The sequence below is a fragment of the Scatophagus argus genome, chromosome 21, assembly GCF_020382885.2.
Source record: "Scatophagus argus isolate fScaArg1 chromosome 21, fScaArg1.pri, whole genome shotgun sequence".
Lineage (NCBI taxonomy): Eukaryota > Metazoa > Chordata > Actinopteri > Scatophagidae > Scatophagus > Scatophagus argus.
This window is the reverse complement of record NC_058513.1, coordinates 2570985-2707181: the sequence shown is the minus strand read 5'-3', so window position 1 is coordinate 2707181 and position 136197 is coordinate 2570985. Positions and strand designations below refer to the sequence as shown.

Here is a 136197-nt window from a genome sequence, read left to right as displayed (position 1 = left end):
CTGTTCAGTTTATGGTCCTATCAGTATTGTTTATGTTTGTGTCTTCATTGTTAACAGAGATATTTCGATACCGGTGCTGGGCTGTAAGTGGAAGATAGACCATTTTTAAAACCAATGCATCCAGCTGGCATAATCAGAAGTGAAAATAAGAAGACCTGTTTACTAATGCACTGTATCAGTTCAAATACAGTATTAAGCAGGCCTATTGAGTTAGACAAGGACACAAAGAGACCAAAGGACCACTAGATGGAGCTCGGGAGCTACCCTTTGGCAGACCACATTCTGTCCACATTTTCCACAACAGTTTTCAGATGCACTGCATGTGCTAAAGAGCTCAATGCTCTTCAAAAAGTATCTCCAGAATTCCTTTATTTATTCATCAGATGTAAAGAATCCAAATGTGAAAACGGGATGATTTAATCAAATTGAAAGACATACTGTAGTCAGAGATATGTTTTAAATGTGTAGTATGGGCTGATTAACTCTGAGGAAACTGCTGCTGAAGTGATGAATCAGTGTGTCCAAACCACAAAGCCCAGACAGCATCAGTTATCTGGAGAACAGCGCCAGTTAGTGGCCTCTTTGTGTTACTGTAACGCCAAGCAACAAGCCATATTCATTTAAATCAAATAGACAAATAGTCAAATAGTATAGAATAATAGAAATAATAATAGGAAGTATTTCCATTTTCTGCTGCGCTATACTTCTGCTTCACAAGCTTTCAGAGGCCAAACCTTTTACTGCATGACATTTATGTGATAACTTTAGTTCATAGCTAATTTGCATGTTCAGTTAAATAACACAAACTCTAGTCAACAAATGAATTATGATGTATTATGGATTAAGATAAAACTTTACTGTCCCCAGAGGGAAACTGTTTTCTGTGGTTCGCCAGTTAAATAGTACGATCACAGCCATTCACTCTCAGGAACAGCTTTTCCAACACCACAGGGTGCACCTTTACGCTGCCTCCATAGGGGCGAATGCACTTACCGAGCGCCACGAGAGCTTCCACTTGTCCATTAGGGAACAGTTCCAACTCCTTCATTTCTTAATCAAATTTGAGTTATTCATCAATTGCATTTTACTCGTTTTTGTTTGAATAATATCAGCGGAAACTCACTGAGTATAACTCAATTATATTTTGTCAGTAAAATTAACAACGTCAACAAATTATTAAATTCTACTTACTGAGGGCTCTTTAGTTTTACTGGCTGTACACTTCCGCCCATTTGCGCCACACGGACGTTGATGTCTGCCACAACCGTCGTCGGACTGCCGTTTTCTCAAGGTAAGATGCTTCAGTAACCAACACTTTTTTTTTAGTAACGTTGCCCCAGTGGCTGAACATTGTTTTACGTTACCACGAGATACCTAACAAGTTTACCAGCTGTAGGCTACGTTAAATTCAATCTATAATATCGTAATTCAAAGTCAGCCGCAGCTAGCAAGCTAGCTAACGGCGGAGCAAGACGGCAAACAAGTGTTCTGAGAAGTGAGTAAATACTAGTTTCATTTACCGCACTACGTGTTATAGAGTATACTGCACTCAAGTAACACTCTATACTCGAGTAACATACCGTCAAAAGTAGCAAATTTACCGGCTTTATTACTTCTGAGTGGTGGTGTGGGGTCCCCCGCACCCCCTTTTATTGTACTAACCCTGGCTTCGTCACTGTTACTGTCTGTTTGCTCCTATAGATTCATAACACTGTATACATTATGCCACATGTTATGCGCAAAATAGTAAGAGAGAACGTATGTGTCTTCCCACAGCATAGCCTTGTCAAATATATGTAGGTCACATTGCAAATAACCTGTTTTCATCACTCCAGATCAGTCAGTTTTGGCAATGTGCATGGATGTTGAATGACAAGAGAAAAATAAATGACACAATGAGAGCGCCTATTCACATACAACAAAAATATTTTTTCCTTTATTTTATTATTCTGGTATATGTGTAACAAAACATCATTCTGTGTTAATGAATAGGTGATGACTGCATGACAGTCTGTCACAGGGAGACATGAATACACGTGTGTTTGTTTGTATATCCCTTTGTAGAGACTGATAAACAAAAATGTTTTGATTACCATCCAAATACAAAAGCAAGAGTAATCCTGTATTGTTTGCTTAGTTGACTTTAATGTAGGCCCCTTCTGAGTTTGTGCTTAAAATATTAATTATCCAAATTACTTAAAGCTATGCATTTCATTCTAGATGCATGAAGTTTTCTGTCAACAATTCAACAACAGGTATGTATTTCACTTACAATATACAGTACACTGTGCTGCCTTCGGTACACTTTCATACACTAACAGCCAGATAAACTCTTCTTAACATCACGACTCTGAAGACTAGATTTGCCGTCCACAGGTTTAATGACGTATAAGAAATTTGTGAAACAACAATGCTATCTTTGGGCTCAAAAGAATGCAAAATACAGCTGGAAAGAATGCAAACTGTGAGACGTTCATACAACGTGGGAAACTCTTCGAGTGTAAACCTTACCTAGCCTACGGAGGCTGTCATTAGACAAATAGCGCATGAGAAAATAGGTTCTCACAGGAGAGAAACGAGAATTCCAATACATATTCATGGAACTTCAAATCAAATGCAGTGAAGTTGTAAATATACTGTAAATAATAATAGTATTTTAAGCTTGACCTTAATTATCTTTTTAACCTTTTTTAAACTCATAACAACACACTCCCCGCCTGACGTGAATACGTCACACAACAAACAGTCCATCATTACTATTGACTTTTATCTGGAGGCAAGAGGAGCACTAGTTCATTCACTGGCCTAAGGAAAAGAGAAGTCCCTTCTGGTCTGATGATCTTCACTTCAACCTGGCGCACTTTCTCATCACTGTAGGTATCCTGCTGAACTGCGTGGATGATCACAGCCGAAGCTTTGCTGCATTCTTCAACAGTGAATTCGGCTTTGCAGTAATGCCATCCCTGACATGAGCTCTTTCCTTCTGGAGCTTTCTTGAAATGGCGGGCTATGTGAATGATCCGAGTGACTGCTCGTGTGAGCGACTTCCAAGAGGAAAATTTAGCGAAGCGCTGGGAATCAAGCTGTTTGGGCGAAGCTGCAGTGCTTAAGGCAGACACTAGAGGCCGGATGTCAGGGTCCGTGCCGGGGTCAACAAGGTCATACGCGCTCCCAGTGGTGCTGGGCTCTGCTCTGGACAGGAATTCCGGACCTCTCAGCCAGTTGGTGTCTTTCAGGTGGCCAGCGTGTACAGACCGTGTTGCGTGATCTGCAGGGTTCTGGTGCGTTGATACATAGCGCCACTGATCTGGATGGGAAGATCTTCGGATGCGTAACACTCTATTGCTGACATAGACATAGAAGCGTCTGGTCTCGTTGTAAATGTAGCCTAAGACCACTTTGCTGTCTGAGAAGTAGGTTACAGCATCGACATGAAGATCTAGTTCCGCTGAGATCAGGTCTGCTAACTCAACGGCAAGCACTGCTGCACAGAGTTCAAGTCTCGGCACCGTATGCTCAGGGCGAGGAGCGAGCTTGGCTTTTCCCATTGCAAATCCAATCTGCTTGTTCCCATCTGTGTCTGTGACTTTTAAGTAGGCCACTGCGGCGATGGCTTTAACAGACGCATCACAGAAAATGCACAATTCTCTTCTTGCAGCTGTCGATGGTGACATTTCTGTGTAGCGTCTGGGAATGGAGAGCTCAGACAGTTCGGCTAGGGAAGATTTCCAAGATGTCCAGGCATCCTCCATGGCTGGAGGTAGTGGCGCGTCCCAGTCACCGTTCTCCATAGTGAGTTCTCGCAGAATAGCCTTGCCTTGGATCGTGACAGGCGCAACAAACCCCAGCGGGTCATAGAGGCTATTAATGGTGGACAAAACGCCCCGGCGGGTGTATGGCTTCATCTCGTCCGAGACGCTGAACAGAAAGCAGTCTGTCTGGAGATTCCAAATGAGTCCGAGGCTACGCTGCAGCGGCACCGTGTCAGCTTCAAGGTCGAGGTCTTTGAGGTCGCTTGCGTGATCACTGGCTGGAAACGCCTCCCTCACCTCTTTGCTGTTGGCTGCGATCTTATGTAGTCTCAGATTCGATTTGGAGAGAACATCCTGTGTGTTTTTTAGCAGGCTGATGGCGGCTTCGACAGTAGGCAGGGACTTTAGCCCATCGTCAACATAAAAGTCACGCATCACAAAGTATTTCACATCTGGGTCGACGTGCAGCTCACTGGCTTGGACAGACTTGTGAAGGCCATGAATGGCCACCGCTGGTGAGGGGCTATTGCCAAAAACATGGACCCTCATACGATAGTCCACTATGGCCTTGGAGGGATCATTGTCTTGAAACCAAAGGAAACGTAAGAAGTTGCGGTCTTCTTCGCTCACCAGGAAACAATAGAACATCTGTTCTATGTCGGCTGTGAAGGCGATGGCCTCTCTTCTGAAGCGAATTAAAACACCGAGCAGTGTGTTGTTTAAATCAGGCCCAGTTAACAGCACATCGTTGAGTGACACACCGTTGTATTGTGCGCTGGAATCGAACACCACGCGTATTTTCTTAGGTTTCTTTGGATGATACACTCCAAATGTTGGCAAGTACCATCGTTCTTCATTATCGCTGAGAGGTAGGGCTAACTCAGCATGGCCGTTCTTTAACATCTTGTCCATGAAGCTGAGAAAGTGATCTCTCATTTCAGGCTTCTTCTCAAGGTTGCGCTTAAGAGACATGAAGCGCTTCGTCGCTTGTGGCCTGTTGTCTGGAAGCCGCGGGCGTGGACTCTTAAAGGGCAATGGCGCCACCCAGCTGCCGTTGGAGTCTTTCCGTAGCCCTTCATCCATTATCTTCATGAATGTGGCATCTTGAATGGAAGGAGCCACCTGGTTGTCGTCCTTGGTCCGTCCGAACACATTACACCCCAGGTGGTCGGCTTCACAGGGAGACTGGTCTTCGCAACATGCCGAGGGAGAATTGGTTACTTGAATGTCACTGAATTTCTCTTTAACATGAAACACATTGGGGCATGGAGCAAAGAGAGTAGGACGTGTCAATTCTGTAATGTTCGTGTGGAACGTGCGGATTGTCAGTGGTTTGTGGACATTACCTAAGCACACGTTTCCAACAATGACCCAGCCCAGGTCCAATTTCTGTGCATAGGGCTGGTTGTGAGAGCCATTCACCTGTTTGCGGACTTTGTGCACTCTGATAATGTCCCGCCCCAGGAGAAGCATAATGGGGGCATGCGGGTCAATGTCTGGGATGAGGTGTGCTACTGACCTCAGATGGGCATGGTGGAGCGCCACTTCAGGAGTCGGAATCTCCTCTCTGTTATTCGGAATGTCGTTGCACTCTATGAGGCTTGGCAACGAGGCACAGAAAGTTCTGTCCAGAGATTCCACTTCATAGCCACTGGCCCTCCTGCCTGTGGATTCCTTCACTCCAGCACATGTCCTCAGTGTATATGGAGCGCTCGGGCTTTCGTCACTGAACACTTTGAAGAACTGTGAGTGAACCAGTGACCTATTACTCTGCTCGTCCAATATTGCATACAGTTTCACCGCCTTCTCTCTGTGGCCAGCTGGAAACACTCTGACAAGGCATATTTTGGAGCAGGAGCGGTCTGCCAACTCACCGCCGCAGACCTCTGTGCATTTAGTGGTGACCTGAGACGGTGGTGAATTTTCTCCATCCTCCCCGCCGTGCTCAGGAGCGGGGTCCGCCTCTTGGGTCCACGGTGCGGGTCTAGGGTGAAGCGCTGTGTTGTGTTTTTCGCTCCGACACTCAGCACACTGGACGTTGACCGTGCAGTTCCTTGCAATGTGAGACGAAGAAGAACAACATTTGAAGCACACATTGTTTTCTTTAAGCAGTGTTTTGCGCTCTTCGATGGGCTTTTGTCTGAATGCCCGACACTTGCGCAGGGGATGAGGCTTTTTGTGTAACAAACATATCTTATCAAAGTCAACTGGTTTAGTTGGGGGCTCACCAGTGTCAGACGTAGTTACAGGAGACACCTCTGTCTTGTGGACGGCGACAGAGACCTCTTGCTGTCTGGATGGCTTCCAAGGGGCTTTCTCAGTCTTGGCACCCAGGTCTGAGTGAGTGATGAAGTTGAAGCTGGGATCACTCATCATGCGAGCCTGCTGGGTGACAAAATCAACAAAAAAGGCAAATGGGGGGTAAGGTACCTGGTTCTGCCGCTTGTAGGATGCACCAGCTGATATCCACTTCTCCTGAAGACGAGGCGGGAGTTTTTGAACTATAGGATTGACGCCTCTTGACGTATCCAGGAAGGAGAGACCAGGCAGGTCACCCTCCACTTTAGCAGAGTGAAGCTCCATTATTAAATCGCTCAGTTTCATTAGCTTGGATCCGTCTCGACCGGTTATCTTGGGAAAGCTGTCGATGCGTTTGAACAGAGCGTTTTCTATAGCTTCAGCAGAGCCGTATGTGTGATTGAGCCTGTCCCATGCCATGGCCAGTCCTGCTTCTGGTCGATGGATGTGTATTGCTCTTATCTGTTCAACTTGCTCCGCTGACTCTTTCCCAAGCCATTTAAGCAGGAGATCCAGCTCCTCACTAGGTGTGAGGTTTAAGCCACTGGTTGCGGTTTGGAAGGAACGCCTCCATGCTCTGTAGGTTTGCGGTTTGTCATTAAACTGAAGTAATCCTGTAGCCACTAGCTCACGACGGGCAAGATATTTTACAAAGTCACTCATGTGTGAGCTATCATTGTTACAGTTCGGTGGCATAGGATAGTGTGACAGATGCCCATCATAAAGTCCAGGTGTAAACTGGTGCACCGGAACGGCATGCTCATTCTTGATCCTGACGTGTGGAGCACAAGCCTCTCGACAATACCTGGTAGCTGGATCATGGCCGCCTCCGTCAACGTCCTTGCAAGGCTGCTGGGGGGAGAGGTTAGGCGGAGCAGGGTTGTTTTGTCGTGGCACAAAAGGTTTGGTATCAGCTTGGAGATGTGGGGGTGACGGCGGCGGTGCTGACCTTGTTGGCGTGTCACCATTACCACCTAACTGCAGTTCTGGTCCTCTTTCTCTCAGTTGATCAATCACGTATTGCTCTGTGCGCTGTGAGGCCACCAACGGATCAGGGTCTGTGTTCAGCTCACAACTGTGTGACTCATTACCGTGAGACTCACCAGCATCTGCAGCAGCCTCCAGTACTACTGCCTCCGCGATGGCTGCAGCAGCTTCCTTTTTGTGCTTAAGTACTTCCATAGATGCTTCCAACCTAGCCTTTTCTAACTTCAAATTCATTTCTTCTTCAGCATATGCCAGACGTGTTTTAGCTGCTTCGGCTCTTGCTCTTGCTCTAGCTGCTGCAGACCCCGTCGATGACGCACTGGACCGTATAGAGCACCAAGCGTGGGAGCGTGTCCTCAGCGATAGCCGTTCGTCTGAATTTGCTGGCTTAGCAGCGCCCTGTGCTGGCCTGTCTGTCTGCCGACATTGCTCAGTCGCCTTTGTCTCCACAGCGCGCGCTGATCCTTCCCCACTCATCGTCTACTGGCTGGCTGTGGCTAGTTAACGGTTAGCTGCCTGCACTGCGATTTCTTTCTTGTTTGCTTGATAGCTGTTGTTTCACTGTGCTGCCTTCGGTACACTTTCATACACTAACAGCCAGATAAACTCTTCTTAACATCACGACTCTGAAGACTAGATTTGCCGTCCACAGGTTTAATGACGTATAAGAAATTTGTGAAACAACAATGCTATCTTTGGGCTCAAAAGAATGCAAAATACAGCTGGAAAGAATGCAAACTGTGAGACGTTCATACAACGTGGGAAACTCTTCGAGTGTAAACCTTACCTAGCCTACGGAGGCTGTCATTAGACAAATAGCGCATGAGAAAATAGGTTCTCACAGGAGAGAAACGAGAATTCCAATACATATTCATGGAACTTCAAATCAAATGCAGTGAAGTTGTAAATATACTGTAAATAATAATAGTATTTTAAGCTTGACCTTAATTATCTTTTTAACCTTTTTTAAACTCATAACAACACAACACAGTATAATATTATGTTACATTTCACATACAGTATATTGTGCAAAGGTTTGTTCACTGTTTTGCAATACCATGTTGATAACTTCATAACTTATAACTTATAAAAAACAACTTTTGCTGATTATTTTAGGATGCAGATGACGACAGTGTTGCACAGGACCTTGCTGTACAAGGGATGAAAATCTACAGCATCCAGACTAATCCGTCAGAGGGTAGAGAGGACATCGGAATTGTGATAGAAGGAACAAAGGTCCTGACTGGTCTGGGTAACTTTCCAAGGGCTTGTGCCATGCTCATGGGATTGACGTATGCAGTGAATCTTGCCTATCCCAAGGAACTCAGGTACACTTCTGAAGCTTTTCAGAAACTTTTCCTCGAGCTGGATTGTTCAAAGCTTTCCCCAAAAGTGAACAGCCTCAAGAACAAGCTGCTGGCTTAAAAAGGGACCCCTAAATACGTTGGAGTGCTCCATAATTCTGTACTGCAGTTAAGTATTCAAGTCTTATTCAGAAAAAACACCTTATCCATACTCACTTGAAGCGTGTGATGTTATACTTTGGACTTATAATCGACACGACTCGAAGAAACTGTTTTTGTAGCTTGGTATGGACAGTGAGAGTTGCACTATGAAAACACAGAGCTTCTTGATGGACTATGAACACTCAGCCACCAGCTTATGGATGCCAGTGACACAGTCCACTTTCATAGAGGCAAAACCGGACTCTTTTGTTTTTCATGATTCTTCTGGTTGTTCTTGTAACGCCACCTCACAGCTTCATTATGAAGGCGGAAAATATTCTGCTGAGTCTTTACCTGTGTTTTGTACCACTGCTAGTTGTGAGCATAAGCTGTATATGTTGATCTGACGCAGAGGAGGCTACCTGTGTGAGTGGTCAACCTCAAATAGCAAGTGCCTTTGTTTTTTTTTTCCAGAATATTTGATCACTTTGCTTGCAGGCCCCAAACCTCCCTGCCTTTCTGGGAAAAATGGTTTTGAAATATGCACACACAGTTTTAACTGATGTAGTTGTTGATGTTTCACTGATTGTGCGTTTTCTGTATGAATTGTTAAGTCACTGCCACATGGTTTACTTCGAAGCTTGAAGTTGCAGTACTGTAGTTAATTGCTGTTCAGGTGTTTGTTCAGAAAAATCCAATTAGTCATTTGAGGAGAGGGGCACCCCTTTTAGGACTTAATATTGGCACAGGGTTAGCTGCTTCTGTGATTCTGTTGTGTACATCAGGGATACATATGTATACATATGTTTCATAGAGAAACTGGAATTTGCACAAATAAATGATTTGAGTTCCACTGTAGTAGTGAAGAACTAAACCAAATGAAGGACCTGACCTTTATCCTAGACTTGAGTCAGTGAGCATGGGATGTTTTTCTTTTAATTGTTTAGAAACATATTGACCTTAACGATTTCAGTTTATACAGGAAAAAAAATTGTATTTATTTTTGTTTATGTCTGTTTTCTTACAGCCTCACTCTCTATTTGTATTTTGTATTTTGAAACTTAAGAAAAAAAATGCTTTTTGAAAAATGTTGGAAATGTATGTGTAAACAAAGCAAAACACAAATAAATGTTTACTTACCTGCTGTTTTCCTGCCCTGCAGTAAATTCTTGTAACAGGAAAGCATGATATTAAGTAGATTTGACATAGAAAAGTTAGAAAGTGACAATTAATAGGATTAATTGGATTTTAAGTCATTTGGTACCAATTCTAGGTTGACTTGAACAATTAATTTATGTGAAGATACATAAGAATTGCAGTTTTAATGTGTTCAATTAAGTAGCATTGTTCCAAGATATGAGTGGATATAACTTATTTTATTTATTTAATCCAAATCATTGTTATCCAGATATTTAGAAAGAAAGCATCAGTTTCACCCATAAAATTAGTTAATATAAATCAATATCATCCAGATAATTGGCAAATTAAAATACGTTTCGTCCAGGTAATTAGCAAATATAAATTAATTCCACCTAAATAGTTAGTAAATGTAGTAAATCACCTTTTTGCAGATATTTGTTAAATCTAACTTACTTTTGTTCGGATACCTAGTAAATAAAAAAAAATTGCCATAATATTAGTAAATCCAAAATATTTCAGTTGATAATTTCATTATTTTGTACTTAATTGTTTTGTTTAAATGAACTTAAATCAATAGATTTGTAGTACATAAAATCTCTTCAATTTTATTAAGGATCACTTTCTTACCATAATTTTTTTTAAGCAGCCAATGGTCAAACTTTTTTGAGTGTGTGGAAGGTGGGACAGGGTGAAGAAGATGAGACCAGAACAGAAGGAACCCAGACGTGATGAACAGCTCCAGGATCAGAGAAGACATGAGTGAAGCGACATGGACATGGGTGACATGGAAGAACATGGTGCACTGATAATCTAAATGCTACAGTGGCTTCAATATGTTGTTAGTGATGTGAACAGTAACAAAGTTAACCAAAAGGAATAAAAATGGCTTTAAGGATACTGTGCTTTTTCCATTCAGTATCTAGTTTATAGCCGTGTAAAGAAATGTGCTTATTTATCACAGAATTAATGGTAAGGGTATATCTGTGTGTATAACTAATGAAAGTTAGCTTCATGGAGTAAAATGACTTTTAAAGATATTATAATATATACAGTAATATTGTTGCCATGATTTTTGTCAGATTGAATGCAAGTTTGATTTGCTTTTGTTCTTCGGGGCTTTCAGGGAGACTCTACGATCTCAAGTGATAAGAAGGACCCCAGAGGAGCCACAGAATGAGAAACAAGATGAGGAAAAGCCCCAGGACACAACAAAGAAGAGGAAACAGGCCGGGGAAGAGCAACAAGATGAAGGAAGATGAATGGAAGAGCACAGTGAGACATAAAAGTAGTGTAAGTGTATTGTGTTGTTTTTATTTGTGGACAGTGTGACAAAGGAGAACACAAGTGTTAAAATGTCTCTGTAGATGCAACATGTTTTGATTTGTGACAGTCAACAAATAGGAAGTGAGCATGAGTTTTTCCTTGTTTGAGGTGGCTATAAAGAAGGTTAAGTAAGGTAAGCATAGCATCTTACGCCACCCTCATGCTCCTGTAGGCAAACACCAGGGGTCCTATTGGGCTTTCATTTTATTAATGAGAATAGACTTAATAATTATCTCAAAACATTTCATCAGCTGGCATGTGAAAGCAACCGGTCCAAAGTCGTTTAGCTCTTTGCAACGATAAGGACCGCAGTGTTGTTTTCCCTAAGGCATTAGGTACCCTCTGTAAATTCAGAGGGCTCTGAAATATGTGGTGTGTGATGTTACAAAGTTGGCTGTCACGTGACCTTAGAATGCTCCCACTAACACAACAGTCTGATGAGAGGTTTCTTGTGACAGTCATCTATTGAAAACCACGTAACTCCATGTTTCAGTTGGGAAGTCTAAAACCAGAATTTATTTCTTATTATTCATTTTTAATCACATAAAGGTGATGTGGTGGACATTGGTGACCAATCAGTTTGTACTTCATTTCATTGTACAGTGTAACTGTAATTTCACGTCATGCACACTCATGACTGACTCTCAGCCTGAGTCTGACACACACATATACACGCACCTTTTTACATTATGGTGTCATGAAGATACATGACTTTTCGTCAGCTTTCAAGGAGCACTGTGGAGAGACTCATTATGTCCTACACTGAAGTAAAGCAGTGTAAGACACTCTCACCTGTCTCTTCTTAATGGAAAGCCCTCTGCTCTAAAAACATGAAATCTGTGAGTAAAAACACTTAAGACTTACTCAATATGAACTGCCAACTTACTTAACCATTTAATGTAGCACTGATGGAAGAATCTATGCTTCATTAGTAAATAAATGTTTATCTCTGACGAGGTTTGACAGTGTTTATTGAAACTCTGCTTCATACAATTTTACACATTCACAACCATGTGAGTGGTCGGCTAATGTGTAGCTCATCTGGAACATTTTTGAAGTTCTCTGCTTTGTTCAAGGACATCACAAGCTTAGTATCTTAAAACATTTGTGCTTCTAGTCCTGCTCTCTGATTTTGTATTAATGATTATTGTCAGTGCTTCAGAATAATAGTCACTTCTCTTAGGGCTTAAAAGAGCTGCATGATTCCCTTACAGTTTCGTAACAAGGAAATAAAATTCAACATTGGAAAACATTTCAGTAAAATTAAAATCAGAAACACACTGAATTAAAAATTTCACAGTATTTATTATTTATCTTTTTTTTCCTAGAATGAACTGACTCAATTTCTTAACTGACTTGACTTCTGAGTCGAGATGCAGTGAGTTGGTGGCAACTTCCGATGTGCAGATCTGTGAGGAGCATCCCAAACCCACCAGCACAGAAGAAGTGAATGGAAACAACAGCATCCCCTGTGCTGGTCGGGCCCGGGCGGCCCTCGTCGTCTGGACAGGTGTAGAGGGTGGGGTCAGGGGTTGCTGTATATAACAGAAATAGGACAGAATGTGAGAATTTTCTAACTACTCAACTACTTATTTTTACAATCACAGTTCCAAAATGATTGGGACACTGTGCAAAACAAAACAGAATGTGATCATTTGTTAATCCTTTTTGACATATATTCAGTTGAAAACAGCACAAAGGCAATACAACCGCACCACCCTCCAGATGGTCCTGCAGTAATCCCTGTCATCTGGTCCATATCTTTGTGCTTGTGGAAATCCAAGGCTTGCACTTCTCAGGTCAGCATCTGTGGAAACAAAAAAAAAAAGAAAAAACGGAAACTACAAAAACAAAACAACAAAAAAAACAACAAAAATTATTAAATTAATTGGAAAAATTGCAGGAGAATTTCACTGACATTTTTCTGCATTTTTTACTTACCTCTAAGCGTAACCATCAATACCTCAGGAATACAAAAAATCAAAACAGTGATTAAAATAAATAATCAATTTTCTAAGATTCACTGGAGACTTCCACTTAAGTTCAATGTAATTCAATTCAATTTTATTTAAAGTGCCAATTCATAACAGAGTTATCTCAAGGCATTTTACAGGTGTGTATACAACACATTCAAAAATAAAAGAAAAAAGAAGAGAAACAGAGAAAAACATGTCCCAGGGCAAAACCCCACACTGAGTAAGCATTTGGCGACAGTGGCGAGGAAAAACTTCCTTTTAACAGGCAGAAACCTCGAGCAGAACCAGACTCAGTGTGGACGGCCTTCTGCTGCGACCGCCTGGGACTGAGAGAGGAGAGACAGGGAGGACAGAGAGAACAGTGCAGAGCAGGAGCAGCAGGATCCAGGCAGGGCCATGCAGAGGGTTCTGGATCCAGCAGCACTGTCAGTGCAGTAGGCAGGGTCGTATAGGGCTCAGGATCCAGCAGCAGTACCAGGACTCAGTTGGGCAGGGTAGAAGATTGTGGATCCAGCAAATGGTAAGTGAAATTCAGACTTGCAGGAGACATTTCATTGATGTTTAACTTACCTGTGTCTCCTATGACCATCTACATCTTACCTCTAGTGGAAACACCTGCAAGCTGAGTTGAAAATGAAATAAACGATCCTTATATATTATATATCAAAGCTTTGATGTAAATCATTGCCATTCCTGCCAGACACATTCAATTCAATTCAGTTCAGTTCAATTTTATTTAAAGAGGCAATTCATAACAGAGTTATCGCAAGGCATTTTACAGGTGTGTATACAACACATTCAAAAATAAAAGAAAAAAAAAGAGAAACAGAGAAAAACATGTCCCAGGGCAAAACCCCACACTGAGTAAGCATTTGGCGACAGTGGCGAGGAAAAACTTCCTTTTAACAGGCAGAAACCTCGAGCAGAACCAGACTCAGTGCGGACGGCCTTCTGCTGCGACCGCCTGGGAGGGAGAGAGGAGAGACATGGAGGACAGAGAGAACCGTGCAGAGCAGGAGCAGCAGGATCCAGGCAGGGCCATGGAGAGGGTTCTGGATCCAGCAGCAGAGAAACAGGTCCCAGGGCAAAACTCCACACTGAGTAAGCATTTGGCGCCGAAGCAGAAGAGGAGCAAACAGGGCAGCCTGTTAGCTAAGCTAAAGGCTAACACCGGGAGACCACCGATCCCGTCCCTGTTCCTGTCCAGTGTTCGTTCTTTGGACAACAAGATGTACTTCGACTGAGGCTGGGGTTTTCACGTGAGATGAGGAACTGTGCGTTGCTTTGTCTGACAGAAACATGGCTGAACGAGAACATGCCAGACCCAGCCTTCCAGATCAACGGCCGGCTTTTCTTCCGAGCGGACCATAACAAGCTGGCGGGGAAAGCCCGTCTATGTTAATAAAGGTTGGTGTACAAACTGCATTAAAGTCAACAGCCACTGCTCCGAGGCGATAGTGCATATGTTTGTGAAATGCCGGCCACACTATCTGCCTTGGGGGTTTACGGCGGTGTTTGTTATGGTCGTTTACATCGCGCCAGGTGCTAATGCAAGTGAAGCGCTACGGGAGCTACACAACAACATCAGCTCGCTCCAGAACAAGCCCCTCAGCGTGGCCCCAACAGAAGTGAGGAGGATCCTCCAGAGGATAAACTCACAAAGCTGCAGGTCCCAATAACATCCCTGGGCGGGTGCCGAGGGCTGTGCACATCAGCTCACAGAGGTGCTGACGGACATCTTCAACACCTCTCTCCAACAGGCGGCGGTCCCCAAATGCCTGAAGGCCGCCACGATCATCCCCATTCCCAAGACCTCCACAGTGATGAGCCTGAATGGCTATCGGCCAGTAGCACTCACTCCGATAGTCATGAAGTGCTTTGAGAGACTGGTCATGGCCCGCATTAAAGACTGCATTGATGTCACTGTGGACCCACACCAGTACGCATACAGGAAGAACCAATCCACAGAGGATGCCGTATCTTCTGGGGTTCACACAGCTCTCATCCACCTAGAGAATAAGGACTTTTATATCCCTCTGCTCTTCGTGGACTTTACATCAGCTGTCCACACAATCATTCCACAGACACTGATCCACAAACTCAGTACTCTCGGACTGAGCTCCACCCTCTGCAATTGGGTCCTGGACTTCCTGACGGACAGGCCGCAGTCCGTAAAGATCCACGACATCTCCTCCCCCCATCACCCTCAGCACTGGCTCTCCTCAGGGCTGTGTGCTGAGCCACCTCCCGTTCACCCTGCTCACACACGACTGCTCAGTGCAACATCCGAGCTGCCTCATCGTGAAATTTGTGGATGACACAGTTGTGGTTGGACGAGTCCAACTGTCCGACGAGTCCAACTACAGGCATGAGGTGGGACACCTGGAGGGTTGGTGCAGAGAAAACAACCTCTGCATCAATGTGAAGAAGACCAAGGAGATAATCGTGGACTTCAGAAGGGGCAGACATCCCCCCCTTCCTCCCCTGTACATCAGAGGGACAGCGGTGCAAGATTGTGGATCCAGCAAATGGTAAGTGAAATTCAGACTTGCAGGAGACATTTCATTGATGTTTCACTGTGTCTCCTATGACCATCTACATCTTACCTCTAGTGGAAACACCTGCAAGCTGAGTTGAAAATGAAAAAAACAATCCTTATATATTATATATCAAAGCTTTGATGTAAATCGTTGCCATTCCTGCCAGACACATTCAATTCAATTCAGTTCAGTTGAATTCAATTCAATTTTATTTAAAGTGGCAATTCATAACAGAGTTATCTCAAGGCATTTTACAGGTGTGTATACAACACATTCAAAAATAAAAGAAAAAAGAAGAGAAACAGAGAAAAACATGTCCCAGGGCAAAACCCCACACTGAGTAAGCATTTGGCGACAGTGGCGAGGAAAAACTTCCTTTTAACAGGCAGAAACCTCGAGCAGAACCAGACTCAGTGTGGACGGCCTTCTGCTGTGACCGCCTGGGACTGAGAGAGGAGAGACATGGAGGACAGAGAGAACCGTGCAGAGCAGGATCCAGGCAGCGCAACATCCGAGCTTCCACAGCGGTGGAAGTGATCTCCAGCTTCAGGTACCTGGGCGTCCACATAACAGACGACCTCACTTGGAACAACAACACTTCCTGGACAGAGTGAACAGTGCAGAGCAGGAGCAGCAGGATCCAGGCAGGGCCATGCAGAGGGTTCTGGATCCAGCAGCACTGTCAGTGCAGTAGGCAGGGTCGTATAGGGCTCAGGATCCAGCAGCAGTACCAGGCCTCAGTTGGGCAGGGTAGAAAATTGTGGATCCAGCAACACATACGGAAGTAACTCGGGTGTTAGAGTGTGTTAGTCTTCTCCCATGTTTTCCTTGTGTTCTCCTTTGTTCCTTCTTTCTTTCAACGAGAAGTTGAAACCAGCTGACCGTCATCGTTTTCCAAGCCCAGAGTATAATGAATGAGAAAGTGTTCTCCTCACTTTCTAGGCCATGTCCTCATTGTAAAGATCATTAATCACTCAACTTGCCTGTTACCATAAGAATTCATTCCACCTTCCATGTCAAGGTCTTTCAGTCTTCTCCCATTATTTCCTCGTCTTCTTCGCTGTTTCCTCTTTCCTAGTGATTTGGTTCTTTCCTGTCTGTCTGTCTTGTCTATTCAATTTTTGCCTTGAGTTACTTTCCAGCATTATAATTTTGTCTGCTCCTTCTCTCTTGTTTCCTTGGCCATCAGACTGGATAACCATCTCAGGATATGAAGAGGTGAGAAGGGATATCGGCTTCTGTGTCATTTTCCCAAGACACCGTGCAATCTCCCCAGCTGTCAGGTGTTAGGGCTGTTTGTAAACTCCATCCTCCACGTAAGAAATTGAGTTTGTTGTTCACACCATCCACTGGACTAACCAGGATTTGGAATCTTATCCTGGACTATAATGACCAACTTGAGAAAACTGTCTCCTCACTTTCTTGGCCAACTTAACTGTTATCATTAGTCTGTTAGTCTTCTCCCATTATTTCCTTGTGTTCTCCTCTGTTTCCTCATTGTTAGTGTTTTGTTTTTTCCTGTTTGTCTTGTCTTGTCTGTTCAATGTTTGTCTAGCACTCCACATGGTGACCTACTTCTCCTTCCAGCCTTTCCACCTGCACACCTGTTACTTACCTGCACCAATGATGCTGCTAGTCAGAATCAGTGTCGTCAGACCATCTTTGGTGGTCAAAAGGGCCACGGCAGTATGTCCATTTTGTGGAAGACCTGGAGCCTGAAGTCCAAGGAGCTGAATTCCAGTAGCTCTCTTCCCTGCTCCTTTTGGTTGTGAAGCTGAGGCCAGAAGTTGAGGGAGCTAAATCTTCATAGCTGACTTTGTGATCCCACCGCTGCCTCTTCACATTTAGCTGCTCTTCATTGCTCTCATCTCTGGTCCTCTTTGTTGTGGAGGTGAGGCCTGAGGTTGAGTGAGAAGCATCTCACTGCCTTTGGGAAGCCAAGGGGAGACCTTCTGGAAGTGGTTCTGCTCGCTGCTGAGGAAGCTCCTGATCCTGGACATTGAGTTGCTGAAGAGCACCAACCGGAGAAGGAGGAAAATCTCGTCACCATCGCTCACAAAAATCTTCCCCTGGCCACAGCTGGTTCAAATGGGAGCGACGTCTGATCTCATCTTCACTATCCTCAAGCAGGTACTCAGAGCCAGAATCGTCGCTGGGCCGGTCAGGCAAGTCCATTTGTGCATATCACGATGCGTGACTGAGACGGCTGCATCCCGGACGCGTGGAGCGCACTGATCAAATTACCACAAGTTGTGTGTTGACAGTACTCAGCAGCTTAGATTGGTGCACAAACAGTCACACATCGTTCATTTATCAACGCCAATAAAACTCTGAACAACACTGAGCTCGTTGTGAATTTTGAGGAATCGCTGAAAATAAGTTTGTAAACTTTCAAACGGCTAAATGTTTCGGTATCAGCTCCGGATACAAGTCAAGCCAGGGCTCAATAATCAGAACAAACAACTACACAGAAAGTGATTATGTTATGATATGACTGAAAACATAATACAAGTCTGTTTTACTGATGTATTTACACTCATACAAAATGACGAAATCTTCTTACAGCATTGAGAAGCTTTATAACCCCTGTCTGTATCAGCTCAATGCTGTTATAATGCTGAGAGCATATTCAAAGCAGTTGGTTTGTGGACAAGATTTCTCAAATGTTCTTAACACACAAAACCTGATGATAGCAACAATTATAATAATAATACCAACAATAACAACAATAATAATAAAATTATAGAAGGAGATTTGTCCTTATGCGCTGCGCGCTTTTACGCACGGCTCTTTCCACGTCTCGCATGCGCAACAGAAATGTGACATAACAGGAAAATATGGAATGGAGAAGCACTAGCAAACATGAATCTCATGACACATGACAGGCCCTTTTAACAGTAATATCAATGACTATACAGTTCTTCATTACTATGAACAGGATGAGAATAATTTGATGCTGTATTTATGTCCCACTTAATAGTTACCATTATTTACTGTACTTAATCACCTGGGAAAAAATCCTAACTGTTCATGAACTTGGAAGAAACTTATTCACAAGAATGACATTTTTTACAACATTAAGTACAGTTATATGATTATGATAATGATATGATTGAAAACATAAAGCAAGCCTGCTTACTGATGTATTTACACACATACAAAATGACGAAAACTTCTTACAGATTTTGAAAAGCTTTATTACCCCTGCAGTCGTGGATCAGCAGTTAGGGTATCGGACCCGTAACCGGTGGGTCGCCGGTTCGATTCCCTGTACCGGTGTCCATGACTGAGGTACCCTTGAGCAAGGTACCTAACCCCCACTGCCCCGGGTTTGTTGTGTGTGTGCACGTCGCGTGGGTGGGTTAAATGCAGAGCGCGAATTTCGTTGGAGTGGAGTATAGAAGGAGATTCGTCCTTACGTGCTGCGCGCTTTTACGCAAGGCTCTTTCCACGTCTCGCATGCGCAACAGAAATGTTAAACAACAGGGAAAATATGGAATGGAGAAGCACTAGCAGACATGAATCTCAGGGAAAATGTGATCGATCTGTCACTGGTTGAAACAATCGACTGGCAAAGGCATGTATTATTTTGCATCCACTAAGTGAATCATGGCTACACTGGCTAATAAATGAAGCGCAACCAACAACGGAGCTTCTGTAAAATAAGAACAATGAGCTCTGCACAGACCATACTAGCACTTCACAACTCTTTATAGTCACATTTCATCAGCTGCATATCACGATGCGTGACTGAGACGGCTGCATCCCGAACGCATGGCGCGCACATGCAGACCCATACAGCTGACAAATAGCTCTGTCGCGCCTCCAAAATAAAACACCAAACTAACGACACAAGAGGTTTTCAGTGTTATTATGCAAACACCAATATGCCCTGTACAAGTTGTGTGTTGACAGTACTCAGCAGCTTAGATTGGTGCACAAACAGTCACACATCGTTCATTTATCAACGCCAATAAAACTCTGAACAACACTGAGCTCGTTGTGAATTTTGAGGAATCGCTGAAAATAAGTTTGTAAACTTTCAAACGGCTAAATGTTTCGGTATCAGCTCCGGATACAAGTCAAGCCAGGGCTCAATAATCAGAACAAACAACTACGCAGAAAGTGATTATGTTATGATATGACTGAAAACATAATACAAGCCTGTTTTACTGATGTATTTACACTCATACAAAATGACGAAATCTTCTTACAGCATTGAGAAGCTTTATAACCCCTGTCTGTATCAGCTCAATGCTGTTATAATGCTGAGAGCATATTCAAAGCAGTTGGTTTGTGGACAAGGTTTCTCAAATGTTCTTAACACACAAAACCTGATGATAGCAACAATTATAATAATAATACCAACAATAACAACAATAATAATAAAATTATAGAAGGAGATTTGTCCTTATGCGCTGGCTGCGCGCTTTTACGCACGGCTCTTTCCACGTCTCGCATGCGCAACAGAAATGTGACATAAGGAATGGAATGGAGAAGCACTAGCAAACATGAATCTCATGACACATGACAGGCCCTTTTAACAGTAATATCAATGACTATACAGTTCTTCATTACTATGAACAGGATGAGAATAATTTGATGCTGTATTTATGTCCCACTTAATAGTTACCATTATTTACTGTACTTAATCACCTGGGAAAAAATCCTAACTGTTCATGAACTTGGAAGAAACTTATTCACAAGAATGACATTTTTTACAACATTAAGTACAGTTATATGATTATGATAATGATATGATTGAAAACATAGTACAAGCCTGCTTACTGATGTATTTACACACATACAAAATGACGAAAACTTCTTACAGATTTTGAAAAGCTTTATTACCCCTGCAGTCGTGGATCAGCAGTTAGGGTATCGGACCCGTAACCGGTGGGTCGCCGGTTCGATTCCCTGTACCGGTGTCCATGACTGAGGTACCCTTGAGCAAGGTACCTAACCCCCACTGCCCCGGGTTTGTTGTGTGTGTGCACGTCGCGTGGGTGGGTTAAATGCAGAGCGCGAATTTCGTTGGAGTGGAGTATAGAAGGAGATTCGTCCTTACGTGCTGCGCGCTTTTACGCAAGGCTCTTTCCACGTCTCGCATGCGCAACAGAAATGTTAAACAACAGGGAAAATATGGAATGGAGAAGCACTAGCAGACATGAATCTCAGGGAAAATGTGATCGATCTGTCACTGCTTCAAACAATCGACTGGCAAAGGCATGTATTATTTTGCATCCACTAAGTGAATCATGGCTACACTGGCTAATAAATGAAGCGCAACCAACAACGGAGCTTCTGTAAAATAAGAACAATGAGCTCTGCACAGACCATACTAGCACTTCACAACTCTTTATAGTCACATTTCATCAGCTGCATATCACGATGCGTGACTGAGACGGCTGCATCCCGAACGCATGGCGCGCACATGCTGACCCATACAGCTGACAAATAGCTCTGTCGCGCCTCCAAAATAAAACACCAAACTAACGACACAAGAGGTTTTCAGTGTTATTATGCAAACACCAATATGCCCTGTACAAGTTGTGTGTTGACAGTACTCAGCAGCTTAGATTGGTGCACAAACAGTCACACATCGTTCATTTATCAACGCCAATAAAACTCTGAACAACACTGAGCTCGTTGTGAATTTTGAGGAATCGCTGAAAATAAGTTTGTAAACTTTCAAACGGCTAAATGTTTCGGTATCAGCTCCGGATACAAGTCAAGCCAGGGCTCAATAATCAGAACAAACAACTACACAGAAAGTGATTATGTTATGATATGACTGAAAACATAATACAAGTCTGTTTTACTGATGTATTTACACTCATACAAAATGACGAAATCTTCTTACAGCATTGAGAAGCTTTATAACCCCTGTCTGTATCAGCTCAATGCTGTTATAATGCTGAGAGAATATTCAAAGCAGTTGGTTTGTGGACAAGATTTCTCAAATGTTCTTAACACACAAAACCTGATGATAGCAACAATTATAATAATAATACCAACAATAACAACAATAATAATAAAAGTATAGAAGGAGATTTGTCCTTATGCGCTGGCTGCGCGCTTTTACGCACGGCTCTTTCCACGTCTCGCATGCGCAACAGAAATGTGACATAACAGGAAAATATGGAATGGAGAAGCACTAGCAAACATGAATCTCATGACACATGACAGGCCCTTTTAACAGTAATATCAATGACTATACAGTTCTTCATTACTATGAACAGGATGAGAATAATTTGATGCTGTATTTATGTCCCACTTAATAGTTACCATTATTTACTGTACTTAATCACCTGGGAAAAAATCCTAACTGTTCATGAACTTGGAAGAAACTTATTCACAAGAATGACATTTTTTACAACATTAAGTACAGTTATATGATTATGATAATGATATGATTGAAAACATAGTACAAGCCTGCTTACTGATGTATTTACACACATACAAAATGACGAAAACTTCTTACAGATTTTGAAAAGCTTTATTACCCCTGCAGTCGTGGATCAGCAGTTAGGGTATCGGACCCGTAACCGGTGGGTCGCTGGTTCGATTCCCTGTACCGGTGTCCATGACTGAGGTACCCTTGAGCAAGGTACCTAACCCCCACTGCCCCGGGTTTGTTGTGTGTGTGCACGTCGCTTGGGTGGGTTAAATGCAGAGCGCGAATTTCGTTGGAGTGGAGTATAGAAGGAGATTCGTCCTTACGTGCTGCGCGCTTTTACGCAAGGCTCTTTCCACGTCTCGCATGCGCAACCGAAATGTTAAACAACAGGGAAAATATGGAATGGAGAAGCACTAGCAGACATGAATCTCAGGGAAAATGTGATCGATCTGTCACTGGTTGAAACAATCGACTGGCAAAGGCATGTATTATTTTGCATCCACTAAGTGAATCATGGCTACACTGGCTAATAAATGAAGCGCAACCAACAACGGAGCTTCTGTAAAATAAGAACAATGAGCTCTGCACAGACCATACTAGCACTTCACAACTCTTTATAGTCACATTTCATCAGCTGCATATCACGATGCGTGACTGAGACGGCTGCATCCCGAACGCATGGCGCGCACATGCTGACCCATACAGCTGACAAATAGCTCTGTCGCGCCTCCAAAATAAAACACCAAACTAACGACACAAGAGGTTTTCAGTGTTATTATGCAAACACCAATATGCCCTGTACAAGTTGTGTGTTGACAGTACTCAGCAGCTTAGATTGGGGCACAAACAGTCACACATCGTTCATTTATCAACGCCAATAAAACTCTGAACAACACTGAGCTCCTTGTGAATTTTGAGGAATCGCTGAAAATAAGTTTGTAAACTTTCAAACGGCTAAATGTTTCGGTATCAGCTCCGGATACAAGTCAAGCCAGGGCTCAATAATCAGAACAAACAACTACACAGAAAGTGATTATGTTATGATATGACTGAAAACATAATACAAGCCTGTTTTACTGATGTATTTACACTCATACAAAATGACGAAATCTTCTTACAGCATTGAGAAGCTTTATAACCCCTGTCTGTATCAGCTCAATGCTGTTATAATGCTGAGAGCATATTCAAAGCAGTTGGTTTGTGGACAAGATTTCTCAAATGTTCTTAACACACAAAACCTGATGATAGCAACAATTATAATAATAATACCAACAATAACAACAATAATAATAAAATTATAGAAGGAGATTTGTCCTTATGCGCTGCGCGCTTTTACGCACGGCTCTTTCCACGTCTCGCATGCGCCACAGAAATGTGACATAACAGGAAAATATGGAATGGAGAAGCACTAGCAAACATGAATCTCATGACACATGACAGGCCCTTTTAACAGTAATATCAATGACTACACAGTTCTTCATTACTATGAACAGGATGAGAATAATTTGATGCTGTATTTATGTCCCACTTAATAGTTACCATTATTTACTGTACTTAATCACCTGGGAAAAAATCCTAACTGTTCATGAACTTGGAAGAAACTTATTCACAAGAATGACATTTTTTACAACATTAAGTACAGTTATATGATTATGATAATGATATGATTGAAAACATAAAGCAAGCCTGCTTACTGATGTATTTACACACATACAAAATGACGAAAACTTCTTACAGATTTTGAAAAGCTTTATTACCCCTGCAGTCGTGGATCAGCAGTTAGGGTATCGGACCCGTAACCGGTGGGTCGCTGGTTCGATTCCCTGTACCGGTGTCCATGACTGAGGTACCCTTGAGCAAGGTACCTAACCCCCACTGCCCCGGGTTTGTTGTGTGTGTGCACGTCGCTTGGGCGGGTTAAATGCAGAGCGCGAATTTCGTTGGAGTGGAGTATAGAAGGAGATTCGTCCTTACGTGCTGCGCGCTTTTACGCAAGGCTCTTTCCACGTGCGCAACAGAAATGTGAAACAGCAGGTAAAATATGGAATGGAGAAGCACTAGCAGACATGAATCTCAGGGAAAATGTGATCGATCTGTCACTGGTTGAAACAATCGACTGGCAAAGGCATGTATTATTTTGCATCCACTAAGTGAATCATGGCTACACTGGCTAATAAATGAAGCGCAACCAACAACGGAGCTTCTGTAAAATAAGAACAATGAGCTCTGCACAGACCATACTAGCACTTCACAACTCTTTATAGTCAGACGCTGAGCTCTTTGTGAACTTTGAGGAATCGCTGAAAATAAGTTTGCAAACTTTAAAAGTACAAAATGTTTCGGTATGAGCTCCTCAAGTCAAGTCAAGGCTCAATAATCAGACCAAACAAGTACACAGAAAGAAGGTGCAGTGGTTTGATAACACCCGCAGATGATGGTTCCATCGTCTCCATGGAGACCAAGCATAACACATTTTCTATTTAGCATTTTATGAATTTCAGCCCAGTCGCCATCTTTTTTCAATACTTTTCATGCAAAACTTTGAACAAATTGCTGACATCAAAGCAAAATCAGTGTTTTCAGTTCACCGCACTACTTATTAACACATTCCACACATTTCCCGCGGGATTTCAGCGATTCTGTCTATTAAATTAACATTTTACACCAAGAAATCACCGAGTCACCAAATGTATGCCTTTCCAACAGCCCTGTGATATGACGTCATTCAGCTACCTCCACACTCAAAACCTTTCACTGATGTCTCGTACTGCTAAAGCTTTAAAGGGCTTCAAGATTTCACAGCGAATCTGTCACAAATAAAACGCTCAAATAAATTTTTCTTATCTGCAGTGTCGTCGTCCATCTCAAGGGCGACTTCCATCCGAAAAGGTCCCTCGTTGAGTGGTTTGCTGAAGGCCATTTCAAGCTCCTCAATTTCCCTCAGTGATTCAGTAATCCGATAGTTTTGTTTTCCAGCAAGTTTCCCAAAAGATATTTCCCAGGGCTTTAATTCTCCAAAAGAGATCACTTCCACAGCTCAGGTTTGCCAGAGATGAGCTCCTGCCACAGTCCAAGTGAAAATGACGACAATCAGAATCTTCTGCGGCCTTTTATATGAGCTGGTTCGTCGTTCTGTTTGGAATTTTCTGACAGACGTGGTCGCGAATTGTATTTACATCTTTTCTTATATTTGTGAAATATATTTTTGTTTCCTTTATGCTTGCATTTTCCCCCCACTAATTTATTTTCAACCATTTGGCTTTCTTTCTTTCTTGCAGAGCTGCAAGGTAGCAACATGGAGACCATTAGTTATGTTCTTGTTGTAATTACATTGTAAATCTCATACAAGCAGTTAAGTTGTGCAACTACCACAAATCTGAATTGTTACTGAAAACACAGTTTAGGGAGAAACTGCTCAAGGGTTAGGGTTAGCTATCATATAATAAGTGTGAGGTTCTCAGTCACAAACTTATTACTTTTTGATTGAAGTGCCTCTACATCATCAACACTTCTGTTGTGCCTCCAAGCGGCAGCTCACGGTTGTGAATGTGACCCAGCCAGCCACTGCTTCCTTTGTGGAGTTCTGATTTCTTGATTTATCAAACCAAGACAGACACAGCATTGAGAAGCTTTATAACCCCTGTCTGTATCAGCTCAATGCTGTGATAATGCTGAGAGCATATTCAAGGCAGTTGGTTTGTGGCTAAGAGTTTCTCAAATGTTCCTAACACAGGAAACATTACAAAACATGATGATGATAATAACAATAATAATAATAACATTATAGAAGGAGATTCGTCCTTACGCGCTGCGCGCTTTTACGCAAGGCTCTTTCCACGTCTCGCGTGCGCAACAGAATTGTTAAACAACAGGGAAAATATGGAATGGAGAAGCACTAGCAGACATGAATCTCAGGGAAAATGTGATCGATCTGTCACTGGTTGAAACAATCGACTGGCAAAGGCATGTATTATTTTGCATCCACTAAGTGAATCATGGCTACACTGGCTAATAAATGAAGCGCAACCAACAACGAAGCTTCTCTAAAATAAGAACAATGAGCTCTGCACAGACCATACTAGCACTTCACAACTCTTTATAGTCACATTTCATCAGCTGCATATCACGATGCGTGACTGAGACGGCTGCATCCCGGACGCATGGCGCGCACATGCAGACCCATACAGCTGACAAATAGCTCTGTCGCGCCTCCAAAATAAAACACCAAACTAACGACACAAGAGGTTTTCAGTGTTATTATGCAAACACCAATATGCCCTGTACAAGTTGTGTGTTGACAGTACTCAGCAGCTTAGATTGGTGCACAAACAGTCACACATCGTTCATTTATCAACGCCAATAAAACTCTGAACAACACTGAGCTCGTTGTGAATTTTGAGGAATCGCTGAAAATAAGTTTGTAAACTTTCAAACGGCTAAATGTTTCGGTATCAGCTCCGGATACAAGTCAAGCCAGGGCTCAATAATCAGAACAAACAACTACACAGAAAGTGATTATGTTATGATATGACTGAAAACATAATACAAGCCTGTTTTACTGATGTATTTACACTCATACAAAATGACGAAATCTTCTTACAGCATTGAGAAGCTTTATAACCCCTGTCTGTATCAGCTCAATGCTGTTATAATGCTGAGAGCATATTCAAAGCAGTTGGTTTGTGGCTAAGATTTCTCAAATGTTCTTAACACACAAAACATGATGATAATAATAATAATACCAACAATAACAATAACAATAATAACATTATAGAAAGAGATTAGGAGATCTGTCCTTATGCGCTGCGCGCTTTAACGCAAGGCTCTTTCCACGTCTCGCGTGCGCAACAGAAATGTGACATAACAGGAAAATATGGAATGGAGAAGCACTAGCAGACATGAATCTCATGACACATGACAGGCCCTTTTAACAGTAATATCAAAGACTATGCAGTTCTTCATTACTATGAACAGGATGAGAATAATTTGATGCTGTATTTATGTCCCACTTAATAGTTACCATTATTTACTGTACTTAATCACCTGGGAAAAAATCCTAACTGTTCATGAACTTGGAAGAAACTTATTCACAAGAATGACATTTTTTACAACATTAAGTACAGTTATATGATTATGATAATGATATGATTGAAAACATAAAACAAGCCTGCTTACTGATGTATTTACACACATACAAAATGACGAAATCTTCTTACAGCATTGAGAAGCTTTATAACCCCTGTCTGTATCAGCTCAATGCTGTTATAATGCTGAGAGCATATTCAAGGCAGTTGGTTTGTGGCTAAGAGTTTCTCAAATGTTCCCAACACAGGAAACATTACAAAACATGATGATGATAATAACAATAATAATAATAACATTATAGAAGGAGATTTGTCCTTATGCGCTGCGCGCTTTTACGCAAGGCTCTTTCCACGTGCGCAACAGAAATGTGAAACAGCAGGTAAAATATGGAATGGAGAAGCACTAGCAGACATGAATCTCAGGGAAAATGTGATCGATCTGTCACTGGTTGAAACAATCGACTGGCAAAGGCATGTATTATTTTGCATCCACTAAGTGAATCATGGCTACACTGGCTAATAAATGAACCGCAACCAACAACGGAGCTTCTGTAAAATAAGAACAATGAGCTCTGCACAGACCATACTAGTACTTCACAACTCTTTATAGTCACATTTCATCAGCTGCATATCACGATGCGTGACTGAGACGGCTGCATCCCGGACGCATGGCGCGCGCTGATCAAATTACCACAAGTTGTGTGTTGACAGTACTCAGCAGCTTAGATTGGTCCACAAACAGTCACACATCGTTCATTTGTCAGCTCCAATAAAACTCTGAACAACACTGAGCTCTTTGTGAATTTTGAGGAATCGCTGAAAATAAGTTTGCAAACTTTTAAAGGACAAAATGTTTCGGTATCAGCTCCTCAAGTCAAGTCAGGGCTCAATAATCAGAACAAACAAGAACACTGAAAGAAGGTGCAGTGGTTTGATAACACCCGCAGATGATGGTTCCATCGTCTCCATGGAGACCAAGCATAACACATTTTCTATTTAGCATTTTATGAATTTCAGCCCAGTCGCCATCTTTTTTCAATACTTTTCATGCAAAACTTTGAACAAATTGCTGACATCAAAGCAAAATCATTGTTTTCAGTTCACCACACTACTTATTAACACATTCCACACATTTCCCGCGGGATTTCAGCGATTCTGTCTATTAAATTAACATTTTACACCAAGAAATCACCGAGTCACCAAATGTATGCCTTTCCAACAGCCCTGTGATATGACGTCATTCAGCTACCTCCACACTCAAAACCTTTCACTGATGTCTCGTACTGCTAAAGCTTTAAAGGGCTTCAAGATTTCACAGCGAATCTGTCACAAATAAAACGCTCAAATAATTTTTTCTTATCTGCAGTGTCGTCGTCCATCTCAAGGGCGACTTCCATCCGAAAAGGTCCCTCGTTGAGTGGTTTGCTGAAGGCCATTTCAAGCTCCTCAATTTCCCTCAGTGATTCAGTAATCCGATAGTTTTGTTTTCCAGCAAGTTTCCCAAAAGATATTTCCCAGGGCTTTAATTCTCCAAAAGAGATCACTTCCACAGCTCAGGTTTGCCAGAGATGAGCTCCTGCCACAGTCCAAGTGAAAATGACGACAATCAGAATCTTCTGCGGCCTTTAATATGAGCTGGTTCGTCGTTCTGTTTGGAATTTTCTGACAGACGTGGTCGCGAATTGTATTTACATCTTTTCTTATATTTGTGAAATATATTTTTGTTTCATTTATGCTTGCATTTTTCCCCCCACTAATTTATTTTCAACCATTTGGCTTTCTTTCTTTCTTGCAGAGCTGCAAGGTAGCAACATGAAGACCATTAGTTATGTTCTTGTTGTAATTACATTGTAAATCTCATAAAACCAGTTAAGTTGTGCAACTACCACAAATCTGAATTGTTACTGAAAACACAGTTTAGGGAGAAACTGCTCAAAGAGATTAAATAGACCAGCAGATGATATGAATTGTCCAACTTTTATGTCTACATTATTAGTTCTCTCTCTCTCTCTCTCTTTCTGGCTTTCTCTCCTTCAGAAGATGAAAAATGTTCACAACCACAATTTTTATCAACTATGAAAAGTGACAGCTGAAGCAACTCATACAAAAGGAATCATTTGAGAAAGAGAGTTTGGCATGATAGCATCACCCATCCTGTGACAGTGAACGGCGCTTCTGCCATATAAATGTAGCAGTGTATCGTGGTAGCTGGCGTGACTCCTGGGCTTTTAAACACACAGATGTGGCATATGGCCCCTGGTCCCGAGGTGGAGCTGCACATCAGCTTACCTTCTGTCTCAACAACTAATGAAACCCTACAGGGATGATGATTTGTGCCATTATCTAAGGACTGGATCCATCTTCATGCTCTTTTTCATTTCATTTTCTTTTGTGAGAGTGTGTGCAGGATGCTACAGGTTGATGTAAGGCACCTCATGTCAAATGCCTCTTTTTTTTCCCCCTGGAAATCAAAATGCTACCATATAATAAGTGTGAGGTTCTCAGTCACTAACTTATTACTTTTTGATTGAAGTGCCTCTACATCATCAACACTTCTGTTGTGCCTCCAAGCGGCAGCTCACGGTTGTGAATGTGACCCAGCCAGCCACTGCTTCCTTTGTGGAGTTCTGATTTCTTGATTTATCAAAACAAGACAGACGTAAGAATATAATTCAAATGTTATTTGTCTTGCTTTTTCTTATTAACTTAATGTGTTGTTGCTGCTGCTTCCCCAGCTCTTGTATTTGGGACCAAATTTGACCCGTGCATGTGATCTTTTTTTTGTTTTTTTCTCAAATCTCTTCTTAATTTTTCCTTCAGCCTCCTCCACCTTGCCAATCCTGACCAGTGCTTCCAGAGCTCCTGTCCTTCACTCAGCATGAACCGGTACGCATCATGGAATAATGGTCTTGTGTCCATGTGCATTTATTTATGTTAATAATAAAACATAATAAATTTATGTCAATAGTAAGAGTTTACCTTCACTATGTCCTGCAGCTTTTACTTGCTCCATTATGTTAATAACATAATTGTCATCTGGGAAAACGGATATAATTTTACAATTGCCATCCACATTTATAATGACATGAAAGTATCTTGCTTTTTTAACTCACCTGTTGTCAGTCTTGGGCAGCACAGCGGTGCTCACGGTGGTAGCACTGGCACCTCAAAGGGTTCCAGGTTCGAATCCCGGTCTGGGCCCTTCTGTGTGGAGTTTGCATGTTCTCCCTGTGCCTGCGTGGGTTTTCTCCGGGTACTCCGGCTTCCTCCCCCAATACCAAAAACATGCACATTAGGTTAAGTGGCTACTCTGCGTTGCCCCCAGGTGTGAGTGTGTGTGTGGTTGTCTGTCTTTGTGTGTCAGCCCTGCGATTGACTGGACTCTGTGCTCACTCTTAATTTTTATGACATCTTTGTCATCTTTCAAGATAACTACAACTTGATCCATTTTTTGATTCTATAAACCAGGTTCTACTTAGGCCTTATATACACACATGTACTGCAAAAAATATCACACCTGCTTGAAATTGAGCAGGGAGTGTGGTCACTCATTAGAACTGACAACAGATTGTGCTCATCACAGATTGCTTTTCTGTATGTATATGCTTTTCTTCAATTGTCCAAAAATAACAGATGCATTTGTCAGAACTGAACTTTGACTGAGGGTGAATCATTTTTCTTGAGCCAAAAAATAATCAGTACTTTGCACAGATATTCTACTGCACTGATCATTTTGATGGGAATGTGAGATGTGGTATATTGGGGTTTTATTATTTAATGTATCAACTAGAAAACAAACCTTGCACCAATGAATTAATAACACTTTTTAAGAGAAGATAAGATTTCTTTTATTGTCCCACAATGGGGAAATTCACAAAAATTAAAATAATTAACATAAAAATAATCTCTAAATGTAAGAAAGTGAACAACTGAATCAGCAGTGCAGATGTTCTTGCAGCTGCCTACATAGTCTACATTCAGGAAGGACAAGCAACAATCAGAACTGCAAGACAGTTTCCTTCAGCGTGAGACATAATCTAATTGATTCCCAAACAGGAATAGGTTTAGATCACATCAGAGAGTAAGACTTTTTATTGCTCTTACCTGATTTGTCTCTTTAAGTTGCATCGGGATGGGAGATGTTTATACACAGTGTGTGATTTTTACATTGATTATCTGCTTGAGAATTTCAGTAGCGTTTTACTCTGAGCATACTGATTTGTGAAGGCTGTTTCACATTTGACTGCACGTACCGGAACTCTTCAAAGTCGACCTTGTGAGTGAAATGTTTCTTGCTCATATTTTGCTGTTTCAGGGGGTTTCAGGTGGGAATACTCAGTGGCAGATTCTCCTCATAAACAAGGACACAATAGAGAGAGTGGTTCAAAAACAAATGTTTCTCTAAGAAACCAAATGATAACGTTTTTATTCTAGAAGATTTGCATTATAAAGTTAAATTCTGGCCTTTAGAATGGTAAGCTCATACTGGGCCTTTGTTGAGCTTTTCTGTCTCAAAAACTTTTTTTTCTTCAAATTTGTCCTTCAAAATTGTCCCCTCCGAAGGTTCATCGAAGGTTTAGGTGTATCTCTTGAGGTAAAATGGCTGAAAATTAAATTCTACAGCCTGATTTGTGACTATTTTCTAATATTTTGGAGATTAATTTACTTTAGTTTCTCGATCCTGTCAAGTTAAAAGAAGAGCCGGAATTCGAAAAGGTCCCTGAGGCTGTAAAAAAACGTGGATGGTACTGGTATTAACCAGCAGATGTCGCCACCACACAACTATACTGTGTTGGGAGTCTTATTCAGTCAGAGTCCCTGATGAGGCTCTTGGGAGTCACGTGCGGGGGAAACAAGCATTTTCCTTAGGTTTATAATATCCAGAAGTGTCAACATCAAAAACAGTTAGATCTAAATATCAGGAAAAGTAAACTAAACAGGGGTCTCTTTATGTGATTATTGGAGAGTCTAACAATGAAAACTCTCCCTAATTTAAATTATTTATCAAAGGATTTATCTCTATTTATTAAATTTGTATTACTGGATCCTAGTTATGTAGCAATAGATTAAACAGCCACATCACTCTGTAAAGTTGGTAGGAGTAAAGAAAGATAATAAATTCTATGATAGGAGAAGTTATGTAATTGTGCTTCCAAATTAAAAACATAAACAGGGGATAGAGTTACAAAAAGACTGCAGCTCAATACATAATCTAACGGTAAATTCCCCTTTATATGCAACAAATACAAACAATCGTTGGCAAATGACACTGCAAACATGTAAAAAAAAAAATAAATACAAAATTTAACAAGCAAAATGTAAATTATTGTGATACCGCGTTCAACGAGAGCTTTACTTTGAAAGTTTTTATCGGAAGGTGCATTGGTGCGACTGGCTTGACGATGGCTCCTCTGTCTCGTGCTGTCCAGCGCTCTTCCCAGCAGTAACTCAACTGTGAATTTCTCTGTCACCACCTGCAGCTCGCCGCCTACAACAGGTGAGGACGCTCCTTTCCATGTAAACTTATTTATCCAGGAAAAGCTAACTGAAATGACCTCAGCGTGTACGCGTAACGCTTTGTATAAATGGAAAGACTCGTGTTCTTGGACTTTTGAGTGTCTGGGAGTTAAACATCTTGACAGTTGAGAACATTGTATCAATGATTGAGACTGACAGGTTAGCTAGCTACCGAGGAGAGGCTGCGAGTATGGAGGATTTACACGGCGAGTAGCAGCGGACATGCCTTAATAAACGTATCCAAATATACAGCCTAGCTGCCCGAATTTCAAACGGCTCTTTCCTCAGCTGCCGGCTGAGTTTCGCTGGTAATCCCATGGTTGTTGCCAGTACTTCACGGTAAGGTATCCCGGCGCTGTCATTTTATCCGCAAGCAAACGGTAGAACATATATAATAACTTTAAACGAACCTTCAGTGCTTTCTTGAAAATTCGGGATATATGTAAACCACCGCAGTAAACCTTATTTAAGTAATATGTCAACTTTTAGCAACTGTTTCATCCCTCGCGTTATCACCCCTCAGTGCGTTTTGGTGGATAAGTATCATATGAACAACAGGCGAATCAGTTGAGGTGTTACTTTTACGATGTTCCTACATATTTATTTATATGATGTCTGCCGAATGTACAAGCAACAGTTGTGATTTATGAAAGGTCTTTAAACTTCGCATAATAAATGCTCAAGTTTGCCGACAAACCAGGTGGGATTAAATTGCCTTAGTTGAAAAAGGGAGTTTGGTTTTAAATTATCTGCATATAATTGAGCAGCGTGTTACAACTAAACTTGTGCTCCAAAGCATACTGTTGAACTTTTTAAACAAATGCTTAACATCTTAATTCTAAGAAGTCAAAACAGTGACAATAAATTGAAATGCTTTCATTCTGCTTGTAAATAAAATCGGTTTCACTTGATTAGAGTGAATAGTCAGAACATAAAACTGAAGAATTACACATTCATGGCCTTTCTTACACATATGACACTTGTCACTTAGGATCTCATGAGAAGGTCACCCGTAGCTACAGAACTCCTTTTCACTACTGTTCTGCACTGACATTTAGACTAACAAGGCCATTTTGGACTCCTTGTTTACATCCTGGCTCATGTTAGTGAGGGGGCTATGCAGTTGTTTACAGCCTGGCAAGGTGCCTGGCTAGTTTTAGATCATGTGTCAGTGCAAAGACATGCATTGGCATCTGCTGCTGGGCTACACTGCTGCATGATCACACCTAGTAATGTTGAGTAATATCTGAGCTATGTGTCCAAAGAGCCCTGCTGGGAGACCAGATAGCCTACTCCTGTATTTGACTTGCAAATACAGGTTATGAATGCAGACTCACCTAAAGACTAAAGCTTGCTGCTGAAATAAATTATTATTATGGAGGATGTTTGTCATGTGTATTGAGATGTCAAGGAGAATAAAAGTGTTTCTGAGGTCTACTAAAAATACAAAATTCAGCTGACATTCTTTTAAATCCCAAAACGTCTGGTTGCTGCTTAATTTCCCCATTAGTAGTAACCACTCCCTGGGAAAGGCAGATGCAAACACCATCTCCTCCAAGATTTTTAGCTTAAATAGCTTATAAATAGCTATAGCTTATTGGGAGTCCTAATTGTGGTTTTGTTTTGCACACAGAATGGGCTCCTGTTGTAATTGGAGGCTGTGTGGCTCACTGAAACAGCCTGTTTGATGTTGCCTCAGTAGTAAAAACAGAAGGACTGTTTTTACACTTGTGTCTCAGTTATTTCCTCTCCCTGTAGCATTGCTTCTTCACTTGCTGTCCCGTGTGATTGAGATCTCAGGCAAATTGGTTTTGAATCAGCTCTTCCTCACTTTCATTCTCGGAGAAGAAAATACAAAACTTTTTCCAAAGATGTAATTTGGCAGATGGCCAGACACAACTTTGACTGAAATGATGCTTCCTTAAAGTCAGGGGAATGTTATCAATGGATGGAGACATTATTCCTGCACGGAAAGAGTAACAGATTAGCTGCACGTTCCGGTAGCACAGGGCTTCCTGGTTCTGAGAGAGGAAACAAATGTTGGGTCAAGTTTATACCACATGCCTAATTCTGACAGCATTCCTCTTTTAAAAAGTGTTTTTGTTTTGATTACTACTAAAGTGGAACGCTTTAATGTGACGCTCATGCTTTGAGAAGGCACAAGAAGTTCCATTTCCTCAAATGTAAGGATTTGCTAGTTTAAATGAAGCCAGACATTTAAATGCATCATCACAGTCAACTGGAAACTGTAACGGTCATTTGCAGAAACTGTTTTTTATCAGCTGAAGTACAGTGGCTTGCGAAACTATTTGGCCCCCTTGAACCTTGTGACCTTTTTCCACATTTCAGGCTTCAAACATAAAGATATAAAACTGTAATTTCTTGTGAAGAATCAACAACAAGTGGGACACAATCATGAAGTGGAACACACTTTATTGGATATTTTAAACTTTTTTAACAAATAAAAAAACGAAAAATTGGGCGTGCAAAATTATTCAGCCCCTTTACTTTCAGTGCAGCAAACTCTGTCCAGAAGTTCAGTGAGGATCTCTGAATGATTCAATGTTGACCTAAATGACTAACGATGATAAATGGAATCCACCTGTGTGTAATCAAGTCTCTGTATAAATGCACCTGCACTGTGATAGTCTCAGACGTCTGTTTAAAGCGCAGAGAGCATCATGAAGAACAAGGAACACACCAGGCAGGTCCGGGATACTGTTGTGGAGAAGTTTAAAGCTGGATTTGGATACAAAAAGATTTCCCAAGCTTTAAACATCCCAAGGAGCACTGTGCAAGCAATAATATTGAAATGGAAGGAGTATCAGACCACTGCAAATCTACCAAGATCTGGCCGTCCCCCTAAACTTTCAGCTCATACAAGGAGAAGACTGATCAGAGATGCAGCCAAGAGGCCCATGATCACTCTGGATGAACTGCAGAGGTCTACAGCTGAGGTGGGAGAATCTGTCCATAGGACAACAATCAGTCGTATACTGCACAAATCTGGCCTTTATGGAAGAGTGGCAAGAAGGAAGCCATTTCTTAAAGATATCCATAAAAAGTGTCATTTAAAGTTTGCCACAAGCCACCTGGGAGACACACCAAACATGTGGAAGAAGGTGCTCTGGTCAGATGAGACCAAAATCGAACTTTTTGGCAACAATGCAAGACGTTATGTTTGGCGTAAAAGCAGCACAGCTCATCACCCTCAACACACCATCCCCACTGTCAAACATGGTGGTGGCAGCATCATGGTTTGGGCCTGCTTTTCTTCAGCAGGGACAGGGAAGATGGTTAAAATTGATGGGAAGATGGATGGAGCCAAATACAGGACCATTCTGGAAGAAAACCTGATGGAGTCCGCAAAAGACCTGAGACTGGGACGGAGATTTGTCTTCCAACAAGACAATGATCCAAAACATAAAGCAAAAGCTACAATGGAATGGTTCACCAAAAAACATATCAAGGTGTTAGAATGGCCAAGTCAAAGTCCAGACCTCAATCCAATTGAGAATCTGTGGAAAGAACTGAAAACTGCTGTTCACAAACGCTCTCCATCCAACCTCACTGAGCTCGAGCTGTTTTGCAAGGAGGAATGGGCAAAAATATCAGTTTCTCGATGTGCAAAACTGATAGAGACATACCCCAAGCAACTTGCAGCTGTAATCGCAGCAAAAGGTGGCGCTACAAAGTATTAACTCAATGGGGCTGAATGATTTTGCACACCCAATTTTTCATTTTTTATTTGTTAAAAAAGTTAAAAATATCCAATAAATTTTGTTCCACTTCATGATTGTGTCCCACTTGTTGTTGTTTCTTCACAAAAAATTACAGTTTTATATCTTTATGTTTGAAGCCTGAAATGTGTCAAAAGGTCACAAAGTTCAAGGGGGGCAAATAGTTTCGCAAGCCACTGTATATGTGATCAAATACATCTGCATTAAGATAATATCCGCTGATATATTGTGTAATTTATTGGCCAGGCTCTATAGGATTGTTTTCACTGAGGTAATTTTATCATGCCACAGTAGGCAAAGCAGAAGTGTAAATAACAAAATGATTTCTGAATCTAAAATCTAACATTATTTACACCACTACTATGTGATCAAAGAATAGATAAGGGAAAGTACCAATCTGAGCAAGCCTTCTATGCCAGCTTTAGGTTCTTGGCTGTTTTCTGCAGTCTGTGCTACAGACACATTTCTGTCAGTAACAAAGTGGTACAGAGGTGTGACACTCTTCGCTGTCATATGGTGGTGAGTCATAGTTATGGTAATGCGACAGAGAAGCTGGTGTTTTTTTGAATGTATGTTTTGTTTTTTGTTTTTTAAAAGGATTGTGGACTTAAAGTAATTTCTTTCTGTCTCTTTCTTTTCAGCATTCACTTTGCAGTGTAATGGCAGATTGGACTGCTGCTGCCTCTAGTTTGACAGAATCCTGCTGCGAGCCACTACACCCCTGCTAGTCCTACTGTAACTCCACTCTAACTCCCATCAGAGACAATGGACCCAAACAAGACTATAAAGACCTCCTGGACCAGTTTATCTGAGGCTCCTTCATGCTGCTAAGACCTGTATTCACAACATCATCTCATGGCTCAGATTCAGCAGCTTCACCTGTGAAGTTGCTGAAACAGTTTGCCTGAAAAAGCACTGAAGAGACAAAACAAAAACCAAAAAAGAACAGCGGCCCTTGGTTGTTGACTGTGAGCAGGTTGTGTCTCTGTGGTTAGGTCTGTAATCATGGGGAAAGAACAGGATTTGCTGGTGGCAGTGAAGAGTGGAGATCTTCTGCTGGCACACAAGCTCCTCTCCAAAGTCAAGTGCAACAAAACCAGTGAGTATGGCGCAAACAGAGGCAGAGGGATATATGGTTTGAGTTGTTTTATCAGGAGATTTTTGTTTGTTCTGTTCTTTGCTCTGTTCTTTCGTAATTGTTTCCACTAGGAAACAGAACTTAGATAGCAGAGCCGGGGCTGTTATTGTTTGAGATGTAGTCGTTTCTTCTGACCCAAGTGCAGTTTCCTGGCGATAACCACAGGATCGGGTTCAGCTGTGGACACAATCGCAGACCCCTCCAGCAGTCAGGTCGGGGACAATTTGAAACTAAGTGGATTCAAACTGCAGCACAACCCTAGTTAATCTCCTAAATGCAGACCCCTGTAGCTCGTGCATCTTGCTGTGTGGGTTGTTCGGGGCTTTCTTCTCTCAGAGTTTCTTATCTGTGTAGATTTCAAGTCAGGCGACAAGCGAGCTCGCTTTACAGTTGCATTGTTGTAAATGACAGGGTTCTCTCTTATCCAAGCCTGGGGAAAGTTGAGGCCAAGCAGGCTGTGAAGTTGAAGCCTCTCTTTGTGGCGTTATCTGTTCTGGGCTTTCATCAGTACGGCTGGCTGCTTTGTGACAAGCAATGGGAACAAAGCTGTGGCTGTCAGGAAAAAGCCTGTTACACACTTTACACAGTACAGAGAGAACGAGGACTGCTTGGCAGAAAATATTAAAAGTGATATTGTCTGTTTTTGTACTGCTGTGTTCTTCTGTATTTGAACATCCAATGATTGCCAAACTGGCTGGGGAAAATGCAGCTGAGGAATATGAATGAGTAATGTTCTGTTGTTTTAGAAACTACCATCAAAGTGCCCTTGAGCAAGGCATTTGTATTTGTTTTGGAGGAGCAGCTCAGCAGCCAAATACACATCACCATCTGTGTTATGCAGCTCCCCAGGTGAGAATTATGGAAGATAAGAAAAAATGACGTGAAATCCTTAAATACGTCCAAAATTAATACAGATGCTTGAATCAATAAATGAAAGAATAAACAATATAGAAGTGAAACAAATAAATACAAGCAAACAACCAATACAGAAAAAAGTGAATTTTTAAACACTTAACAGAAAAGGCTTCTGTGCCTGCTGCTAAAATGTTGGAGTTGATATGAAATAGCTGAAATGGTGAAACAGCTGTAGGTTTAGTTGAAGTGACAGTCAAAATAGAAATACTGAAAGAAGCTGATGTAACAGTTAAGAAAGAAGAGCTGAGAGGGGCATTGCAAATTAGCCTGGGCAATAAATGCTGTGGTATGTGGCATCGGATCTTGTCCTCCATAGTAATATGGAGGGCATTGCAGAGTGTAACTGGGTTGTGTGTTCCAACTCGTTGGAATTGGACCTCCGCCAAGCAAACACAGCAGCAGACCGCATATATAATGAAAAATAAGATTGTATACTTTGTCTTTTTGGCTCATCTTTTCGGCATCTGCGAACACAGATTATGGACAAAGATGCATGTGTGTGGGGGGAAATAAGTGTTGAATTGTTGCACACATGGATGGAAAATGCCATTTGTTGTGTATCTCTGTAAATCCTAGTCGCTCCCACATAGTGCTGATCCTCGAGGACCCTCGCAGGATGTTGTCAGTGGTGAAGTCGTTTGTCACTCCAGTCAGAGCAGCGACGTCTGACAGCAGCACAGCAGATGCTGCGGCTGACTGCGAGGGCTCTGCAGATGGACTCCACTGTCTCCATTTACAGAGCTGCCCTGTCAATAATGGCTGATTGATTGGTTAGGAGTGACCTGCTTCGAGTTTTTAAAAGCAGTTACCCCCAAAGGGTTATGTCACGTACTAGTACTAGGCAGATCATTTATTTTAATTACTTTTTTTATATAAACTCTGACTATTGAATTGTATCATTAAGTTGAAATTACAGTTAAGAATGTTTTTATATCGTGATGCAAAATCAATTTTTGCATGTTTGTGATCGTAAGGTTTGTGTCATCACAGCAGTAACAAATGAATACAATTCCACAGCACTGAGAGTTGGGATGAATATGGGAATAATCTTGATAACAGTCACCATTGGACTACATGGTAACATCAAGACTATGAGTCCACTGCTGCAGTGTCAGCTCTGTGAGGCACAGTGGTGCTTTGAGACAAATGTTAATGTAATCACAAGCTCAAGGAAAACATGTGCACATTGCTCATATTTATCTGATAATGTTTATCACGTTCCCCATCTTTTTCTAGAGTGTAAGCATGCAATCATTGCATGCTATGTGCCACTGAAAGCAATGCTCAGTTGGAATTGTTGATGTCATTATTTTTACAGGTGTATGGCCATAAGTCAAACTATTTCGTAAAGTGAAAGTTAAAGTTCTTAAAGTGGCAACAAGGTATCTGGGCCAAGAATCCTGTGTAGTCATATTTTGATACCGTGGTTGTATCAAGTGGGATGGAATCAAGTAGTTTTTGTCCTCCTGTGGTTGGGCCAAGACGGGCAGTTGGTCAGGTTTGTCAGTTCATCTGTCCATTATACATTTTTACATTTTGGTCCTGGGCAAGATATCTGACAAAGCTACTGTCGAGATAATAAAACAGTTACTGCTTGCAGTTGTTTGGGGAGACGCTCTTGTAGCCAGCCTGCAGCTGGTGCTTGTGTGCGTTGTTCATTTTTAATAACATTACCAGAGTTTGAATCAGGTGTTTTCTCTCTTTTCAACAGTTCAAAATTTCCCTTGACCAAAATTTTAGTTCAGAATGCTGTCATGAAAATTGATGACTGGATGTTCAGTAAATATACTGTGGACTATCTTGGTCCCCAGGTGATGAATTATGATACTTTTGGTGACCACATGAAATGTGGTCCTCCTTGAAATGATGTTTATACACAACAAATTAACAACAGCAAATAAATTTGCAGTGGGAACATAATGCCAACCAATTAGATTTTCCAGTAGCATAATGAGAAACAGGAATTAATTGATGTATGTAACGAGTCGCAAAAATGTTGATACAGAACTTATCAGTAAAATATTCACTAACAACTCAAAATTAATTTGCTTTCTGGAACATTTAATTTAATAAAAAAAAAACCTTTTTGGCCTGAACCACAAACACAGTCTGGACTTGAGCTGTGGCTTCTGCTGTGACAGTCCTGCAGCAGTGACCGCCAAATGGGATTTATATGAACACAAAATGTCATCTCACTTCTCATGATTACATTCAAAGCATTTTGTGACGCTCTTCTGAGCTCAAGAGACATTATGATAACAAACACAACTTATGCATAAGTGCTTCTGGAGAGTTCAGGTGCTTTCTAAGCTCTTCTGATGGTGTTAGGCTGACATGCTGGACATTCCCAAGCCTCCAGGCTTGGCCTTGGGCCGAGGCTGAGCGCACATGGAGGTGGGAGGCACCTGCGCATGGACTGAACTCTGCAACTGCAGGGAGTGGCGGGTGGGGGGTTTGGGGAGGGTGGGGGGCACTTGGAGGTCAGGGAGTGACCACACATGTGGTGGACAGACAAAAACACAATGTAAAACAGGGGGTGTGTCTCGTCAGCTGATCTAGCAGCAGAACGTGTGAGACTTAGCAGAAGAGGGCTCACTCTGTGTGTGCGCTCAATTTTTTTGGTTGTTTGGGTATGTGACAGCGAGTACAAAACTGACACACCAGGTGCAGGATAAGTATTGAGTATTACTGTTCAAAAGTTAATTAATCAGCAGTTATTTTTGATTGATTGATTTCAGGTTCTGTTCTGTGCTATGGTAAATTAAATGTCTTTGGCTTTTGGACAGTTGAACAAAAAAAAAAATAATTAAAAGATGCCTTTAGCCATTGCTTTTTAATCCATTATCGGTGCTTTACCTAATCTTTGCAGTTCTACAAATGAGGTGGTTATGGTAAATGGGCCAAAACAATAGCTGAAGTTGCAACTAACCTCCAGTGGTTTACACCTATCTCTGTGTACGCTCACAGTTATTAGGGTTTGATAAAGAAAAATCTCATAAGTCCAGCACCGGTCTTAAAACAGAGTTGCTTGTGTTGTCACAGCAGTAGCTCGGGTGATGCTTGCTGAAAGGACCTGATGGTAAAGCTGGCACGGGACTCGTGCAGTGTCCTCAGGGGATTATCTGTGGCACTGACGCTGGCTGATGGACAGGGAGCTGAGATGGGAGGTTTCTTCTCTGATCAGCCATCTGCTGACATCAGGTTGGGTGCTCAGTCAATTTAAGTGGACTTACCACAGCCTCCCTCTTTCTGCTTAGCTGTTGCAAGCTGACAAATCAGGTGGGTTCACTGGAGATAGACACAGTATGGTGGTTACACAGAAGGCTGCAGCCTCTGTCCAGCCATTCACTTTGGGTTGCATACAGAGTAACAGCTTGACTCGTAAAGTCATCTTGCCCTACGTGTACCCCTCTCATGTACTCTTGACTAGTAGAGGACCCAAGTGGGTGTTGTTTGCCCCTCCCTAAATGGGGACCATTAGAGACTAGAGGTTCTTCAAAGGCCTTCATGATTACAATGTCTTTTGTTGTAACACATGCCTGCTTTCATCTTGACCCACAGCCCATCCCTCTCTTCTGTCACGGTAAATACAAGGCCTTTAGGTAATTCTCAACGGACAGATGGACAAACAGCCGAGACACAAAGGCAAAAGATCATATTTGAACACCTATTGAGTCAGCCATTTGATCCACACATAACGTAGCAATGACTCAGACCCTCACAAGTCTTGCACATTTTTTCACCAAACACGCAGGTTAACACTAGTAAGCCATGCCTAAGTCTGCAAACTGACTCATAAAGCAGCTGTGATTAGCACATCATAATCAGATCACTGCCATGATATTAGCAGCTGAGTCCTAGCTGAATGCAAGTGAATAATCTGTCATAATGATGTGTTGTGATGATACTGAACACCCACCATGATTAACCATGACAGGTACAGTGAATTGCAAACTCTCAGATCAACTCACTGAAATGCAGGCCAACAAATATTATTCAAAAAATCCTGTATGTAGCTTATTAATATATTATTTCTACACATTGAAATGTCTATAAATGGCTAGACCTTTGTTACATATTTTGTTGATCTGTGTACTTAACAGTATCACATATTTCCAACAAATATTAATTTTATTCAAGGTAACTGAGCTTTCCATTTGGTTGTCTGTCAATGGCATCATTTTTACCCCTTCTAGTTGCTGTAACATCTGGGTAAACATTGGAAAAAACAGATGAGTGAAGGTGGAAGTTGGTGATTCACCAGCTAACTCTGTTATTTATTTTTTTAAGATAGATTTTCAGATAGATTTTCATTGGCAGTGGTGGTTGTAAAGGCAGGAGCTAACTTGATCCCAGCTTCATGACATCATCATCAAACCTGGTCTTTTGTTATTGTTTTGATTGAAAGACTTCTAATGGAAGAAATGATTTAGTGTGCGTTTAAGTATGTAAGGTATAGCACTAGTAAAATATAGTAAAGAAATTTTAAGCATAGCCATTCTTTAGTTTGATTTTTGGTTGATAGTTTTAAAGCACAAGTGAAATTTTGATCTGTTGATGGCACCAGTAGAAAAGTCAGGGGATCACCAAATAGCCAACCAATGATCCAAAGATATTCAAATGACGATGATTTAAAATGGAAGAGTAGGAATTTCTTAAATCTGATAAGATGGAAGCACAGAATGTTTGAAATTAATGCTTAAAAAACTAAGGTTTGTCAGTTTTTCCTGTCAATCAGCTAATGGGTTACTCTAGTATTAGTTTGGTTAGTTTGAAGTATTACTGCCATGTGCATAGAAAGCTGTTGAGATTTATGATCCTTTTTTTGTTTAGATATTGGTCTCCTGCTAAAGAAAAGCACTCTGAAACCCTCACATAAGCCTCAATACCAGTGAAACTCATTGCTTTTAATTGGAGGGTGCCCTCTGGGAACTTGCTGAAGAATTCTGTTCACACTTCAAAAACAGAAATTCACAATGGTTGTGTGTTGGGTTTTTATTTTGATTAATCTTTAATGGCCTTTCTACACCAAGTTATACTTTCTAAGTTTCAAGAACAAACTAGGAGAATACACTCCAAAAGTTAAATAACATTCACATCTAACCAGGCTCTATCCAAAGTTCAGATATGTGCCTAGCAGCACACCTAAAGCTCACTTAGTAAAAAGCTGTTTTGGGTTTGTTAAATCCATGCATTAAAAATGTTTTTGGAGAGTTAGACCCAATTTTTCACTTTGGACAGAGGTTAGGTTACTTTCACTTAATGTGACATTGATATCAATCTAATCATCTTCCTCTCAGAATGAAGTTTCCCAAAAAAAGTGAACTATTTACTTTAAGATATTGAATTGGGGTTTTCCTTTTCTGGGTCAACAAGTGCCTTTCTCTGGATCAACTGCTTTGACAACTCACACCTTCATCCCACTGCCCCCCCATCCTTTATCTTGGCTTGTGCCTTCCTTCATCCTTATACCTAGAATAAGGGATGACCCATCTGGCCCAGTGTCAGACTGGAAGTCTGCTAGACAGACATAAGAGTTTGTAAGAAGAGGTTTATGCGTACTTGTGTGGATTAAAGCATATGTGTTGTCACCATGCATATATAGTATACAGCTTTTGCCAAAACCGATGAATAGTTGATTTTCTTTGAACTCTTCAACTTAAGTCTTTTCTCACATGTAGGAAATTGTAGCCCTGACCTGCTAACTGGGCTAATCACTCTTATACTTTATTAGCCAGACAGTTGGGTAGCAGCCAAGCAGTTTGTGTTCACCTACTCTTACACTCTATTGGTTACACACACATACACATTAATCCTGACCCCTTTCCTCCCCTGACAGATGGGGTAGCCTGTCTAGGATTGCTGAGGAATTTACCAAAGGGAATTAAGTACTGTGTGTGTGGCTGCAATAGATGGCATCATTTATCTAGTACAACTAGCCTTTTATTACATGCTTCAGGTTGCACATTGTTGAGTCTGGCACTCATCCTCATTGAGCCCAATTCTTTTCTCCTGTTACTTAAAAACAAGCCGTCATTCGGGCAGGTGCATGAATGCAGCATTCATAGTCTGAGGCACGGTGTCACTGGTTTCTGTCTTGCCTTCACATGCCCTGCAACACTGTTATTATATTATTGTGTTATTTGTTATTGTATTTGTTATGTTATTGTATTGTATCATATGTTTGGATTTGAATCTGTGATACAATGGGGAAAAAAAGGATTTTTTTTTTTTGTGTACCGACAGGGATAATATGATTGTCTGACTCTCCTTGTGTGTGTGTATTTATATGAATGAATTGGGAATTGGGCTGCATCGGTATCTGGTAGCGGTAACGAGAATCAGCAGAAGAGCTTGCTGCTGTGGCTTTGATCTTCTCCGTTATTGCACTGTTTTGTTTTTTTCTGTCTTTCTACCTTAATTTCATCCTCTGATTCTTCCCATCTCTTAACTCCAAAGTGGAAGCTTTGTAGCTGTTTGATAAGCGACAGTGCCTCAGAATAAAACGCCATTCATTGTAATGAGAAATGTCTGTGTCTTACATGATGTTTGTGCTAACAGATCAGCGTGGATCTGTAATAGGCAAACTTGTGACATGTGAGGAACAAGTGGAATCAGACTGCTTCACTGATGTATTTGGGTTTTCAGTGAAAACTTTTTCAATGCCTTCAGGCTAAGCAATGTAATTCAGGTTATATTTAAATGGCAATTTTATCTATGAAGCTTAGTTTGCTTGCCAGTTTACAATACCTGGTGACATGGACACATTGTGACCCAGAATGTAAAGACTGTGTTTAGGTTCAATTCCCAGCAGTTTGAGAGATGGGGTTTGTGTAGAGAAAGTTACAGTTAGTCAAGCTGTCACTGCCATACACATACTTGCACAATTTCCACATTATGTAGGCACAAGAGACTATTGATCCTTGCCTTTTAGGCTAAATGAGAGTTGTAATGACTTTTCCATCCGTGTCCCTGTGACCCAATGCTGGTGTTTGGGATTAATCCAGTAAGTTCACTAACTAGCTGGAGGGTGTCACCAAGCAAAGTAGCCTTTGTTGGAATTGATTTCATTGTTTGCTTTTTTTTGACCTCAGCAGCATAATCAGAAATGGCCCCAAGGCTTTGCTACAGTATTCTTGCTATTTTCAAAATAAGAGCAGAGTCAGTATGCACCCTCAGGACTTAACCAGAACCAGGTCTTAAGTCTTCACATTCTAGTTCACCATGGTTCAGAGTCTACTCCAATGTGAGCATGACTTCATTTTACAAATTGTAGTATGGAGCAAGTCACGCAAAAAACCACTGTCATTAGCGAGATGGAAAAGGAAAAATGGTATTAAATGGTAGTAAACTTGCACAAAGCAGGTATTGTCAAAGAGAAAGTACACAGAAGTTTTTGTTTTGTTTTGTTTTTATTCCAGGCAGGTGAACTCTACATGAACCTGTATCATATTTCCTCTCATTACACCTCAGTCCTCTTCAGTAATAGACATGGTTCTGAGATAGAGATTGGTTTCTGTCATTCCTTGACCGCCTTGCTATTAAAGATAGAACAAAGAAAAAGAAAAGACAGGGAATACCTCATTAGCCTAACATGGATGGAGCATTGTTTTGTTGCGTGTTTGTAGTTGGTTGAGGAAAATCGTGGATTCTTGTAGTGTACTGAAATATTTAAGTGGAATTATGTTTCCCTTTATAAATAGGTTGAAATCTGACCTCATTGTACCTTTTGGAAGTTACTTGATTGTTGGGGCAGTATTCTGTTCAGGTGAAAAAATAAAGATTTACCCATTATTTCTTATGTGGGTCAGATGGTTCCTGAGAAACTTGCCACCTTGCTTCTGGTGCCGTTGTGCCATATGTGCTCCTTCTAGCCAGCCTCCTTATAAGAGCAACATGTTCTCATTGTTCTATTTTACATCTATTATATGTTATTGTTAGAAATACTGCTAGTAATCATGTTCAATCTGTTAGTAGCAGTCCTGCTTTTAATTTTCAGAACCTTAATGTTCTATAGAGTAGTAGTATATGTCCTCTAATTTTGTTTTCAGAGTGCACCTTTGACTGCACGGATCTTTGTAGATCTGGGTCATTTGAAGGATATTAGCAGCCTCTCTGAAAGAATTTTGCACAATTGTCCATTATAGGAAATGTTTTCTTTTTGCTCCCAAGCAGCAACCCAACATACAGTATATATATACTGCACATCCCAATGTCTTATCATGTGCACCTCTCAAGAGAATGGTTTGTTCAGATTTAATACTGTCTCGCTCATGAAAAAAATAGAATAAACACGATTTGTGCTGCAAATCATGTTTATTATAGGTGAGGTAGATCAAATGCTGTATTATAATATTGTGATATGCACAAGTCTTGCTAATTTAGCCTTAATGAGAGATGGCATATTTGGATTTTGTATTTTAAATATTCAGTATGTCCCATCATAATACCCCCCTAAGTATATGCTAAATATTAATAACCAATATATTCATTTCCTTCCAAGGCCAATATTCTGAGGCAGTAAACTGGTCTAATGCAGAGCCTCATGTCTGCTAGTTGCAGGAAGAGTGCATGGAAATTAAGGAGCTCGACAGTGACTTGAGTAAGCAGAGTAAACAGATGATTTGAATGGTATGCAAAGTGTTCTGTCCCTAAGGTGCAGGGTTGATGCTTGTTATGCAATATAAAACCTGCAGGTGTGTTTATCCCCTTTCTAATCTCCTGTTGTTTAGAAGGATTTATACAGATGTAGCATCGCCAGCTCACGTGCATCAACCAATATGCAACAATGCAACACAGCACTACAGATCATCTGTTTCATTTCCACACTGACTCATTGTCAGTGAATATTGAGTGTGTCTGACCTACTTGCCAGCGGCACCACGGGAGATTACTCTCTACATTTTTAACAATGGAGTAAATTTACTGAATAATACGGCCCAGAGCTGTTTTGATGTTTAGGGCTTTTCTCAAGACCCACTTTCAACGTTTATTCATATAGCAGACGATGCAGCAGTGGAGCAGTTGATTAAGAATTGATGAGGCTAAAGTGTGTCACTTTGTAAATTTGGTACATGTGTATGCCCTTAGGTGCATGATGTGCATTGTTCATACTGTCCTTACTTTCCTCTGTAGTGTTCACAGCTCCAGCTGCACTAACAGTACATGCACACAGCCTACGCTACTTCTTTATGACCATCCGTTTAACTGAACACATTGTCATAAATACACACATAGAGGCAAGCGAAACCAGTTCGGTTTCCCTTCGCAGTCTACGTACAACACATATTGAGTGTCTCCCTGTACTACCTGAGCTAAAACAAAAGGTGTTCTGTTGCAGGTAGCATTCTGGCAGGAAAGCCCATTTGGCTGCTGCTCACTCACCTATTTAAAAGCTGGTGCTGATGGTGCCTTAGGGATTGTTTGTCTCTCTCCGTTCACCCAGGAGCTTTAACATTCATCACATATCAGGCTGTGGGTCTGTGACTTAGCAGGATTATAGCTGATTACATCTGACTATCAGATGTCTCTCCTAAGCATATTTGACAGTGTGACATTTTAGTGAAGTCCAAATTCAGACTTATAGGGAACGTTATTTAATAATATTTGATGATAGGTTAAACATCACTCCCCACAAACAAACAAACAATAAAAACATTAAAACAAAAGTTTGACAGGAGTTTTGAAATGCTATCAGAAAAATCTTTACTTTTCTTTTTTAATAAAGTGAAGCAGGAAGCAGCCATTTACAAATGCATACATGGTTTTTGAGCACAGCTGCAGGCTTTCATATCAGCATCCTTTTAACAGCAAAATATTTGTTTGATTCAAATACAATTGGAATTTCTCCTGAGCACATACAGGATCTGAATACTGAATACTGAAATACCTCAAATGCATTTAAAAGAATGGTTGGAAAGGAGGCCATTGCACACATGATCAGTGAGCCCTGATAATCCAGTGTCTCACATGTACCCAGGCAGAAAATTGAGCTGTCATTACTTCAGATATTACAATATTACACAAGCTGTCGATAACAGACGCACACTAATTTTGAGGTCAATACAAACAAAACTGCTATAATCACAGGATGCATTCAGCTTTGATTCTAATTTAAATGCACCCGCTTGAGAAACTTTACTTTTTATATTTATTCAATTTTGAGCATTATGTCATAATCCCAGCACATTTGCTCTAAGTGTTTAGTTCATGGAGACATGAAACTGACACTGGTGTGATCAGAAATGTGTTCCTAAGACATCTATTCCCAGTTACTTTAGGCCCGAACAGGGTTTAAAAAGTTAAATCTTTCCTGTCGTTTACTCAGTATTTGTGTCTGACTTTTAAAACATCCACTTTCCATCTTTAATAGGAACTTTTGTGGTTTTATCAGCTGTATATGTGTTTGGTTTTGAGATTTTAAGATATATCACTTTGCTTTTGCCTTGTTATTTCTGAAGCCATGATTTTTTTTATTTCCTTGTGGAAAGCTGTGGCAGCAGCAACTCAAGCTGACACAAACAGTCTCTCTCTCTCTCTCTCTCTCTCACGATGATGACTCCCACTTAGTGAGACTTAACATCCCAGTTTAAGCACATTGTTTTACACTCCACACAAAGACGCTCACACATACACACTCCTACAGGGATTTTGTGACCATCGCACCACCTGCCAAGGATTCTGTCACTGCTGCAGCCAACTGCTGGAGACACTGTCAGCTGTAATTTTATAGTTAATTTAAGGCTGCAGACATAGATTGTGAACCTATACCTCTGTTCTATTTTCTTACATTTTAAATCATTTATGGTCAATGTTAAGCGTGTCATTGTACACTTGGTTGTTATAAACAACAACAGCGTATTGCATGCGGAGACAAATACCTAATCATGCTGTTGGAGCCTTATTAGGAATTCTACGGGACAGCTGGAGTCAAGACTCAGCTCTGCCTCAGTGGTTTGGTTTTAGGGACTGTGTTTACCCTCTCAGTAATCAGTGCAGTTAGATTGATGTGTTCCTCAGATAAGTGTTTCCCTTGATGAGGTCCTTACCTGACCACAAACCATTTATCTCAAGAGACAGATGATGACCTTAAATTACCCCCTTTTCTCGCTCCCCTGTGTTTTGGTCTCGCCCCGGGCAGGCCACTGTGGCTGCACTGTTTGTTTTGCCGGCTACCTTCGCCTCATCGCGGTGTGGGGGCTCGTCCCAGGCCACAACTCTTGCATCAAGTGTCCATTTCTGCTTTTGTTAATGAGAAGCTGGTATGGGTGGAAGTGCGTTTGAATTCTCTGCGGCGTAATGCTTCAGATGGAGTGAAGACTTTTTAGCATAATTCCAAAGAGCATCTCCTGAAAGTAACCACTTTTGTTTGTAGTTTTTCTATACTCTTATTTTAGTGAAAACACAAGTGGAAAGGCTTTTCTGTCTTTTTCTAAAACATTGAAATAGCAAAGTCAGTCTTGCATAGTCTTTTTTTAGACTTGCTTTTATTTCCAAGGTGATATGTGGCAGCAAAATACAGCAAAAAATATGCTTTAAGACAAGGCTTCTCAAATATGCTCAGATGCTAGAAGAAAAGGACAAGTGTCAAAAAGCTGCACTCAGCAGTTTTAAGTTGAATCTTTTTGATATTATGCAATTTGAGAAGCATTTTGTATGAAGCAATATGTAAAATATACTCAGCAATAATCAATATCCTTGTATTGACAATAGGTCAAATTAAAAGAAAAAGGTGTGATAAAGTGTTGTTATTTTGTGGACTGCTGTTTTTGAAGCCTGAGGACAGGCTGTGGTAGTGAATTGCCACCTTGAAAGCACACCTAGTAAATAGTCAGTGTGACCATAAACCCATAAGGAAACTGTTTAGTGAGGTAATAAATCAGGTGAGAAGTAGGTGTATTTTCTCATAAGCTTATATACAATAAGACTTTTTTATTTGGAACCAGTGAATTTGCCCCCTGCTGGCCGTTACAGAAAATGAAGGTTCAAGACACTATTGCACTGGCTTCACCTTTCAGACCCAGAGGCTACATCCAAATTGTAGATAGTTGAGTGATGAAGCCACAGAGAAGTATCAGTGAACTCTGCAGTTCCCCTCAGCTTTATGCAGCATTTGAGCTCCTTTTAAGATAATGGTTTCATTACCCGTAACTTTATTGTTCTGGATCAGAATCACAGCTCTCATAAACCTTATTTTCAGTCGCAACAGGAAGCCATTTGTAGTGAAGAAGCTCTTTTCCCACTGTACACTGCCTTCCCTGTAGCGGACAAGCTGATAAGCATATTGGAGCATTAAGCAGATAAAGAGACAGAACCAGCCATTTCTCTGAGAAGCCCATGTAGCCAAAAAACCTTGTTGACAGAGACAAACACAACAAGTCATTTGTTTTTTTTTTTGTCTTTTATTTCTTTTGTACACTATCCAATGGCTGGTTCTTTCTCTCTGTGTCTGTGTATATTCTCATTTATCCGGGTCATAGCTATCTCAATGAGCCTGAAACGAACAGTTTGCAGACTTGTCTGTTCTTGTAGCGAGGATTTTTATTTTCTGCATGTTTTGTTGTTTATGCACCTGACACATGCTAAAAACATTCCCCTCATCTCACCTGGATGGAGGTATAGCTTCATCTTTCCCCTCTCCTTGTCTCCTCCCCCTCCTTCTGTATTTATTTCTCGTCTTGTGAGCGTTCCTTCGTCCTCACTGAACTACATTCTCAGCACATCAAAGCATCGAGATCCTTTTCTTCTGTCCAGGATGCTTCAGCTGTTATTGGAAAGGTGCTGAGGGAGCACAACAACAGTAGTTCAGAGCACTCATTATGCATCTGATAAGGTTATCAAAACACAGCATCACATGGTTTCTTTGCTTTGTTTGTTGTTTCCATGGAAAACAATAGAGGAATTCCACACTGACAACTCTTCGGCTCGTAGCATTCAGTAATTTTTGTTTCTGTGGACATCAGCTTTCAGCAGGGAGCAAAGCCTGTAATTTCCCCATCCCTGTAGGAAAGCACAATGCACGAAATTTACTACACATCTGTTTGCACCAACTCCCAGAGAGGTTAGAGCTGTGGTCTACACACACACACACACGCACACACACGGAGAGTCAACATGCTGGTAACTTAATTGATCCTGTTGTCAGAAGGAGCCCCCTACTACTTTTGTGCGAAGAGGGAAGGAGGGAGGGGATTGAGAGCAGAAGGGAGAAAAGGGAGTTGACAGCTTTGTGGATACATAGTCAGAGAGACAGCGAGCGAGTAGGATAACATGGTGGGTGTGCTATGTGAGGAATGCCGGCTCATGTTGTAACTAGAACTCCTGAAAGGCCCTGTTCTTTCCATACCGCTGGGACAGTTTAGACCCCGCTTTGGCAAGCAGCCCAACGCCCAACCCCTCTATCTGTCTCATTATCAGTGTGCCTTTTTGTGCCTTCAGGCTCTTGTTTTTATGCATGTGAGTCTTCAGCAGCATGTAAAGTTCATAGGACTGCTTTAAAATGAGCAGGTTTATGCACATTAATGTTGTCTTTTGGTAGAGAATTTCCTCTAAAACCCTCTGTAGGGAATGTGTGCATTGCAGGCGTGAAAACATCCAGTGGGAATTGAACTCCTAACCGTGGAAGTCAGAATGCCTTCCTTATCCAGTGAGCTTCAGGAGAAATGGGAGACATCCCTTAAGAAATTTCTTGGATAACACATAATTGTATCTCCATGAGGTCTGTGCATTTTGGGATAGCAATGCATTACAGCAATGCAGCAAATATTTTTAAATATGTCTTTTGGCTTTTGGTTTTATGCACAGGAAACCAATACTGGAATTCTGAATATTTTCCATTTTCATTTGAGCTGAAAAGTAACATCAGTAAACCAGAATTGAATATTTAATCAGTTCTCCAGTGGGAACCCTTTTATATGCTATGAATTCACCATTTGGTACATATTCTCTTTTTTTCTTATGTTTTATATGGAATATTTATTCTGGTATTTTCTTCACAAGTACTTATTTATTTTGCAGCGGCTGCTGTTAAGCATTCTTTTTTGATTATGAAACCCATTTTGTCTTTTCCACAAGTGTTATTCATACATGTATACTTAAAGTGTTGTTGCCATTGTTAATAAATTGCGCAATTTATTATAAATTAAGCTTTATTTTTTTATAGTTTTGGCTGTCACACCTGTGGATAATCAATAACAGCTGTGTGTGTTATTAATGATCAGTTGAAACTATTTTGAACTGAAACCAACATGTGCATATCTGAGATCTGCATAGCAGTTACAATTATGAGCAAGAAATTAGATGGACCAGTAAATATAAACAAACACAAACTTCCTGATCCACCTTTGTCCATGCTTATCGTTGCTTTCAGTTTTACTTTCAAATAAAGTGGTACATGTCATAATGTCTACAGCGCGAAAGGCCTTTGGTCTGACCACTTTTGTCTGTTGCTGCCTGCGTTTCCCATTCCCTTTCTGGCCTCCGACCATGTTGTACATACACACCAACTTGCCCACCCCAACACACACACACACACACTTTCTTTTTCTTCCTCCCCTGTGTTGGCTCTGTTTGACTTTCTTTGTAAACAGGATGTTTTATAAAATTGCCCACAAAACAAAACTTGTATTTGGATTCTCTCATCTGCGATTTTTTTTTTTTTGCCCACAACATGTGAGCTGTGTTTTGTTAATGATGTAGCCTATCAAATCAATTTAAATCAGCATGGTACCAGATGACATCGGAATCAAACAGATGCAAGTTTTTGACTCGCTGAATTGTTTTTTAAATTCATCATGCACCACATCAAATGTGTAATTCATGGCACAGTTCAGCAGAACCAGAAAGGGAGGGACTTTGAATCTCTCTATAAGGTTGCTCCAATTTGTACACATGAAAAAAGGTAGTGGTTGGGTGAAGAATGAAAAAAGAGAAATACAAACCCTGCCTTACTTTTTGCAAGCCTGGCCACTTGTTATGTGAAGTGGGCAAGCTTGTCAGATTGTCGGTTTTGGAAAGTTATGGATGAAGTGAAATTGAACCTTTCGGGTAGAACCTATCCCAGCTGACTACAGACGAGAGGCGGGGTACACCCTGGACTGGACGCCAGTCAAACGCAGGGCTCACACACAGACTCATACACTCACACCTATGGGCAATGTAGAACATGCAAACTCTGCACAGAAGGGCCCAGCTTTGGATTCAGATCTGCACCACAGTGTTGCCCGAGTCTGTGGTCATTTCTTTAAATCACTTGATCTGTTTCACCAACAGTGAAACACTGACTGTTACAATAAAACCAATCTCAGGTGTTTAATATTCTGTGAATCACCAGTCCTTTCAGTACTGATCTTTAATTGTACAAAGTCAGTTTCCAGTTTTATCTAAGATCTCAAGGTCTTGCCAACTTTTTCTTCTCTTTCTGTCTTTTTTTCTGTCCACACACACACACACACACACACACACTTATGTGATTTTCCACACCTAAGTGGGAGAAAACAGTGAAGGAGATTGAGTGCGATGAATGGTTCTGTATTCAGAGGCCTTGGCAGTCTTTTTCCTGTGTGGGTCTTGGTGGACAGTAGGGCCTTTACAGTACATCTCTGCTGTAGGACGTCCAAGGATATTTAGCTGTGTGAGGAGCGTTTCCAGCCCTCATTAGAGGATGGCGATGATGAATGTATGAGATGGATATATTTGCATGATTTTTGAAGTCTGGAAATCTAGTGTGATATAATTTAGAATGCGGCTTTACAAGCTGAGCGAAGCATTGGGATGATGAGTCAGATGATACTTAGAAGGGAGAAGGTTTTTGCATGTAAAAGAAGCAGTAACAATAAGGTTTTGGTTTTGACTTTGTAACTTTGATTAAAAATATGATACATCAGCTTAGCTGCCATTTCTTGAAGCAAGTAATTGCCTTATGTAACTGCTGGGACCAGTTTCTAAACCAGTTTGAAATCGGTATTCAATTTGAGACACTGAACAGTGAAAAGGCATTTTTAAATCATCAGAAGATATTGAATTTGAGTCTTCTTCACATTTTAGTGATTTTTAGTTACATATGCAGAAGCTGGAGTAGTGAAAAAGAACAGATGAGTGGACTAAAGTACGTTCCCTCTTGGAGTACAGAGTGAATGAGTAAGACATGGGGCAAGTAGCAGACTGTCTGGTTCAAGGTAAGTGTAAAAATATAAACCTGTCCAATCTTGCTAATGGACTTATGCAATTTTTGCTGCTTTGGAAAAAATGAAATATATGTTTGTTTTATCCTAGCATGCTTGTGTTTTATGGCTGTCGGTCTCAATTCCATAAAGCTGTGATAACAGTGTAAATGAAGTGGAATGGTACATTTCTACAAGGCAAAGTCAATAGTTTCTGAATCATTTGGCTGTCATGAGGGTGTCAGACTCGCTGAGAGAGTGAAGGGTGAGGCAGCAGGAGGTGAGGAAAGTTCCCCATCCTGTCAGGGCTGTCAGGTTGTTTGAAGGAAGGAGTGATGATGGGAGAAATGCAGGGGGGAGGGGTAATAAAAAAAACCCACCATGCAGGGGTCCTGCAAGGATGGAGGCATGTTTGGAGGGCGCTTTCATGAAAATACAACTAGGCACCAAATTCTAATGATCTTTTTCCATTCCCTCCCTCTGCTCTCCCTTCTCTTTATCTTCTTCCAGAATTGCTGGGCTCCACCAAGAGACTCAACATCAACTACCAAGACTCAGACGGGTAAGAGGAGTGTGTGTACGTGCTTGTGTGTGTGTCAGCCTGTGAGATAAGCATGAAGTTGAGTCAAAAGAATGTAGTCTTGATTGACACAGAGATTGAAAAAAAAAAAGCCCTACCTGTGACTCCCTTCTGTTTGTCTTCAGTCTTCACAGTGACTCATACCCAAATCACCCGCGTGTTCAGACATATAGTGTCCTTCACAGTTATTATCGCACCCTTAGTGATGTAGAAAATTACAGGAAATTGAGTTTGTTTAGCTCGTAACAAGACTGTGATACTGTGGTAAATATGCCATTACCATATTCTGCTTTCCGATGTGCGTAGTAAGTGGAGAGCATGAGGTGTTTTATTGTAATTATGGTATGTATTGAAAATGTTTCTCTTAGGGATGTGGTAGGTGCTTCTCAGTTGGGGTAGAATTGAGCCCTAATCTGCAAAGATAAGATGAGACAGGACAAATTTAGTGTGGCTACTTGAACATTTGGTCTTAGTAATATTAGCTCTTCTACAATGATGCCTTAAGTGTGTGGCTTAATTGTGCAATATTGTGTGCAAGGTCACTCACCTGTTGTCTGCTTTCAAGGGTGTTCAGGCTAAAAGAATCCCTGGGAAAACCGAACGCCAGGTTAAGGTTCTGGGAGATACCATATGGTCAATAGGGGAGGAGGTGACTGTGTAGTGTATGTTTTCTTTCCAGGTTTCTGTCACTTTATTGTACTGTATAATACAAATTGAGAGCATGCTGGCTATGGGTGACAAATATAGGGGATATGTATTTTAATCTGTTTGGATATTGTGGTAATGTTTGATGTTTGGGGAGGGGTATATTTCCCTGTGTTTGGTAGTGGCGGATGTCCTAATCAGTGGCAGGCTATAAAAGGCTGCCAGTATTTAGTAAGAGGGCCTGCTGTCAGGACCGCATGCTGCCTGTGGTCCACAGTGTTTGTCTGTTGTTCTGCCGTTATGTCTTCTTTGTGGGTGAAATAAACACCTGGTTGATCTGCACCTAATCTCTGCCCCAAGTCTCCTGCCTTTAAGTTCATCCACTACACGGCCGTCCTAAAACAGAGATGTGCAGTAAAATTATATCCCAGATCCAAAGATGGTACCGCTTCAGTCCATTGAGACTTGCTTATCTGGCACGTAGTCCAGTAAGGTTTTTTTAGCTTCCAGGTTTACTTCCTGGGTATGCAGCACTAGGCTCGAGGAAAGGTTAACAAATATTACACCTCCTTGGATCAAAAGTTCATAATAGAAAGAGTCATAATTGTTTACAGTTTGATGTTTTCAAGTCAACAGTCTGTTTTCACTGGGGAAAAGAATTTTTGGGGGGTGGAGGTTTTTTTGCTGCAGTGTCACAAGTGATCTCTCCACAAAATCGAAAGTAAGGCTGAGCAACACTGTCGTATTCAGGTCTAAATATTACATTCATTGTGTGAAGTCTTGAAACCTTGGTTACTGTTGCTGCACTTGTCAAGCTGTCAGTTCTTGCCGATTGCATATGCAGTTTATACTTGCCTTCTGTGGTGCTTATTTAATTTAGAACAAGAACCATGTAAAAGTTTAAAGAGGCACTTAGTCGCTATGTATATTATAAGATGGTCAAGCTTTTTGCCTAAAAGCTAGTATTGATGATTTATGAAGAATATACAGAGATAAAAAAACAGCATTGTTTTTGTATTGCAGTGTAGAGCGACATAATGCTAGTGTTTTAAGGAAAAATTTAAGTCTTATGTCATTGCATAACCATGTTTGGCTGCTTAGCTTACATACTTGCATAAGCAGGCAGCACAGAGGTTAGATTTATATTTTGACGGTTTGTTCGTAGATGATTTTGCAATTGTTTACTGCAGTAATATGGATGTTAACTTTTACTTTCACTTGATTACAGTGTCTGGCTGTTCTGCGTACTTGTGACAGCTTCAAATAGGAGCCTCAATAGGTTGAGATCTGTTGTTTTTTTTCTTGTTTCAAAGACTCTCACTTAATTCAAGATATTTAGTCTCTGTTCTTATGCACCCCCCCCTTCAAGCTGCTGTGTGTGTTTATTTGTTAGCCGATATGCTATGTGCGTGAGTGTTGACTTTGGCCTGCAGTGTGTGTCTACATGCAGAGTCAGGGCAGTGCGTGGGAGGTGACACTCAATAGGGGTGTTGAAATTAAACATGTCCATCCATGATGGAGTGTCTCTGTGTGTGTGTATGTGTGAGTGGTACAGAGGAAGGGGTTACCTGTGATATATGAGACCAGTGTAAAAGGAAAGAACGAAGGGAGGGAAGGATTAGCAAACAGTCTCTTGTCACTGAGTCAACACCATTCCAGGGAGGGGGATTGAGGCAGTGTGTCTCTAGAAATTGGCTGTCAGTGATTCACGATGTGAACAAGGTACGTTCTCGTAGCAGAGTGCGTGTGTGTGGCTACAGACACAGTGATGCTGATAAGATAAGACTCTTCACAGTCTGGAGATCCCTCAGATTTTATATCAGACTGACATCTAAACCTAATCATCTCTAACTTGTCTAGCCACTCAGCGAGTATCACAAAGTACATTCCCCTCGGTCAGGTTCTTTCTTTGAGCTGGTTTCACTAAGCCCGACATTGGTGATCACTCAGTCACAGAGCTGCTAATCACCTAGTGTGTTAACTCTGGGTTTACCTGCACAGCCGCGAGCACAGCCGCGAGCTACCTCTATGGAAATTAGGTCATTATAACACTGTAAAGTCATAGGGGAGTCATAGTCATTCATAGTAAATGTATCTTACAGCTAGAATGGAATGAGAAAGAAAATAAAAAGTAGAAAAAAATACAGTGACTTAATACAAGGCAAGCTGGCAGTAAGGGGAACCGGGCAGGCTGGCTAAAGTTCACAGTGCTAATTAACAAATGTTTGTTTAATCCCTATATGAACAGAAATGTAAAAGCTCGAGTACAGTTTCGAGTTCCCAGTGTATAAATTCAAGTCAAGTCCAAGTCATTAAAGAAAAATCTGAGTCGTGTCGAAATAGAGTCTGGTGAGTTTGGTATTGGTGCTTTATCTTGGTAATCTACCCTGAGTGAAAGCGAGTCAGCTCTGTGAGTTAGCTGGCTTGCTTTCTAATCTCACTTTGTGATATAGGTACTGTAGTATCACCAGGAAGTTTTTTTCAAATTGCTAACAAGGTAAAAATACCAGATGCAGAATGGGTTAAGTCTCTCTGCGCTCACTTTAGAACCTGTGACATTTTACTCAACACGAGAGGCAACCTCCAAGGCGAAGTGCCGAAAACTGCAGTTCCGTGAAAGGCCAGTTGGGGGTTCTAAAGCAAGTTGTTCCACTATATATATATATATATCTATATATAGATATATATATATATATCTATATATATATATATATTTTATATATGTATTTTTATATATTTTATATACAAATATATGATATGCAATATTACATAATATATTCAGTGGTTTAAATTAGGTAAGGGTGACTTTTGGGGAACTTGTCATACAAATCAGAGAGATAATATGGCTTTTTAATTAATTGTACTCACATGCCATCCAAGAGGTCTGTGCTCCATCTCTTTACCCATTTTTGGATTAATTGGGACATAGGTGGAGTCTGGCACTGCCAAACTGAGCTTCACAAACCTGATCTTCAAAACCAGGTCTTCACAAACCCGTTGGTGATGTCAGATAGACAACGTCCATATTTTCTGCAGTCTATGAGGATAGCTGTATCAGTGTAAAGTAAATAAATATGAGGAAGGATATGTATCCAGCATATTTTTTTATTCCTTGTTGTGTTTTGGTTAAAAAAATAAACAGTGGAATAGAAAACCACAGTGAGGTCTCTTTCCCAATGCATCCAAGCTGTTTATTTCCACTGGTGTCCAAGAGCCCAGGGCTTCCACTGCTGCCTGAGGCTGTGTAAATTCACATGAAAGCCCTCTCTCCTGCAGTTGTTATTTTGTCCCCACGTGTTCCAGTTTCCGCTCTTCTTGTGGGTTGCCTCGGAGGGTCACCTCCTCTGTAAGACGCTGTCTGTGTGAAACTCGTCGCCAAAAATATATGCCTTTAATTTCTCCCTCTGTGAAATACACCTTGACCTGACACATACACCCGCACTCACGCGCGCATGCGCACAGACACAGAACTCTGGTGTACCTTCATGCATATACCTACACACACATGCAGGAGATTCTTATCTCATTTTAAAGTTTTGAAGTGGGAGCATGCACAACACATGTCTTTGCCTATAGATGATGCATACTGTATAACAGTGATGGAATGCAACGAAGTACATTTATACAATTACAGTACTTAAGTATAATTTTGAGATTTTCACACTCTTTCTTTCACTTTATGCTTCCACGCCACTACATTTTGGAGGCCAAAATTGTACTTTTCACTCTACATTAATAACAACATTTACTTGACTCTTTTAGTTACTAGTTACAAAATAGTGCATTGAGTTAATTTTATTTAGCAATTAGATTGAAGAAACAGTGATTATAATAATTGGGAAAAGGATGAATGTCAGAACCATTAAGGCTTATAATTGTTCAAGCGCTAGTATACCCTATGTACATGCAGTACATATAAATGTATTTCGAATTTACTTTTACTTGTAGGGACAGGGAGCACACCCATAAAACCCACAAAAATTCTTAACCGACGCTGCAGTTTATAATGGCATTATGTACACATATGAACACGCACACACACACACACACACACACACCCACCCCCACCCCCACACACATATCTCAGTCTGGAGTTTTGAAAAGGGTTCACCTGCTGTAAAGTCATCATTGTGATTTATATCCCCTCTCATCTCCCTGTCTCATGGCCTTCTTGCTCTCCCTGAACCCCCCCATCCACACACCCACCCACACTTTGTTTCTCTCTCTCTCCGTCTCTCGCCCACAGCTTTTCAGCTCTGCACCATGCCGCCCTGACAGGCACCACGGAGTTGCTGTCTCTGCTGCTGGAGGCCCAGGCCACAGTGGATATCAAGGACATCAACGGTATCGTGATGGCAGAACAGCTTTACCAGATGCACTAGTGTCACCAGACAAACCCATAACTTAGGGGGAAAAAAAAGAAAAAGTTCACACTCAGGAAGTCAGTTGGAGGTTAAATTGAGCTTGAAATTTGCTCAACAGCTTTCTGATACTCTCAGCTGAAAATAAGTTTGACCCACATGAATAAATATGATTCACTTTGAAGTTTGTCTGCCATGAAGTGACAGAAGTGCTACAGCAAATATCCTCAGACTCCAAGTGGAACAGATACAGTAGAATTTGTGCGGGAGTGGCAGCTGCTGAGACCAGAGTGCTCATAACCATGTGTGTGATGCCTCTGAGGTCAGCTAAAGATTTATGGAGGACCGTTTAGAAGGTTGAATTCACCTCTTGATGCTTCCTACCATCTTGTCAGTTTTGGAATCCAGGGTCTTATGCATGCTGAGTGGAGCGCATTCTGGTTGCATCATGTAATGTCACGCTATTTGATGACCATAGCCATCAGGACTCACTCAGGACTCACTGTGCAGACAGAGGAACTAGTCAAGATATGCCAATCAGGATTTAGGGTGCTAACGTTATAGAAGTGCTTTTCTGAAGCATCTGTGTATCAGCGCAGGTAAAAGGACAGTAGCATATCCTCATAAATTATCTCCCTGTAGTGACACAAGAATCTGACAATGCAATACATGTCACAGTACAGGAGTTATGATTTAATATATTACGATATTTTGCAATACTGCAAGACCTATTGTTTCACAGACCTGCGTTTTTTCCGCTAACATTTGCGATATGTGCTTACTTCTTCCTGTCTTGGTTGACCTTATGTTGGAGGTGAAGAGCCAATGGGCTGATGAAAGATTACAACACTGCTATAAAGCAGTCAGGGGTTTAAACACAACACAAAATGAGCTGCTGATACAAATCTTTGCATGTAATTAATCAAAAATCACTGTTTTTTGAGGAGCGATACAGTGATGCAGATACTAAAGTTTATTGATATTTTCTACTTGTTAGACAAATACTACACTGTGAGTGCGGCTACTTATTTTTTTTTTAGTTGTTCTAATTTTTGATAAAAAAGTAGAGGCAGGCTGCCTACCTTGAAATAAAGACCACAGCACTGGTGTCCTGACTTTCATTTCCCAATATGGGTGAAAAAACATTTGATCCTACACTTCTCATAATGTAGTTTCTTTGTTTCCTTTGTTAGACCCTTCCTGCTCAGTTAACCCATACAGGATTTCTGTGCAAACTTCCAAGCCCAAGTTGAGATAACCCTGCTGAGGTCACTGTGACTTCATCAGGTGTATATTCTAAGAGTTGGCAAAGTTCCTGCAGAGCCACAGAACACATAATACAACTGTTTTCACTGGCTCAACAGTACCCACCATGACTAGTGAAGTGACTGCGACCTGTAAAGTCAGCAGTACTTTTTTTAATGCGCATCTTGCTGCCTCTTCCTTCCTGTCTTGCTGGCTCCTTCCCTCACTCATGTTTCTGTGTGTAGGCATGCGTCCACTCCACTATGCAGCGTGGCAGGGAAAAGCAGACTCAGTCTTATTGTTACTGAGAGCCGGCTCTTCAGTCAACTCCCTTTCCCATGACGGACAGATACCGTTGCATCTCTCTGCTCAGTATGGACACTATGAGGTGGTAGGTACACACACGCAGAGATATTTCAACTGCCAAAGGCAAAGTTCCAGTGCCTTACCAGGCTTCCCATTCCACTGAAATCAACCCCCTTTGTGTCTCAGCCCATATTGTCCACTAACAATACAGGTAATACCATTAATGCCATGACGCAGGTTTTTCACAAGTCTACAGGCAGTGAACGCTGACGTTTCTTTCCTCCAGCCTCTTTTATTTGGCTCCTGGAATGTCTTAATGAATAGACACATATTCATGGACGCATACACACCTCAACCTGTCATGTAACCCACGGGGAAGGCCTGACCTCTTCAGCACGACACCATCAAACACCATCCTGAACAGAGGCCTAGTAGAGCTATCATATGTTCCTCTGTTGTGTTTGAAGACAAAACATCAACACACTCACACACACCAAATGTGTTGCGATGACTGGCATGTGAGCGCAGGTGATATCACTTATGTTTCCTTTCTCCCTTTCTCTCTCAGTCTGAGATGTTGCTGCAGCACCAGTCTAACCCCTGCCTGATGAACAAGGCAAAGAAGACTCCTCTAGATTTGGCTTGCGAGTTTGGAAGGCTGAAGGTTTGGCAATATTTGTGTGTGGTTTTCGTGTATGTGTGTGTGGGACCAATACCAGTGTATGAATATCAGTCAGGTCTTTCAAACACATTTTTCAACGTTAAGTATTACTCACCATCAATATGATGTGTGTAATTTGTTTAAGTTTCAAATGTTCCCTCTGTGGGATCAATAAAGGATGATCTTACATTTGAGGCTGATATTAGTATCTAAGGACAAGAGTGTGTGGCCATGTTAACAGCTCTGTGAGGCTGTACTTGCACTGACTGCTAACATTAACATACTATGACAAAGCTAACGTGTTGATCTTTGTGTAGCATGTTTTTGGTCATAATCTAAAACACTGGACAAAGGATGAAAAGTTAAGGAATCAGCAAAGTTATTACCTTGGTGGGGGGATATGAATTTCTTTACCAGATTTCTTGCCAATCCATCACATAGCTGAATTTCACTCAAAACCACATATGTAAACCTCTTGGTGACACTGCAGGAAAAGTTGGGGGATCTCCAAATTCATTGAGATGCATCACCTGGGAACCATAAGCTGTCCGTACCAAATTTTGTCCCAGGATTTGTCCACAGGGGATCATGGATATATGTAACAAATTTTCTGCTAATCCATCCAGCACTTGTTGAGACATTTCACCAAAGGGGCTGAGAGACTAAACCTCCATGTTAGTGATTAACTTTATTCATGTAGTCATCCTAATCCAATTATCTGCATTTCAAAACACCCTATTTGGCACTTTTTGCCCTTTTTAGATGGGGATGGCCTATGTCAAACATGAACTATGGCTTAGATGACATGACCCAGCTAAATTAAGCTTGTTTTGAGCAAAAAGAAAATAGGCTTCACACACGCACACTGTAGCATTGAAGGGATTGCAGATTGCAGTGCGTTTTACTATTTCTCTGTCACGTCGCCAGATAAGCCTGGCCGTGAGATGTATAGCTGGCCCTGTAATTCAGAATTAGACACACACACACACACACACACACACTCCCTATGCCTGTTAAATGTTCTCCCGTCTGGTCCGTGTTTGCAGTTTAGCTGTGAAAGAATAGAAGGCTTTGGGCTGTTTTTGTGACACACAGACTTTGTGAGTGACTCTGTGTGCGTGTGTGTGTGTGTGTGTGTGTGAGATTGGAGGCTGTGGTATCTTTAGACAGCTGCTGAGTAGTGGATAAGCCTCAGTGCACTAACTTGACCCTATATATAAGTTACCATATTCAGTATATTATTCAATCCATATACTCTTATGACACAACCTCAGATTGCTTGGGTTTGCATATACTGTATATTCAATTATTACTAATGCTGAAATTCGTGCCCTCATTCTGCCACTCTTCTGTTCTCAGAGCCTACTACATCTGAACTTCATTTTGGTGTCTTTGATTTCTCGTTAGGTGGCTCAGCTGCTGTTAAGCAGTAACATGGTGGCAGCGCTGTTAGAAGGGGAGGGAGGGCACGACAGCCCTGACTATCCATCCACCACCCCTCTCCACCTAGCAGCCAGGAACGGACACAAAGACATCATCAAGTAAGCTCACAGCTTTGAGCAGTGTGGATATTTACTGCAATAGAGTTCTATCACATGTCTGTTTACTTCATGTCTTGTTTCTGTCTACTTCAACCACAGTGACTGCTATGGCATAGCTTACAGCTGATACCTTGCTTTATGCTAATGCTACTGCTGCCAGTACTGCTTCTTCTGCCACTCCTGCTTCAACCACTGCAGTGCCACCGTTACAGTGGCTGCTATTACTCCACTGCAGCTACTTGTAATGTCTCTACCAACAATGATGCGGCTACTTTTATAACTAGTAAAGTTGTAACCGCCATAGCTGTCAGGGCTACTACGGTTACAATTACAGCTGCTACGACGTATGCTGCCAGTAACCACCATTACTATTGGTACTACTCTAACTACAATTGTTGTTACCACTGCTATCACCATTACTGCTGCTGTTATCGCTGTTACAATCGCTGTTATTTCAACAACCTGCGGCCGCTACCACTAGTGAATCTACTGTTACTTTTGCTAAGTCTACCACTATTAGCAGGACTGGAGCTATTTTTAATATTACTACTGCCATTACCACCATTATAGTACACAGAATAAGATGTAGATAGATGTGTCAGTCCTTAATTCACAGCTACATATGCTAAACATTTTGGCTCATTTATCTCTAGAGAGCAAAACCACTAGCGTCGGTGCTAACACAGACATTCTATGCTGTAGTGATATTTAACCCCTGTGACTTCACACTTTCAGATATTTCAGAGTGGCTCAATGTGTTTTTCTACGCCAGCGTATCTGTGTAAATATGTATGCACTTAGCCAAGTATCTCCACCCTTCCTCTCAGACATGCTTGCTAATGATTCCCATCCTTAATGATCAGGCTTCCTTTGCATACCCTCTCCTTCTCCTTAACTGCAATAGCAGACATGGAAGAGAAAAGATGAGCTTTAAACATGAGCAGGAAAAAAAACCCTTTTCTGCATTAGCACAGAAGTTTATTCAGAGTTTACTCAGCAGAATTTGGCTGTCATCTCCCACCAAGGGATTTATGTCTCTTCAAAGAGTGCCATACTTATACATTAGCCGTCTTATAGTACCTGCTGTTTGTATGGCTGGAGAAGCTTCTTAGATCTGGTTAGAACTGGAGCTGCATACATTTGCACACAGACAACCAGGAGATAAGATTTTGTCTCAGGGGAGATTTTTGTTGTTAATTTAGTATCATATATATATAACAGTGATGAGCGGGAATTGTAAAGAAGGTCATTCTTTTTTGATTGGGATAATTCATAAGGAAATTTGATCCTCAAAAGCATAGGAGAGCCCATGTTGAGAGACTTTGCCCTGAAGCATTCTTCACGTAATGTACACATGCATTGCAGTTTATGCAGAGAGTATGAAAGTAGTATGAAAACCAACCGCTTATCTGCAGGACAGACGTGGAGAGGCTTTATGGCAGCATTCAGACATTCAGCTGTCTGAAGGTTTCACAGAAAGATTAAAAGTATTGCTGCTGAGTAAAGGAAGAAGGTGCTGGTTACAATAGGTTTGCTTCAGACTCCTTTTTTCATTCTGCATGCTCTTAATATTTCTCCTCGATTTGTCCAACCCCCATCCCTATGCTGTCCCACTTAGTGTGATCCTGTCAAGTCAAGAGCATTTCAGTAGCATTCACATTTCACAAGTCACCATTAAGCTTTTTAACTAGTGTCAGCTCCACAAAAAGGCTGAGTTTACATCTGTGCAGTTGTGTAGTAGGAAAAGCATCAGGGTTAGATTTTTTTTTTAGGAATAAAGTTGGAATTTATGGGAAAATTTGGACTTATTGTTTAATTTGATTTGAGTTGAAAGGAAACATGTCGTAACAGATAAGGAAGAACTGTAGCATCCACCAGGCACATTGATGGCAACAATGTGCACGGAGTGGGTTAACATTCAGATAATGCCATGCACATGAATCCAACTAATATCCTCCAGCAGTGCTTCAGCGTTGTTTACATCTTCAAAACCTGACTCAACCTTCACACAGCAAGCTGAAGACCTCCTCCTCCCCTCCCTCCTCCTTCGCCGCTCTCTGGATACGACACCATCAGCATTCCTACAGATCCAGAGACATATTTGTCAGCTTGTGTGTGTGTACGGGGTTGGGTGGGTGGATGAGCAGGGGGTGTATGGCTTAATGAGATGTTACAGATGTCTGTAACATCTGAATGGATGAATCTGTTTCTGAGAGTTGCCTGCGGCTTTACGTGAGTGTCTCTGTTTTGATTTCCTAGGTTGTTGCTCAAAGCTGGTATTGATATCAACAGAGCCACCAAAGCAGGGACGTCGCTGCATGAGGCCGCCCTCTATGGCAAAACTGAAGTTGTGCGACTGCTGCTTGATGTAAGCATATAAATATCATTTCAGTTTTTCAGTTCAGCTGATGTGGGATTTTGAAGACTGACGCACATTTTTATGTCGAAGGTGTTGCTAGAAAGACTAGCACGACTTCACACTGCAATTCTAGTGTTATTCTTAAATAAAGGAGGCAGTCATCTGAGGGAGGATTTGTTTTAAAAGTGCATCTTAGCCACGGTAATCCCGCAGTGTGTGTCTGTGTGTGTGTCTGTGTCTTAGGCGGGCATCAATGTGAACATGCGCAACACTTACAACCAGACAGCTTTGGACATCGTCAACCAGTTCACCACCTCCACAGCCAGTAGAGAAATCAAACAGCTGCTCAGAGGTTAGTAGCTCTTATTTCTGAAATTTTGATTTTTGGTTGAGATGGCGGTAGAGGCAACAGCGGCTGCTAAGCGGCAAAGAGTGAGGGCAAAAGGAGCCTTTTGATGACGTTTGCGTGTCTTCTGTGTCTGTGCAGAGGCATCGAGCTCACTCCAGGTCAGAGCGGTGAAGGACTACTGGAACCTCCACGACCCCACTGCTCTTAACCTCCGGGCTGGAGATCTTATTATGGTACTTGTTTTTTGTCTCTTTAATGGCTGACTACTACACTAAATAAATAAGTTCACTGTGCAGTATACTCTTGAGAGTTCTGCTATACTCATAGCTAAATTGTCAACAGTGGCCCCAGTAACAACTTCACTTTTTTACCCTTTTACCCTTTGTTAGCTTTGTTTGTAATGCACTTGTTTATATGTTATTTTAAGGTCTCTATGCATGGAATTTTGATCTGACTTTTGCGGTGAATCTGACAGCAATGTGTAGTGGCAAGGCAATGTGTGGCGTATAGAAATATAAAAACCAGACTCTGGCTGGGATGCATGAAACTCTGTGTGGGTCCATGACCAAAAGTGCATGTGCACAACGCCGCCCCTTTATCTCCTATTTTCATGTCAAAACTTGCATCTGCTTTGCCGATCTTGTCTTGACCTGTCCATGGAGAGAATGGGAGAGAAGAGGGATAGTTCACAGGCTGGGTCACATTGAAATAAAAAGAAAGATGAAATTAATGAAGTAAAATTTAGCATTTTACACGTCTCTGTTAAGCAATCAGCAAAACTGGCTAAAAACAAAGAATAATTGCTTTTTTGCTAGATTCAGTCTTCACCTTAACATATAATTTTCCAGCCATTCTATAAACTGTATACACATGGTCAGGAGAGACTCATACATCCTCACTACACAGTTTTCATTCTGTTTATATATAGGAAATGTGTGGGTTTTTTTTGTAAGTATGCATTGTCAAAACATCTGGGCTGTGGAGTGTAAAATCCCAAGCTGTTACCTCTTGGTTTGCAGGTTGAAAATGTTTGTGAAAACTGATCTTTTTTGTGAGATGGATGAGTGACGGACGAACTCACTTCATATCATACGCTCTGCTTGCTGCACCTTTCCCAAGTGAAGGCTTGTTGTGTGTCTTGCCACCATGCAGGAATTACTGTACTCCTTGTCATTTGCAGGTGGACCATGTTCCATTTCCATAGTAGGGAAGCTACTGTAAAATCATTTCAGCTGAAATTCAGTTTGTACCTGCCTGCAGCTGCTTTACTCTGCCCATTCATTTTTGAGGGGAATCACAGTGATGATATCCTCAAGACTTTTGTGTGTGTTGTTAGGATTTGTGTGGGATGTTACAGGGTAATTATGTGTACCCTGAGCAGGAGACCACAGCAGAGAAACAGGCACAAACTTGCCGCTGTCACTCTCTCATTATCAACTTGTTTGTTCATTCCCCTACACACACACACACACACACACACACACACACACACAGTTTGCACAGATTTGTGTGGGTGCCCATTTGCGTGTGTTTATGTGCTTACTGCCGTGTATTCTGATAGCTTTGTACAATCTATTGTGACATCCCACACTCCTGTATGAACTCGTACGTTGTTGTTGTGTGGTATCCTGTCAGACGGCACAGCTCTTTGGGCATTTTGTTAACACTCACAATGAACAGACTGTGTATTTCCAGCTCATTGGCTCTCTCATTATGGTCTCAAAAGCATGCCTGGAGGAGTCGCATGCCACACACGTACTTAGAGTTGATGTACGTTTGACAAGGGAAAATGTTTGGAAAGTTCCTTTTTTTTTCTCTCTCTCTTTAATCAAACCTCTCGGTCTTCACATCACTGAAACCATTTGTTAGCGGCTGTTATAGTTTGGTCTAATGTGATTGTGAATCGTAGCGAGGCTAATGCTGTTTGCAGCGACACAAACATTTCAGCTAAAGTGTACTCATGATTTGTTGGTGTCAGGTCCTGGAGCAACACCCAGACGGCCGCTGGAAAGGTCACATCCATGACACCCAGCGGGGCACGGACCGGGTGGGCTTCTTTCCCCCTTCGGTGGTGGAGGTCCTCAGCAGACGAGCAGGTAGTCAAAAAAAAAAAAAAAAAAAAAAAAAAAGCACCTGCTTAAACTTAAAATACACTCAGCGGAGAAAAGTATCCCAGTATGCAGTATTTATTCATGCACTACACAGAAGTCCAAATTAGAGATACTTTATTTGAATATTATCTTATCTTATCTTATATTACATTAGGGAAATACTGTACTTTTTACACAGTGACAGCTGTAGTTACTTATTTTACTTTATACAAGCTACTACTTACAAATGGAGTCTTACATCCCTCAGGGTCAGTACAAGTCAATTAGTTCTAGTAACCTTTAGTAATTTGTTCAGGAATTTGCACCAGTAATGTAAGTGGTCTATGTGATCTTAAATAATGTTGTGTTCACTCAGATGAGCAAAGAAAAACTACCTGACGCTGGAGCTTGGTTGTCATGGAGTTTAGTTCACTGTGTGCACTGAACATAGAGCAAACTGGGTGTATTGCATAATGCACAGAGAGTATAAGAGGGGCTGTACAGCAAGAATAAATGTTTACTATATCCAACCCTGACTGTGGTAACTTTGTCACAGGATCAGATTAGACCTTGACACGCTGTGGACTTGAGCTGACGGAGTGGCATTAAAAGGGCCTAACTTAACCCAGTGCACTGCTTATATCTGGGCTAAGAATATATTTCGATTCACGGCACTCGTACACAAGCAGGGTCTGTCATGTTGGTGTGCATGATCACTGGAGGATTCAGCGTGCTTTTAAATCATCTGATTTAATCCCTGTGAATAAAAGAAATATGATCCCCCTGCTTGTTTTGCCGCTGTAAAGCCACTGGCGTTCAAACAGAGGGACGAGCACAGTGAGGGGTCCAGTGACCACAGCAGACATAGATGCACACGCACAAACTTAAACACTTCAATGCTAGGTCCTCAACAACCCAGGCACACACACAGACACACATTAATAGGATTACTATGACCAGATTGCGAAGTGTCAGCTCAGTGCTAAAGCCCTTACAGTCTACACTGGGATATTGTGTGTGTGTGTGTGTGTGTGTGTCTGCCCGTTCATTCTTGAAAGAAAGAGAGACAAGAGAAAGAGAGTTTGACTTTAAGTAGATGACAGGCTTTTTGCTTATGAGGCAAACTCAGCAGTGTCTGAGAGCATGTGTGTGTGTGTGTGTGCTTGAGCTCTGTGATAATGTCAGTGGTGTCAGTAACTGTGAACCAACAACACACAAGGGAAAAGTAAGCCCTTTCAGCGTCGCTGGTGATCTTACACTCCCATTCAGCAGCTTCTTATGTAACACCAGAGGGGATTTACAGTGAATTTGCCCTTTTTAGCTGTTGTTCCATATATCCATTGAACAAAAATACATGATAAAGTTCATAATCAGCTCACCAGACTTCAAAAAGGTGTTGTTTTTTTGTTTTTTTTACAGCCTTATAGTCTACTGTACAGTTACAGTACTCCCATACTTGTGCATGCAGTTCAAACTAACAAACACACAAGCATGTACGTGAAGTTCATTTCCCTCATTCATGCATGCCAGCCTCAGTCCCAACTTGTCTCACTGACCATAGGGGGCACCCTTTCCCGTCAAGCCTCAATACATTGTCAACGACACCAGTTTGCATCCAGAGCTCCTCCCTCGAGCCACGGCCCCGCCCTTCAGACTGACGACTCATACAGCCAGGGCTGTGATCCCACAGGTATACACACACACACAATCTCCAACTTCCTCCCATCTGCTTGGTTTCTGTTCAAAAGTTCTGACGCTTTCATGATCTCTAAGGTAAGCATGGATTAGTGAGTGAGCCTACAAGGCACAGACCCAGGGGCCCAAGGGGTCAGGGGGCCCCTTTGGCTAGAGCCACTATTTGAAATTACTAATAAGAGACAGCACACAACCACAACAACACAAACTAAATGACCTCAAAGATAACCACAAAAAGAAATAAAAGTGCTAAAAAGAGATACAAACTGGCCAGAAATGACATGGCTGTAGTGTTTGTAGTTGTTTTTGTCTCTTTTAGCCTTGAAGTCTTGCTCCTATGTGGAAGGAGCATGTATGTGCCCATGGGTCCATCTTCTCATAATCAGTCCATGTTCTCAGGTTTCACATTTCCCTCCCAAACAGCACCCTGATCCCAGTCTCTTCTCGATCAGTCCTCTGGTGCTCAGTGTTGGCTTGATAGGTCCTCTCCCAGCTACAGTATGTTGGGTATACAGTGAGTGTGTCTAAAGTGTGTGTGTGTGTGTTTGTTAGGTGCTCTACCTGACAGTCAGCTCTCAGCCCCAGCTAGTCCTGCTAGCCCCACTCAGGACATTTGGGTCCTCAGGAGCTCTCCCACTGGTAAGGGTGTGTGATCCCTCAGGCCCTGTGTGAACCTGTAGACCAGATCCCATCCCAGCCATTCCGATAAACCGTGCCTCTTTAAAGAAGCTTATTCCCATCTTTATCCCTTTATGTCCCAAAGTCTTGACCTTACCATGCTACCCTGCAAATCCTACAAACCCCCACTGCCACCCAAACCCCTAATAATCCATTAACCCCAACTATAGTTGTCTGGCAGCAGGACACAATGGTAAGTGAGCAGCACTTCCTTTCGAGCCTTTTCTTTTACTCCTCTGCTGCCTCTGTCTGTCGCCTCAGGTTTTTGTAGCTTGCAGGTATAACATCTCTGTTTGTATACTCCTTCTCTCACCACCCCCCGTCTCTCAACCCAACTGGTCAATGCAGATGGCCGCCCATTTAGAGCCGGGGTCTGCTCCGAGGTTTCTTCATTCTAAAAGGCAGTTTTTCCTCACCACTTTCGCCAAGTGCTTGCTCATAGGGGAATGTTGTGTTCTCTGTATTACAAAATTTAATTAAAGAGTTTGGTCTAGACCTGCTCTAATTGGAAAGTGTCATGAGATAACTTTTGTTGTGAATTGGCGCTATATAAATAAACTGAATTGAATTGAACTACCTCCACCCTGCACAGGAAAAACAAGTCTTTTCTTCTAATGCTGCATAATGGAATTTGGAAGTTTTCTTTTTCATAAGCAAAGAGATGTAATCTATAACTGCTTCTTAATTTGAAACTAGTAATCTAGCTGCTATTTTTTGCAGGCTAACAAAAATTTTAAAGGAATTTGATATTTAAAAAAACGTTTTTGTTTTTTAGCTTTGCATAAATGCATTAACATGTTGCATCTTATTTGCTTAATCTATACTCTAATCTGTTATATTATATATATAATATATATATATATATATATATATATAATCTGTTTGTCTGGATAAACTGTTTTTGTCAAGAAAAAGTCCTCCTGAAAATCACAAGTAGTCGTTTATACATTTCTGTTAATTTGTGAGCTGAAAGAAGGTCGGTCGAGCTTCAGACTCGTTGATAAACCTCTTGCCTGTTTCTATCTGCTCCCAGTTTTTATGCTAAGCTAAGCTAAACTAAGCTCCTCCCAGTCTGTACTCCATACCTGGGTATGTCTCAAAGTTCTCATTCAGGAAGAAAACAAATAAGGGTATTTCCTAATATCTCAAGCTAATCATTTAGGTGTGAATAGGACTTGCTAATCCCTGCTGTGTACTCAGACCACATACCTTTGGCTACAAAGTACACCTTACAACTTGCCCTCTGTCCTGATTTCGTAACTCGGATTTTCTGCAAGTCTCATTTTACATCACAACCTCTTTCTGTCTTTTCTGTTTCTTTTTTTTTTCCCGCTTTTTGTTTCTCTTTCTCTCCCCCTCAGGTGACAGAAACAGCGTTGGCAGTGCCGGCAGTGTGGGCAGCAGCCGCAGCGCCGGTAGTGGCCAGAGCTCAGAGAGTGGTCACAAACAGAATGGGGCTCAGAATCGACACAATGCTGACACCGGCAAGGTTAGATCTGCTCACAATGACCAGGGAGAGCACCTGCAAGTAAGAGCAGGCCAAACACATGTGCTGTTCCTCAGACTGTATGCAGGATGTTCAGTCCATGTTAATGTGTAAAAAGTTTCCATTTCCAGTGCTGTTTATAAGAATCTAGAAGACGGCATACAGAAGCCTTCTAAACTAATGTGGTGCTCAGACATTGTCATTCTAACACACCTGTTTAAGCAGAATGATTTTCATACCTTATGATCTGACCTGCCATGGCAGATATTGTCTGCAGTGTATAAGTGTAAATCTGCAGTGTAATCCTGAAGATTCAGCTGCGTTTTTTCATTTTTGTCTACCTTCATGTTTTGTTTTGTTTTTGTTTTTTTTTTTGCATGCAGCTGGCTCCCCCTGCTGGTGAATCAGGAGACCATCTCCACATTGCAGCACTAGACCACAACAAACAGGCAGATGGAACCACAGGTCTGTACTGCCCCTCTCCTCTTTCGCTGCTCCTTTCGACTAAAAAAAAAAACACTCATGATGTTATGAGAGGACAGTCATGGTAACACAATGGAACGGTTGCTGTGAAAGCACATGTGCTATGTGTGCTATGATTGGGCAGAATTTCCTGACAGTCCATACGCACGGTATAGTTACTTACTTAGCACTTTTGTATGACCGTCTGTGTCTGCAGAAGGTGTCACTTCTGCTTACCCCTGCTCGGAGCATTATAATCCTGCTACAGTTAGCGCCGTTTGGGGCGGTGTGTTCCACTGCATCCACTTAAAAGCTTAGAAAGTAGGCTGTGATCTGAGGTAGGGAAGGCACTGGTTAGTTAACTTTCCGTCTCATCCAGAGGCCTTCCATCCCCCGCGAGTCGTGAAGGCCCTGTTGTGCTTTCATTACTGTCTCAAAATATGTCTTATAGATTCATAACATACATTATGTTGTTTCATTTCCTTTCAATATCCCAAAATTCTGCTAACAGTAAAGTTATGACTTTTTCCCCAGATCAAAATCTCAGATGTTTCGTCTAAACGGCTGTCCTAATAATTATTATTATTTTGGAGAATTAGAATATTTTTGATCTGTCTTGAAATGATGCCAGTGTAAGAAAACTAAGTCACTGTATTTCCTGAGACATTCTGGAACTCATTTCAAAGGTTTACTTCATGGGAAAGCAAGTGTGGCTACTTGTACTGGAGGAATGTGATTAAAGATAAATGTAGCAGTAGTGCATTTGTTCTGCAGATTGAGCTGTTATTGCGGTCAGTCTGAAAGGAAATGAGATGGAAGGCTTACCTCACCTCACCACAGAAACTAATAAAATCACAAACTCCTCTCAACCACGCAACCCATAAAAGCACCCAGTTACCTCTCTAAGAAAACACCAAAGACTTGAAAATGTCTGCCTTCGCACGCCGTTAGATGTGCTTGACAGGTGCAGAAACATTAAAAAGTGCACTTGTTTCTGGTATTCTGTTCCTGCCGAGGGGGGTCTTTGAAAGTGTTAAGGACCGATGTGCTGGATAAAGCAGAGGATCTCAGGCTGAACAGAAAGGAGGGTTAAAGCGAAGGGGAAGAGAAACAAGGAGTGGGAGGGAGGGGTCGGAGGGAGGAGACAGTAGCAGGAACTGAAAAAGCAAAAACATATTTGTTTAATGAACAAGAGTTGAAGAAAATTGTCTGCTCCTCATGAAGGATGAAATGCCAAACATCAGGAGCCCTGCCGCTCTCGTTCCTCCTGAAGGGTAAGAAGTCATGTATGGATTTAATGGGATGTTTGGTGTTTAGTCAGGGCTGCAGGGGATCAGCTAGTTCTGTCACTAGACTGAGGAGTCTACTCACCTCAAAGTTTATTATGTTTATTCACTGACACTGTGATGTGTAGGCAGTGAGACAGTGTAGATGAAAGCAGAGGAAATGCTCCAGACAGACTGATGCTGAATTTTCTGTGATTTTTTTTTTTTCCCCTCCCTGTTGTTATTCAGGCGCAAAATACAAATCAAAAAAAAAGAACAAAGAAAAAAAGCATATATATATTTAAAGAAGTGTAACTGTTGGACTTAGTGAGGAGCAGCCCACATCTTGATCCACAAAGCGCTTTGTGTTTGTCTGTAGCCCTGAGGCCTAAAATACCTCTCCACTTGGTGCTGTTTGACTCTTTTGAGAGACCGGGTCCCCTCACCTTCACAACGCAGTAGAGGAAAATAGAACCCGAAAAACAGAGCAAAGTGAAGTGAAGAAAGAAAAAGTAACACAGGAGCAGGAATAGCTCTTAGGTTCTTTGCTTAATTAGCAAATTAATTAATACTTCTGCGCACTCTTATGTATGTCACTGAAAGCATAGCCTTTTAATAATTGCAAGACGGAGACGTCACCCATTGGTTTGTGGACTACTGTTCAAAGCCTCAAGTTTGGCAATATGGCCTTTTTTTTTGAGTCAGGAGTGACCATATTTGGATATACTGGGTACATTGCAATGTCTCTGTCCTGACAAAGTGGCCACGACTCAAAGCATACCCTCATTTCTAATCTGTTTAACTCTGAATGGGACCATAATTTACAAAATTGATCTTAATCATACTTTTTTTCTTCCTTTTTGCTAAAATCAAATGATTTGCTCTTGACCTTTTTGACCTTGCTTTCTTCTCTCTTCCATCACTTAAACTGTCCTGAAAGTTGCTTCATAGATAAAGGTTATTTTAAAGTGCGAAAATTAAAAGACAGATCCTGCCATAATGAATGGCCAAAAGAGCAGAATTAAAAGGTGGAGAAAACAAAACGCTCGCCTCTGGCAAAAGAGAGTCAGAGGTAGAGAAAATGGGAGGAAAGGTGCATTCCTCACACATCTGTGGTAATGTGTCATGACTGACACAAAGATGAGTCATCGGTGTGTTCAGTGGGTTTCAGATTAGGTAGATAGCACAGCTTTACTCACCTGAAAAGAGTCAACAACAAACCCCATTACCCATACAGCTGCATGGAGGATTCAACGTGGCTTCACTTACATGGCTGAGGTTAATGCAGACTGTATTAGTCTTGCTTGCTTTACGTAGATTACTTTCTCTGGTTGGGTTTTGTTTGCTGACCCTGTAGTCCCTCATAATAAAGCATCTTTTGTTGGATGTCGTCCTGTACGATTGATCGACGGTGTGTATTGTCTAGGTGTTTCCCGTCGGCAGGTCAACGGCACTCCTCAGAAAGGCTTTGTGAGGCCGCAGCAGCTTCTGGAGGGGAAGGTAAGTCGAGTACAGTGTGTGTGTGAGAGAGAGAGAGAGAGAGAGCGAGAGAGAGAAGCCTTATAAATATCCTCCTCTCTTTTTGTTAGGACTCTGAGGCCATCTACCAGTGGTTGTGTGAGTTCCAGTTGGAGCAGTACACCGCTAACTTCATTAACGCTGGATACGATGTACCCACCATCAGCAGGATGACCCCTGAGGTGTGTGTATGTGGTTAACTAGCAATCAATTTTAAATAAATATGTGAAAATGAACACAGACGTCATGTTCAAGTAGCACAAGAATGCTACAAGCGCTGCAGAAATACATATGAAGGAACCCTTCAAAAGAAGGCTGCCAGTATATAAAATATTTATCAAAGTGACAGCTCTAAATACGTAAATAACAAAGCAATACAGAAATGAGAACAGCGGATCTAAAGAGGACCCTGAAGTGAGTGAACACGTCAGCTACGTGTCACCGCTGTGGGGAAATGATGTAGCATTGCTGATGTGAGATGGAGCTCTCGGAGTAAAGGTGATGTGCATCTCTAATAACATCAGAGCCATGTAATCAGAGTTCATCAATGTTCACTGCCCCTAGGAAACCTTACATCCATCCATCCATTTTCTATACCACTTATATCAGGGTTGCGGGAACCTTACATTTAGGTTGTTATTGTTGTTAAACGTCTCTCAGTTTGCTTGTTTTATTTATTTGCAACATCTTTGTTGTATTTTATTTGCTCATTTCGTCGGGTTGTTGAGCACTTCCAGCCATCATAGTCGCCCCTGTTGCCCATTTCTAACCACCTTGGACAGTGTCTACTACTCTACATATGCCTGCTGTCATTAACATTGTTGACATTGTATTGTACCGGTACCTCTCATTTTCGCCTCAATCAAGTTCAGTTTACTGGCTTGAAAATGCGGTGAGTGAGATTCACCAGGACACACTGGGTGCTGTGCTGGTTTATTTTTAAACTGAGTTGGCATGACTGTAGTCAACATAAATGAATATTCATTGCACTGTAGCAGTCAATTGCCGATATCTGAATGATGAAATGTCCTCATTTCTTTTCTCTTCATTGGCTTCTTACATGTGTTTTATTCTTCAGGACCTGACAGCCATCGGAGTGACCAAACCGGGCCACCGAAAGAAGATTTCGATGGAAATTGGAAAACTGAGCATCCCTGAGTGGCTGCCTGATTACATTCCTGTGAGAAAACCCCTCGAATATAAGAAGAATCAGCTTTATTGACAGTGTATATATTTTTACATACACACACTGAATTCGTCTTATCGTTATTTGACCCATCCTTAGTTGAACACACACATGCAACACCCGGCAAATTACATGCAGTGAAACACACACAGGAGCAGTGGGCTGCCACTGTCAGGCACCCAGGGCACAATTGAGGCATAAGTGCCTTGCTCAAGGGCACTCAGCCAGCTAATGGAGGGAGGGGAGCATTTTGTCATTAATCACTCCACCACACCCAAATTCTTCCTGCCCGTCCGGTGGGGGAATCAAACTGCCGACCCCCCTATCTCAAGCCTACTACTACCTCTCTTGGATTCTCTCACACAATTAAAACTGCTGCTTAAAATCAGCAAATCACAACCTCCAGAGGATTATGACTCTTGTGATGAACTTGTCTTGTTGTTTTCTGTCTCTTTTGGTGTTGTGTTTGCTGCTGCTCAGTCAGACCTCGGTGAGTGGTTGAGTGTGATCGGACTGCCTCAGTACCAGAAGAGGTTGTGTGACAATGGCTATGACTCCATCTCTATTGTCAAAGACATCACCTGGGAGGACCTGCAGGAGATAGGCATCACCAAACTGGGTGAGGAATTGGATCAGAGTAATAAATTTATTTATTTATTTATTTTACTTTGTCATCACCCTCCTCCACTTTTGTGCCTACATCACATAGTTTCTTTTTTATGAATTTTAACTAAGTTGAAATGAGTGATTTGCACTGATTTTAGACCATTCCATTTAAAGGTTTTCTGCACATTTTGTAGCATGAGAAAAATCCTTAAGCCCTAAAAGCGAGACTATGTAACATTTGAAGGAAGAGATAACATTTTCCCTCTTACAAATGAAAAGTTGAATTCTTAAGCACCAAAATGAAGCTTTTCTCTGTTCAGTAAACTTTGCTTTTTGTTGCTGCCTGGCTTGCTTGGGATGGTTAGTTAGTTAGTTTTAGATTCTAAACTTTACATAGATATTCTGTGTAACTGTCATTGGTGACTTTACGTTACTGACTTTGCCTTAGCAGCATATGATTTGACAAATACTCACACAGACAGAATAGTAGTAGTAGTAGTCATGGGCAGAGTATTCAGTATTGACTGATCTGGGGAGTAAATCAAAAAGCTGCTTTTCTGAAGTGTTAACATGTGCTGACACTGGGGAAGAAGACAGGAGCACATCTGATGCCATTGTGTGTCATTACAAAAGTTAAACAAGAGATGTTTGACAAGTAACATTATTTTAAACTTATGCATTTAGAGATGTCAGAGCAAATTTTATCCAATGAAGAAGACCCAGAGGTGTAGTTAAAATCCCCTAGAAAAACTAGTGAGTAAAGATTTTTTTTGTAACTATTGTTTTCAAGGATGGACAGAAGAAAAAACATTCACATTCAACAATTCCAAGCAAATGACTCGACAATCTTGGGAATCAAAGGCAAATTCATTGTTATCCTGTAATTTCCACTTACGGCCCGCAGAGGCCGCTGTTCGCTGAAACTTATGTAGTCTACCACTGTGTGCGCTGCAGTCAGTAGATTGTAATGACTGCTGTCTCTCTGTCGCAGGCCATCAGAAGAAGCTAATGTTAGCAGTGAAGAGACTTTGTGACCTGCAGCGCTCTCGTAACCAAGCCGACAGAGCTGGAGGCGGGACTCTCCGACGGAAGCCTCCTGCCGCCCTGGAGCTGGTGGCCATCGAACACACACCGACACACAACGTGCACGCTCACTGTCGCTCTGACGCTCCTTCTGATGACTGCTGTCCCTCCCCTCGCACCCCCAGGGCCCTCCTCTCCTTCCAGGACAGCGAGTTGAGTGCTGAGCTGCAGAGTGCTATGATGGGCAGGGCGGGAGGGGGCGCTGCCGAGGCGTTCAGCATTAAGGGTGTGACTCCTGCTGCCGCCATATCTGCCATGTCGGTCAGTCAGGAAAGCATTAGCATGCGATCACGAGGATCAGGGAATTCTGGAAATTCTGGAAATTCAAATTCCAGATACTCTCAAGATCACCAAGCTGCACCATTTTCAGCCAGGGTATGTAGCCAATCAGAGGAGAGTCTGGGGAGTGGTGCAGGGGAAGAGGCCAAACATGGAGGTAGCAGTCCTGGAGGCAGAAGTAGACAGAGACCCACAGAGATGTGGGAGCAGCAGAGTCGGTCTGCTACCCCCAACAAACTCCCATTCTCCCCACTGACTCCCCCACTAACCCCTAGCAAGATGCCTCGCTTTGCTTACCCAGCCATCCCACCAAAAGCCAAACACATGCAGTCCCCTAACCGCCTCTATCAACCTCATCACCACCCACCCTCCTCTCCTTCCTCTCCCTCTCCACAGCCTTCACCCACACAGAAGGCCTTCAGTTACCTCCATGCCCCGGCAGGAGGTGCCAACATGGCTCCTTGGGGGCTTACCAAGCCTCTGCCTGGAGCCGTTCCCCTGCTGGGACCCCGGCCTGGACAGAACGCAGCTAATGATGCCCAGCGAGGCTCGCACAAGAAGCGTGCCCAAAGCCTGACTCGCTACGCTCTGTCTGACGGCGAACCAGATGAAGATGACGACATCACGCCCCCTTGCAACTCTTCTTCCTCTGCAGCCATGCCCTCTTACGCCACCTTGTCTCGCAGGCCGGGGCGCGGGCACACAAGCGCCACAGGGGCCCAACGTCACATCAACCGTAGCCATTCGTTTGCCGTGCGATCCCGACGCAAGGGCCCACCGCCGCCACCACCCAAGAGGATGAGCTCCGTAAGCGACAGTCCAACACGCCAACCGGGAAATGGGAAAGTGGTCGAGCCAGTGGTGAAGGAAGGGGTGGAGACATCAAGCACAGGCAGTGTGAGAAGCATTGCAGCCAGGCTAGAGGGAAGCAGCAGCAGTCCGTCTAGGAGGATAGATATACCACCACCTCATATCCCAGTGTCACCTGTTTTCAGCCCTATTTCCTCCCCGATTCCACATGGGATGACTCCTCACCTCATCCTACAGCACTCCAAACCTATCCCTGCTCTGAGCCTGGGGGGCTTGAGGAGGACAGAAGTAGAGACTGACAGACAAGGTGGTGGAGGCACAGAAGGAACACTTGAAGAGAAAGCGAGGAAAAGTGAGAGAATATCAAAAATTGCTACTGCAACTCCAAAGCACAGCTCGGGAGACCACCTGCCCTTCGCTGAAGAAGGCAACCTCACTATCAAACAGCGGCCCAGGATAGCAGTTGTCACCCAAGCACATGCTGAAGTCAAGACCCCTCCAGAGGGTACAGTTCAGACCCCGAACAGCCTGGAGCTCCCGGAGTTCAACCTGAAAGAGTCTGACACAGTGAAAAGACGGCACAAACCCAAAGAGTCATCGACGCCTGAGGAGGCTACCACTCCCAGCAGAGATGATAACCATTTGCAAAACAACAGTCTCCGCACACACAATAACATCAGCACTATGCGTGACGATGAATCTCACCTGGTGGGGAATGTTTTCCAGAGAGTGGGCTCCATGGGAAAAGGCCCCAAACCTCCAGTGTCCTCAAAACCTTGCAGTCCTCTCAAACAGCCCACTAACAGCAAACCAACAACCCCCCAGAAAACAGTCTCTTCTGTACAAGCTAGTGCACAAACCGCCATTCCTAAACTAACCAGCGTACAAATTCACACAGTCTCCCCGAAGGTGGGTGGCAGCGTACACACACAAACATGTCCGCCCAGTCCCAAACCTGTGAAACACCCACAGCCAGTGATGTCCAAACCAGAGAGTCCACAGAAAGCAGCTGTTTTGTCTGCATCGAGACTCCCGCAGCCCAGCGTAGCCTCGACGTCAACAGCAGGTAACCCTGAATAGTAAACTCAGCTTGCTTTTTGACCGTATCTGCCTCATGAAAGAATTGTATTTTCACAAGAAATGCCTGTACTTTGGATGATAGATCATCTCCTCATTTCTTGTCCCTCAGGGCCGAGCCCCGCCATGGTCCAGAACATTGCGTTTGCTGCTCCATCCTCTCCAGCTTCAGCCTCTTCGCACCCAATCTCAACATTACTGTGTCAGGCAGGGACACCCCTGGACGGTGCAGCCGGTCTGGAGGTGCTGGCCCAGAAGAGGCTGGAGAAAACCAGTACATCACTGGAAGCTGCTCTCAAAGTGGTGGAGAACAAACTGGCACAGGACAGCAGTGTGGACGGGTAAGGACTACATACCCACTCTGTAGGGTGGTTGTGCACTCCATAAAATCTCCTTTCACAGTTTAAACTTTAATATACAATGTATGGCTCATGGAATGACTGATTTATTTCATCTTATTTCATCACTGATACTGATTATAAGCAATCAAAGATAACTGTGACCGATATTCAGAGCTACACTAAATAAAGTTACTTTGCAGATTCAGATGAACTGCAGTTAACTTGCCTCTATGCATTGTATGAGTAGGCTGTAACACAGTCCTGCCTGTTTGACAGCGGCAGCAGCACAGTGAAGGCAGCAGGAAATATCCTGGATGACATTGGCAACATGTTTGATGACCTGGCTGACCAGCTGGACGCCATGTTGGAGTGACATCCCGAAACTCCGCCTCATCAGGACGAAGTAACAGACAGAGAATGGAGACAAGCCAGCAAACAGAGGACGAAGACTCAACATCTCTTCATGACTCTGGATGAATCAGTAAGTGCACATGTGAGGATTTCCTGCGTGACTTTTTTTCAACGCGAGCACTTCGCCTTAGGACACACACCTGGGAATGTTATTGGAGCAGCAACAAACAGCAGCTGCAAGGTCAGCTTCCAGATGTGTGTGTGTGTGTGTGTGTGTGTGTGTCTTCACTATATTATCACTAAAGGGAATGAGGGTCCACTTTATTCACACATGACCTGTAAATATATAGAGAAGTCTATGGTGGCACTGTGTATGTGTGTAGTCAGATATGTTTATACTGAGTATATTTATACTTCTATATGTTTGTTTTTTAACAAATGGAGTTCCTCATGACTGTTTCAGTGTTTCAGTCATTCTAGTGTACATTAGCTTTCCTGTGTTATATATATTTAGCTGCTTATTGTCTATAACATGATGAAAATATTGTTTATTGCTTTAAAAGCAGCATATTCCATGTACTATATTTGTTTTTACATGTTTTTTTTATTGTTTTGTTTTTGTTTTTTTTAACCAAAGTCTTGTATCCTCTTCAGGGGGCACGTTATGAGGTTTTTTTTAAAGCATCATTGTCAGGGAGCGTCAAGATGTGGAGCTCAGTCCAGTTCTCACACACAGTTTGGAAGGTTTTACAGCTCACCTCAGGGTGCTATGAAGTGAATTTACCGTGAGTGTGTGTAAGAATGGGACACGCTGTTAAACATTTAATTTAAACAGTGATTTGTTACAGAGTGGAAGATCAACATAGTTAATTATTTCAAAGTGACTGAACACTGTAAGGGATTGGGTGTGTATATAGAGGACTGGAGAGCTCCAGGTGTTGTCTTATTGGTTTTAAAAGGAAAGTGTAACAATCTTGTAAAACAATTCTTGTTTTACATTGAGTTTGGAATTTTTAAACATTTTTTTAAGAAATGATTCAGACACACTCCAGACTCTGTAGAAGAACAGGAACCTTTCACAAAGCTATTAATGGGGTTAACTCTGGCTTTATGGTTCTCACTGAATAATTGCTTTTTACTGTCACAATGAACGATATTTCCAACAATATCATTCTGTCCCATTAAATATGATGCTATAGATCTACAGTGATGGGTTTGTTACAAGCCCCCACCAGCACGAGCTTCCAGTTGGATTGACAATCCCAGAGTTAACCGAAAGAACCAGCTGTTGTTGAAGCCAGATGTTTCTTAAGTTACGTTTAGAGTCATTTAGTGTTTTCTGACCATTCCTCGGCAAAACTCTTCTTTTTTTGATTTCATCGTGTTGCATTTTACTCATTCCCCCTATTTTTATGCACCTTATAGAGAATTCACTGCACAAGAAGATGATTTTCTTATTAATCTGACTCCTACTGTCAGTTGTTCACCCTGCACCACACACTCGTTGTGTGGTTGAATGCCTGTATATGAGCCATCCTCTGCCAATGAGGCCAGTAAAGAAAAGCCATTACCATTATTACATTACATCAAATTCACTTTCTGTTTTTTTTTTTTTTTAAATATATAAACGGCTCTCATAATGTTCTTACTAAACTGTTGAAGGGAGAAGATTTTGGTGCGCACTAACACAATCAGGGAGTTGGCATGTTTTTACAGCATTTTGACACTAAAACGTGAAGTTCCAGCACTATCTGTTCCTCTGATCTATTCTGATGGATGCCTGTTACCTTACATTAATATTTCAACTGAATTCTGTATCATCGTGGAAATCATTAAAAGAGACTTTGTACTGAGGAAAGTGGGATGGACTTTTAATGACTGCACAGGGCCGTCAAATGGAAACATGTGATTGCGTGCCTCTCTGCCTTTTCATTCATTTTTTATTTTTTTACACGAGTTCAAAATGTTTCAGTGTGAGATTAAAATTAATGCCCATCTGTGGGCTTTTTGATTCTATGTTATGAACGTTACAAAGGAAACAGCACCCTAGGGAGACACAGGTGGTGTGTATATTGCTAGTTAGCCACAGCTAATGTCTGTACAGACTCCCAGGAGTCCAGTGACCAAATTTATGCAACAAAACATCCACAAATTTTTACCGAACTTTACAAATCTTAACTCAAGGCAAATTTAGCATTCTTTTTTTTTTGTCAAACTGCTGTTGATAAAATGTCAAGAATTCACTACATTACAAAACAGACTCAATGTCATTTGATCCAAATGTTATATTTGTCAAGCTCATTCTAAAGCACAGAGCCAACGTCAGTACCCCTGCATTACTTCATATTTTCACATGAGAAAAGTCTTAACTGTAGTTGATACTCAGACCAAACGGTACTGCTTTAAATCCCTGCAAACGGAATCAACTCACCAAACAGCTTCATTTCTCTCACCTCAGTTAAAATAAGATTTCATCTTAAATCATTTACTTGTGTATGTACAAATCTATCAAGAGCAACATTAAGAAACATAACATAACATAATTTCCTTGAATCAGATATTGCGACAGTGGCCCTGGAGGGAAAGACAGCTGGACCTGAAGAATAGTGTCCACTAAGCTTCTAACAGCTACACAGTGTTGACTGGGGTCGACTTGAAGTCGAACAGTGCCTCGCCGGGAAAACAGATTGTCATGGAATGGTTATGTTGACAGTAAGGGCTCACAAGTCATTCAGCATTGCTCATTCACAGACACTGATGAGACAAAACAAATATATACTCTTTCATTCTAGTTGCTGATTGCAGGCATTAAAATCTGACATTCAATTTAAACTGTAGATTTAATCTTTGATGCAAAATGTGCCAACAGGTTATTTTTCCCAATGTCCCATTATTCCTTCTAAGGTCCTTTTATTCATGTGAGAAACTGTACATTACTATAGTTCTCTTTTTAACATTCTTCTTAATATATCAACATTCATTCTTATGTGTGACATTGACATTTCAACCATTATTTCGACAAGAAAAGTGGCAAAATCCTAAATTAAAACAAATAAAATCATCATATAATACTGTTTAAGATGGGGGTTTAAAATGTTCGCAATGAACGCTTTTCGTGCAGTGTGACAACGTAAAAATTAAACTGTGGAGACTGGTCGCACACACAGGGCGGTACGGACAGTCTGGGTGGAGGAGGTGGACCTGATGACGGCGATGATGATGATGATGATGATCATGTTTACAAATTGCTGAACAGTTCGTTCCTCTTGCTCCAATCCATGGGCGGGGCTTTCTTGGCAGCTCGTTTCTGATGGGCTCTTTCTTTGGCCTGGGCCAGTGACACACCCAGACCCAGGCTGTCAGCTGCTCTGGCCGGCTCTGAGGCCCTCTGGAGACACACACACACGCACACACACACACACACACACACACACACACACACACACACACACACACACACACACAGATCGTTCATTAGTCCCACATCAAGATGTGAATCATTCCTAGACATCCTCGTCCTCTTTAAGGGTGTCATCACAGCTGAAAGTCTATTTATTGATATATTTGACAACTATTAATCAATAGTAATTTTTCTAAGCAAATATGACAAACATTTCCTGCTTATCAATTGTGAGAATTTCCCGCTCTTTTCCATCTTATGCGAAAGTTATTTGAATATCTGTGGCACTGTTGGTTGGAGACATCTCATGACATCACACTGGGCTTTAAGAAATTCTGCTGGACTTCCTACCTGTGGAGGGGTGGAGCTGGTTGGTGCTGGAAGGGAGGCGCTGAAGGCTGCTGCTGCCTGCCACACATGAAAAAGAGCACAAGCGCAACGAGATTACAACAAACCAGCACACTGTGCTCACTTTTCATAGGGACTGTTTGGAACAAAGTGGAAAAACACAGAATATAATAGAGCGCAAAAGAAATATAATATTGCTGCTTTGTGCAAACAAAAAAAAAAAAACATTCACATTCATCTGCAGTCTGTTTCTGCAGATGCAAAAATGTCAAGTTGTAAAACTAAAACTGATGTTGGCGACTGTGCCGGTGTTGTCCAGCAGGTGGCAGCAGAGGCCTGCTGTCAGTCACCCCGTAGCGCTGCAGCTTTCATCGTATTCTCATCACTCACTTATTAAAGCTGAGGCTCAGCGTCGCGCCGCTAATCTGTGCGCACGGTGGAAACGTCGCCCGTACCAAACAGGCATGCGATTCATTAGCAGATGCTGCGCTAAAAATAAACTCTCACGGTGGACCAAAGATACAACACAGCATGGCACACAAGTCCTGTGGCTGCCGGAGGAGGCTCCCAACATGTGCATTTACTAAACCTAAACAACTGCGTCATCATTCAGACGCTCCTCTTTCCACGTGCTTTCTACGTCCGCTCACGCAACTTAAGAACCTCTTCAAATGCTGTGGGTTTTATGTGAACTTGCAGGACCTCCAATCAGCTCAACTCGTGGGTGAATCGGACCCAACGTCTCACAGCTGATAAAACAGAGCGTCTCACACACACGCACACATATTTAAGGTCGGAGGTGGTCATGAGCGTTTACGCTCAGCGTCGTGTTACGTAACCGCTGCTGAATGAGTGATTGTTCGTGCTGCGCAACAGCAGAATGTGCCTGCATGTGTGAGTATGTGAACAGCGCTCGTTAGTCTTCTCATTAGCATAATCCCCCAACTCGCCCTGAGAGTTAAAGCCACTTCAATCCCATCATCCTCCCGGACACAGACAGAGAGAGAGAGAGAGAGAGACACACTGGTGAGCTCTTGTTGCCATGGTGAAGGGTCAGCCACAATGTCACCACAGGGGCCAATCCACTTTTCCCATGTTGTCAGTGTGTGTGTGTGGAGAGAGAAAGGAGAGTGTTTACTTTTGATAAACTCGCCCTGCTGTGCCTGTGGAATGTCGGCCCAACACATGGAGTTAATGCTGAGAGCTAATTAAAGGAGCATTCCAGTGTTTATCACATCAACATCACACTCTAAGTGTAACAGCGGTTGGATCATGCCCTCTGTGCTAATGGGGAAGCTGTGTTGGAAGAAAGAAAGAAAGAAAGAAAAAAAAAAGCCCTCATGTCATCAGAATGTTCATTAGCTGGATCCACTGATTGGATGAAAAACGTTTCACGCATTTGCCATCCTGGGGTTGACAAACAGCTCTGGTCCACCTGTTCAGTACATTGTACGAGAGAACTGTGAAGTGCCTTTGCGTAGAGAATGTGTTATACAAATCAGATGACTTTATATGTGCTTTGATTCAGCCTCGGTTCCCAGTAAAAATCACACACACACACACACACACACACACACTGCGTGCCTACACAGACTCAGATCAGTTTTCTGACATGTTACAGGTCAGACTCAGGTCTCTGTGTGACTGTGTATGTTTTAGAGCATTACAGTCCTGACAGGAGACACATGGACACAGACAGAATGCTTCACACAACACTGTCCAGAACTCCTAATCTGCTACCAGGAATGTCCAGAGAGGATCAACAGGGCTTTTCCATCTGTAAGAGTGTGTGAGTGTGTGTGTGTGTGTGTGTGCAGTGGTCCTCACCTCCTCCTCCTCCTCCTCCTCTGATGCTCTCTCTGACACTGGCTCAGGAAGAGGTCCTGCAGGGGAGGAGAACACACGCAGGTTGTGTAACTGTATTTCTGATCAACCTGTTGTTGCTTCATCTTTTAACATCCGTGATGACAGAAACGACGCGCACTGAACACCCATTCTGTTCATTACAGCTTTTACAGAGACAAATGCAGCGTCGCAGTGTGCCATACCGGTGACGTGTTCCTCGGTGGGCACGACGTTGCACCTCTGAAAGTATTCTTCAGCCTCGGCATCGACCACCAGCAGCGTGGCCTCTTCTCCTCCTCGTTTGATGGCTGCCACCACCTCTGAGTGCTGCATGCCAATCACTGACACACCATTCACCTGAGAGAGGAGAGGAGAGGAGAGGGGAGGAGAGGAGTGCAGAGAGGAGAGGAGAGGGGAGGAGAGCAGAGAGGGAGAGGAGAGGAGAGGAGAGGGGAGGAGAGAGGAGAGGAGAGGGGAGGAGAGGAGTGCAGAGAGGAGAGGAGAGGGGAGGAGAGCAGAGAGGGAGAGGAGAGGAGAGGAGAGGGGAGGAGAGAGGAGAGGAGAGGGGAGGAGAGGAGTGCAGAGAGGAGAGGAGAGGGGAGGAGAGCAGAGAGGGAGAGGAGAGGAGAGGAGAGGAGAGGAGAGGAGAGAGGAGAGGAGAGGAGAGGAGAGGAGAGGAGAAGGGAGAGGAGAGGAGAGGAGAGGGGAGAGGAGAGGATAGGATAGGAGAGGAGAGGAGAGAGGAGAGGGGAGGAGAGAGGGGAGGAGAGAGGAGAGGGGAGGAGAGGACTAGGGTTTATTTATATTCAATTTTGCTGTTATCATACCCCATTGAAAACAGTGGTATGGCCCTTTAACCAGAATGCATCCTTTATGGACTGACTACACTTCCTTGTTTTATGAATGGTTAACCAACAGCCAGCAGAGTTTACCATGTTTGAGCCACGTGCCAAAAGAACGTGTAGTTAAACAAACCACTGTTTCTTCTGTTTCTCCTGCGCTGAGGCGCAGCAGTCTGAAGGCTTTCACATTACAAAATGCTTTTGCTACACAGTTTACATCCATGCTACACAGCAGTGGATGTAAAAATAATAAATATAAATAGCAATCACAGATTCTCTAACATCAGCTGACCCTAACCCCTAACTTGTACTTGAACAAAGATTGAGTCTATGAGGATATAAAACAGAAAAGTTGTCATCTTTTATAGTTTGAGTAATGGAGTTAATAATAATCTTCAGCAATGTGTAAAAACTAGCAGCTCCAGTTTGAGCAGACGTATTTCATTGATTGATGAAGAAAATCTTTTTGCTGTCCACACTCCACCTGTGGAGTAGACTACAGGTTAATAAACCAGCTAAGAAGCAGGTCTCTGGTTGGTGGATAAGCTAACTAGCTGCTAGGCTACCCTGATGATTCAGAACTGGTGATGACTGGAAACTATGTTTTCTTTCATACAATTTTTATCAGTTTTTTTTCTTAGCAGAAGACATTTTGACATTTAACAGTAGTGGAGGCAAAGGTGTAAATACAATGAATGTTGGCTGCTTCGGTTTCAGGGAATATTCATGGCTACCTGGAACACTGGAATAAAACAGAGCTGTACTTAATGTCATTAATGAACGCCTTGTTTTACCTGTTAGGACAAGTCAAAATGAAAGAGGACTATCACATAACGCTGGGCTGTCTCTGCAAGCTCATCAACTGCTGCCAAATTAGCCAGTTAGTTCATGTTAGCTAAGAATAACAACATTTCCAAGTAATTATGAATCTTCCAACTAGCAGGCTCTGTTAAAAATTCAGCACACGGACGCAAAAGCTCGACTCTCTCACTGTGTAGCTGTCATTGTTGTTTTATCTATCGCTAAATAAAACAAACATGTGACCTACTAAGTCAGCTAACTAGCTAAGTTAGCTTGTGAGACTGAGAGTTTACTCAGCATCAAGTATCAAAGTTGTATGCAGCTACAGTCCAAAGCCAAAAATGACTGAAATTGACTTCATAATGTTTCAAGTGGTCATTTATTATTCTTCTGCTGTTATCACTTACTTTTTTTACAACTGTGCTTTAATGATAATTAACATATCATCAAAGGCCACCGCTACAAAATGTGTTTGCTATCACACTCTTTACATATCAACTGTTTCCATAACAGTTAACGGAAGGATTTGCTTGCACAGGTGGATTTTATTGAGCCTAAGATCGATAAGAACACGGGACATAAAGACTCTGCGGTTATCTCTGGTGATTCACACACAAATACTGGTGATTGTTTAAGGTAAGATAAGATGTAGTCGAGATTGCACCGCAGAGTAATGAATGGCATGACGACCTGACAGGGGAGCGATGGTACCAGTGATGGAAAATGTTGGGTAATGCTGTTGATGCAGGGCGTGGGACTAATCAAAAACCCAGGGAGATAAGTCACAGAGAAATTCCTGTGGGAGGACGATCTGAGACAGGAATGCCATCAGGATTCTCTCAGTCTCACCACCAGACTCCCACGCTGGCTGTGAACACTGGACAGGTGGTACAGAACGCTCTATCCCAATCTTCTTCGCTGATCAAGTAAGGAACCATGCGTACCTGGATGATCTTGTCCTGTGGTCTGAGGCCTGCCCTCTGTGCCGGAGAGTCTTCATCCACAGCTCTGATGAACTGGCCCGGTCTGGACTTGTCGCTGTGCAGGTTGAAGCCGTAGCCGCCGGCTCCCTTATTCATGTGGCAGAGACGAGGCCGCGGCCCGCTTCTCTCCTCCTGCGCACAGACGGACATAAAACGACAACAACATCGATCAGATACGCCAGCCAGTTAGGAAATCAAACAGAAAGTTGAAAACATGAAAGTGATATGATGAAAGTGACAGTGAGTCAAATTGTTGTGCTAATTCAGAATTAGAACTTTTTGTCTAAAATTGTGAGGTTCATCAAGTCAGTGAATAATTCGAATATTGTTAGATTGCAGTCAAAATGATAGGACGGAATCATTCAAATCATTTTGACTTTCTTGATGGGACGCCAAGTCAGACTTCTTAACGGTCAAAATAACAAGATAATCAATGATCATTTTAATATTAAGTCAATATAATTGATAAATTAGGACAGGAAGTCAAAAATGATGAACATTATGAGAGACCAAGAGTCCAAATTAAACTTTGACTTAGTGTCTCTTCATTTTGATGTTCCAACAGTAGTTCTTCCACTTGAAAGATGGAGGAGCTCAAGGCTTCAAGTATTTGTCACCAGCTACCGTTACTGGCTACTCGTCACATTCTAGCACACTGTTTTTAACACAGCTGTATATAATATATGTAATATAACCAGGCGATTCATGTAAATCTCATATAGTCACAGTTTAATGGTGTGACATGTTGAAGCGAATAGCAGCAGGAACAGCAGAGAGTGAGCTCAACAACCCCCAGACAATCCTGATTAAAGGAAGGATGCAACGGACACTGCAGCTGCTTTCAGCCACTTTCATTTAAGAACAATTTAGTGCAGTTAATCTCCCATTTCTCCCATGCGGTCCGCTTCCAAATGTAGCTTACGTCAACCTGAGATTCCACATCAGTCTTTGTTGTAAATTACAGAGTATGTACGTCAAGTAACTTCCTTCTTACTGCACGCATGGAGTTTATTTGCACAAATAACACATAGAGCCATTAAAAGAATGAGAACTAAACGAGGTTGTAAACATGCATAAGCAGAAAATTTTTGTTACAACACGATCTACGTGGACCTCGGACAGGTGTTCACGCACATGATGAGACGACTTATACTGTTCTACAGCTGACTTCGTTCCCTAACTGAATCTGCAGGAAGCAGGTGCAGATCTGTGCTCGCCTGCAGAGGCTAATCCTGCTGACCTGCTCTAATTGGAAAGTGTCATGAGACAACTTTTGCTGTGACTTGGCACTATATAAATAAACTGAATTGAATTGAACTGAACTAGCAATCTACCTACGCTGCGTGGCTCCACCTAGGTGCAGCGGTTTGACATAATGAGGGCTACAACATTGTGGTCCTTCTTTATTGGTGGATCACAAACCACCTTTAAAGGTGAATACAACCATCTACTGCATCCAGGCATACAGATACAGATACTGTGCTAACCTCAGCTATCTATGCAACGTCCGTGACTTTGAGTTAGTGAGTTGGCTATCTGTTAGCGAGTCCCTGCCAAGTGACAATTTAAGATCAACCACTGCAACCTCAGCATTCACTCAAGACAGACGCGCCCTGTCAGATTATACATTGATCCAAAGGTTTATGTGAAATCAGCATGGTTGATGATTGCCGAAACATCCCGAGTAAGACATTGTGATCTTGGAAGGACTTAATGTGAGGCAACAGTGACAGATTCCAACCTTTGGATGGAATCACACATTTATGACAAAACCCATATGACCAGTGGTTGTTAATTGAAGATGATAAGGAAAAACACAGGCAAGGTACAAAGTGCACTACAGGAATGCAGCACTTTAAAATGATCTCATCGCTCAGGGAGAGTCCCGTCCCTCTGGGCCATGTCTGTTCCCCATCTAAAAGACAGCACAGGTTGAAGTTTGGTGTACTTGCATAATTCTTGCACTTGTTGGGTTGTATCCACATGCACTTATTGTAACTTAAAGCCACTCTGGATGAAAGCTAAACAAATGTAAAACTTCCCCCATTGCCCCAAAAGTGGCCAAAAATATCAATTAATGCTGCATTCAGGATAAACTCATGGACCAAAAGTCCCTTGTCTTACTGTGCATGAAACATATGAGTCTGCCTAAACTAGCAGGCAGCTGATAGCTGACAACCATACATTTGCTGCTGATGCACAACTTTTCACGGTCACTTGGAACAAGATACCTAAACAGGTAGACAGAGTTCAAGATTCAAGTGAGCCTTCAAGTCCAATTCCAACCTCAAAAATGCAAGTTCAGATACACAGCACAGTTATTGACAGGTATTTGAACCAGTCAAGTGAGGTAAACTACCTCCATGTAATGCATTTACTGCACCACAGGGAAGGAGAGATCCCGCTGTGGCACAGGAGGTAAGCAGATAGTCTGCCAGGACCAGTGAGTCTATACGCAATCTGAAGAGGAGTTTGTGACAGGACATGCATACGTGTCCTTTTCTTACCATCTCCATAAATATCTCTATCACATCACCAGCGTCACTCGATCATAATGCATGCATTTCAAGTGACATTTCGGCGCTACTTTCTAATTGCCAGGGTTCCTTTGCCGTCTCTTTCACACAAGCGTGCACAGGAAAACCACAGCATTAGCTGCACCACACACACACACACACACACACACACACACACACACACACACACAGCAAAACAGTGCAGTGACAACAAGTGCTGTATGAGAATAATAGCAATGGGAAAAATCCAGCAGAGAGTCTATTTAACGTGCTGGCATTGGTAAAGTTTTCAAAAGCTGTTGCGAAACCAACCCTCTCAGGAAGGCAAACCTCAGAGGAGACGTGTTCCTACAAGCTTATCTGAAACATCTTGTTGTAGTAACTCAGAACTCAGTTACAAATACAAATTTTGAGTGGTATTCCATTAAGAAATAAATTGAAATAAGAAAGGCATAAATACTAAAATAACCATATTATAAAAGCTGCTGGTAATGACATGGCAACTACCAAGCGTCAGTGTGAACAGAACAGCACTGCTTTCTTTTTTATTTACACAGTGCTTCTTGGCAAACTATCTTAATGTATTAAATATCTTTTTAAATATAGATCAAGTATGCGCCACACTACACTGTTCTCCAAAAATCACTACACTAAGACAGCTGGGCTCTGCAGAAATGGAACACGTTACAGGATATTAGGAGGTCGGACAGGCTGATCCAGTCTTGCTCCAAGGCCCTCTTAGCTGGCTCACAGCAGTGTGAGTGTTAGTGTTTTTGTTGCTTGTTTTGTGGTTTGTTTTTATTGAATATGTTTTTTTTTGGGGGGGAGGGGTATTATTATTTTGTGGCTCGCTTTTATTACCCTGTAAGCACAGGGCGTTCATGAAAAAGAGAGTACATGTAAACAAAATGAGAAAGAGTGGAGACACACCTGCTGCAGGTTGTCCTCTGCCTCTGTCCACGTCAACTGCAGGTTCATGTGTCCCATAAAAATGCCTGCATTTTTAAACCTTTTTTTGTTTTGTTTTGTTTGATGTTTTGATGTTGGTCCATCCACACTTCTATAAGCTGATTTTTATTTTAAAGAAAAGGTGGTGGACTCAGTGTACGAGGACCTGCTCCCCTTAAAACTCTGATTCTAAGGTAACAAAAGGACAACGATTCTCAGTTTTAGGTGATTATACACTGGAAACCAACTAATTCTGAATATTATGTACATATATATATATATAATATGTATCATATTATGTTATGAACAACTGTTTTCAGAAAAATTGGCTTTTATTTTCAGATTTTTCAGTAGGAACCAACGGCCCTGAGTCAGAGCAGGAAAATCAGAAAGCACAGAGAGATGGCACTTTCTACAGTGAAACAATATCTGGCTTGTGACCTGATCAGACAGCCACAGGGTGAAAACAATTCAGTGCGACGGTAAAATGGCACAGGCAACCATTGCAAACATTCCCTAAGCTCGTTAAATATCAAAGGTTAATGGTTTTACAGCTTGCTGTAGTTAAACATTCAGATCCTGTGCTCCAGCCTAGTACCTCATAAAGAAGGATGACTTGATGAGAGGACCTTGAACGCAGGGTGAAACACTAAGCGGTGAGTGATGTGAAACCTTTATGAAAACTTCTGGGCACAGTTCCACAGAGAGATTTTTCACCAAACTTGCTGCAGATTTTCACAAAGAACTGTCAATGAATTGAGCCATTTCTGCTGAACAAACCTTAACATGTTTGCATGAGTGCTGCGTGTGTTGTGACACCACTAAACTTTACAGCCTCCGTCACACCAGCCTCTTGAAATAATCAACTAGAAAAGAGTGCAGTGTTTGCAACAGTCCACAGTACACCTCAACAGCGAGAGTTGTGCAATGCACTTCAACAGTTCCTCACTGAAGACAACAGCACTGGTGAGCAGTGTGTACCCACAGTGATAAATTACCAATAGCTGGCACTGAATATCTGCTCGGATTTGTTATTTATTCCCTGTTCAGTTATCTCACTTAGAAAAAGTTCTTGTTTATATACTTCAAAGTAAAGCATCAAAAAAAAATTACCATTTTGGCAATGGCACAGAGACTGCACTAGTTTTGAAGCAATTCAACTGTTCTGTTATTGATTTACAGAAACAATTTCAACTCAGTGTGACTTATCAGCTTTTCCGGAGCTTTTAAACACATATCATAGTCAAGGCAGCTCTGTTGAAGTAAATGAATCATGTTGATTAAAACAGTCAGTGGTATGTTGGTGTGTGATGTCCAGTCTGTCCAAACTGTTCAGCCATATACTGAGAGAATGAGTGCTTGTTTGGGGAACGTGGTTACATTTAGCTTTGTGTTTATTACTTGAGGAAGCCATACTCAACGCACTCTACACAAAACTGCCACTACATGAAGCATTATGGTTATTATTAACTGACTGAGACAAAAGCAAACAATGCAGCACTGTAGCACTATAGCAACCCATTACAAGGACAGGAAGTGGTTTCCTCACTGGCTCCACCTCAGCAGCTAACAACTTGTGTAGTGACAGAGAAGTCTGCTGCGTGCGTGTGTTTATGTGTGTAGTGTATGTGTTACAGAAATGCCCTTTACCAACAAACTGTGTAACTGAAAAATGTGTTTAAAATTCACAAACCACCCAATGCCACCCAGCCAGCCTCCACTCACAAGGTTTTTGTAGCAGTCCTTATGTTGGTTAGATACTGTAAGTTAGCAAAGCATCAGCATTTTGCAAACACTGAACTAAGTTTGTTCACTGATCCGTCTACAGACATCAGAGCTGTAATGATCCAACTAACTGCCAACTATTTTGATAATAAATTAATAGTTTAAATTATTTTTCAAGCAAAAATGTCAAACAAACCAGCTTTGTAAATGTGGGATTTGCTGCCTTTCTTTGTCATTTATGACAGTAAATAAGTCTCAAGGTTTCAGACTGTTGATTGGACAAAAAAAGAATTTTTTCTTTGAGCTCTTGGAAATTGTATATTTTTCACAATTGTTGTAAATAACCGGCAGATTAACTAGTAATGAAAATAATCGTTAGTTGCAGCATTAGCTAATATTATCACAAAGCTTTCCATCTGCATCCAGCCAAGGTCAGTTTCCTTCACAGGATGCCTGCCAGGCTCTCTTTTAAGAGAAACACGGTAAAGAGATTCAGAAGGACTTACGTATAGCTTTTCGGCATGTACTGAAAAGACTCAAGGTGATCATTACTGCTATGCTACTGCTGGCTAACATATCCAAGAAAATGCTCCTTGCTTATGTTAAGCTAATGTTCAAACTTGGCACACAGAATGTTTTACTGAGATGACAGCAATGGAAATAAACCAGATATGTCTGCTGCCATTGGCATTAGTTAGCCATTAGCTCGTGACTATGTTGAGTTTTCCTGTCCACGCCCTGTTAATTGAAGTGCTAATGTTAGCAAAGTGACTGTTTCCTGCCGGGCTCGTGGTCATTTCATTCAATAACATCAGGACAATAAATTCCCTGTATTTCAGTAAAATGTCTGCCAACATAACCGTTAGCTTGCCATTACCAAGTAGTTGAAATAAGTTTCCTTCTGAGCCGAGCCAGCCTCACAAAGCTTAATTTGACACCTTACCTGAGCGTATGAGAGGTAGTGGTGATAAAAATTACCTCTAGTAACGGTCCACAATTCAGAACATATTGCATTTATACTTCCTCACACACACACACACACCCTGGTTTCTATATATACACAAAATGATCCCCATCTGTTTGGTCACGCTGAATTCTCAATTTAGCAACTGCTGACTGATTAGAGCTGCAGGCAGGCTCAGCCCAAAGTGTCAGGACAAAGCCTTATATGGAGAACAGTATTAATGTATTCACAGTTTGATAAGAGGAGAGACTTCAAAAACCCTTTCCTAATAACTTGCACCAAATGTAATTATAATCCCTGTCATGCCAAAGACTCTGATTAAATCTTGAAGGCTCAGCAGGCTTTCACTGGACAGTTTAACTTCACGGTCCACTCAGAGCCAAAGAGAAGAAAATGATCATCTCAGTGTCAGAAACATGTCCTTGGTTAACCTCGAGCGGAAAATGCTGAAAAACGAATGGATGGCTATATGACTACTCTTTTGCTATGGATGAAGCACCGTGATGGACGCTTGAACGACCAACAGTGAGTCTGAGTCTATTCAGACTATGTCACCAAGAAAACAGGGAGACAGTGAGGATCTCAGTCAGTTGACACCAGCAACACTTTTGCTCTGGACTGCAGTCCATATAAAGAAACTTCTGATGGAAAGATACTCCTGCAAGCACAAGCATTTGAGGGTCATTAAAAATATGATACACTGATACACACATGTCTGTACTTGCTATAAAGACATTTTTGATGTCGAGAATTGAAAAAATATTTTAAAAATATCACTGGCTGGTTTCTTCTTTCTTATAACTATTCTGAAATGTTCGTGCAGTATCGGTCCATCTGTCCCCTCTCAAAGGGTTTGCTTGCAAGATCTCACAAGAATAGAGCTAGTTAGCTATTAGCTGTTAGCAGCTGGTGGAGGAGCTACCAGCTAATAGCTAAGCTTACAGTGGAGCTAAACACACAGCAATCAGTGATCAAGTGATCAGCTCCCAAAATCCTGATTGAAATATTCTTATTACATAGTTTGTCTACTATAGAGCATTCACTTTTTTCAAGCATTGCTTAAGCTATACAGTTGACTGGTAAACTAATCGTTTCAGGATGAAAACCTGAAAAATGCTTATATGTTCAATCACACACTAAAACCAAATATTACACGCACTGGATGCTGCAGATCCAAGGCTGTTTCTAATCTAATGGTGTAATACTATAATTACAAACATATCTTGTAATATGACAGCAATACTGATTTATAGCTTAATGAATCTTGATTGCTCTTATATGAGCTGGCGATAAGAGAAGTTATGAAACCCTGAAATGATCCCTTCCTTTGGAGAGCAGGGTCGAGACTTTCATTCCGTGTCTGAGGTCCAAAGTCTTCTGCAACTGCAAACAAGGAGTGGAAGCGGGGTGAAACAAATCCCTGTAAGACAATGGCGTGAATGTAAAGAGTCCGTATCCTCTCCAAATGAGAAACCAATGGACCGTGGGGAATGAAATGGCACCAACCTTTTCTTTTTGGTGAACAGCTTCATTATACTGAAACTTGCCTTGCCTGCTAACACTCATTTAGAATCCCATTCTTTCACCATTTATCTGACATTTTCACATCTACAGAAGAACAAACTGCTGTTTAATCCTGTGGTCAGGCCCCTCTTGTCCACACCCAAACACACATATTCTCACTTCGCTGCAGCCTTATTGACAGTGTATGTTAAGAGAGGGTGTAGGTATTTCAGGGTCAGCATGGCCTCCTTGTTGAGGCGTGAGAGTCCTCTCTCCTTTCCTCCCTGGCCCAGAAGCCTTTCTCCTCATGTAAACACTGCGGACAAAGCCTCTTTCTGCTGGCGGGGATCTCTATGGTGACCGATAGACGGCCCTTGGCGTGGCGAGGGACTGGGCCGCTGGAGGCCAGGATGTTACCATAATATGATGACATGCTCACTCGGTTCATGCTTTTATCTTCCAGGAAAAAAGCAATCTCTGAGGAATCAGATGTCCCAGTCTTTGTTAAGACTAATCTAGTGTGAAAAAGGACTGGTGACTGAAGCCCAGACTGCAATACCAAATAGTATTGGACAATCACGTGAAAGGAACGATTGTTTGAATCATTAGCATGATTGTGGCTCATGTCATCAATGGCCAACCCACTCAAGTGTATCCCAGTGGGAGGTTGGTATCAGAGGTCAGTATCAGACTATCAGGCAGGCTCTGCCAAGTTTCCCATCAGGGAGGAATGTAGCTGGAGGTTTGCAGCATCACAGCCAGCCAGCCTGGGCTTTCACTTACTGAAGGTCAGAGTATTAGTGATGAGGTATGAGCCACCTACACAGAATGAGACAAAGACCTAGACATCCCATTTCTAACGACAGAACAGGGGCAGAATGTGCTTACTGTATTTGAAAGAAATGTATACAGATATGGACAGAGGCATGGACTCGGGTCGTTCGACATAGATAAATAACTTGAATCAGTCAAACAACAGACAATTACGTTACCTAACGAGATAGGAAAGGTAGTATTTGGCACAAACAACAAACAATGCCTCAGTGACTGTAGTCCTAATGCTGTGGTCAACAACAACAGGACAGCAACCTGCTGTTTATAGATGGAGAAGAAACTACCAACTCTTCAGTTCTGCACAGTCAGGTAGTAAACGGAAACTTTTCCATCCAAGTTTTGACTGACTTTGGCTTTTTCTGCACTTTCAATTAATCTCTATAATCACTGGAAATATTGAAAAACAGCTTTTACTCTTGGCTGAGATCCACTGGAGATGATGTTTTCCATATCTCTGATGTGTTACAGCAGTGGATGAAATCACACATTAATTTCCTCAGTTTGAACAGAAACTTGCAGAAACTTGGCTATTAACAGGTGGCAATATATCTCTGAGACTGACAGCCAGAGGAACTCAGTGGTTTTCAAAGTGGGTTCTGGGGACCTTGATGGAGTTTCAGGGGATCCCCATAAAGTAGATAAATTATTCATTTTTATTTTAATTCCATCCATAAGTGACACAATGACAGAATGTATGACTACTTTGGTCATGGGTTTAATACGCTTTCTGTATTAACAGATTTATAGCGGCTGTACTTCCTGAGAACATTCAGGAAAGTAAACATGTCGCAACCTAGAGCGTCCTCACACACACAACATCCGGGTGTGTTATGGCAGCAGCTCTGCAGCTGACAAAAAAGTCCCAGCAGAGAATCATAAAGACCGTGCAATACTGACATCTTCATCTGCCTGCGAAAGACATACAACCTCCTCAAGGCCTCATCCCACTCTGCCCATCACCTGTTTCAACTGGTGCCCTGCAGGAAACGCTACAGGTCTTTCAAAACACACACCACGAGATGTATCGTAAAGCCACCGCCATGCTAAACTTCGAATTACATCATGTGCGATCATTTATAATGTATGAATATCTGTGAGCACTTTTTATCATTATGGACGATATGTTTTTTTTTTTTTAATCTCACTTTTAACTGCATTCGTTGAGTGTATGGTTAAAATGCTTGGATATGCAGAATGTGTCTTTGTGTGAATGAAGTAGCATTTTTTTTTTTTTTTTTTTTTTTTACAGCATTGTTTCTCGAGTTCTCGGTTCTTCAGTGCACCTATATTTGATTGTGCATTTTGTATAATGACAACAAAAATTTTATCTTGAAGTCAAAATTCTTATCAGATGGGATGTCGAGACATCTATCTTCAGCCTTTAGACTTTCCTTTAAATGTAACAACATCAACTGAGACAGGAAGCAGACAGCACGTACCACTAGTGTAAACACACAAGACTGTGCTTACAGTATCGCAATATACTGCAAAATCATAACCGCTGAAACGTATCGAAAATACATGGAGGTCAATGTTGATATTGTGGCGGATTATCACAAATAAATCAATGTAGGATACGATGTGTTTGTTTAACTGACCCTTGACTCTTACCTGAAGGGGCTGAGTCTAAAAATAACCAACAATGATGATATTTCTGTAAGCCCTAAATAAAAAAATTCTCCAAGCTCCACACAGCTGAACACCTCCACAATGAGTCTATTTTGTATTACTCTTACACAACATTCAAATCGGGGTCCAGACTTTGCACCGGCTTAAACAGTTACACAGTCTACAAAGACCATCTCAGGGAGTAACATTGTAAAATATTTTCATAACAGACAACAAAGGCCTGGTCTTTAAAGAAATGAGATTTTTGGTAATCCAAGGAAAGAATCGCAAGTCAAATTACTGCAAATTTTGCAGTGGCAGACATGTTGTTGTGTATCTAGCTCTTTTTTGTGAATACTATCAGCGAAGCTCATTCATACAAACCGTGGGAAAAACCTTTACCAAACACTAAAGTCTAGATGCTCCGGGCATGTTCAATAAAAGCACTATTTTTATCCAGCAATGACAATTCATATCTCTCAAAATCCCCTCAGATAATAACAATAATAATAATAACAGTGGCCTGTCTCACTGACGTGCATCAATGTGACAAAGCCTCTGGTCTGACGAGATAAACCTGACAGGGAATTCGAGACGGGAAGCAGAGCGAATGACAGACATTTATTCGACAAAGACCCTGTTCAGCAGGAATGAGTAGACACCTGGCACATTTCACTGTGCTGTGTCATCTCTATGTCTTAGCTTATCGCCTTTCACTTGCACTGAAAGTGGCTTCTTAATAAGAGATCTATTTCTGCATAACCTTTGCAGCTCAGAGAGAATACTGGCCTCAGATCAGATCGGAGGACATAAGGTAGGGACATTGCTGTTTTTGGCTGATGGGTATGAAAAGTTAGTCTGACTCCTGTAACAGGGTAATGGATTTTTAAAGAGCTAATAAACTTTATGCAGGTTGAGCTGGGTGATATCCTAACATATACAGTTCGTACATACTGTACATTTTGCCATACTGTTTATACCATTATCCCTTTGACATCTCGGAATGTCTTAGGGAATTGTAAATGATGCTGAAAGCTGCAATTTCCTTATTAGACATTTGTGTCTGGATATTTGTCAACAAGCTGTAAGTGAGCCTTGAGGCAAGGGTGTTTCTTTTTAAATGCACACTGATCTAAAGGCCAAGAATAAACTCCCACAGTCAAGTTTCCCTTTTGAATTTCCAATAAAATGACTCTATTACACAAATAGAGATTACATGATATATTGCCCACCACTGCACTTCACAGGGCAACAGGTTAGCTGACCTTTTGACTTGTTAGTTCTCAAGGTCCAGCGTTGCACTGGAGAAAATGAAGATGCCACCCTTAGTCATTATGAAGCAAAAGCATTTTTAAAATATGTTTACTCTTGAATGTAAAATAAATGTAATGACAACTTTAGGGGGTACTAAGTACATTGTGTAGTGCGTTTATTGTAGCGAGATGCTGTGCTTTACCTTGTTGCTGGAGCTAACACTGAGACTGTCTGACCTCTCAGAGGAGGCATCTCCATTCTCACGCGGGTCAGGGGTGGATTCCCTCGGGGTGCCGTTCCTCTGTCCGTCCCCGCTGTCGGAATCTCTGTCCTCGCCGGGTAGGGGAATCCCCTCCGTGACGAATTCTTTCCGGCACTGCAGGTTGTGTGTCTTCAGCAGCTCATCCGTATCTGCGTCCACCACAATAAGCTCTAGAGCCCCGGTGGTATCCCGAATTCTGGCCACAACTCGCTGATGGCTCTCGCCCTCCACGTTCTCTCCATTCACGAATACCAGGCGGTCGCCTGCGAGAAGCCCGGATGCGGAGGCGGGAGTGTCTGGCTCCACGAGCCTGATAAACTGCCCGGTCTTGCCCCTCTCTCCATGCAGGTGGAATCCGTAGCCGCTTGAATCTCTCCTCAGCACACATAGTCTCGGTCGGAGGTCTGCCATGTTGTTCCTGTGATAACCGACGGAAACTTTTATGCTTAGAGTTTACTAAAAGCCTTTAAATGACGAGTCGCTCAACAACCATCCAGCAGACTGACACCTGTTGCGCATACGAACTTCGCTCGAGCTCCACTTCCGCTGAACTGAGTTATAATCAACGTTCCCCTGCCGATGTTGTGTTTTCACTCCTACCGCCTTGGTTCACAGATCCTCCCCTTTGAACTGCTGTGTTGCAATCTTCTTTTCGCATTCAATCCACCGAAGTCCCGTTCAATACCACCGTCAAGCTATCACAATAACTTTAACAGGTGTCATCAGCTTTTCAAAGTAAAAGATGACAAGAGAGCACGCTTTCATACTGACTTTTAGAACATGGTGTAGAAAAACTAATAAATAAATAAATAAAAATAAACTTTATGAAGACAGCTCCTGTCAAACAGTTACAAAATGATTTACAAGATTTTAAAAACGTGTCTTAATATTTTATGGCCTAATAGAGCATGTGAAATGAAAAAAACAATAATCATGGGTAGGGTGCTGATTGAACTATGAGATCTGTACTTCTAAATTCATGGCCTTTGGTACGAACAGCAATGTGATTTCAATGTATTATTTTTCTTTGGTTACTGCTCTTCAAAAACATATAATGTTTGGATTTTCAGTCTCTACCCTCTGCGAACATTATATTGTTTTCTGACAAAACTGTGACTGTACATGATTTATCACACAAGTGGTGTGTTGGGAAGTCAATAATAACTTGTGATAACAAGAAAAGCACAAAAGTTACCAATAATATGAACTAATTTGGCGGTATATAAGTTAGTATGCAGTCAGGACAAACTGTGTTACTTTTGTTTAATCTCCTGGATGTGTTCTTTCGGCCTCCTCCCGTTTAAAGAAGCAGAGGCTTGTCAATGGAATGGAACTGGACAGGCCTGTCATAAAATGTGTTCAGTTTGATTGGAACACCAATGTCAGAGTCTGGGAAGCATTTTTTTCCTTCTATTTTTGTTCCATGTCATGTTACTGGAGTTTTTTTTTTCAATTATGACTTAACCACATTGGTATGCAGGCAGATGTCAGGCATCTTTTAAAAAAAAAACAGTACGTACCTGTGAGGGTTGTCAAGATTTTCTCCAAGAAATCTTAACATTTTGAACAATTTTCAACAGCCAACAATTGCACCTCAATTTAAGATAGGATTTTATCAAAGAAATGTCATAACTTCACTTAGCTTCTTTACATTAAAGAGCAAATAGCACAAAGTAAAAAGTGTACCAAGCCGAAAAAGTGAGTCTGCACGAAGATGACGGCCAAAGGAAAGATCAAGTCCACGTTTTTGAAACGCTTAGGCTTTTATTTTGAAGGCTAGACCTGCAAATGGGAAGTTTCTAGGTATTCCTCTAAGGTACCACGCAACTTCCTCCTCTAAATTTTAAATTTTGATCATCACACATGATTGTTGTATGAGTGAAGTATAAATCCAGGCAAAGAAATTCAAGAACCTTGAAGAATATAGTTAATAACCATATTCTGGGTGGCTGCAAGAAGACTTGATATAAAGTGTGCTCAGTTAAAAATAGTTTAATTTTTATGCGGCATACAACACATCAAAGACAACTTTTGGCAGCATGGTCTGACAACAAATAATATACGATATCTAATGGCCACAGTTTGAATATTTTTTTTTATCATCAACCAATCAATCTGTGTCAGACTTGAGCTGTCCAAACTGAGTCAGAGGATTCTCACTGGAACTGACCAATATGAAATATCTGCACAAGAGCATTGCATATGCACTGTTGTCAAATATAAAATGGTTTTTGTTACAGTAAAACCTGAAGATGGGGCTGTTGTTCTGACATCATTAATTCCTTAAAGCTGCACTAATCAATATTTTTTTATATTACAAGTAATTATGTATAATGTAAAAGTTGTAATCCATGGTGAAAAACCTACTGAGAATGTATTCTGGACTTGTAAATATGCATTCTATTTAAGCTAACACATTTACCAAAACAATTTTTCAAGGTGATCAATGTTGTGTTTACACTCTATTTTGCTGCCTCCTGGTGGCCAAAAATACTTTTTCAAATCAATTAATGCAGCTTTAATGTGTTGATATACACACAATAGATTTTGCATTCCAAAACAAAATTTAACCCTGAGTGTTGAATTGAAATCTGAAAAGAAATGCTCATTGGTTGTTCATATTCTTGTGATCATCTTGATACAAATATAAACAGTGTTTAATATGCTCTGGAGGCACTGTGCACAGATTTGGTACATGCAATCCAGCAAACATGCAACTGAGTATTAAAGTCTGGTCATAAATGAAAAATATTGTTTTTGGAGTGAAAATAATACAGATAACATGTCAAAAACATGTTTTCCAAAATATTTTCACTCACTCACAAATTCACAAATGTACATAGATTCCTAAATTATTGGAACTGTAAATTGGAAATCCAACTGCAGATCAGTTAGCTCATGTTATGTTTGGTCTTATGCAGCATTCCTATTCTAGACACACACTTCAGATGACCAAAACATCTTGTCTTCCTCTTCATGTTCAGAAACTGAACACTCTTCCTCACCAGACACTCAGATCACACTAGCTTTTTCTGTATCCATGACCTTTCTTGTGTTTCAGTAAGCACTCAGCAGCAGCCAAATGTCATTTATCAAAAACAGTTTGTCGAAAATGTCATAAACAAACAGGGCATTTGTTCAAGTACTTGGCTTTGAATTGCATCCATGGCACAGTGTAAGACCTTTGTGTGGATCTGTTGGTCAATAACATGATATATAAGGTTGTTGCAATGTTGATTTTTTAAAGATGAAACTAAAATTTAGATACGTCTACCTTGAAACCTTGTCAACACATCTTCATTGGACCATTGTCATATCAGATCTTTATCATCACCTGGTTAACTAGTTGGTCGCAGATGCTTAGGTACCAAAACTACTTGGTTAGGTTTAGAAAAAGATCATGGTTTAACTTAAGTATTTTATGTTAATGAAAATGAATCAGTGTTGACTTTTGGTTTCACACAGTATGTGGACAGCAGCACCCTGGGTGAAAGTCATGTGTTTGATCCATCTATCCAGCCAAGCCTACTGCCTGCCACACACTGTAATAGAACTTGAACTTGATTCAGTCCAGTGAGAACTGCTCACCTGGTAGAAAGATCAGAAAAAGTTTTCGAGTATGCTGCCTTCTGATTTATATTAGTGATGCATGGGTATAGTTTTTACAGTACCTTTCACTTTGGCAAACTGGTGTATTGGCAACATCCTTCACCATTCTTTCTGCAATGATTGAGTGGGAAGTTAAAATGTAAAAAAAGTAAATATTTCCCATAAGAGATCTATATGGGATGAATTCTCTTGTCTCTGCATTAAGTAAGGAGAGTCAGTCAGGATGTTGTTAGACTAGCTTAGCTAAGGTAAGCATTGGATAGCTGCAACATATACCCAGAGCACAAATTGTTGTTTTAACTATGGTAGCATGACAGCTCTTGGCATGGCCTTGTCCGTCAGTCAGTCAGTCCATCAGTTTGGCCTGTAATGGCTCAACAACTATTGCCATTAAAATTAGGCCTACCTATCAGCCAGGCCCAAAAGATCATGAAACTGGCCCAGATCAGGTAATGGCAATGCCAGTTCGCAAATATCAGCATGCTAACATGCTAAACTAAGATACTGAACTTGGTAAATATTCAATTTTCTGAACATTAGCCTGCAGTACATAATGGTTAATTAAATAAGAACAACGTGTTGATAGCTGAGCTTAGGAAATGTCTGTAGGAGCCTTTTTTAAAAACTGTAAACAGAACCAAGCAAGCTGTTTCTTCCCGCCATCATTGTTTATGCTAAGTTAGGCTAACCACATCCTGACTTCAGCTAGTTAACATGTTAACACGTATGAGTATACTGATTTAATTCTCACATAGAAACTAATAGACTTAGTGTTTTTTTCAGTTATATGTAATGAATTGGAAATAATCAGATAAAATCTCAAGTGCAAATGTTGCTCATAATGATAAATGTCAGTCTAAGGAGTTGTGTAAACTGTTCTTGGCTAAAGAGAAGTGAGGGTTTTGTGAGTCTGTAGCTTGGTATCTCTTCCTCTCACTTCATTGATCTACTTTTGGCTTTTAGTCTTGAATGAATGCAGCGTCATATTTTGGGAGCAGCAGTGACTTAATAGAGCTTCCTCCCACTCGGTGGCTCTCAGCGTGTCTCTGACAGTCTGTTCACCAGGAGTAGTGGGAGGAGGACTCAGGAGATGTGATTTAGAAGTAGCTGCAGCAGCCTGACTTCTCCCTCTGTGCTTCGATGTATTCATGAATCTGGAACTTGGGTTCACTGGGATGCTGGACGGCCCGATGCTTCAGTTCCCTGAAGAACAGAACCAGACATCACACAGTTATAAAACTGTACAGATTTACTTCAACTTGAAAAATCATGTTCAATAAACTTAGAGATATTAAATCACGCTAAATGATGACATTACAAACAGATGTGATTTCCTTCCTTCTTGATTTCAAGCAGCATACTGGACCAACCTTCATCATGCATTGAAATATTTTCAATATCATGAATACACCTGCTAACATCAACCTCGTATTCTGTGGCTGTCATAAGTGTTTGAAACTAGCGCTGTCTGACTGAAATTGAAGTATGTAGAACTTGTATATTTAAGTTAAGTTCATGAGGGATGATTAGTTGATTCTACCCAATTCATATTTGATTTTTTTTAATTTTTTTACAGTGTATCTGAAAGTCAAAGGAAATGATGAGGTGCGGGGCCATTTTACTGAGCCATCTCTGAAGCCTGCTGTGTGAGCTGCATCACCATGCCTGCTGAGTTACCGACCAGACATTTCATTTCACACTGTTTCAGAGGATTTTACATTGCGGTAATAAAAAATGCACACTCGTCATTTCTCGGAAGCAGCCGTGGAACATGGAAAAGCTATGAGGAGAATACGGAATGGTTCAGTCTAAAGGGTTCAGCAGTTTAAGAGCTGTGGCTGACTGTGACTGAGTTATATAAGTGAATAACTGAATCAATAAAATGAATGGAACTGTTGTATATAATTAGATTGATGTAATGTTATTTACTCTGCCTATTCTTAAAATAATTAATTTAATTTTATTATTCACAGAAAAATCGATTATACTTAATAGATTGTCATTTCTTAAAGCTCTTGTAAGATATTCACATTAATAAACAGTTTAATTAAATTAATCAATGTGATTATTAGTGCAAATTAAGGGAATTCCTAATCATTACTTTGTTATATATTACATTAGGTGGATACATTAAGGAGCTGTAATATATTGAGGGTTTTTAAAATTGATTTTCTGATGGAATAAGGGATTTTTAAGAGGTAAAAACACATTAAAACGAATAAAAGAGTATTTAACAAAGACATTCTCTTGTATTTAGTGAATTTAATTGAGCTAAAAAAGTTAAGGTCCCTTAAAGGAGAAAATAAAATGCAAGGATCAACCCCAAATACGGGGTCAGCTTAAAAAAAAATAGAATCATAACATCCCTGAATTTTCTACTGTCTAATGACAATATACATGTTTTTTAATAAAACCTTGACAATAAGTAATAATAATAAATAGTAATGGTTTTTACTTATTATTTTATTAGTCTCTGTTTAAACAGAAAGCAGTTGAAAGGAATAAGAGTTTAGTAATAGTTTCATACTTTGCCACAGCAGTGAAAGCCAGCTCTACGTTGACTCCTGTCTTGGCACTCGTCTCCATGAAAGGAACTGAATACTCCTGAGGACATGAAAAGGAGCAAACAGTAGTGAGCAGGAGAGTAAACCACATCACTTCTGGTGAATGAAAGCTGAATGAAAACACTCACTCTGGCCAGCCTCTCTCCTTCATCTCTCCTGATCGCTCTGTCACTGCTCATGTCGGCCTGCCACAGAGATGCAGTACAGCATGGTTAGACTAGGTAAACAAACACACTTAAGTTAGTCATAGAGCATCTAATCACTGAAAGGGGCACTGGGCGGGTTCTTCTTTTACTTGAACTAAATAATTCTTTTTGTGTTGTGTCACCCACGACACAATACAAGTGCTTGTGCATTTAATGTGCCTCCAGTATATATTGCAAAGATATTTAATGAACATCCTCCTGACACACATACAATACAAAGGAACCCACAGTTTTCCAGGTGGATTTCACTACAGATCACATCCTTTTTTGTTTTCTTAACAATTTTTCTTTCAATCACTGAGCTTCTCAAACTATTACCTTGTTGCCCAGCAACATGATGACTACATCGCTCTGTGCATACTCATGGACCTCTGTTAACCATGCCTGAAATGAAACGAGAAGGAAGGACAAATATATAAATACACACACAGTCCAACAAAACAGAGAGAAAACAGAGAGAAGTTTCAGCTTGCATCAAGCTGAAACTTGGAAGGCAGGTTAGTACACACACACAAGCACACACACACACACACACACACACACACACACACACACACACACAGTCTTGTTTCCATTTTCATTTCCCTTTTGGGGGCATTACATGGACTTATTCATTTCCTGGAGGCTTAACCACCACATAACCATAACAATAAACATCACTTGCATAATCCTGAAGCTTACCTTAACCTAAACCTGACCTCAAACTAAACTTAAAGCAGGTCTTCACCCTAATATTTAATGATTTGCCTTGTGGGAACTTGCATTTTGTTCCCATATGTAAAGCAGGTCCCCACAATGTGACCGTGTAAACACATTTTTGTCCCCACAACTACAGGAATACACGTCCACACACACGCGCATGCACGCACGCTCACACACAAACATATATATATGTGCACTACTGATAGCTGATAGGTTATAGATCATAGCTTCATTTATTTTTATTAAAGGCCATTTCCCTTTCCTGTCCCACTCATTTCCAGGTAGGAGACATATACCAGACTTACCCTGATGTTGTCAAAGGAGGTTTTGCTGGTGATATCATACAGGAGGAGCAGTGCTTTGGAGACACAACCAATGAAAAAGAGAAATTAACATACAGTTGTAGTGTTGTACTTCTTTATAACAGGAAATTTTCTGGATAAAAGTGCAGCTGAGGATCAGATGTAGGTGGTGTATATTTGCCTCACCGTGTGCATCTCTGTAATACGCATGTGTCACACTTCTGAACCTTTCCTGTCCCGCCGTGTCCCATATCTGAAACAGAAAAGGAAAAAGAAGCTGCATATGGTGACTTGGCCTGGTTCCACTTGGCTAAGTCTAATTTTCAGTTACAACACCGGTGCCCAAGAGCAATCCAGCCTGTGCTCTAAAAGCAGGTTGCTATCGTGAACTCACGTCAAAAAAACAGATTCGCTTACTGACCTGTAGTTTGACTTTTACATTGTCAACAGTCACCACTTTATTCTAAGAAAAGCAGAAAAGTAGTTGATGTTAGAATGGGCACCGAATACATTTAAGACCGGTTAAATGAACAATTTGTCAGAACTACACACAGACAAAAAAAGGCTTAATGACTGTCAGACAGACCTGAAACTTGCCCCCATCATAACACACTGAAAAATGATATCTGAGAGATTCAATTGTTGACGATCTGGGAATGAGAACGAGGTGATCTTGTCATTAACCACTGATGTGTGATATCAGCGAGAGGCCAAGAGAATGGACGGTTATATTTTGACAATAAGGCGTTCTTTGTTTTACATTTAATATGAAACCTGAACTGTCAAGAGAAGAGCAGAGGCCAAAGACATAAGAGTCATGTGGGAGTTACAGGGTCCAGTCCATGAACTATGGGTTGGTCAGACCATTTTCCCATTGGCCAGGGAGATAGAATGTACTCCCAAGGGGCAGCCTCTCTTGCCTGTCATGAGCCACTATGCTGGGGCAAAACAAAATATCAAAATATTTCATACAAGTTTTACTTTTTTTTGTGTGTGTGTGTGTGTGTGGGGGGGGGGGGGGGGGGGGGGTGTTGATGATTCAGAATTTTAAACAATTGCAAATGAATGTAGTCAAAAACAGCAATGTTAGTACATGTACATCACATCTGTAAGCAAATGTGTGTGAGACATACATACATACACATACACTGTGAGTAGTTTACATATTTTTGTCACACATCAACCTTATGTTCACTGGGCCACACGTGGTCGGTGGGCCACCAGGCCTGCAGTAGCTCATTAGATTTATATCACAGAAAATTTGTTGGCTGTTAACCGTGACGATCAGCTTGTCTTGCATTTTGTCTGGAGGACTTTTATGTAGTCGCAGTGCCTCATTTCCCAAAATTATGTCTGTAAGGACGTGCTGCTGTTGAATTTTTCAATGGTGTATGCACCTCAGACAAAATTCCATTTACTCTCATTATATAGGGATGGAGGCAGATATCTCAGGTGGCTAGATATCACTAGAGGTGAGTGAGAAAAGATAATGTTTATAGTTAAATAACACGTGCGATTTACATAAGCTCAACCACAGAATGTCCTGTCTGTAAAAGACATATGTATACAAATTGTGCATGCACAAACACACTCCGGTACACACCGTGAATCCAATGCCCACTGTAGCAGAGAAAGAGCCGGGGATGAACTTTCCCTGATCGAACTGCACCAACAGAGACGTTTTTCCCACTCCACTGTCCCCGACGAGGATTGTCTGCAGGAAGACAGTCAGGATTGATCAAAAATTTATTGGTGTCAGGACCATATTTAATTTTGAGTTGTGAGTCAGCATCTGCGTCACAGAGGACATTTCTGCTTCCAAGCAGCATGAACACTATTATCTTTTACAAGAGCTTGGCAGTGTACCGCTATTACACTGTGACTCACATGCTGGAGAAGATAACCTTCAAGACGATGAAATGAATTAAAGGCAGCGCTCAAAAGCACCCAAGTTAGTCATCAGTCAATACTTCATCCCTTACAGGCCTGTCTTTTCATTTGTAAATCCACTTAGAAAAGTCACACTGAGGTACCCACCATCTTCAGAGCCCTCCAGCTGTGGCCGACATTAAATGAGAAACTGCCAAGCTGTTCTCTGTCCTCTCCATAAAGGTTTTGAAGTTTAGATGTTTGAGTGTCATGTTATGTCGAGTCATTTTCGATCAGAAGAGGTCATGACCAAACCATTACATTTTGACCCTTTATGAATGTCTGCTGAGTAGTGAGCCTATCAACAGTAAACCCTGCTGCCATACAAGAACATCAATATTAGATGATTCTAAAAAATAAATAAGGTGATTAAGGTGAGCTGGACCTTGTGTTGAGAATTTGTTCAATTGAAATACTTGGTTGGGGGTTGGAGTACAGTCAAACAGTGCTGTACGGTAAGATAAACCTTTAATAGTCTTGCAGTGGTTACCACCAACATTCAAAAGTGGCCTCAATATTGACCCATCTCTGAATGTCCATAGATAATCAGAAGTGCTACATCTAATTGTGAACCTGTCATATTTATTTCATGTTTCATGGTCTAAAGGTTTAATGGTCTTGAAAGGTTTTTATGGTGGTCTTAGCCAGACATTTGGAAGAGGGTCTGTCTTAAAGTTCCATTAAAAATCAATTCACTGACCACGGACCACAATGCACCCGTTTGGTGGATGACATGTAGTAGTATAATATGTAGGTATTACAAATGCCCACAAAGATAGGCATCACTGCATCACTCATCTCTCCCTCTTTCTGTTTCTCTCTTTCTCTTTTCTCTTTCAGGGTAATGTTAAACCAGAGTGGTTCAGCTGTGAGTTGGTTCAGTGTTAATGCTTTATGAATGATAAAGGCTGAAAGAGGTAGAAGGAGGAAGAAAGAGGAAAGGATTAGAACTGAGAAGCTCGAGCAGCCCTTCATTGCAGTTACACGTTTTACAGCTTCCTTTTGAACTCGGTATGCAGAAGGATTTTTAGAAACTCTTACAAATGTGTCACATCTCACTTGTGGATAAAATATGGATTCTGCATCAGCAATCATCCTCCGAATTTTTGTATCAACTGGACTGAAGTGTCAGCAATAACTTCAGTTAGTTATTCCCTCTCCCTTGAGAGAAAAGCCTGGGTAGCAATTTCAGGAATTATGTGTAAGAGTTCCTAATATTTAGTCATGTTTAAGGCTCAGTAAGATGTTGGAGCCTGTGTGGAAAAAACTGGGGGGACTTAGGACACTAAATGCATTTAGGATGAGGATTAACTTTTTGTGTATGGCAAAACAATCTTAGACGTTGGTTGAGATTGCTGGAGTGTGAACATCCCTAAATCAAATACAGGTCAGTAGAGTGCTGCAACCGTTAGTTAGCCTAAACTCGGATAAAACCAGAGTAAAAAATAAAATTATAATAAAATAAATAAAATAATTCATCATAAGCACACAGTGACAATACACTAGCCTACACAATGCGTGTGTTGGTTGTGCATGAGGGGCTGTTTTAATGCAACCTGTCACCCCACAAAACGGTACAGTAAGGTAATGAAATACTCCTTTACTTTGTATGCTAGCCGGACATGCTTACATTTTCAGCTTTAATGTGCCAAGTGTCACTCCTACTGCAGCCTCATGCATATGGCTTTGGCATGAGTGAAATCAGTGGTTAGGTTTAGCCAACAGTCAGCGGTTTTAATAAGGTCTTTTACGTAATAAGACACATTTAAAATTGTGTAAAAATAGGGAAAAAATCTACTAGAAGGTAAACCCAACATGTACAGCATGATACAAACCAACAGCAACAATATTATCTCATCAGATCCTCCTGTGGCTTCGAGACATCTGTTTCCTGTTTACTGAACATGGAGCATGTCACATAATGCTTGCATGAGTGTATCTGAGGACCAAAGCAGTGGGATGAATCGACATTAGTTGTAGAATTACACACGCAGATGTCCACGTGATGCTGATGAGGATGTGTTTGTGGTGGGAGATGGGTATGACGCTGTTTCCGTGGTAACAGGGGTTAGCCGGGAAGTGAGTCTGTCTAAGAAAGCCTCACTAGAGACTTCAGGCAATTAGGCGAAAGCTCTGCAGATGGTCGAGATCTAGACATACTACTGTATATTGTGCACATGTGTGGTGTGGAGAGAGATGGCGGTAAAGGAAGAGAGAATTTGATTTCACTCATCTCCAGGCCTCATAAGCAGACTGTTAAGTGCCAGTGAATTTCCTTTCTTCCTCTTTGAGCCCAGTTGTTCTTACCAATAAGCCATGGTCATCATGGTAATAAACATGAAATGTGGAAGTTTCTATACTGTATGGAAAATGAGACTGCAAAGTCATGAGGTTGTGCTAATCTCCTCTACCTGAGCAATGGGAAATGTCACTTTTATTTCCCTACAGAGTGCGGAGTATGTGACACTCATGCTAGAATGTATTTTGCAGTTTGATAGGCTGCACAGTTTGGATTTGAGACCACAGGACAGCATCTGTTTACTGTAGCTTTCAGGATTAAAAGTCAGTCTGACAGCTGATGTACATTTACACAAGTGTGTGCGCTGAACAACACCCAACATTATGAATGCTTAGAGACAACTGTCAACCGCGGTATATGTATTTTATATTGAGATAGCAATATATATTGTGATATAGTACATTTACCCATCAGTAACACGCAATTACTGCTTTAGAAATACTTTAAATAATAATATTGTTTGTAATATGAACATAATGACCAATGTAGTAGAATGATTCACTGTTCACTTTATTGAATTGGAAATCAAATAATCTGGGGTTCCTTAAGGTAAAGATGAAAGAGCAAAAGAAAGAGCAAACGATGAATCCAATAATACAGTATAGTCTGTGTTTCCAAAGCCTTGTATATTTTATTCTTCTGTGCATATCAGTGGTCAAAAACTCATTCTCTAGGCTGTGGCTGAAAACAATCTGCAACAAAACTATTGTTTGAGTAGTACTTAGGGAAAATGCCAGTTCCCCTCTCGCTAAGGTAATTACTATGACCTGTTTTGAAAAGAGCATCAATTCATTTTTCTGTCATTTGTTTTGGACACTGCAAGCATTCGATTTAAAGGAACAGTTCACTCAAAAATGGAAACGCAGACAATATCTACCCACCCCAGCTGGGTGTAGTTTCTTTGTCTACAGAACATTTCTTGAGCTTCACAGCAAAACGGTGTTGCGGTATTCTATTCTATTGTTCTAAACAACTGGAGAAGCTGGTCTTTGTTTTAAAACTCCAGAGACCTGAATACACCAGACAAGCTGTATGGAGCCATCTTATGTTCTCTGAGTAATGATTCTCTGTGGTTTTCTCACTATGAGTGACATTTGTCGCATTGCACATTGTTGTGATGTTGTTCACAAATGAGTATTGCTTCATTCAGCTTTAAAGATTGGTCTTCAGTGACATTATAGATAATGCATTGTTTGTTACAGCCTTTAAAAAAGGATTTACTGACAATAAGGAGCCCATTCTTTAGAGGTCCAGTGTGTATAACATCTGTCAAGTGAACAACCCTTCATCTCACACTCCCCTATGGCAGCCTAAAAACATGAAAGGCCCTCACTATAGCCAACGCTTAAGGTATAGGGAAGCAATAGACAGAGATGAACCACAGAATGACTTCAACTCCATGTCCAAGCACCTCCCCAAAGAGCACTAACAGAAGCCCCTTTATTTGTTGTGTAATCATCTCCAGAGAAAATACACAATGTAAGGGGTAGTACAAAAAAATACTGCATCAGTGACACAGTGGTCTAATAGGAGAGAGAAAATGGACTGACCTGCTCATGCTGTTCACTTGAAAGAACTGTTCCTGACTTTAAAATGAACAGCTTGTGTTTCTATAATTTGCCTCTTTGCAAAGCACCTGCCCCCCTCTAAATACAAGCCTTTGAAACACACTCACACAGACGGTGCATCACGGTGCTTCCAAGGCAATTAAAGGCAGCTGGTCAAAGTGCATAATGGCTACATTAGGCTAAATCAGTTGGTGTCTTATTGGACCATTACCCTTTGGGAAATCTCTGTTGACACTAAACTCACACTAATGAAATAAAATCACTTAGCAGCAGTTCTGATGAACCAAATCATTCTTTAAAATAATTGCTTTCAGTGCAGTGACATTATAGCAGATTGAGTTAGTATGCGGATTACAAGGCCCATGATCATATTGGAATCATCAAACATCATCAGGCAAAAGGAAAATTTCTTATATGGGATGTAGATCACAAAATATCATGTTCACTTTGGGAGAGAAATAAACATAAAAACCAGTCATGATGTTGATGCACTAATAATAAAGAAAATGAACTAACTGACACAAGCAGCTTGTAATATAATATGACATTTCAGTGACGCCCAAAGGGAGTGTCTCTTTTCTCTTTGTTCCATCTACAGTGAGGTTAAAAGCTAGCTTTGCTGCATCTGGACAAGTGACTCTAAACTCACCGACTCCCCAGACTGTGAACAGAAAGATACTCCAATCACTTCACGCTCCCTCGTATTCCTGCACTTACTAGCTCTTCTTATCTTTCAGTCACATCTCACAGTCTTCATTCAGTAATGGAACTGGCTCATGTGATGCAAGCAGATCACATGATACCAGCTCATCATACATGAAAGGAGATTATGAGTCCTGTATTTGTTCAGAAGTGTTGCTTTGGCCACATGAGGGGGTCCTCACTGGGATGCTCTTGGTGGTCCCTGCTAAGTCAGCACTGTGCATCTGGTCTTATATTTGTAACCCTTGGCCTGGAGTACCCTTTTGAACCTGCTACACCTCGTTCTCTCTCTATGTTCCTCCTCAGTGACTGAACAGAGGCAATCGTTGGCCCTGAGTACCTTTGGAAACAAATCCAATCCTTATTGGGCCATTATGAGCCCTGCATTATCACAAAATAAAAGTGAAAAATGAATGTAAGGAAATACAAAGTTTCAACACATCTGTGATTTGCAGCAACGCACACTACCATAATTCATTCCTGACAATAATGTAGATAATTCTGGTGTCTTTTGACAAACAAAAACACAATCCACTAGTGCTTTCACCAACTCAGGAATCCTTCCAAGGTCCAAGCAATGTTGCCTTGTCAATGTCTAAAAAGTACAAAAAAAGTTTACACTATTCTATCTTCACGCCTGGGCGCAACTCTTTCCCTAACCCTAACCAGTAACTAGGTTCTTTCAGAGTTCAATTTAAAATCCTACTCACTACTTACAAGGTTTTACATGGCCAGGCTTCTCTGAACCATCAAGCCCTTACTGTCCCCAAAAGGCCCTCTTAGATCTGTTCTTTTAGCTGCTCCACAGTCCAGGTTAAGGTCATGGGGTGATGGATCTTTGGCTGTGTTCACATTTCGGTTTTACAAGAGTAGCATTTAGCAGTATTAAATCAGAAAGGGTAGCACATCTCAGGTTTCCTGGTCAAGAAGGACAAAATACTCACATTTTTCACCAGTGAAAAGTATTCAGTAGTATTCTTACAATTCTTACTGTAAGATGGAATGGAAACACAATCTCAACACACACTTCAGCAGAAAGTGACCTCTCTTTGAACATAAGTGAAGAGCAACACTCTTAAAAGCTGACTGCTCTCTGCAGAAGGAACTCGGTGTATTTGGCAGATTGGACACGCAACAAGCCTGGGAACGCATCAACCGAGACATAAGCCAAGAAAAGATCAGCACCATGGAGAGGGCAAAACCAGTCCAGCTCGGAGGCGTACCCGGCTGGACTTCAGGGTTTAGGGATATTTTATAATAAATAGGTAAATAATACAAAGGAAATCTTAAAGATTGTTGTTTCAGAGTACACCAATCTCGCGAAGTTTAGAATTCGTGGCACTGAAGCGATTGTAAGCATATCACCATACCTTGTGCACTAATTCCTCATCATATGTCGGGGCTGGTGGAGTCTTTGCCTGGATGTCCGCGGTCTCTCCGGATTCGTACGCGCTATCGGGATGAATCTCCGGGTAAGCCGTGGTGTAGTGCGCCGAGATCGGCTCCATCGACTCCATCCGCTCCATCCCGTCGTCCTGCCTGCGCGCTTTTGCAAACAGAGGACCGTGCTGAAGAGAATAAGAACTGACAAACCACGCAACTCTCTCTCTCTCTCTCTCTCCTCCTCCTCCTCCTCCTCCTCCTCCTCCTCCTCTCCACGCAACCCTGTCCTCCTCGCTCCTCGCTCCTCTACAGGCTCCTCCTTTGGAGTGAATCACATGTCTGCTGGCTTCTGCCTACGGCACTTAGCATTTAAATGGCATGTCGTGATCGTTCACCCACATCACGCCGAGTACAATACAGCGGGGGAGGTGAGGATGACGGGAGCATGAAGAGGATGGAGACGAAGTGAAGTCCTCTATGAGGAAGATAAGGAGACGAGAATAAGGAGGTTGTGTGACGATAAGCCTGCATGCAAGCGCTGACATGTGGCTCTGTGCGCCAGACTTGTTATTATAAAGTCTTTATTTTATGGGGCTAGAAGTGTGACGTTACAGTTTGGCGTTGAAAACAAAACTTTATCTAAATAAAAAGGTTGGCATTGAAACACTTGCATTGAAAAAAGTTGTTTTGGCACTAGTACTGGTGCCACTGATAACTAAAATACAAACATGAAACAATATTCTAATTTATTTTGATATTGTTTTGTGTTTTGATATATATTTCAGTGATATTTTTTTTATATCTTTTTGGATTCTTTTCACAGTTCAGATTTTGCTTTCAATGCCAAATTTCAATTGCCTGTAATGAAATGCAATTCAGTGATGCAAATGCAGTACAGTAAGTAATTAAAATAAAGGCATAATATAAAACAAACATAATAAATCTTATTTAATAGAGTAATAGAAGCCAGCTTAATGTGAAGGTCAGCTTGACAACAGATCAGCTTGAGACAGCTGGATGAGTGGGTATCATACAGTCATGTGGCAGCAGTCTGCTGTCAAAATGAGTAGTGCGACACTTACATTTTAACAATATAAGTGGTAAACAGCAGTAGTTTTGCAATGTAAAACAGATTTTTTTTTAAATTTATGTGCAATGTGGTGCTGGCATAATAATTCCATAGCTCAACTTGTCAAGTGATAGGTGGTAGTTTAACAGTGTATGCCATGTTTGTGTAGTATGTGTACAGTACTTGGTGAGTGTTCAAGTGTGGTGACATTAGTTCAGTGTCCTGACAGCTTGTGGGTATACAAACTGTGTACCACCTGCCAGACGACCGGAGTGTGAAGAGGCTGGGATGGCTGGGGTCAGAAAGGATCTGCTGTGCCTTCCTCCTGCAGCACTAGCTGTGGACTTCCTGGATGGTGGCCACCTCAGACCTGGTGATTACCTCTGCTCTGTAGGCTGACTCATCTCCATCTGTAATTCATCTCAAAGCTCCATGATGAGTTTAGATGACACTGTGGAGTTAAAAGACTACAAAACTGTAGTTGATAAACAGCATTAGCATGTAGGTGGGAGAGGGCTTTGAGCAATGCAAATGATACCACATCATCTGTGGTCCTGTTTGACCGGTAGGCGAACTGAAGTGGTCGAGTGTGATGAGCGGGGAGGATGTAATGTGGGCTCAGCCTATTTGATTAAAGCACTTGAGAACTGTGGGGTTGAGTGCTATATTGCAATAAGCAATTTATTTACATGACACAAGGAAGGAAGTCAGAGTACCTGGAGAAAACTCACGTGGGCACAGGGAGAACATGCAAACTCCACACAGAAGGACCCAGACCGGGATTCCAACCTGGAACCCTCTAGCTGTGATTTGACAGTGCTAACCACTGCATACATGGCAAAGGCCAAGTTTTGTTTTTTTAATACAGAAGACTAATGGCTCATACATTCAATCTACATCTAATTTGTCTGTTAGTTTTTAAAGAACAATATTTTAAGGGACCATATAAACACATGAGGCTTAAAAACCTGTTTGGGTACAACTTTCAGGTCAAGGTTTTAAGGAGTCAGGTCACAGCAGTCAAGTCAAATCACTTTACAGTTTATACTAGGTTCATTTTTTATCAATTCTAGTTAAGTTCTTGTTTTTCTTATTTATTTATTTTTTGTTGTTGTTGTCAAAATTCTACCCTTTTCAGCACAAACTCTTAAAGAATCTGTAAGAGTTCCAGGCTGAAGAAACACACAAATACATCTAAGAATTCAACTATAATACACTCTATTTACAGTATTTGTGTACAAAGTGATGTTATCCTAACTCATTTTTGTACTTTTTTCACTGACAGTCTATGCTTATTGTAAATTACAGAAAACATTATCAGTCCATTTTCTATACCGCTTATCTGTCAGGGTCGCGGTGGAGCTGGAGCCTAGAAAATATTAAGAATTCAAAATTTTATAAATTTCTTTGAAAATGTTTTCTGCTCATCTATGTATGTGGTGAAATGGTGTGCTGAGATGGCATGTGAAAGTGCCACTTAAAATTTGTATTATTGATTTACACATCAGTACTACAAATTCTAAGACATAACATATTCTCATATGACTCTCACAGCCGCAGTCCTGCTGCATAATGAATACTTCTACTTACATTAACATCAAAGAATTTTACCGATAATTTTTATGTGCCTTTATTAAAGGCCAATATTTCCTTTCCTTTCAGCAGATACAAATCAAACAAAGGACAACGAGTTGACAAAAGATGTAAAACCCCCACTGCAGTATTACTTTCATGTGATAGTAATATTTTGTTGTAAATATGCGATCATGTCTAGCAGTGATTTCACTGACTACATGTATTTGATTACTTCTCCATTAGCTTCCACTAGAGTTTGCACAAGAGTCAGCGTTGTCAGTGTTTTCCCTCAGTTTTTGTGGAATGAGGACACGGCTCTTTGACGTGAGTTATTTCTGCAGCGACTGACCTACAAGGTGTTAATATTTAGCCTCTGGTTAATCCAGTGGTGGTGGTTGGGGGGGGGGTTTCGAAAAAGCCAAAGAGTCACCTATTTTCCTTCGGCTGGAGCACAAAGGAGTGATTTGTTTTGAAAGACATAGATGAGGTGTGCAGAGTGAGGAGACTGACTGAAAGAGAGATTAAAGTTTCATTTCTTCTCCATGAGAGATCACTGCGATGGCTCCAGAGCTGCTGACTGTCATTGTAGCTTCAGGTGAGCCCAGCACTTCTTATTTCTCATCACTGTCACAGTTCATCTTTTCACATTAAACTAAAACAAGTAAAGATCATGTTTTTCCCGCTTATTTGATGACAATATTTTCATTGTGGCTGATTACCACCATTAGGAGTTGTATACTCATTTTGATTCACCAAAACATCAGTAATGATAAAAGGGGAGACGTGGGGAGAGAGGTCCACTAAAGAAGACAGTAATATGTGGGGACTAACATGTTAGTAAAGCATTGATTGTAGTTGTTCTTAATGATTTCTTATTTTAAAGACTACTTTGACAAGGCATGCTGGCAAAAACTTCAAACAAAACTAAATTATCTGTTTTAATTCTGGAATTTCTCAAATTAATTTCATTTCTCAAATCCTTATCAAGAATCTGAATGCTGAATGTAATTTGCGGGCAGCTTTTGCTGTAAGCTACATGTCTAGTGGACATGTCATCGTCGCTTCATTTGGTTCGCCTCAGAGAAAAGCTATTGGAAGTAACTTGGACACAGAACTTGTCAGTATGGTAACAATGTGAGTGTGTCACATGACTGGGAATTGCAGTCAGAATTATATGTCACATCAACAGTATAAAATAGCTCACATGATATAAACAATACTGGGTTACTGAGTGTTTATTTTTATGCTTATTACACATATTGTTCTGTAAGTATCAATCAGTCATTCAGTCATTCTGTTTGTATTTTAAAGTCAATTTACAATCTAATTCCAAAAGAGTTGGGAGGCTGCATAAACTCAAATGAAAACAGTACAAGGACAATATATTTAATGTTTCCACCTCATCAACTTCACTTTTGTAAGTTCACTTTATGGATTTCATGCCTCATTGGAGTCCATTTGTTCTTTTTTCATGGAAATCCAATCTCTACAGAGATTATTGTATCTAAGCTTCTCTTCCTTTTTATCGTGTAACACGTCAGCATAAATCAGAATTTACATTTTTATCAATATTAGAAAAAAAAAATCTTCCATGTTCAATAATATTTGATAGTTGTCCAGATCGATCTCCCTGACTGACCAAAATACTTCGTCCAAAAATATCTGTCAGGAAATTTTGAAGATATTTTTTTATACTTACAAGCCATCACTGCATGTAGACATCACTTAGTCCGAGTCTCCTACTGTAACATCCACATATGACCTGCTGTGTAACAGGCCTCTGCCCTCTTCTGAAGCAGTAACAGTGTGTTGTATTTCTCCTGCATCGCAGTGTCCTGTGTAGCGTTTTGTTTAGTGATCTTGATGCTGGTGGTGGTCTTCTACAGAAAAGATCCTCTCTGCTGCAGATTCAGACCCTACAGAACAGAACACTATACAGTAAGAACTACGATCTACTACAGTAACCAACCATTTAGTCAATAAATGTAAAATGTTTTTAATCCATATTCAGTAGCCAACAGTAGCCAATGTAATCAGTGTACAAAAAGAAGTGAAAGAAATTCAACAACAACAACAACCAACAAAAGTAGTCTCAGAGACATGGCCTCATTCACCTCTTAGGGTGCCTCAGGGCATAAATTTACTTTTGGGCCCCCTTTATCCACCCCAAAAACCACCCTTTGTGCACTGTGTATGTACTAACCAGACATGGTGTAACAAGTACTCAGAATCTTTAGAAGTAAAAGTACTTATACCACACTGTGAAAATATTATTTAGTATTACCAGCAAAATTGTGTTATGTATGTTAGGAAAGCTTAGAAGCAAAATAAGATAGTGAAAAAACAAAGACTAGTGTGATTCTATTTCCTGTTACCTGAAATGTTTACACAGTTGTTAACACAAATTATCACTTTGTAAAGTTCCCGCTATGTGAAATATAATGTTATTGTTGTTGCTGTGGATGCTGAGATGAAACAAATTATAACAGACCATATTACCATCAGAAACAATACTACTTAGAGTAATTAAACACTGTAAAATTATAATTAATACCCGATGATGTCCCTTCCCAGGATGGATCTCCCCATTACCACAGCAGGCACTCTTTGATTGGGATCGCCCATAATGAGCACAGAGCTGCCATGAACCACGGAGCTGTTGGACCACAGGTAAAAAAAATAAAATTAAAAACAATAAATAAAAATTGACGCAAATATTTTAACATGGATCTTGCGCTGCATGCCACACGTTTTGTATTTATTTGTGTGTGTGTGTGTGTGTAATCTAGATTCCTGGAAGGCTGTTCATAATAGGAAAGCCAAATGACTACCACCTGAATGACGCTCTGCCGAGGCTGCCTTCTTATGAGAGCGTGCGTAAGAAGGACCGGCAGAGACAGATCCACACAATGATCTCACAGCGCTTCGGCCTCAATGGCTGCCACAGTGAGGTGAGCACACGCAACAGCACAGATTCTGTTTGGTCATTCAGTTTTCTGGGCAGTAGGTGGAAAAGTTTTATAGCACTTCACCATGAAGTAAAAAAATATTTCAAGGAATAGTTCACAATTTGAGGAATTACATATATTATATATATATTAGCTGAAATGATGCTGAGATAATCCTGATGACATCATCAGGGTTGTTTTCTTTGACTTTTGAAAGCTCCTCTAGAATAGTTCTTACACAATCATTTTTACAGATTGAATAATACTTAATGACTAGTACACAGATCCTTATATCTTAAATCAGGGAGTTTCGCTATGAAGTACATAATATCTTATAAATAATAATAATTTTCTTTGTCACATTCCACTGTAGCCTCCACCAACATATGAAGAAACCCTTCGACAGTCCTTTGACATTTCACCTGTACATCTGCACCCTCTGGATGTTCACCAGTCTGTCCACACTCAGGAAGACTCCTCGTACCTCTGTGAAGACACACAACGCACCAGTCAGCCATCCACAGAACACCAGGGGCAGTCTTCCTCCCACTGCCCCGCACACAGCCCCAGGTTTCTGTCTATATGATAGGCCTAGAATTCTCTGCCAAGCCACATCATGACGAAGAGGGCTACTGCTGTACGAGCCAAGAGACTGACGTCATCAGGGACGAGAAAAGAGGGAAGGGAACGCTAGTGCTTTGAGGCAGAGCTGTTGATAGATCTAAGTGATTCTGCTTGGAGGTATTCTCATGATAATGACTCAAACTGTACATAGATATTAGAAAGACATAACAGCATTGTTCTCCGCTGACATTGTGTTTTTTAAGAATGATGTAACGGAAGGATGTATTTAAAGATTTGACAAATGTGATTCCTTAGATACTGATCAGGATATTTTTGTACTGAAGCCTTTTATTCAGATTCAGATTTTATACCAATGAAATCCTGATTTCCAGCATTTCCATGGAACCTTTGCTTTTATAAGAGTCTAAAAAGCTCTGAAATAACACAGAGACCATCATGGGATGCAAAAGTTTTCCGTTGACGCTAACAATAATAATAAAAAAAATGGACAGATGAAGTTTTAGAGAAACTGGTACTTACTCAACAACAGTATGGGGTTTAGTCCCTGACTCTGTAAGTGTGGTATACAGCCGAAGCTCATGGGAATGACCTTTCAATGTGCTCGACACAATGGTGTCAGCACTAGGCAAAACATGGGATCACCACAGTTACTACACTTCATCCTGTGGGAGTCACGAAGGCCTGACTCTAATTTCATGGCAATCTTTTCAGGTTTTCAAGTCAGTTCATTCAATATTTAGATATTCAAATCTAGACCAAAGTAGTGAACTGACTGACCAATAGACAGGCAGCCATTTCCACCGGTAGACTAAAAACTAAAAACTCTGTTAGAGTGTGATTGGTGCACTCATTTTGCAACATAAGATTAAAAAGCAAACCTTGTCTTTCACACTGAATTGCTTCACAAATTTCCAGACAGCAGAAGCGAGGTCTCCAGGCATTGCTTAAACAGTAACTCTGTTTGGACTGTGCTCATCGCTAATGACCCTTACTTTGAATTTTAGAGGTGAAGTACAACAGCACGGGGTTACACTTTAACCCAGATCAAACACTAACCACGGGAAACACAAACCCACCACAAGCAGGAGGCATATGCTAGAGCTGCACTGCACCGCACTGTTGAAACTGTATGTTTTGTTGTTCATCTGTTGAGAATGACCTACACTGATACTGGCCTGGATTGAGAACCAAGAATGCAGTTCTGGAACAAAATAGCCAGCGGCTATTCAGTAACTTCATGACTCATTTTAACAAAGAAAAATGTGTACACAGCGGCAGATGTCAAACAATCTATTTGTTTAGACTTCTTCATAGAAATATCCCTCAGTTTACCCATGGTGCATTATCCAAAAGGAAGTGGAGTGCATGTTAACCTACGAACAACGAGTTACCCTTCGGCCCCTAAGAATTAAAGCACCATGTCTGCAAACTCCTCACATCCATCACTTGTTCTGCCTCATGACAGCATTCCAACTCCCTTACAGTGTACCAGGCGTTACCCACACTCCCTCGGCATACCACAAGCCTTTGAAATACAACTGTTTATGTACCAATTCCTTTTGAAAGCTCTTTGAAAGAAATGCTGAAAAAATGTCTTGCTGATAAGCTTGTGCCATTCACAACACATTTTATACAGAGACTGTTGATCTGAAGAAATGGTAGAGCATAGCCTGATGAAGGGGTGCCCCAGTGACTGAGTAATCGCAAAACTTAAGTGTCTTAAGACCACTAAACCTCTACATTCAGTCTATGAAGAAATGAATCTGCAACATCAATATGCAATTTGGATCCTAATACTTAGACATACAGGACAAAATCCAACTGAGCAGCTGACACATTAATATAGAAGTGATTGCCATCTTGTGGTCAGTTAAGATATTGCACCTTTTCAACCCAAAGTATTTTTTTTCTATAGAAGCACTTGAAAATTTGGTATCAAATCTTAATTAATTCTCTGTAACACGTCTGTGTCCAAATAAGCAAAGGTCAAATTCAAAGTTTGTCCTTAGTGATAAATCATTACTATTTTAACAGTCAAATCTGCTTAAAAGGAATAGTGGGAATGAGGTTTGAGCATATTCGGTGAAAAGTGGAATATCCAGAAAGATCATTCAGTTGTGAAAAGAATCTAACAGCCTGAGGTCCCCCTGAGTCTTAACAAAATGAACCACCACACCTAAATTCATTAAAGCTAAATATCTCCATACTGTGGCAGTGATTGAACGACACCTTGTGGTCAGTTTCTAGCATTACATTTTTCAAACCACAGGTGGTTTGTTTTTTCTATAAAACACCTTTTACCTTACTGTAAAAAAATTAGCAACAGTTGTACTTAAAGTCAGAAGACACCCTCAGTCATAAATCACCAGTTCTCTGAGACCTTAAAAAAAAAAAAATCTGATTTGAATGACTGAATGATTTATTTTTTCTTTGCTTGGGGTGCCAAAGATCCTTCTGCTTTATGTGTAAAAATACTGCAAAATCAACCTGTTTCTTTCAATGACAGATAAAAGAGTGCGCAGTGTGTTTTCCTACATGGTGAAGTTGTGGTTTGCAGTCAGTTCAATCCCAGAAAGAAGTCAGATGCACTGTGAATATGGTTTGATCGGATCTAAACGAAAGCTGTCACCAAATATCTTCAGAAAGTATCTTTTCAAGCTTAACCCAAAACTGCCACTGAATTCTGATTCATATGTTGTTCAGCACTGATTGGTACATGTAAACACACACATCATCTTCTTCCAGCTCAGCCAACTTCAGACAGCTGTAAGAGCACAGAGGAACCAGCTAATACAGTCATGTCAAATTCATGTTTACAGTAATAGTAATAAAACCCATAAAAACCCCAGCCATTAAATGACTTTCACATATAAAACTTTAATACAGTAAATTAAGTACAATACAGAGACCAATAACAGTAATGAATGACTTCAACACATGGTTACACACTTTTAACCTGTTCTTGTGTGTGTTTAAGTCAATAGAGTGTCACATCATCTTGGACCTCAGAGGCAGGAAGCTCAGGAGGTTTCACTGACTCCTCTGTGGCTCGCGGTCTGCTGTTCACTTCCATCTCTGGAAATCAGCCATAGTTTCAGTCAAAACAATCCTTTCTGATCCTGGCCACTGCAACAACATCTGGGAAATTAGGACCTCCCAGTCCAGTCCTGTCAGTTTTACACCAAGCCCAGAAGTTTAAACTTGCCCTCCTGTTTGAGTGGCAGGATGTTGATGAAGGTCTTGTAGAGCACGGCTCCTTTGGGCAGCTTGGTGATGATCCTGGTGGCCTTCATGCTGCGTGGTGGTGGGACGTAGACCTCCTTGGTGAACCTGACGTAGCCGTCCTCCAGAGCAAAGAGTGTCCTGTTGGTCCCCATCCCCACCTGTGAGACGGGCAAGGAGGATAGGAGGAGGTGCACGATGAGAACATGTAAGCTTTCACGACATCCGATCAACATTTTTGGTTAGAAAAAGTGCAACTTACATGAGCTCCTGGGTGATATCTCATCAGCCTTTGGGTTGCAAGGATGTTACCCGCATGGACAAAGTTACCTTGTGAACAAATGAAAAGAGAGGTTAGATCACCCCACAAAAAAAAATCTGTGCACCCTGTGCAAAGATCTGCTGACACAGAAGCAGAAGCTAATCTCAGATGTAAGGTTATGTACTGGAAAATATCACTGCAAGGCGATACAAATTAAAACAAAGGGTTAGGGTAACACAGAGTTGGCGGCAATAAGAATAATATAAAACTTTAAAAGCTTATCTCTTAAGCAGGTGTTTTTAAAAAATGAAACACTCCCGAAAAACACATATTACATCTACACACACATACACTTGCCACCATATTAGCTCCCCTGGCTAAAACTAATGTAGTATAATAATGTTGCTGCTAATTTACATTCATTGTTTGTCTGGATGTTTCATTGGAGTTATTTACAATAACAAAATGTGTCATCGTTATCCTTAAACAAGCAGAGCAGACTGTCTAATGGGGGATTATATGGGCAGTGGTTTGAAAAAAAATTGTCATTACCATCCTGTTTCTTGAAACCATATCTCCGGCCAGGTTTCCTTCCTCCTTGGTTCCTACAGCTACCACCAGCCTTCTTAGATGCAAACCTCACAGAGTCCAGAAGAGAGGACTGACCAGGCACCAACAGACCTGAAACTAGCAGCACAAAGTTAATGAGAAGTCAAAGTCTAATTCATTCAGCCTAAACAGATATTTTAAATACCACAAATTTATTACACATTGTAATCCTCTCCGAGCGTCTGTAGTCCTTGCTGGTAGTTAAAGTATTGCTGTAAAGAAGGTTAATCCGTGAAACACACAATAACTTTTGTTATGTGTACACTGACATCTACTATCTTTGACATTCAGTGCTAATTTAGCAATTGACATGCTAGTACAGCGAGGAAGTTAGCATGTAAACATCCCTTGTTTAAAACGTGACGTTATGTGTACACACACCAGGGAGCTGCCGGGAATAAATAAACCAATTTATCAAATTCTCATGGACAATGCTTAAATTCACGAAGAATGTATTAAATACAAATTTAAATAACCGATACCTGCTCTGGACTTGAGCATCAAGGACGCCAGCGCTGCCATGTTGAAAAATGTCATGTGCGTCACTTCCGTATTTGCGTCACATCCGGATATTTTTGGTGCATTCAAGTTTCCCTAGAAAGATCATCCGTAAGAACTCACTGTACTGTACTGATCATCATTCACTGACAAATTGTTGATAGATTTCTGCAAAAGTAACGCGTAAACAAGTTTAAACTAAAAAAAGAATACAACCAATATATAAGTGCCTTAAGATTGGTAGGCGGGCCGATATTAACCATTCACCTCAGAAAAGTATTATAACATACAAAATGCCGTGTTCCAATGCACAAATTAATTCACCTGCGGTTAATGATAGACATCATCTTTAGAATTTTAGGAAAGCATGTCACTGACTCCGTGTGTGTGAGTTTAATGTTAACGGAATCGCTGTTGGGTTCGCAGGTACAGGATCGTTCCATAAACGTGAATGCAGCATTACGTTTATGGAACGACAGCCGCGGAAATCAAACGAGCTCTCATGCAACACAGACAAAACCTTACGTGGTTTGAGAACATCGAGATAAATATGTACAAAGTAGAGCTAGCAACTAGCGCAAGCAGCAGATATTTACCCAAATATCTTACTTTTTAATAAACCAGGTGTGTGTATGCAGGATTTCGAAAAAAGTGAGTATGCAGAATATTGTGAGTAAAGTCACTTCCTACTAACCTAACATCTGCTAACCTTTATCTCCTGTTATTGTAACGCTGTATCTGTTCAGTGTTCATGTTCTTTGGATTCCTGTATTACTTCTGATATAAGTTCTGCTTGTTGGGTTATCTGTACGTCGAATTCAGTAACATATCAGTACGCGGTGAGTGTTCTACGTCATGACTGATCGATAGTAACGTGTACTTGCTCACACTCTAGAAGTGACATATTTCTGAAAGAAGCTTGGATGCCTTTGTGCTACAGAAGCAAAGGCGTTTTGGAGCCAAGAATAGCCTATACTACGACGATCCTGTAATAATTCTGGTGTCATATCTTATAAACAGTTTTGCTCGGACATGAAGCAACATGGGCAGCTACAGTGACTCCACCAGTGATCTTGATGAGGAGTTGCCTGTGTTTGACTTCCTTCAGTCAGGGCGACACATCAGCCGAGCCTCCCAGAACCACTTAAGGACACCAGACCTGGATGAGCGGGATGGCTCCGGTGCAGAAGAAGCAGCCATCTTCTCCCCAGCAAAGGGAAATGCGGGCGCATGTACAGGAATGACTGATGTAATGATGATCAGCAGCGAATCTGATGACGATGCACCTTATGTCCCTCTGGCACAGAGACTCAAACAGAGGCAAGACAATGTGATTAGTGCCACCTCCGCTGTCACTAATGGGAAAGATGCTGAGCAGAATTTGACATCCAATCTTGCCAGCTCACAGCTGTCTTGCCAGAAAAGCTTTCCAGAGTCCGAGCAGCCGCTCAGCTTCCATCAGGTGAGAACAGCTAAGCACGGGGTCTCAGGTAGCTTGGAAGAGGCGGCAGCTCCCCCTCAGCGGTGGTTGCCTCCGAAGCCTCTCTTCAGTGCAGGAAGCACTGAGACATCTCCTGCCAAGATGAAACCTGCCAAGCGGACTGCGGAGGAGATCCAGGCCTCCAGGGAGGAGGCTCTGAGAAGGAGGCAGGCCAGGGAGAAACAGCAGAGATGCAAGGAGGCACTCAGGCAGGAACAAGAGAGACAGAAGGCAGAGAGGAAAGCTGTGGCGGAGGCTGCCAAGGCCCTGAGGCCGGAGGAGTGTATCAAGCATATGGTGGTTGCTGTGGACCCAGGTAAAGAGGAGAACATACTTGGCACTGTGAATAAGTGGATAACAAAATCACTTTGAAGTCAGTTGTGCCCTGCAGGTGTCTGCAGATTTGTTTTTATATTGTGCTTATTGCTTTATGTTTTGAAGCCATTACTGAAGCTGTGTCATGGCTTTATTGCGGATAATGATTTGTGTGTGCAGCTCTCTTACAGCTGGAAGGAGGCGGGACTCTGCTGGCATCGGTACAAGCTCTGGGTTGTAGCTGCGCCATAGAGAAACAGCCTCTCCCACGCAGTGTTAGCTGGATGAGGAGGACACCCTGTGCACAGGTGATAAGACACACGGTACTGTCCCACTGCAGGGGTTCTGATCAAGGTGACACATGAATATACATTTGTCAACTTTACTGTGACACTTTGCTGTAATTGCCTTAAACCGGGGTTGAGAAGGTGGAGTGGTTTCACCAGGAATAATGCCTCCAAATGAACTATCTGATAAACAGTGATGGATCTCCTGTATGTTCTTTGTGTGTCTCAGCAAGGCGATGGAGTGTGTGTACCAGAGGTTCATGTTGTGATGCAGATGACAGTTGATGACATCATCACCCTGATCCACAGCTACATCCAGGTTGGTGTAGTGGCAGCGGCTGGTGCTGCTACAGCATCCACAGACTGGGTTGACCTCGCCGCTTATGAAACTTCATGAACCATGAACGGGAAAATGGGGTCGCTGACATCAGCAACAGTATAGAACCGTGAGAATGAAGTTTTGGTAGGAGCAGAACACCGGGATGAATATTTACTGTAACAGAAAATAACATCAGTATGATAATTGAAAAATATGAACTACAGCAATGGAGTGTACATATAAACAGAAAGGAGTGAGCTCACTTTTATCACTCTACAGCTGAGCAGATGGTATTTGTTTCAAGCGTGAAACCGCATTTTCCATCAACATCAAACACATTAGCAATATTAAACAGCTATAAACAAATGGCCATAGTATACCTCATACATCACCTTCAAACAACAACATATCACTGGGCAGCAGGAGGAGTTCAGAGCCATTACTGCAGTCGGAATAAAGCTGTTTTTGAAATACTTTGTCTTGGTGGGCAGTGATTTATCGCGTTTCCCACATGGTAACTGCTACAACAGGCAGAGCGAGTGGTATCTGACATCATTTTGCTTTCCCTTTGCAATTGGAAAATGCAAATACGAAGGAAATATGTTTGAGATGAGCTTGAGTTTGTGTTATATAAAAATATATCAAAACATTAAAGGGCAAGATTGGAGTTATTTTATATTCTTCTCACAGTTGGCTAATCCCTTGGCTGTGACACTCTGCTCCGAGCTCACCGGTTCTTAGTGATAATGTAACTCTCTAAAATCACCTCACAGATCTTTTCATTAAAAAGCTAAATCAACTGTCACCATAGTTTTGCTCAGGCAATATATATATATATATATATATATTAGTCACATTACCCACTCCTAGCTGTTGATAGTTGTTTCATATACTGTAAATACACTTCCTGTTGAACCAATATGCTGTGTAATGCAGGAGGAGAGGCATGGCAGGTCTGGCTCTGGTCCCACTCTGACGTCATGGGTGCAGGAGCAGCAGAGGCGTAACCCCTGCAAGGCCCTCAGCCTGGTGGTCGTCGACCTGGAGAAATACTTCAGGTAGGAAGGACAGCGCCTGCTGGGATCTAGATCTATTAAACATTTGAAATCAACAATACTTCATTTGGAAATTGATGTAAAACTAAGCACTGATTACTGACAATTTTCAATGAACCGTTCAGTCTATACAACGTCAGAATTCATTGCATCATATGCATCTTTATGTGCACCTATGCACCTTTATATTAAGGTGGCACCCTTTGATCAGCCACTGGTCGTTATAGGCCAATTTTATAAATACTCTGATTGGTGTTCTTCATAAAGGCCAATCAAATAAACACATGTGACGGTTTCTCCGTGTGTGAAAGGCCAGGACAAAAGCTACTGATGGAGAACTGTTGTGCAAGGCACTCAATCACTGAGCTGCCCGCAGTTCAGTCGCTCAGTGTCTGACTGCAGAAGACTGATCGGGTGGAGAAGGCAGAGGAGATGAGACTCACGCTAACAGCTCTGGTGCTGCTGCCTTAACATAGGAAAGTATGTCACCTATCACTGTCAGCAGAGTCCGGCAGAGCTCACCTGGAAACAGTGTGAGAAATGTGTGTTAAGAAGGGGAAATGGAGCAGAGGGAGCTGAACCAGAAAGCATTTTCAGACCAGAGGATGTAATAAGATTTTTTTTTTGTTCTCAGATCCCAGAAGTCACAGGGCCAGAAGAGGTTTCGAGAGGCAGTCGCGGGCGAGGAGCGAGGAAAAGTGAAGAAGAGAAAGAAGAATGGTGGAGATGAGGTGCTGCCTGAGGTGTCACGAGTAGAAGTGGAGGAGGTAGGATGGTCACATATTTCATCATTTAGAAAAGAAAAATGAAAATGCAAAAACAAAACTAAATTATTCACTTAATTTGTATTTTGTAAAATTGTAAATTCCATTAATTTACCCTTATTATTTAAGGAAATAATCAATGGAAAATGAAGGGACTCTTAATTTGTTGTTGTTTTTAATGGATTGTTTGTATGATTTAAGTGATAAAAGGAAAAACAATAATGCTGTCCCTTATCTTATACCCTAAAAGACTCTCATTCTTTGCTTAGGGTGAAAATAAATTAAATTATGCAGATCATCTCATTGATTGTATACAAAGCTCCCTAAAAGTAAAGCCAAAACATCTTGATCGCCCCCTGGTGGCTGGCTGCACTATAGTTCATAAACCCCTCCCTCTCCGTTTTAGCAGATGAGACACAGGTAGTGCATGTCAAATAAACTGTTCCCTAAAGTGTCAAACATCATCCATTAAGAACTACTTGAAGGTACCCTTAGACTCTTCCTGAATGTAATTTTAAGTAGTGATGGTAACATCAGTTGTTGTCAACTTAAGTAAGTTGTTCAGAAAGTAAGTTAAGTTATTTAGGCTAGCCAGTTAATACTTAGAGAGACTGCTTTTCTTTTCTGCTTTGCTTTTCTTTGAAACAAGTCTTTACCAGTTTCACAGTGGTACATTAAATATACGCAACATCCACTAGACAGAGCAACATCATAAAATACAACAAGAGAATTGAGTTATTGTGCTAATCTCTGTCTTCTTGGTTTAGACTCTAGGATGTGGTATGTTTCCTGAATATCATTTCATAGTGATCGACATCATTCTGTCTTCCATCATTCCATCAGGCAGTGGTCCATCTCCAACTTCACACGGGTGTCTCAGTTCGTTTCTTGTCGACCTGGAAGGACTTCTCAGATCACATCACCATGACAACCAAAGCGGTTGCGGAAGCCCCTTTCAAGTAAACAAATTCTTTGCAGCTACGTCTGGCTTGTTTTTTGTTAGGTCAAATAATCGCCATCTATGTTCTTTTGTGTTTTTTCAGACGAGAGCGGGAAAAGACAGGCTTCTCTTTCTACCTGGAGAGTGAGTGGGCGGGAGGGCAGCGGGTGGATAAAGCTGGGAAAGGGCTGCTGCAGGTGTGGAAGAGACAGATCCAGCAGTTGAACAGAGTCAGTCCAGACATGGCCTCAGCCATCCTAGCAGTGTACCCCTCTCCACAGCTGCTCAAAAAGGTGCAGTACACTATCACAGCAGCCCAGTTTTACTATATTTGCACCTGAAACTTTTCTTAAGTAAGTAATAACTGCAGATTGCTTTTATCTGACTGTATAATAAACATTCCTGTTATTATGCAATCAACATCCCATCAAGTCTAAAGACAGGAGACTGTAGCAGACATAGAGACATAGAGACACAGCTTCATCATTTATTCATTTGGCTTCAAAGCTTCATCCATCCATTCTTTAGCTGCACCTGCCTATCCAGTGTAGGGCTGTAGGTCCTGTCCTGACAGCAACTTAAGAACTTGCTGGTGTACACCAGCGATGAAAGACATGAAAAATCCTCATTTAGTAGTTAACTGAAGTTTACTCTTTCAAGTTTAGGAAAAACATGTGCTGTAAAATGATCTGAAGTTCAATTAATTAATTAATTAATCTAATAAATAATGATCAATATAGCAACTTCTGATCAACCTGTATCGCCACTCATTTCTTTCTTTTTTTTAAGCCACACTTGTTAAATAGATAATTTAGGTGTTTGAACAGATACAGATAGTGGTATATTTGCTCGGTCTTACGTACTGTAATGGATATTCACACCAAGTTTATATATCAAGGCAACAGAGTTAGGTCAAAACATCTTCACTCCTGTTCAGAGAGACTCATCTGATAACAGAATAGTGTGTACATCGAAATTAAATATTTCCTTGTCTTTCCAGGCTTATGATCGATGCAAGACAGACCGTGAGAAGATGTCCCTGCTGTCCGACCTTCTGATCCGTAGAGGAGAAGGCATTACCTCCACGACTCGACGGGTCGGCCCAGAGCTTTCCAAACGCCTCTTCCTCATGATGAACTCTTGTGACCCTGAACAGACTCTGGATTCCACTGTGTGACACTGAAGTGAATTTCATAGGGAGTAGTTAGAATTTCTCTTTTTCTTGTTTTAAATGTGATGAATATGTATGTTAACATTTTATGAAAATACAACATTTGAAGAACACTATTATTAAGAAATAATCTTAAAAAAAACATCATATACAGTTGTTAAAAGGAAATTCTCATAATTTTCAAGTTGGGTCTTATTCTCAAATGGGGCTCCTTCTGGCTATCGTTCATGTTAACTTTACACTGATCACCTCTGTTGGAGAGATACATATATACATAAAATTCAGAAACAGTTTGAAATAATTTATTTAAAACTGTTTCAGAATTTTAATAAAGGTAAACAAAAAAAGGGAGACCTGTGGATTAGCTATTGTGGCTAACAGCATAGAAACTTATCTCCAGGACAACATGCCAGCTAACCAAACTAGCTTCATGCCAGTATATAACAGTATTACATATAAAAGTATTACTTTAATAAATTTCCTCAAATCTTCTACCATAGCACACCTCATTTGCTTTCTCATTTGCTACTACCTCTCTAGCGGGCTAACACACCATAGCATCCCACAGCCTCACGTGTAAACAATCTGCTGTGAAGCTAGTTGTCCTATAAATCCCTATGCAGTTAGCATATTTTTATTCACTTTTCTGTGTTCAGTTGAATTTGGACTCAGAAACAAGTAATTTAAATGGTTCATTTAAAATTTAAGTTTGTTGTGAGGCTCATGCAGTTAGCAGAGGTATATCAGATGAGTGCAAAGTTAGCGTAACTCACACTAGCTTAGCCAGAGTTGTCAGTATAGTTGTTGTTAAAGGTTAAAGAATACGTGACTTTCCTTTTGAGTAATACTTTTACAAAAGAAACCATGTTCTAGCTATAATTAATAATGAAGTTGCATCTTTACAAGTATGTTTATTTTTAATTTTTTAATTTTTTTTAATTGTTGTGGCTTTTGCTAGAATGATAAAACCACTGTCATTTACACTAATAAAGATACTCATTTAACACTGGAGCAGTAGCCTCTTTGTCACCTATAATCTGGTTTAATTAAGCATAATGAGTCGGGTAACCCCTCAACCCTTGTGTTTTAACTGCTGTCCAATTGAATTACATATGGCCAACCTCTGCGTTTTCTGTGTCATTGGGTGCTCCTGTGTGTGTTGAGCCTTGTTTCGCCTGGACCTGTTTGTGTTTTCATGGAGTGCAGTGGTAACATGTCGCCACAAATCTGCTCCACTTCGCTTTGCAATGCCCACGGCTCATTTCCACTGCATTAGCAAAAATGGAACCTGACCAAGAAGAGATGAGTGCCTGGAACAGAGGAAAAGAGGGCAAAAGAGACGAATGGGTAACGAGCTGTTAAATGGGCTTAAGAGATGAGCAACATGTCTCACCCCAGGTCCTGCATACAGAGAGACACTGAAAGGGACAACAGTCCATGGTGACAGAGGAGGTTCAGAGAGAGAAAATGACTGAAAATAAACTGGGAAATGAATAGAGGTATTGGTCTCATGCTTCAAAATACAGTGTAGAGCCAAGGTTTCTGGTTGTAATGTTTTTTCTTTCTCATCATAGAGTCTCACATAGACCCTCAAGCCCATAATAAACCTCCATTTGGTAAATGTTCTTCCCAGTGATCCCTTTTCTTTTATATATATATCAAGGTAATAGTATTATAAGCACACATAAGATCAGAGCTATTGTACACCACATTTATTTCTGAATGAAATGAAGAGAAAGCAAACCTATTTTTGCAGGTGGACTTTCTGGTACTCCCTCTCAAAGGGTTCGTCTATATTATAATAAACCCAGTTGTCAAGTTACACAAAGCACTTAACACAAGACAAAAAAATTCCAAGCAAATGGAAAAAAATCTCTCTCATTGCACCAGCCTTTCCAGCCAGTGCGGCTAACCTCTCAGCGAAAAAGCCCCATTAAACCCATGGACTCTGCCTTCTTTGCATCAGATGGCAGACGAAGTTTGCGAGCGGGTGAACATCAGGGAACATTCAGCAGCTAGATGTTCCCATAGGAAGGCACAACACAACTAGTGAGAGCACAGCGAGTGACATTTACTGGGTCACCACGACTCTAAATTAATGCTAAAATGTTGACCATATATACTTAAAAAAAAAAAAAATAAAAATAAAAAGAATATGAATGCAGCTGTAAATTGGATCAAAATACAACTGGGTTGAGCAGATACACCATCATGGGTTGGGTGGGTTAACCAGAAGCATTAAATTTATATAGTTTGATCAAACGTTGTCATATTCACTAGATAACTATTTACAGTCTCACTCAGCTACTCAGTGAGGATTTTGGTTCATCACAGCTACAAATTTTGAAATATTTTACTTGGATTATATTTGTACTTATAAAAGGTAGGCAACATTATCTGTAACTGGATACTTGTTTCATCCAAGTACTCGCTCATGTCTCCAATTGATACAACAAATTTTAGTAAAATGACATAAAAAAAAAACGACTCAGTAAACTCAGTTAAAAGCTATGAAAAAAAATTGGCAAGAGACAAGTTATTTGCTTTATTGTATAATTATGAAGTAAATAATGAATGCACAGTGTAATAGCTAGAGAATAATGACACCATTG

General features: G+C 41.3%; 6 protein-coding genes and 1 long non-coding RNA gene across 14 annotated transcripts; 3 read left to right on the top strand and 4 right to left on the bottom strand.

Moving 5' to 3' along the window:
- Positions 1–12230: 12230 nt before the first annotated feature.
- On the bottom strand, positions 12231–12964 carry LOC124052717. The gene is made up of 2 exons (XR_006842036.1): positions 12661–12964; positions 12231–12480 (listed from the first exon to the last, which is right to left on the bottom strand). It is a non-coding gene; the product is annotated as an uncharacterized LOC124052717 (long non-coding RNA).
- A 19342-nt stretch (positions 12965–32306) lies between these two features.
- Positions 32307–83251, top strand: LOC124052195 (caskin-2-like). Of its 5 annotated transcripts, none has more exons than XM_046376153.1 (22): positions 32307–32442; positions 36844–37301; positions 54926–54977; positions 59887–59984; positions 61492–61637; positions 62121–62216; positions 63621–63754; positions 66014–66122; positions 66357–66465; positions 66601–66695; positions 68441–68558; positions 70114–70242; positions 70800–70886; positions 72287–72414; positions 72795–72876; positions 75565–75638; positions 75728–75838; positions 76735–76836; positions 77323–77461; positions 78440–80686; positions 80810–81038; positions 81315–83251. In XM_046376153.1, exons 2-22 carry the CDS (start codon positions 37208–37210, stop codon positions 81409–81411), a joined length of 4476 nt encoding a protein of 1491 aa, XP_046232109.1. In that variant the 5' UTR covers positions 32307–32442; positions 36844–37207; the 3' UTR covers positions 81412–83251. The 5 variants fall into 5 exon arrangements, with proteins under 5 accessions (XP_046232109.1, XP_046232107.1, XP_046232111.1 ...); XM_046376151.1 differs by having other exon boundaries at positions 72287–72453; XM_046376152.1 differs by lacking the exon at positions 32307–32442 and adding an exon at positions 32474–32801 and having other exon boundaries at positions 72287–72453.
- slc9a3r1a (SLC9A3 regulator 1a) lies at positions 83009–101905 on the bottom strand. 2 transcript variants are annotated; one of them, XM_046376156.1, is made up of 6 exons: positions 101163–101905; positions 89570–89740; positions 87186–87339; positions 86965–87020; positions 85141–85197; positions 83009–84777 (listed from the first exon to the last, which is right to left on the bottom strand). In XM_046376156.1, the coding sequence occupies exons 1-6, from the start codon at positions 101631–101633 to the stop codon at positions 84628–84630; spliced, it is 1059 nt and encodes a 352-aa protein (XP_046232112.1). In that variant the 5' UTR covers positions 101634–101905; the 3' UTR covers positions 83009–84627. The 2 variants fall into 2 exon arrangements, with proteins under 2 accessions (XP_046232112.1, XP_046232113.1); XM_046376157.1 differs by having other exon boundaries at positions 86968–87020; positions 101163–101904.
- A 3667-nt stretch (positions 101906–105572) lies between these two features.
- Positions 105573–117139, bottom strand: LOC124053065 (ras-related protein Rab-37-like). Its single transcript, XM_046378030.1, has 9 exons — positions 116474–117139; positions 110209–110319; positions 109027–109068; positions 108792–108858; positions 108609–108661; positions 107920–107985; positions 107524–107580; positions 107359–107435; positions 105573–106034 (listed from the first exon to the last, which is right to left on the bottom strand). Exons 1-9 carry the CDS (start codon positions 116627–116629, stop codon positions 105929–105931), a joined length of 735 nt encoding a protein of 244 aa, XP_046233986.1. The 5' UTR covers positions 116630–117139; the 3' UTR covers positions 105573–105928.
- Positions 117140–119528: 2389 nt separating this feature from the next.
- Positions 119529–123159, top strand: LOC124053093. Its single transcript, XM_046378056.1, has 5 exons — positions 119529–119725; positions 120962–121068; positions 121705–121800; positions 121920–122081; positions 122452–123159. Exons 1-5 carry the CDS (start codon positions 119689–119691, stop codon positions 122662–122664), a joined length of 615 nt encoding a protein of 204 aa, XP_046234012.1. The 5' UTR covers positions 119529–119688; the 3' UTR covers positions 122665–123159.
- A 2361-nt stretch (positions 123160–125520) lies between these two features.
- Positions 125521–127345, bottom strand: mrpl27 (mitochondrial ribosomal protein L27). The gene is made up of 4 exons (XM_046377665.1): positions 127239–127345; positions 126700–126834; positions 126148–126215; positions 125521–126046 (listed from the first exon to the last, which is right to left on the bottom strand). Exons 1-4 carry the CDS (start codon positions 127291–127293, stop codon positions 125840–125842), a joined length of 465 nt encoding a protein of 154 aa, XP_046233621.1. The 5' UTR covers positions 127294–127345; the 3' UTR covers positions 125521–125839.
- Positions 127346–127702: 357 nt separating this feature from the next.
- Positions 127703–134615, top strand: eme1 (essential meiotic structure-specific endonuclease 1). 3 transcript variants are annotated; one of them, XM_046377664.1, is made up of 9 exons: positions 127703–127878; positions 128275–129050; positions 129230–129357; positions 129566–129655; positions 130592–130713; positions 131345–131477; positions 132318–132433; positions 132518–132707; positions 133415–134615. In XM_046377664.1, the coding sequence occupies exons 2-9, from the start codon at positions 128297–128299 to the stop codon at positions 133589–133591; spliced, it is 1710 nt and encodes a 569-aa protein (XP_046233620.1). In that variant the 5' UTR covers positions 127703–127878; positions 128275–128296; the 3' UTR covers positions 133592–134615. The 3 variants fall into 3 exon arrangements, with proteins under 3 accessions (XP_046233620.1, XP_046233619.1, XP_046233618.1); XM_046377663.1 differs by having other exon boundaries at positions 127703–127923; XM_046377662.1 differs by having other exon boundaries at positions 127704–127905.
- The last annotated feature ends 1582 nt before the right edge of the window (positions 134616–136197 follow it).

Excerpts from the sequence above, each read along its gene's own strand:
- LOC124053065 (XM_046378030.1), bottom strand. The coding sequence starts at position 116,629 with ATGGAGCGGATGGAGTCGATGGAGCCGATCTCGGCGCACTACACCACG. Across the intron at positions 110,320-116,473 it reads ATGAGGAATTAGTGCACAAG|ACAATCCTCGTCGGGGACAG; the intron begins GTATGGTGATAT and ends GTCTTCCTGCAG. Across the intron at positions 109,069-110,208 it reads CAGTGGGCATTGGATTCACG|AATAAAGTGGTGACTGTTGA; the intron begins GTGTGTACCGGA and ends TGCTTTTCTTAG.
- mrpl27 (XM_046377665.1), bottom strand. The coding sequence starts at position 127,293 with ATGACATTTTTCAACATGGCAGCGCTGGCGTCCTTGATGCTCAAGTCC. Across the intron at positions 126,216-126,699 it reads TGGTTTCAAGAAACAGGATG|GTAACTTTGTCCATGCGGGT; the intron begins GTAATGACAATT and ends TTTGTTCACAAG. Across the intron at positions 126,047-126,147 it reads GATATCACCCAGGAGCTCAT|GTGGGGATGGGGACCAACAG; the intron begins GTAAGTTGCACT and ends CCCGTCTCACAG.
- slc9a3r1a (XM_046376156.1), bottom strand. The coding sequence starts at position 101,633 with ATGGCAGACCTCCGACCGAGACTATGTGTGCTGAGGAGAGATTCAAGC. Across the intron at positions 87,340-89,569 it reads CACAGGACAAGATCATCCAG|GTGAATGGTGTGTCAGTGAT; the intron begins GTACGCATGGTT and ends CTCCTCTCTCAG. Across the intron at positions 84,778-85,140 it reads CCAGCTCCACCCCTCCACAG|AGGGCCTCAGAGCCGGCCAG; the intron begins GTAGGAAGTCCA and ends GTGTGTCTCCAG.
- LOC124053093 (XM_046378056.1), top strand. The coding sequence starts at position 119,689 with ATGGCTCCAGAGCTGCTGACTGTCATTGTAGCTTCAG. Across the intron at positions 121,069-121,704 it reads ACAGAACAGAACACTATACA|GATGGATCTCCCCATTACCA; the intron begins GTAAGAACTACG and ends GTCCCTTCCCAG. Across the intron at positions 121,801-121,919 it reads ACGGAGCTGTTGGACCACAG|ATTCCTGGAAGGCTGTTCAT; the intron begins GTAAAAAAAATA and ends TGTGTAATCTAG.
- eme1 (XM_046377664.1), top strand. The coding sequence starts at position 128,297 with ATGGGCAGCTACAGTGACTCCACCAGTGATCTTGATGAGGAGTTGCCT. Across the intron at positions 129,051-129,229 it reads GGTGGTTGCTGTGGACCCAG|CTCTCTTACAGCTGGAAGGA; the intron begins GTAAAGAGGAGA and ends TTGTGTGTGCAG. Across the intron at positions 132,708-133,414 it reads CTCCACAGCTGCTCAAAAAG|GCTTATGATCGATGCAAGAC; the intron begins GTGCAGTACACT and ends TTGTCTTTCCAG.
- LOC124052195 (XM_046376151.1), top strand. The coding sequence starts at position 37,208 with ATGGGGAAAGAACAGGATTTGCTGGTGGCAGTGAAGAGTGGAGATCTT. Across the intron at positions 72,877-75,564 it reads ACAGGCAGATGGAACCACAG|GTGTTTCCCGTCGGCAGGTC; the intron begins GTCTGTACTGCC and ends TGTATTGTCTAG. Across the intron at positions 76,837-77,322 it reads GGCTGCCTGATTACATTCCT|TCAGACCTCGGTGAGTGGTT; the intron begins GTGAGAAAACCC and ends GCTGCTGCTCAG.